Source organism: Passer domesticus, chromosome 1 (genome assembly GCF_036417665.1).
Source record: "Passer domesticus isolate bPasDom1 chromosome 1, bPasDom1.hap1, whole genome shotgun sequence".
NCBI lineage: Eukaryota > Metazoa > Chordata > Aves > Passeriformes > Passeridae > Passer > Passer domesticus.
The window spans coordinates 47,202,134-47,317,316 of NC_087474.1; the positions used below are offsets into that span (position 1 = coordinate 47,202,134).

The following is a 115,183-nucleotide window of genomic DNA, read 5'->3' on the forward strand; positions in this document are numbered from 1 at the left end:
GGTTGGAGACATTCCAACCCTACCTGGACACGTTCTTGTGTCACCTGCTCTAGGTGACACTGCCTTGGCATGGAGGTTGGACCAGATGATCTCCAGATGTTCAATCCAACCCTAACGATTCTGTGATTAAATTCAGTCAAAAAATACATCTGGGATAGGAGGTCAAAGGTTCCATTAAACTGTGAACTTCATCTAGGTGCATAACCCATGACTTTACTTAAACATCTTCATTCTGCAATGTTAAATTCCTCTGCATGGCGAAGAAATTCAACCTATTCTCAGTGCCTGCTTCCTCCTGCAGTTCAGTACTTGGAAAAAAGGGAATTAATACAAAAACTGCAAAGCAGAACAAGCCATATGCACTGGTGACAGAAAATCCTTGTGGTGGGGGGTATTTTGTTACACCAGACATGAATAGTTTGAATAGTTATATTTGGCAGATATCAGGTAAAGATTTTGCAAGCCTCTCCTAAATAAGGACCTTTCTCCCTGAGTGTATGGCTTGGATGCCCTGCACAGTAAGTTAACTGAGATGCCATGTTTTCATACACGGGTTGTTTGCCAAGGAAGTTACTCCCTTTGGTGTATCTCCAAACAATTCTGGTTGCTGCCATGAGAAGCAGTGTCTCCTATAAATCTGAAATGCATGTTATAGTATAGAAAGTAGTTAAAACACTCAATCTGGAATAATTTTGCCCACTCCTCTCAAACCTACCCGTAAAACCTGCAAAGTTGACACAAAAACTAGTGTTCAATCCTGCCCTCCCTGGGGATGTTTGCTCTCCTTGGGTCGCCCCAGCTACATCTCCAGAACTTTCCACCAGTCTTTCCTTAAAAAAGCTGTTTGCTTTTGATTCTAATACAGGTGAGGCGATTGTTCACGTGAAGGCCTGAGGTAATGGGCTGAATTGCTTGGCATGACTGTGACAGCAATGTGGCTTTGTGCTCTTTGTAATGTGTTGGGTTTTCTTTTTGTTGGATTTGAAAATGAGATTTAAGAAGTTTTGTTTCAAGAAGCAGGTTTGAATCAAGGATTTAAAAGGAAAAATAACCCAAGCAAGCTGTTAACCAAAGTAATACCATTACCTGTTTGTCATGTATCTGTGACAGGAATGTTTTGATTGATGGTTTATTGCAGTCTGAACTTCAAAATATACTTTGCAAGAGAGACTTCCTGCATTTTTTATGAAAAGGAAGTCAGTTAAGCTGTATCAGATTGCTTAAAGCTCTGAAATATATATAGATTATTAGAAGGAAAAAACCCACCTATTTGAGCTTTATTATGAGTATTTTTCATTTTGTGAAAGAAACTATGTAATCAGCTTTCTGTTAAATACCAAACGAAGAAAAAACACCAAAGCCAGAAAATACTTATGATTTTGGGGGTTGTTAGTTTTGCGGGGGTTCAGGAACCCACACAGCAGTGTGATGAGGAGCTGGCATTTGTTACATGGCATGAGAGTACACACCAGACTGCTACCACACTTGACATATAAGGTAAGCATGCTTGTGGTGATCTAGACGTTTCTCACATGTACATGTCAGAGTCCAGGTTCTTTTGGGTGTTCCACAGATGGAGCTTTTCATGTTCCATATCAAATTTACTTGATATATTGGGCATTACATGTGAAGTGATACAGCAGTATGCTGAAATGACAAGACAAGCACAATAGAAAGGGCAAGATACAATGGAATTACAAGACAAATACAATTTCCATTAGTAGTTCCTGTATTTTCCACAACTTCCATGCCCCCTCATTGCCAGAAGTAATCTGTGGGCTGAGGCCAGCTGAAGCCAGCTGCTTACTTTAGATTTCATTTGCTGAACTGGCTGGCTCAGGAAGACATGATTCTCCAGTAGTTATCCCATTGCCAGGATTGTCATCAAAGAAGGGGAGCAAAAGGAAGTAAATGCTTTCTGGAACTATGTGGTTTTGTACTGTTGAGAACTCCCACTCTTTTCAAGCTGGCACATCACAGGTGAGAAATTCAGCATCTGCACTTGGCACCCCTGAAATAAATGAAGTTACACAGCGTCTAATATTTTACTTGAGGCCAGCAGATGCCCATCTGAGAGGACTTGTCTTTTTGGAGTATCAAACTGCTGCTTTCATGAGTATTTCTCAATGTAAGGCAGGGTTTGGGACCTCAGCAGCCCAAGAGGATTAATGCTTCTGCTTGTACCAGTTGATTTCAAATGGAACGGAAATCTTTACAGTGCAAAAATGAAGCTTGCTTTCCTTTCCAGTTTGGATGCTAGATGCCTTTTGGACTTAGAAAAATGTTTTCCCTGTTGGGACATAGGCTTGAAAGTAGCAGATCTCCCAAGCCCTACTCATTAAATTGGAGACAATGAATATTATGTGCGCATGCTCATTTACTATCTGCCAGAACACTCCCATTTCTATTCTCTGACTCCTTGATTAAAAGGGATTTGCCTTATTTCTGCAAGGACCTGGAATATTGCAAGACTAACTCCTGCAGTAACAGATGATTTTAAGTGCTTTGCATGTACACTCATATTGCAGGTACTGTCAGACAATCCTCATGCTTAAAACAAAGGAATGCATGTAACCTAGTTTGATTTCCAGTGGCAAGCGAAATTAAAGCATTCACATTTTAACTAAATTAAGCTACATCTTCTTCCACAATGACTTAACCCAGTACATTTTCTACAGCAGAAGTGTATTCTGTTAGCAGATTGGTTAACAGGGAAACTCAGAGTTTAAATGGAGATTTTATTTCAGGGTTTTTCATTGGGTTTAGACACAGCAAAAAAAATTTTTTTAATACTTTGATCAACAGAAGGAAAATAGATGATTTACTGACATGTTAGCAGTTTAGTAGGGTGCTAAATCTCTTCTTTCTTTCCTCCATCAAGATTCCAGCATTATCTTCTGCTAAGTGAAAGGGAAGGTAACATGAATAGTGTCTATCTATAAAAATTGTCTTTAATAACTACTTGCTCAACATCTTTCAAAAACTTTATACAGGTCAGGCAGGTTAGCAAGCTGCAAAATGTTGCCATCTTCTGCAAAGTGTTTTGGGGGTAAAAGATGAGTCCTAAAAGCTTTGTAAAGAACATGTTCCACAGTCCACTTCCATGGCGTTGAACCAGATTCAGATTCTTCACTCTGAAATACAGGAAAACAAGGACAAACAGAGGTTCTGTTTAACTAGAGGAGAGCATGTCAGACCATGGCAATTGTAAAATTCTGCTGGTATTAGAAAAGCTTATTCTATACAGTCAATTATAAGCTCTCTAAAGTCACTTGCAGAATGGGTGGGCTTAATTGATCAATTAGGCAGATATTTAGACACAATCAGGTTGTACTTGTAATTTATATGCATCCTCATTCTTCTATAGAAATACAGCATAGAAAATACTTTCCCAACTCAGAGGCCAAGGAGGCTTGTAATAATATTAAGTACACTGCAATGCCCAAAGTTAAAAGGTTCCCTCAACATCTATAATACTTCAGAAAATTTAAGCCACATTCTTTCAGAATCTTGCCACACTTCTACTTGATTCGGTTTGCTGAAAGAGCTGGGATTAGAAGTCCATATCTAAAAGAGCAGAAGTTTCCTGTATGTTGTTAGCTCTCTGCTCACAGAACTAGTTACAGTATTCTAGTACCTGAGAGTTTGTTGGGTTGGATTCCTCTATTATATACTGCTTTCTGATGGAGTAGAACATGGCTAGTTCTTTACTCAGGCTTTCAAAACACTCCTTTTCTTCATCCCAGTTTACCTGTTACAATTTAAAAAAAGCAATTTTGTAGAATCTGGGTATCAGTCAGAGACTTAATATGGAAAATTATATAATATAGAGATTCTTAATATGGAAAATTTATATTAATGTGTTGGCCATTTCTGTCCTGCTAAGGTAAAGGTATAGTTGAAAAAGGTTTGAGTTGAAAAAAGAGGGTAGGAATGCAGGCTTTTAAATCAAAATAGAGGCTCAGTCAGTCAGCAGTTATGAATACAAAGGCAAAGCATAACTAAGCAGTAACCAGAGAACAGCATCTGGAACATGTAACAGTACATTTAAGCTGCACCAGAAACTGAAAAGGCAGGCTGGAATTGCCTAAAGTAAAAAAAGTAATTGTGAATTAATAAAATCCTTGAGAGATATACCTCTGTGGCCAAGCGCAGGATAAACATAGGCAGTCCTTCCAATGGTGGGACATAGTTGTCTATCAGAAGTGGTAACCCAGTAAGATTTCCTTCCTGCAAGGCAATACTGCAGTTTCAGTTAACAAAAAAGAAAAAAAAAAGTTCTTTTTTTGTGGTAAATGCACCAAAATTATTATGTATTTTAAGACTGATTCTTAGCAAACTCAGTGAGCCTTATACGTTTTTAAAGCCCTGTCAGCCAGGCAGACACTGCATGAAGAGTTATTGGTGTTGTTTAATTTCACAAGGCATGAATTAAGCTCAGGGAGTGGCTGAATTCAACCTTCTCCTCTAGCTCCAGGTTACACAGATACCACTTCCCAGGCAAATATCCAAATGAAGTGCCTGGGCTTGATGAAGCTGTTCACTTTTGTATAAAGTAAGGGATGCCTTAAGCCACGCAAAAAAGGCACATTGAGAACCCAGTGGTGCTGCAGCCCTGTCTGACTTGAGAGCTGGCTAAGATGCACACCTTGGTTGGTTAAGAGACCTGCATGCTAGTTATACAACAATGACTAAATTATGGATTTCCTAGAGAGGCTGTGGAGTCTTCCTAAGTGGAGATATCTGGAACCATCTGGACACAATCCCATGCCATGTGCTCCAGGCCTTGGATTGTGTCCAGTCAAGAACCATCTGGACACAATCCTATGCCATGTACTCCAGGATGACCCTGCCTCAGCAAGGACCCACTGTGGCTGCCACTTGGAAACTAAATAGAAACTTTGTGCAGCACCCTCCTTCAAGGCAGCAGAAGTCCTGAGCATTGTAAATTAAAGGGTTATGCCACTTAAATCTTACTGGAACTAATTCTTAGTGATGGTAAGCACTGTAAGCAAACTACTGCAGACATCTGTCACCAAAATGTAAAATTATGGAATCATTTAGGTTGGAAAAGACCTTTAAGATCTAATCTAACCATAAACCTAATGATGTCAAGTCCACCATTCATTTACTATCAGAGGTAATAGCTGCAGTCACCTCATCAATTTCAAGAGAGAAATAATCTTTCAACATTTCAGTCTTCTTTTTCAAAAACTCCACAATGTACTCAGCAAGCCCTTCTTTTGGGCCATCTTCTTCTGTCCAGCCACTTTCGGGATCCTCTAAAGCAAGCATTGAAAGCTCATATAAAGGAGCTGGCTCCTGGAAATGAAGAAAGTAAAACTTTGGTTAATGATCAGCACACTCTATTGGAAAGCTGTAACTTCTTCCTTCACATACTAATTGATTGTAATACACTATTTCTAGCCTGCAGAACTGAGAGTTCTGTTTATCATAACCAGGCTAAAAAGGTATGAATTTCTTTCTTCTTTCTCTGCAGTCCACAATCCCACTGAGCACTCTGATATTTTACAGGATAAACACTGGCAATCAACACTGTATTCCTGCAGACTGTATATTCAAATTAATTATTTGTCCCAATGTAATGAGCAACAGCAAAACTTGGTCAATAACTACAACTGACACTATGACAAGCAGCCAGAATGACAATTTAACAGTAGCAGCTACAAAATTACTAAGTTTTCTACATTCTGTTCTTACTGAGAAACAAAACAACATTACTGTAGTGGACAAAAGCCAACCTGACTGTGCAACCAAAACTGTGCATTTGTCTGAAAGGACAGACATATTGCAAATACATTAAAAAAATTCTATAGGATATAATGTAAAATTATACTTACAGACAACCTTAAGACTCCAAAGTTTGCAAAGTCATAAATAAGTATCTGGTAGAAGAGTTCTTGGCTAAATTGAAGCACAAAAATCAATTATATGGACAGGAGTGCCATATCTCCACATTACCATAATTAAGAGGGGAAAGTAAGGATCATCCTGGAAACATCAGATAACCATATCTAGTCCTATTAATAAAGATCTTACTTTAACTGAAGAGTTTAGGGGTTCACCTGCATTATCTAGATATTTACAATTAAATCTATTTCTTGGTTTCTGACATCATCAGCCACGCTGGTGCAGAAAGGTTACATACTCAAGTATGCAATCGCTATGAATTTATTCCCTGATAATTTATATTTCAACTTCTTTACTCCTTTACTGCACTGTAAGAAATCCAAATGAACTGGGAAATTAATAGACAGGTCCATCTCAAGTTTATTCTCTGACTTGTTACAAAAATTTATGTAGCTGGGCCTGTAAGGCTGAATAGGCAAAATCACAAATTAAGTGTTACAATCATGTCCTGCAGATACTCTTAACCCAACTGGATACAATGTTTTCCAGGATGTTTCTGAAACCTCTGCTTTATACAATGTGCTGTAGATGATCATGCAACAAATCATGATGATGATCATAGATTACGTAGATCATCATGAAGCAAGAAAAAGTCTTTGCCTTCCCACTGTCTGTGAGCACACAATACAGTAGTTGGTATTTTAATTATACCAATTCCCTGTAACTTTTCCCAAGTATGCCAGACTTGTTTCCACTGTTCTGAATGGACTGCTTAATCTTTAGCCTCGTGACTTTTCATACAGGCAGCAAGAGAACAATATTATTTTCCCTGTCATTTCCTTCCTTCTTCTAATTAGCTTCACAACTGGTACTTATTTCAGCTGCCAACAGGTCTAACAACTCTTTTACCTGAGTTTGGTCGTGTTGAGAAGGTACAGTTTTGTCTGGTACTGGGCCAGAGCCCACTGAGGACTGACACAACCAACAAATGAGTGCTCATGTAGCATTTCCTGGAGTTCTGAAACAACAGAGAGGTGGGGAAGAAACAAAAGAATATCATTTCATAGTTGCAACCCTGCCCTCATTTATTTAGTTGAGTGGTTTGTGTCTTTTTAGCATGAAAGTCTCAGATCACTGTTCAGTCACTCTTACACCCCTGCTTCTTCTTTTATCCTTATATGACCAATTATTGACAAGTTTTGAAATAGTAATAATTTTTATGCATACCTATAATATTAAAGTGTAAGGAAGAAGAGTTATTTAACATTTAAACTACAAATGCAAATCAGAAGAAATAAAATTAAAGTTCCTGTGTTTGAAGAGCCTTCCAAACTTAATTTCCAGCCACAGGAGACTGGTGAGGAGCCAGTCAAAAACTGCAGGTCTAAACCAGCTTTGCAACACAATCTAGGTATTATCAAACTAAATTATAGAGGTGTGATAGAATAGGTCTATAATATTTAGTTTCAAAATTTCTTTTTTTTTCTCTCACAAAGTAACTTTTTTTAAAAAATATATGTATGAGTGAGAAGTCTCACCCATGTGGGAAAGGTATAAGAAGTCGGATTTCATAAAAGAGTTAATCTTAGACATTCCACAAAAAAATTCACTAGTTGCCATCCTTGGGAGAAGCTTTATTGCAGATGTTTGGCACTGCAGTCACAGCATGTACAAAGCACTACACTTTTCACTAATTCCACTGCTACATTTTCTAAAGAAATTTAACAGACTGAGATAAGATTTCTCTCTTTCCAAAGTCTCTTTTTTTAGGTATTTCTTACAGCTATGAAGATGAGACACAACTTCAAGCAACTTCACAAGTTTTATCATGAATTTTGAGACATTTTCGGATATTTTAAATTTCCAGGACAAGTCTTTGATTTCAATATTTAAACAACGTCAGTCAGATAGGGAATTATTGAGTCAGAATTACCAATCTTCTGCAAAATGTTTACTGAAGCACAAGTAAAGTAAAAAGTTCATGCTTTCTAAACTTTAAGATTCTTATCAATTTACAGAATTATAACTTTTAAGAAAAGTTACTTATTACAGATGTCTGTGTGGAGCATTGTCAAGTCTTATAACCAGAAAAATCAAATCCAAAAAACCCCCAGGATGTAAGATTCCTAACATTTAGACATATGAATAAGTGTATGAGTCAGTTTAAGTTGCTTTCAGAGGCAACTGAGTTAAGAGGGAAACACCCTAGAAAGATTCACAAACCTTTTACCTTTGTCTAAAACAACTCTTAACAAAAAAGAGTATTTCATAAGTCTCACCATTTCATATAAGTGGGACAGATACAAATAAAAATGAAAAGCAGCAGCTTTTGTTAAAAACTTGCTCAGCAGCACAGTAAGCTCACTGGGCCTCCTTTTAAATACCTTTTCCCTCTTCAAAGAGTCATATTTAGTGGTAGAATAACAGTAATTTTGAGAAACAAGTCATGCTTACTTGCATGTGCCTGGTTACTAATTTCCTCCTGGAGAGTCAACACACTGGTCAAGTTGATAATTCTTCTTCTAGGGGTGCAGGCAGCAGTCATGTCCTTTCTGGTGTCATCTTTCTCCAATTCTACGTCCATGTCTTCCCGTGGTCTCTTCCTACAATGCCAAAACAAAACAAATTATGTTCAATTCTCCTATCACTTAGGCCAAACACAGCAACAGATGAGATGCTCAAGTCACATGCTATATGTTAACACAGAAAATGCAGACAGTTTCCCAGAAAGACAATTATATTTTGCTTCTGAGGAATAATTTGTTAGGAAAGGGTAGTTCAGAATTGTAAGAGAATTTGTGACACTAATACCAATCACGTTAGGTAGCTGTTGCTTAAGCACCAAGCAAATTTGGCTCTAAAGGACACATCAAAAACGTTCCTATTTCTAACAATTTTCTTTTCCATACTCATGTTTTTGTAATACTGGGGAGAGGGAATCAGATTCCCTCAAACAACTTTGGCCTCTTGTAACAGCTCCTGCAGGAGCTATAAAAAATTGATGGCACTTTAGCCTTTACTAGGGAAATGCCTGTCAAAATTCAGTGATACAGTTTCTATCCCTCACAAAAGGGAGGCTTCCAGAAAGAGACAAACCAGTATGACCTCCCTAAACTAATGCCATTATTTACACTGGTTCCTGCCTTTCAGTATGCACAGAAACGCTATTCCAGTCACAAAATTTATCACAAGTTATGTAATTTACAGTTCAAAGATTATGTTTAATTTCTCAATAAAACACCCTGAAAAGTTATTCTTGATAAATTTTCACTTCTGGAAAAGCAGAAGCCCGAAGAGATCAGAAAAATCTATAGTTTCAGGGCTATGCCATGAAATAATAGGTAGCCTTGCCCCAGTTCAGGAAAGGTGGGACTTACCGAGAAGGCACAGTCTCAGAAGACAAGTGTCCACTCTCACTCGGCCCCCCAGGCCTCACTGTATCCTCCTGAACATCAACCATTTCAACCAGGTCACTGACTTCTTCCATTTCAGCATCCTGGGGCCTGTCTGCACCCTCTGGAGGTCCTGCATTAGCCTCTGTTGTCACTTCAGTGGTGCCTGCACTCAGGGGATTGTTCACTGGCTGAAGAAAAGCATCCAATTTCTGCTCTCGGGAATCAGTGCGGACCATCTGATGTGCATAAACTTTATCACTGCTTCCCTTGGTAACCACAGAAGAGTTTGCTGTTGATTTTACAACCTCATTGGAAGAGCAGTCAGCCCCTGGAAGCAATGTCTTCATTCAGACATGAGGAAGCAAAGAGAAGAGATTGAACAACAAGAAAAGAAGAACCAGGAAGATTAGTCACACTTCTCACAGTATCTTACTGCTCAGAGGCAATTTTGAAACCCCAAGCAACACACTGTCAACTGCTTAAAAGGCCACCAGCTTTGCACCTGCTATCCACATAAAGTGAATGTCGTCATCTTGGCAGTTAAAATCAATAGTTACCATTCCTTTGTCTCAAAAAAATCTTTAAGGTAAAAAAATCATATGGAAATTAGTTTGTATAAAAAATTATAGCAATTCTTATGCTATGCTTTACATAAAGACAGAGTATCTCCCTGACTTTTTTTTCTGGTAAGATTAAATCCAAAGTGTTATCAAATACAGAGAACAGTTTCCTCAATCACAACAATTTACCACATGCGAAGGCTAACATAAAATTACGACAACTAATCAGGTACTTGACAGAAATGTACTTAAAATATTCTCATATGTTTTTCTCTCTCTTTTAACATATTGTTAACACTGGTATATTAAAGTAACTAGAAACAGAGCAAAGATCTAAAGGTACCAGTACAACACTGATAAGTGCCATATCTGCAAAGATTTTACTGTTGAACAGAGTAAATTATCCTGATCATTAAAATAATGCAGAACTGCATAGAACACCATAGATGTTCTCACCTGAGTGAAGTACATCCTTGAGGAATTAGAACCCAATAACTTGCTCTCTACATGTTGTTGCACACGCTCCAAAATACTGTCTTCATGAAGAAAATGGACCTCGTGTTTTGTAGGATGCACATTCACATCTACATTCTGGGGGGCTATTTCCAGGCTGGAAAATGTTTTAAAATAAGTTAACCTAAAATATCCCATGGACGGCAGAGAAATCAAAAATTGGTTCAAATTTGACAAAATTTGTGAGGCTTGGGGATGTCATTCTGTACAAAGCAGTCAAAATGATCCTGAAACCTGCTGAAGTTATATTACACTCAGACTTGTTTAGAAAATTAAAACATAATCCAAAATCACTCACCCAAATGAGCTTACATAGGTAAGCTTAAATCAACCTCTCCATTGTACAACTACAAAAACCCACTTTTAGAAATATATTTTTACTTGCAGTGCCTCATGAATTAATAGCAAAGGACTTCAGCTGAAATTACAGATACTCACTATTTCTAAAAATAAGATCTGTCTTCTTAAGATTTCCTTAATGTTATTTAATTATCTCCTGCCTGGCGATTAATTACCTCAGTGCAATACTTAACACTATCATGAAGAACAGAAAATGTCCTTCTAAACCTCCTCACCCTAGTTTTATCCTACAAGACACTATTAAAAGGCTACTTCCTATTACTTTACCTTAAGTATAGGAATGGGTGCGTGCTTTTTGGCAAATAAGCAGCGTACACAGTTTCTATGGCTTTGCGCAAAGCGGCTGACTCTACCAACCGATCTGAAACACAGAACACAGCGCTGTTTCCAAAGAGCTACAACACCCTGCACAGGGCCCAGCTCCTCCTTCACACATCTTCACTCTTTGTGCCTTCAAAGGGAATCTGTTATACCCATTTTCCCCCAAGACCTATTTGTTCTTCATATAAACCCAGGAATAGATGGTATTTTTCTCAGCATGTTTTACACTTAGAGGCATTTTTTCCCACAAATACTGAAATAACCAGGCTACCTTTCATTATTTCATACAGTTAAGCCATGTCAGTGTTGCTACAGAAGAGAGATAATCTGTGTAAGCTGGCAGGACACAGCCTTAACCTCGATACACCAAAGTTTCTTTAGGTTCAGTCTTAGCTGTTTTCCACTAAATACAGTGCCAAGTGTGAAGCACATTACAAATCGAAAATCACTTTAAGATTTACAATTAACTGTAATATTTATTCTTAAAAATGTTTTTAAGAATGCCTGTGCACTTTGTAGGTCTTCAGAAAGTTTTGTTCTTCTGATTATGTAAGCAACATATGACTGTACAAAATGCTGCCTTTTTTTTAAACTTACGGTTTATGAAGAGTAAAAATATACATTTCTTCACAGAGTAGTTTGCATTCGTGATGTAACCTTTCATTTTAAAGGCCAGATTTGCATCTTCACAGCCCACTTCTATGAGTTCCCTATTAAGTTTGACAGAAACATGAACAAAAAATTAATTCTTACGTTGATGCAAATTTTGAACAGTACTCACAAGAAATAATATTCTGTTTTGCCAGTTGGCAGGGTCAGCACAAAAGACACAGGCAGCAACTTTAAGGGATGAGTGTCATTAACTCCAGTTCAAAACAGCAAAGAATTACAAAAGGATAATATAAGTAATGCACCTAATCACTACTACGAAGATTGCCTACAGTGATTAAGAAGACACATCACCAGTTACCCTAACACTTAACCATCATCCAGATAGACGCATCAGCTGAGGAGCCCCGGTCACAGCAGAGGACTGGAGAACCACTCCTGGTAACTGGGAAATCCTACACAGTGCGTCCACATATAGATAAAGACTACACCTTTGCTGGGAAAGGGTCCAGCTTTTATACTGCTGAATAAAAAAGCTCACATAGTTCTAATGCAGAAACATCTGGTTTCATTCTTCTGTTAGGTTCCACCCAAAGCCTGGCCAGGGCTCAAGGAGGAACCAAGGGAGTTGGCTTTGACCATATACCTCCAAACAAGGTCAGATGTCTGATTTCATGGCCCTGTCCAACCTCTAAATATGGAAAGATAAATATGTTCTTATCACAGTACATACTTTGCTAATGATCATGTGCATTTTGCTAATGAGCAGATACAAATATCATATAACATATGGTTGGAAGGTTCATCTAAAGGTCAACTTTGGCTATTACTCAAGGGGCCTATTACTCAATTCTCACTACATATACTGATACATCTTCTAACACAGTTATTGAAAACATTAGAATTATTTGAAAGCTCAAACACTGATTGCTGGGTCATGGTAATTATTTAATCTAAACTGCATCATTTCCTCTTCTTAAGTGTAAACTGGTAATGTTGTGTGGTTGGAATCTGTAAAATTACCTCCATTATCTTTTTAATACTGTAACATATCACAGTATCCACAGCATTATAATCTACTGATAATTCTAATATGCATTTCATTGTTTAAGTCATGACAGTGATTGACAAGAACACTTCAAAATTGTCTGCAGGCAAGGAAGACAATTTTGGACTACTTTGTCCACTGTTATCAGCTTAATATGTCTTGGTGGTCTGTTAAGAAGTCATTAAAATGTAAAAACTTCTCTCTTGTTCATGCACATAGATCCTAATGTTAACTGTTTTCATAGCAGTTTCAATAATTTTCATAATTCATTAGTCAAGGAAAATCCACTTCAGTACTTTGTGAGCACAGCTCTCTAGGAAGGCATTATGCCAACTTCTAAAATTAACACAGAACAGACTTAAGGGCTACTTATTTCCAATTCAACCTCAAGATATATATCAAGTGCCATTTTTATTTGTGTTCAGTTTTTGACACCATCTTGAACTGGGTAAATTATTGTTTGAGAAGAAATTATCAAAACATTTACTTCGAAATCAACAATTTATCCTGAACCATACCAAGGAAAAACTTATCAAATGAGCTACCATCCGTAGTAGAAATAAACAAATGCACAGCAAAGAAATACATGTAATTCTGCAAACCTCATTACATTGCAGCCTTTCTTTTGCTGTGCTTCCTAAAGTGTTTTCATGAATTAGAAGTTACATCTATTAAATGTGAAGCTTGACTTCAGTCAGTAACAGAACAGAATCAAAGTGACACCCAGCTATTATGGGACAAATACATACAATGGATTTGTCACAGCTGAAAGTCTCATAAAGAGAATTTTTCCTAAAATGGCAGATACATCTTCAAAAGATGACCTTTTGGTTTTTAAATTTTTCTGTCTGATTTACACAGCTTCAACTAATGTAGCTTTTGTCAAGATAAGAAACCATATTTCAGAAACAACCAATATGAGTAGCTTCAAAATTTATCAGGTAGCAGATAGTAAGAAGAGGTAAGATTTTCATGGTAAAGGAAGAGGCCAGGAACTTGCAGAGAATACAGGATCAGCTCGCTGTTTTTACATGAGCACACAGAAAGTTACAAGCAGATGGTTCCTTTTCAGTGCATTAAAGGAAACTTTGTAACTTTCGTCTTCCCTTTGGTACACAAAAAAAAGTCACACATTCTGCAAAGAAGGAAGAGCTCTCTAATTGTAGCACTCCCTCCTCTCTGAAATTAACCATGAAGGAAGCAAGAAAGATTACCATAGCCCATGGTCTTTAAAGAGAATAGGGAGGCTGATTCACTGGAAAGCTTCATATCAAAAGGAAACGTGACATCAATGTACCTGCTAACAGCATTTCCAAAGATGGCCCTGATGTTGTCCACTGTTGAGGCATTGGATAAGGTTCTAACATCTGACACGGTATCACCTTGCTAAAGAGAGCAGGAATGAGTATCAATCAATTCACCTTTGTGAAAGAAGTTTTATAAATACTTTAAACAATAACACTTCTAAAAAAAACCACAGTGAACAACATAACATCATTATATTGTCTTGTATTATTTACTTATTTATGTTCAAAAAAGCAATGGATGGTAAATGGCACATGTTTGCAAGATCAGCTAGAGCACATCAGACCCACTGAGGCTAGTAGCTCCATCCTGGAAAGTGAGGAACACTTTATTTGCTGAACTCAGTTTGGTAAATAATTATCCAGAATGGCACAGAACAAAGATAATCTACCTCAGCCTCTTTCATACAGCACTTAGTAACCAGGCTCTCCAGAGAAACTGACACAACACATACAGCTAAACCAAATACACTACTGACCACACAGAATCCTCCAAACTCCTGACAAATATATTTCTGTCTTGTTTACACCTAACTGATGTGCTTTCTATCTGAATTGCACCAACATACCCTTCAACAATTTAGTATAAGGGAAGGCTCTCTGTGCTGATCCTGTTGCAAAAGATGCAGTGCAAATTTTCTGGCATTTTCAGATATACACATTATGTATATATATACAGGCACAAATAGACACATACAGACACACAGTGAAGCTACAAAAACTTTATCTACACACCTTTTTAACTGAAAAGCTGATGCCTGAATTATGGATGGCATACCTGAAAAAGAGATAAATGTAAGTCTGCAGTATGTGGAACAAAAGGTAATTGTTTCCCTTGATTAGTGAAAAGCAGCTAGCAATGGGGGCAAGCAATTCCACTTCCTGTTAGACAGTCATGCAATTTGAGCCAAGCTGAGCTCCTGCAGACTGAACAGCTTAAAAAAAAAAGTGTGTTCTATTTGGAACTCAACTGTAACTATAGGCAATTCAAAGATCAGCTTCTACAGATCAGTTTTTTCAGTTTCACTGTACAGGTTTAACTAAAAAAATCTATCAAAATATCCTCAGTACAACATAATCTAGTCTCAACTACTATGGAAAAGCATCTGAATAATGGCTTGCCCACCCTTCTAACTTCCCCTACCCAGACAGTTCAGCTATCTCTGATCCCATGCCTGAGATCTGATACACTGCAGCTGTGTAATCTTGGCTCAAAATTCTAGGGAAATTACTGCATTGTCAGAAAAAACATACCATAGAACCTTGAAAGATGAGAAACGTGAAAATGCAGACAAAGATTAGACTGCTGTGACTGTGAACTCAATAATTCAAGAGGAAAGAAACACCCCAAAATTAAGTAATAGAAGAATCCTAATGAAAAAGAACAACCAATGAGCTGGAGGGCTGTAACTCCTCTTTGACAGAGCAGCAGGATCTGACCCTCCACCTCCTGGCTGAAGTCTACCTGACCCAGGAGAGACTCTTGAATAGTTCATTTAGGGAACAGACTAAACCTTGGTATACAGTCTTACTTCTCTTTGCTACCTTTTGTGTCTTCTGAAAGCATAGAGCAGCTCTTTTGCTTAAATTGTACAGATCCTGCTGGCAAGACCTCTGCACACTATGGAAGACTACAGCAGAGGCAAAAGAGGCAAGCAAGGGGCCCAGGAAGGGAACATCCAATAGCTAAAATGATATTACTCCTTTTTGGGGATGTGAAGTCACCATTCAGCTTTTCTGTATTCAGCCAAATCTCAATGCTCCTGAGCGGTTTTTACATGAATTCTATTCAGCCCAGGTACATTTAAATTCACTCATTCAAGTCCATCACCATTTCTTTGCTAGAATTCTTTAAAATAATTAATAGCTATAGACAGAATACACTACTACCTGTCTGGATTTTTCACATCAAATTGGACAGGCTGTTATCTGACACTGCACACTAACAAATAGTCTAAAAATATATAACAAATTAAATCACCACCACCACCAACAACAAAATGTCACCAAACACACAGTTGCCAGTCCCTCTGAAGAATGCCAGTACTCCCCTACAAAACAGTTTATATACTGCCACTCCAGTGGCGGTATATAAATTATTTTAGTTTACCTGCTAACAACTTCTAGTATTTTTGCATATTCTTCATTTGGATTCTTTAAAGCCTTCCTCCTTGTATTTACATTGTAAAAAAGATCTTCAACCTACAGAGAAAAATTCACAATTAAAAATAATTTTTAAAATTCTCTCTGACTATAGAATTAATCTAAATCTATCCTGTTAATTTTTATTTTATATAAAAATTTTCTGAAAATACTTTGGTTTATAAAAAAACAACATCCAGTTTATTCCTTAACTCCCTAGGTTCACGTAACAAACTGCAACTTCAGAGATGATACTGTTATGTACCTCACAATGTAACTGGTGCAAGGGGAACAGAAAAGGAACAAGAGAGAACAAAAAGGACACAAAAACCTACCGTGATCTGAGTTCCTTGGTTTCCAGCACAGGGCTTTGGAGGGGCTTTGATTTTTCCATCACTGTAAGTAGCTCTAGGAAGAAAATAAAAAGTTGTCAGTCATCCAGATTTACAGGAGGGCAGACATGGAAAGATGAAAACAAAGGATGAAAACCAAAGAAATCGCATCATTGTCACACTCCTCCCAGCAAAAAATTTATGACACTGACAATCAGCTTCCTCCACCTTTCTGCTAGAGTGAAACTGTCTTCATTGATGGTAAGAACCAGAGGGGAAGCAGGGGAAAGGGAGTAATAGCAGAGGAAAGGAGGCAGATCATGGAATATGCATTTTGAAATTGTATTACTGAGATTTCTCCTCTAAAGGCAGGATTACTGCATTTTTTCCTTTCTTTAATAGCTAGATACAGCCTAATAACAATTCTCCCACTAGACTTTGCACTTCAATTATGCTAACAAGAAATTCTTGACTTCAGTCTAAGAATCTGTTTCCTTTGACACTAACAGGATTTTGAGCATAAGAGATTTGTGACCCACATGGGTCTTTCAGCTAAGAAAGTTATAGAGATGCATAAATTCAAAGGATAGACTTCTTCTATCCCTCTAACATACCCTGTATGTTTAATGCAAGAAAGACCACAGTCACACAATCTTTTGAAAAACCAAGATTTGGAACATCTCTTGCTTCCCACTCCCTTTTCTTAAAAGTACTTAAGAAATTAATGGAAAAGTTTATAATTTAGATTAAGTTTTCAAAAGAATATCCAAAACTCTTTTTGAATAGGATAAAGCACCTATTGTATCATAAAGATATGAAAACAAACTAAGCTGTAAGTTCCTGTGCTGAGACTTGTGAAATTTACTAGACATGATGCCCATAATATATATGCAACTTTTTATTCTGAAATGGAGAAAAAGACAAATGTTTAACCTATATTACCTACTGAAACAGAAGTTCTTTCGAGATTTCCTGCCTCCCCGCCCCATCTCCACCAATTTTAAAATACATTATTAAGCTAAAGTTTACCTTTACAATTTGAAAAAATACATTTTCCCACATTCCAAGTCTTTTTGATACCTGCCCTTACCACACCCTCCTCCGTAACAGGAGCTCTGAAATTGATACATCTGTTTGTTATTGCATGCAGCAGAAGTCACCTGGATAACAGAGAGCATACCTGAAGGCACACTTGGCATCAGCTGTTTTAGTTGTCACGGTAACATGGGCAACATGACTGATGCTAGCCAAGGCCTAGAAAAAGAGAAAGCATCTTTGTAAACCTTGCTCTGGATAACACTAAGGCATGTCCACACTTTAAACACCATCACTAAATTTCAACATACCACTAGCAAGTAATAAATAAAAATCCTTACAAGGAAATTGCAGGTCAGTAAAGCCTAAACAAATTTTAGTATCTATAATACTAAACTTCCAGTCATTTTATCCAGGAGATTGTTCTGGTTTCCCTAACATTATATTATCTCTGATGATGCAAGTGGTTAACCATGTAGCATAAGTAAAAGAAATCTGCAAAATTATTACAGTTGTGCCTTTTTCTTTTTTGTGATAACTAGAAGGCAGCTGGAAGATTTTAGCTGCTACTCTCTCACTCCTGCCCAAGTTCTTCTCTTGACTTTAAGGAATATTACAATGTTAGGTGACAACAGTTTTCCTGGCAAACTCAATGGACATGTCTACACAGATAAAACCAGCCTCAGGATCAGACTCCACTGGCTGTGGAGATGATTATGATGAAAATGTGTGAGGAGAGGACCCAAGCAGTCTCCTCTCTGGAGCATGTGAGCATCTATGTATCTGAGTACAGGACAGACACTCATATATCTTGTTCATCCAGAGGGAAAAGCTAAACTCATCCTTGACTGTTCTTCCAGAGTTTAGATACAATCTATGAGAGTGTGAAGAACCAGTATATCTGAGGGGTCAGAGATACTAACCTTTCTAACAGCAAAAACAAAGGAAGACCACTGTACATTTTGCACATTTAGTTTTAAGTGTGGTATTTAGACAAATGTCTGACTTTGAAGATTCACCTCCCACTCAAATCTTCCACTGTCTTTTACCTGTAGGTTCATGAACCATCATTTGAGAAGACAGGCTGTTTCAATTTAAAAAAATCTTATTCCAGAAGGCAAAAAGAATATATACCTACCTACAGGCATTCACCTAATCTTGAAAGACACTGAAATGTATTTTGAACTATATTCACATAGCAGACTCTCTCAGAAAACAGAAGCTTCTGTAAAGTGTACTGGGAATGTGATACTATGTACAACCCACTACAGCAGAATAACAACAATGAACAGTATCAATGAACCTTGATGAAGAGCTTACCTCGCCCCTAAAACCATATGTAGAAATACTAGCCAAGTCTTCAAATTTTTGCAGTTTACTCGTAGTAAATCTCTCACATACAATGTCGAGATCTTCCTTCTATGTGAAAGGGACAAGCAACAGTCACTTTTTGAGTTTTTTCAAGATCGGAAACATTTATAAATTGAAATAATTTTAAAAGGTAGTATCAAACAGCAGCATACATGTACCAACTTTGTTTACTTACTCTGATACCACAGCCATTGTCTTGAACCTGGATGAACTTCAGACCACCTTCTTTAACTACTACCTGGATACTCGTAGATTTAGCATCCAAACTGCAGAAACCAAGAAACCAGGAAAGCAATTTCAATCCCAGAGTTCTGTTTAGCATCTTTATCCATGACCTGGATGAGGGGATTGAGTGTGGTCTTATGCAGTTTGTGGATGACACTAAGTTGGGCAGAAGCATTGATCTGCTGGAGGATAGGATAGGAAGGCTCTGCAGAGGGATCTGGACAGGCCAGATTGATGGGCTGAGGCAATGGTATGACTGTCAACAAGATGAAGTGCCAGATCCTGCCCTTGGGTGACAACAACACCACACAGTGCCACAGGCTGAGGGAAGAGTGGCTGGAAAGCTGCCAAGTGGAACAGGACCTGGGGCTACTGCTCTAACAGCTGTCTGAACATGAGCCAGCGTTTGTGCAAGCAGCCAAAAAGGCCAGTGGCATCCTGACCTGTATCAACAACAGTGCGGCCAGCAGGACCAGGGCAGTGATTTTCCCCTTGTACTCGCACTGGTGAGGCCACACCTCAAATCCAGTGCTCAGTTTTGGACACCTCTCTACAAGAGAGACATTGAGGAGCTGGAGCATCTCCAGAGAAGGGCGATGGAGCTGGGGAAGGGTCTGGAGCACAAGGCTGATGAGGAGAGGCTGAGGAAGCTGGGGATGTTTAGCCTGGAGAAAAGGAGGCTCAGGGGTGACCTCATTGCTCCCACCTCCCTGAAAGGAGGCTGTACCGAGGTGGGGGATGGCCTCTGCTCCCATGGAACAAGTGATGGGTAAAGAGGAAATGGTCTCAACTTGTGCCAGGAGAGGTTTTGATTGGGTATTTGGATACATATCTTCACAGAAAGCATAGAAAAAGCTGTCCAAGGAAGTGTTTGAGTCGCTGGCCCTGGCGGTATTTAAAATACCTGAAGATGCCGTGCTTAGGGCTTAGCGGTAGATTTGGAGTGGTGGGTTAATGGTTGGACTTGGCGACTTGGAGATCTTTTCCAACCTAAATGATTCTATGAATTATTAACCTAGCACCGAACGCAAACACTTCATAAGCTTCTCAAACAACAACAACACAAGCCGGAACACACGCGCAGCCAGAAACGCGGCTTTCCCAGCGGAGCTGCCTCCGGCAGGAGCACCCGCAGGTCCGGCCCCTGCTCGGCACCGGGCTCCCGCTCGCCACCCGGGGCCGGGGCGCGGGGGCCCGGCAGAGCCCCCCCGCCCCAGGCAGCGCGGCCGTTACCAGTTCTCGATCATCTCCTTGATGGCGTTGGCCGGCCTCTGGATGACCTCTCCGGCGGCGATGCGGTTCACCACGGCCTCATCCAGCCGCCGGATGACGCCGGCCATGGGCGCCGCCGGGAGCGGGGCCGCGCTCGCGCCGCGGCCGCGCGGGAGCGGGGCGCGCGCAGGCGGCCGGGGAGCGGCGCGCCCCCTGGCGGCGGGAGGCCGCGGGCGGAGGCGCTGAGGGAGGAGAGGCCCGGCCCGGCCCGCCCGTGCGTGTCCGAGCCGGGCCGTGCCTGAGCCAGCCGTCGAGGGAGGTGACCCTGCCCCTCTGCTCAGCCCTGGCGAGGCCACATCGGGAGTGCTGTGTGCAGTTATGGGCTCCTGGGTACAAGGGAGCAGGTCCAGCACGGGGCAACAAGGTTACTGGGCGACTGGAGCATCTCTCTTACGAGGACAGGCTGAGGAAGCTGAGCCTGTTCAGCCTTGAGATGAAATGACTGAGATTGGACCTCATTAATGTGTATAAATACCTAAAAGATGGGTGCCAAAGAGATGGAGCCAGATCCTTCTTGGTGGAGCCACCCAATAGGATGAGAAAGGCAATGGGCAGAAACTGATGGACAGGAAGTGATGCACACCTGAATATGAGGAAGAACTTTACTGTGTGGGTGACCAGGCACTGGAACAGATTGCCCACAGAGGCTGTGGAAATCTCCCTCGCTGGAGATATTCAGGAACCACCTGGATGCAATCCTGTGCCATGTGCTCCAGGGTGACCATGCCTGAGCAGGGAGGTTGCATCAGATGACCCAGCGTGGTCCCTTCCAACCTAACCCACTCTGTGATTCTGGGAACTGCTGTGAGAACTGTGGTGTCCATCAAGGCTGAGCTGTTGCCTATGACAGCAGGACTGCACTGGCTCTGTGACTGCCACTACATGTCTCCAATCCAGGAGATTGGATGATCTCCAGCATGATTTCCAGGGTGTCCCAGTATCCATTGTGATATATGTCTCTGCAATTGCAGTACATGTTGTTACTCAGTAATTACTCAAAAATATAAAGCAGATCCTTAACTTGTGCAACAGCTAAAACTTGGCAGCAACTTCCAAGCTTTGGGGGTCTCTTGAGGTTTGGAGACATTTGTTGAGCAGAGCTCTTGCTTTCTCTGCCAGTGCAAATAGAAAGGGTGGTTAAATATTGGAATGGATTGCCCAGGGAGATGGTGGAGCCAACATTCCTGGTGATATTCAAGAAACTACTTGTTGTGGCACTTAGTGCCATGGTCTAGTTGACAAGGTGGTGGTCAGTCGAAGGCTGAACTAGATGATCTCAAAGGTCTTTTCAGCCCTGAATGATTCTGTGATTCTGTACAACCTCATGCATTGTTCTGGGACTCATGGTTGGAGCATGATCAGTGTGTGGGAGACTGGAAGCTGTTCCCTTCCTTCCTGCAGAGGAAGAGACCATAGCCACAATGCAATGAAACCTGTTGGTCTCACAGTGCTCCTGACCAGCAGGATTGCAAACAAAGGAGTCAGTGGAACACACATGAATTAAACTGCTGGACATCCAGCATGGCTTTGTGCCTGTGTTGTGCTGCACAAACCCCTTCCCCCCACAGAAGAACCTCAGCCTCATTGTAAAGGAGGAAGCTGCTGGCAGCTCCCCCTCCATACCAGCAGTTACACCACCAGTGAGGCCTTTCCCTTATCTACAAATGCAGCAAGGAATTCTCATGTGAACACCCTTTCTGTTTGACAGCACAAATGATGAATGGATTTTCTTTCATGCAAGAAAATCTTACAACAGCTTCAATGACCAAAATGAGGTAACCCTTTCAGCAGACAGGGTCTGCGTGGTGCAGTACACTTGCACTGAGGCCCATTCAAAGCTTCACAGCTTAAGGCTCCCAGTATCAAAAGGGATGTAAGATTATCTGTACTATTGTCTCCTCCTTTATTTTTCCATCTGGAATAAGAGATGGTACTGGGATGGTGCAAAACAGCTCTTCACTGCATTTCCCTAAGCACAGTAACCACTGCTGCTTTCAGGCAAGCTGTAAATGGGGCTTCAGAGAAGCAAAAGCTTCTCCAGGATGGCAGTATCACTGCAGTGCCTTGTCAGGGTGATGTAGCAAATGTATTGCTGTGTAAAACACCATAGTGTGTTCATGGTTTTTATGTCTTGCTTGTAGCTGCAGCACCAAGAAATGGACATCGTTCCACTTGAATATGCTCTACAACTGGCATTTCTTAATCCAGTGTAATGTAACTTCATCTTCTTCTCATCCTCTTCATATCCACTGTTTTCATCTTTGAAATTGTACATTAATTGTAAAATGCTGACAGCAATAAACAAAACAGTTTTCACTTTGCAGAAGGGAAAAAGAAAAAAAAATCTATAGTGAGAAATATCCCTTCACAGGTGTCACTTTAAACAGGATGATCCTGGCCAAGGGCATGAAGAAGATGCAGTCCCTCTGAGGAACATGTAGAGCAAGAAGCAGAACCACTTCTATGAGTGTTAAGGACTAAGCATGTGAAACCTGGACTGGTGGTACCTTGCTATAAGATGCTTTGCCTTCCAAGGACATTTTGTCTTCAGCACTGTCTGGCATGGTTGCTACCAAGTTTCACTCTGACTAATATGCACGGGTGCCTGCAGTGTCCTCCAAGCATGACAGATCTCCACAAAAGCCCCTTTTCAGGCTGACTTCAGGTTCCCCAGTTTTTGACCTTGGCAGAAATACCTGGGTGGAAGACAGCAGTCCTGCCCCACCACCTCCCTGCCTGTGCTTTCCTGAACCTCCAGGTTGCAGTGACAACTATCTTGGCCATGGTGCACTTTTGTTTTGACTTGCAGGAAAAGATTCAGGAGCTGTTGAGTGGGGCAGGGGGCAAAGGGTTAATAGGGACAAAGAGAGGGTGACCTGCTGTACACTCACCTTGACTGTGTACTGACCTGGGAAGCGCCAGGAGAGTGGGGAGCACTGAACTTCAAATCCGATGAATCTGGCTCTGCTCCAGGATCTGAACTTAGAGGAGGAATCTGTTTTCAGTGGCCTTGGACAGCCACAAGCATCACCCAGAGCAGCTGGAAATGGGAGTAGGAATCTGCTGGATCTCAGCATTTGATCTGGGACAGAAGATATTTTCTCCAACTCTCCCTTGTCCATGATGTTGCTGACAGCTGTTTGCACTGTCAGTATCTGCCCTGGACCAACCTGTAGGAAAGTCTTCACATTTGCTCCTTATACCTGTGTTAAAGTTTGTATCACTGAGATGCAGCTCATTTTACTGGATGTCACTTTCATGAAGTTTTAAAATATTTGTATTGTCTGTGCCAAAACCCTAATTTCTGTGCAGAAGCAGGTGTGGAAAAAAGTCTGTTTCTCTAGCTGAAAGCAGTCATTAAAAGATTTCTTCATATTTACATTGCAACTGCTCCAACTGGAGGTTAGCCCTGCATGCTCATATCTTGCAAGCTTTGCTCTCAACCATTCCATTTTAGATTGTTTTCTGTGACAGTGTGTTAAAAAAGGAATTCATTTTTATTAAAGCAAATCAAACCCAAAGTATCTAGATTTCATTTAAAATAATTTAGGAAGATATAACCAGTGTATTTTGCTGCCAGAGCACAGAAGTGGTGTTAGAGCAAAAGAAGTGGTGAAGAATTAATGAAAAGAGCCTGTTGGAATCTTAATGCTTTTTAAGATCCCAGAGCTGAAAGTTGATTTATTTAGCAATCAATGCTATGAAATTTCAGAAGGCAAGAATTAGTTTCCTAGAAAGACATGAAACTGAAACAGTCCCACAGTCATCAGAGAAGTGTAGTGAGGTTTTTTTCCCTTAAGATATAAAGGACCATTAAAAAAATACAATAGAAGAGCTGCAATTTTACAAAATCTTACTTGTGCTGGGAAAAGGTGGCCTAAGTGTCAGTAAACAATATGGATTTTAAACACTTTGGTTTTTACTAGAAAATCTATTTTCTTAAATTCAATGATCTATCTAGTTTGGGGTTTGATAATATTAATCTAATATATTCTTTTAGACACAAGAAAGAAGTTTTTATAATGAGCGTGGTAAAACAATGGGACAGGTTGTGCAGGGAGGTAGTGGCAGCCCGATCCCTGTAAACATTCAAGAACACATTGGATGGGGCTCTGAGGAACCTGGTCTAGTTGAAGATGTCTCTGCTCATTTTGGGGGGGGTGGGGGAGTTGGGCTGAATGATTTTTAAAGGTCCTTTCCAATCCAAACTGTTTGGATTCTATGATACTTTATAGCATTTTGAAGTCCTAGCCACTCATTACCTGCAGCATGTACTTACTATTCCAACTCAAATATATTAGGAACCCCATAAAACATATTTGAAACTTATCTGTAAGCAGTTATTGACCCCTTCAAAGTCAACATTGCTGTATTTGTCTTGAGCGGTTAAAAGAGAGTATTAAGAAATCGTCAATAAGGTTTAAGAAAGAATTGGAGCACGGAATTGTAGCACAGGGGAAGCAAATAACGTCTGGCTGGTTAGGCATCAGGCACCACACTGTCTTCTGTGTGAAACTAGAACCCAAGACTACCTTCTGAAACATGAGATGTGGCTGAAAAAAAAGCAGAGATCTGCTACACTGAAGAAAGGACTGAAGATTGATGAAATCAATTTGAAAGTTTAGGATTATTTGGGTTTTAGACTGGATTAAGCAGAATAGAAGGCTAAAAGGTGAGGATTGCTTGAACAAAAAAAAAAAAAAGCCTGATTTTCTGTTTGTTTTCAAAGAGAAGCAAGTTGAGCAGCATTCCAGTACACTACCACTTTAACAGAATTCCTTGTAAAAAACAGCTGCTTTTTTTTTTTTTTTTAGGTGACATGCCTGTATCTGGAAATGTCTTCTTATTTGTCCTTGAATAAGTTCCCATGATGTGCATGTTAGTGGAAAATGGCATCTTTCACCCTTCTTACAGTTTTTAATGCCAAACTGCAGCATAGTTTATGACAGTTTCTCAAAAATATCTCCAGTTGCCAAGGAAGAGATAAGTGAAAGAATGGAAACAAATAACCTTGATTCACAGACCTCTGCTTCTTTTCAACTTGTCTTGACAGGCACCCAGAGTGTCCAGGCAGTTCTTTTAACTCTTATCATTGCAGAATACAGACCCACTCTTCTTCATGCAGAGAATTTCTTGCATGTACATGTAGAATAAAGCATTAACACAAAATTTGTGCGACAAAGGTTGGCTGTATATCAACAGCAGAAGAAATAGTACTGGCAGTACTGATGTGTTACTAAACCTATTTACAGAGAAGGAGCTGCTTTGAGTTGATGCAGTGTCTACCTAACCTCCCCACCCACACCCCCCCCATCTCATGACAGAAAAAAAGGTCTCAGACTCACGTTCCACTGAAATCAGATTATCCCATATATAATTCAGGACAGTACCTGACACGGGATCACTTGTTTAGCCACAGTAGATTTATTCTGAGTTGGTCACTCATGATCCAGTGTTTGGTAAAAACGTGCTTCTATGAGTAGAACAGCTGCTCCAGACTACATGTCAAATCCCATTATACAAAGCCTCAGCATTTGCATGAGGCAAGAGGAGTTTCTGCTGGACAATACTGCCCCAATACATTTTTTTTCACCGTAGTTTATAGTGCATTTTTATAAGTTCTGAAGAAAAGTATGTTCTGGAAGCTCATGATGAGAAAATAACTTTGAAATATTTACATCCCCTCATCACACCCTGTGTATGCAGTCCTGTCAGGTAAGGAGTTATTATTAAGTCCACTCAAGATGGCCCTGGAGCACTCAGATGAACAGCATGATTCGTGCAAGATCCCATTGGACATGCCTGATAGAATTTGGAATTTTTTTTTTGTCAGTATGTTAACCATACTATCACTTCTCTACCTAGAATATGGGCATTTATTTCTATGGAAGTTAAAACACTCATAGTTGCATTTCGTATGATACCTTGGGGTTTAGCTTTCTATTTTTTTATTTTTTTCATTTTGTGGGTCTGGGTTTCATATAAGGGGATAGTAAAGTGTGGGTTTTCATATACAGGGATAGTAAGCTCTCTTCACAGAGTAGGTAGACACAACAATTCCTTCTCTAGCTGGGGACCTAAGGACAGCGAATCCGGATCTCAGGCCCAAGAGTGTAAACAACGTGGACTGAAGAGAGAAAAAACCAAGAAGGATGGGACTTTATGGGCTGGGGCTATAATTGGACAATTAGCTCCAATATGCTAATAGACCAAAACTTATAAAAGTGAGATCTTGTGACCAAGCCCTCTTTTGCTTCCATCTTGGAGCCATCTGGGCAGAGCCAAAGCTGTGGCTCTGGTACTGCCAGGGTGTGGCCTTTGAAGGCCCTTCAATCAATATCCTTTTATTCCCCTTAACTCTGTCTAGCCTGTGTTCCAGCTGTTTAAGGCAGCATGTAGGGAAAAAGAAATATTGTGTTGTACAAGCTGAAATTTTGTTACACTCCAAATCTTACTGGAAAAAATGGTGAGCACTAAATACGTGGAGTTCCTTAATGTACTGTATGTATGGGAACTTGCTCTCCATTGGTTCTCAACTGTCCAAATTTCTATTCCTTCTTTTATATCTGAACTGGTTTAAGAAGAGTCTCTTCCACTGTGGAAGAGTCACATGACCACTGTGGTTTGTCCTCACAGCCTGGGACCGCTGGTACCGTCCCATTTTTGGTTCTTTTACCTTTAGTTTTGTTCTAGGATAATACATAACACAGTCAACAGAGAATAACTTCCTGTTGTTACAATCACCTAAAGGGAGCCTAAACCCAACCTGACCACTGGGTGGTTGCCATCACTTCAAAAATCAACCAGAATCAGCTTGGGCTAACATAACTCAGACAAGTGCTGAGACCCCGCCCTGTAAACCCTTCAGACTTTAATTTGACTTTAATTTGTGGTAGCAGAAATGGTCTCTACTTGACTGCAGATGAAGCCCTGATTCTTACAGAGGACATTGCTGTAGGCAAGGCAGCTTGTATTTGTCTTTGCAACTGTACCAGAACATTAGTAGGTATCTCTTTGTCTGGCATTAAAAACTGTCACAGGCAGAATGGTTATGCAAATTAATCCTGTCACTAAGAAGGCAGCATTTTCCATGGTCCTAAAATGGTATAAAGATGGAATTTTTGACACCAAATTTATGCCAGCTTTTCCACCCATTACAGTAACAGCATCATTCCACAGTGTTTAGATTTTTCTGAGCTACTGTTCATGATGATGGTAGTTTTTTTGATATCCTATTTTCCTTTAAAACAAAACATCTTCTGGACCAATCAGGAAGAGTGAAACAAAATGACTGGTTTATTCCTTTGGTTTTGTAACTTACTTCCTGTGTGACTGTGTATTCTTCAGCATGTAAGAGTTACTTTTATGAAGTATTTTGTGAGGTCCTGATGGTGTAATACTTCTGCATTATGTTGTATGTATTATGTTACTGTTTTTTTCCTCAGGGATTTTGTATATTCTGAAAGCTCAGTTATTTTAGTATGGTGTCAGAGGAAGCTTAATATGGACTTAAAAGTACTATACTAACTATATAGAATTATATATCATTGGGAAAAATTTAGAGAAAAAAAATTTAAATTATATACAGGTGTCTTCATCTTGAGACATAAGAAAGAAATTTTTTACAGTCAGAACAATTGATTAATCAGTGGAAAGATCTCCTCAAGCTTACAGAGGACACCCCATCACTGGTCCAAGGTGCAACTGGACATAGTGCAAGAAAATGTCATCAAGCTCCCTTTCCCACCAAAAATTGGACCAGGTGAACTTTGGAGGCCCCTTCCAACTTGAGCTCTTCTGTGGTTCTTTGTTTATTGCATGACTGGACTTCAGGAAAAAAACCCATTTGTTTTCTAATATTTTCATTGCCAGTAAACACTGGCAGTGTTTTAACCTATTTTTTATTGTTATTTAATTCCCATTTTGATTTTGCTCTTTAACTTCAAGAGCAACTTCAACTTCATTCTTCTTAACAAGAATGGACAAAATATATGTGCTGAAGTTTCAATATCTTGGCCTTTCTCATAATAGATGAACTAGCTTTTGAGGGACATCTGAGTCTTGGGCTAAGAAATCTCTAAAGACTTCAATTTTACTGAACTTCTGAGGTAAAATAAATAAAAAAGAAAAAAAAAAAAGCTTTATTTCCAGAAAGAAGTGCAGTGGGGTATAAGCCATACTCTTCCACAGCCAGTCAGTTATCTGCATGCTCTAAAACATACAAGTCACATTTTAGGACATAAGTGATTCAGATACTGGGCAAGGTCTGGAAAAATTTTACCACCACTCTTCTCAGGGTATTTAACGTCTTTTCAATGGACATCAAGAGTAGCAAAAGCACCATGAACTTCAGTCAGCTCTGCTAAATTTTCACTTTTGTGTTTCTCTTGTATGGAGACACCATGCTCCAATAACAAGAAAGCCTAAAGCAAATAGCTACAAGCTCAAACAGAGGGAAATCCCTTACTGCAATATGGGCTATATTCCATAACTGTAAGAACACCATTACCTCCAGATAAAATTTGTGTCATATTCTGCGGAAATTTCTGGGGATTTTAGATAATATTATCTGCAGCATGTAATTCAGAATTGGTTGCCTGCTTGTGCTCTAATGAAAAATATAATGAAAATGTTTTGTAAGCCTGTAGGAGTTAACACATCTGTGGAAATTTTTCTGAGACCTTTGAATAAGTAGTATTCAGATACTAAATTAAAGAGATCCATGCTATTTTTGAAGGTAATCAGAGTATATCACAGCTATATTGTCTTCCTCTAGTGGTATGACATTAACTGTGTAAAACACAGTTTTTGTGCCTTTTTACAGAAAAGGATCTTTTTTTGACAAACTGGAATGGACACATAAGCAATGTTTTTCAGCATTTCCTATGTGAGTGAGAGGGTTGTGTGTAGTGCTTGGTAAAAAGCACATAATTCAGGAAGAGTAAATCCTGTCAGCATCTCCAGAACAAGACAAAAGTCTAGATGCAGACCAAACAAGGAGTCCTACAGCTGGAGGAAGCATCCAGCACAGATGCTCAGTTGTACAGGAATGGCCATGTCAGCCCTGCTGTACCCTGGGGGGTGGAGGGGATCACACTGGCTGCATTGGAAGGTCCTGGAGGATGGGTGGCAGATGGTGTCCTTTATAGTAGTCTCTGTCACGGGTTGGTTTTGAGAGCTTGAATCACAAAAGGGGATGAGAAATTTGTAAAACCTCTTTGCACTTCTGAACCCATGGCGGTGCCCACTGTGGTCACTAAAAACAAATACCTCCTGCTTAAAATTTGGCATGAACTCATTACAAAAACAAACACAGAAAATCCTGCCAATCTTTCTTGGTGTGCTGCCAGAAGTAGGCTAGTGCTGAGATCTGGATTGGAACATATTTGAATTAGTTGTCCTGGTAAACTTGCACAGATTCTTGACTTCTTTCCTGATACATAAACATCTCCTGACCTTTGGGCATCTCTTCCTAGGAGTCATCATCTTCTTTTGTGTCACCAAGACTGTCACCTCTGTTTCTCATGAAGTAAAGCTCGATGCCACTCTCGCTAAAATCCTGTGCAGTCCTTGGTGTTGTAGATGGCATGTTCTTTGCTGGTTAAAACTTGGTCTTCACACTCCAAAACACCTGATAACCCTCTGCTACTGTTATTTTCACAATTGGCTTCATACAGTCTTAGTGATCTCAGGGAGGTGGCATTCACATATTACACCATTGTTAGAGACTGAACTGTTACGGGATAATGACTCAAAACATTCCCCCATTTGTGGAGAAGCCAGGGTGCTTTGCTGAAATGGAGCAGGCGAGCTTTTGGGTGTGTAATGGCTGATCTCTGATCTGATAAGACAGAGGGTGAATGATGGGCTATGAGTTAGTTAGGAGATAATCCTTGGAGACTGGATGGTGCCTCTTGGCATGCTATATTGTCCTCCCTTGCACAAGCCACTGGGTTGTAGGGCTCCTTCTCCTCCTCAGATTTCCCTGGGGATTTTTCCCCACCATTACTTTGGGACTTCCACCCTCACACCAATGGATCTGGTCTGCAACCACCAATTCAAATAACCATACATAGGTGTCTGCACCCCATTAGAACATACAGGGATGGAAGCAACAAGGACACAAGTCTGTAGCTACTGACCCAAAAATTACCTGAACAAGAACTGGGGAAATTTATGTATCTAATTCAAAACAAAAGAGTACTAACCTTTGTTTGATTATTATTTCAGGTTTTTTCCAGGATGACTCATCTCTGACCACAAGCCTCATGTTTTTGTTTGTTCTGCTGCTGCCAGCTGTTGGTTGCCCATTCTCCAGATTCCTTCAGGCACCACTACTAAGGAGACTTGCCAGTCCCAGCTCTCAACAAAGAGCCTCAAGAAGTGCATTTCCTTAAACCTTCACCATCCCCTCTCATCTCCACTTTTCTCTTTCTTCTTTTGCCTCCACTCCTCCTTGCTCAGCTCTTTTGCCTTCAAAACAAATAGGTTGAGGTGACAGGTACAGAAGGAGAATGTTTCTTTGCCTTGGTCACACGTTCTGCTCTCCTTGCCCATTCTTCGTCCCTTGCTTGGCTCTGTAAGATTACTCAAACTGCTCCCACAGGAGTGACTACACTTCCTATAAGCAGTCTTGAACTGGCTGGATTATTCCAAATTGTTTAGCAGCCACAAATAAAAATAGCAAAGAAAGGTAATTATTTTTGTGATACTAAGTGACTTTTAGTCTTTTGCATTTTTAATGCTATTATCAATAGCTGGGTTAAAGCCTAGATAAGAGATATTGCTAGAGCAGTCTTGCCATGCACAACAGATTATATTGCTTTCCTAAGAGTGTTTGCTGTCAGAGGACTTCAGTCCCCACTCAGGACATACTGTGCCACAACTGTTTTAAGTGTGTAAAGAATCACACTGGGGAATGACTGTGTTGGTAGCAGACACTAGAGGAACAAAAAGCTTTGTCTTGGAAAGAGCACCAGAGATTGTGTGTGCATCACTGACAACTGTAAAATCATACAGACTTCTTCATGGGGGACAAGTAGTCCTTCAGGTGGTTTTTGAGTGTACTGGCCTACATGATGCTGGGGCAGACATGCTTAAGCAGTCAGGCTTTACAGAAAAGTAGCAACAGAAAAGGATAATCTGCAAAAAGCATTAGACAGGAGGGATGTAAATGGATTTTTTAGCATTGTGGCAACTAGCAGCAAAATAACAAATTAGGCACATATTTACTGTTGGTCGCAGTGTCCTTTACTTATTATGTGCTTAATTAGAAGTTCTTTTAAAGCTAGTATTATCCTGAAGCACCTGATTTCTCTGGAACCTGTTTCTTGGCTCAAAAATAAAGCAGGGCAAACAGAAGTCCATCACCAGTATTACTAGATCAGTTGAAGATAGGCTTTTAAAGTCAATTAAATATCCTGAAATAATCACACTGATGGAAGCTGCAGCTTTCCACAAAATCACACCTACACCACAAACTTTTGCCCTCATAGCTGTAACAGCTGGAGTTATTGTTTATGGCCAGCATACTTTTGTTGCCTAGCTGTCTTGTGTGGGGCGGTTATACCAGCAAATACATGTTTTTCTGTGTATGGTATCAAGGAACAGCAGAGGCCAGTTCCTTCCCAAGGGTTGGGGACATGTGGAGATTCCTGGGAGACAGGCCAAGCAGAGGCTTCCCCAGTCAGGGTCCATTCTGCTGCCTTCAGTGAGGGAGCTGGCAGGATGGGAGGAAGACAAGTACAGCCCCCAGGTCAGGGCATCGGACAGCCCCATGTGGATGGGGATGGGCTGAGGCCAGGCTGGGATGTGTGCTTGCTGGCATGGATCAGAAATAAGCTTGGAGAGGGGAACTAAGGTCACATTCAGCCCTGTGATTGCCAGGCCCATGTGTTACCTAATCTCCTAAAACAAGAATAATACTCCTTAGCACCAATTTTTCTGTGTTAAAGAGACCATAATTTACTTAAGTGCCTGGAAGACATTCGAGATCACTCCTCCTAACATCCCCCTGATTTTTACAAGTGAGTTGCTGATATACAGTCAATACATGCACAGTGATTTTTACATAAAAAACCCTGTTACTTATTACCATAAAAACCCTCCCCATATCCCCCAGGTTCCGAAAGTTAGTCCTTGTTTTGGCTATAGCTGTATTCCTCAGCCAGATGTCCCCTCTTTATCTTCTAACGTCCTTGCATGGGGAATAATTTCTCCATGCCTTGCTTCTCTGCTAAAGGCCTGCAGACACGGTGTCTTCTCTGCTAATAGCTCACAGTGACAGTGTCTTTCAGCTCACAGCTACAACAGAAATTGAATTAACCTTTTTGGAACTACAGGGGCTGAAGGGTGCCCCAGGTGAGGTTGGTTAAGGCTCTTGAGGATGGTGAGTGTCCCCAAGCCCCGATGTATTGTGTAGTTTGTCCTCAGGGGAGAGGGAGTGATGTTTGTTCCCTATTTCCACTTGTGCTGGTGTCAGGCACATGTTGCCACTGCAATAGATGCACTGCCTTCAGGGCTGAGTCTCCCTGGCAGCAGGTGATGTGATAAGATGCAGCAATATCTGACAGAGGCTTGGCACTGTGCTCTCAGGGGCCAGGAGATGGTGACTGCAGAGGAGAGTGAGAGCTGTTGGTGGAGTAGCTCTCTCAAGCTCAACCTGACCCAAGGCCTGTGATATGCACTGTAATTCTCTTTCTTGGATGTATTATGAAGGCTGTTCTTCCTCTCAAAGTGAGGTTTTCCCATCATTGAAAAAGAAGCAGAGATAAAAAGAAGGCTTGCTAGCACTATGCCAAGGCCCATCGTTCCATGCAATGAATGTTCCTGCATCATGAGCTCAACACAGGTACATGTGTTGAGTGACAAGGAATTTGAGGGCTCTATTACTCAATCTGCCATGCAAAAGAAATGCTTTCCCTTGGAAATGTACCCACACAGACACCTCTACTTTATAGTCACAACGGAAGGAATTTAGGAGCTATGTATAAATGCCTTTATACATAATTTTCTGCTGCCTTACTGGGCTTTATGAGCACCTCCTCCCAGTGCTCTTTGTCCTTTATGAGCACCCCATATCAGCCAGTACACATAACTCCTTACTGCTTACATACAGTACTGCCTCTCTGAGTGGGTCCACCCTTTCCAGTTTCTGGTGCTTTTCCACTCATACAGATCAGGAAATGCAGTAATTTGCAGACTCAGTAATTCACTGGCAATGCATGTGACATGCTGCACGAGAAGGAAACGCCCTGCTGCATACCAGAGAGAGGCTTGCAAGCTGCCAAGTTTCATTTTCACAGCTGAGTTATTAAAAGGAAAAAAAATTAGTTTTGTTTTCTGTCTCATGACTGTTTTGACAAACACACCCATAGCATGCCAACAGAAGTAGCAAAGATTGTTGTGCCAATGACGTGGGTCAGAGTCCCTTCTGAGTCAAAAAGCAGTGAGTTCCACTTTCTGCATCGGTATGTAGAAAACCAAAGTGGGTTGGTCCTTGGTTTCTCTGTGCTGCACCGAAACATCCCTAAATAACAATGATGGTGAATTTGGACATGTCAGAGACTGCAAAGATTGATATCTCAAGACATTTTGGGGTGCATGTGTATGGGGGAAGGGGCAGGTCAGGCCTTGTCCTGGTGAGGTGGTACACTGCCCAGTGTACTCCCTCTGCCTTAGGGCTGTATCCCAGCCTGGGAGTGGCTGCCAATCCCTGGCACACCAGGGACAATGCTCTACACCCACCTCTGGAGACCCTAACCCAGCTCCTGAGTGGCCAAATGACCAAAAGTCCTCCATGGGGGAATGGACCAGGAAGGCCAAGGTGTATTTAAGGCTGAACATGAGGCAAGCATATGTCTTGACCCTATCTCCTCTTGGAACTTTTACCTGAATACTTCTGGTGTTAGCATTCAGGAACACGATATAATCACGGAATGATTATATGCAAGTGCTTTTAGTGAAGAGCTCTTGGTGTCAGGGATACAGACCCAAATCTGACTCCACCATGGGTTCTGGATGAACACATTTTTATACCCTTATCATTATATAACAACATATTAATTATTAAACTTATATTGTTCTATTGTATACATTGATCTCATCCAAGCATGGATTCTTGCAATCTCCATCTAACTCCCCCAAACATAGTTTCTCATGATTCCTGTTATGATTAAACAATAATCATATCCAATTACTAAACAATCATCACATTTAACAATCCTATCATTTATCATATAACAATCATATAATTTATCATAGTCATTAAATGATTATACAGGTGCAGTTTCACATGATCCAGTAAAGCCCAACATTTTCCCAGGGCCTGCCAGGCCCAACCTTTCCTTCCAACTCCCAAGATTTTAGATATCTGACTATATCTGAATATCCCATGATTTTAGAAACATTTTATCCCTATACTATCACTGGAACCCAGTAGTGTGTAGCTGTATGTGTTCTTTTCTACATCTTTTCTGTCTTTCTCTCTTTTTCATTCTTCTAATTTCCTTTTCTTGGAATTTTTGAGTAACTTAAAGCTGAATGGATGTACAGTTTGCTAAGTTAAATGGACCAAGTTAATGCTTTGGGAAGTGTTTCATGTTGGTTGAATGTTGCTCTAAACATGGCTGATTTCTGATTCTCTGAAGTTCTCTGATTTTCCAAAGATGCTAATAAAGTATTTTTTGTTGTTTTGACCTTTTGAGCATATCTTGTCAGTATTTCTCTCATTCCCCTAACTCAAGAGTACATGAACAACCGTAAGCCCTTCTAAAAGTCTCATAAAGCAAGTGTTTTGGGGGCCTTATGGGAGGTCACATGAAATTCCAGATATATTAGTATCCATCAGCCACTCATTCCTCTTTATATCATGTTGATTCACTCAGGCACTTTTGCCTGAATAAGAACTTCGAAATCTCACCCATGTACTTTGATATCTTCAAGTGACTCAGGAAGCAAAATTACACTGTATTTCCCCACCTCGTGTGGATGCAGCTACAAAACAATTGTGGCTATATTTTGACTGCTTTCTTTAAAAGCAGCTTTGTCTGTTATTTTGATGCCCTCCATTAGGAGCCAAGTGATATAAAACCATACGTGCCAAGGTTAGTATTACTTTGTTTTTCTAGTCCCTAAATGGGTAGCAGGATAATTTATGTGAAAACTCAGCACAGAAGACGAATGCTTAGCAGAAGTCCATTTTTTTTTGAGAATGGGATGGGTTGACACCATGTGACCATCAAAGCCATGCTATCAGTCCTCAGCAAGAATGGAGGGGAGGGATAAAGTCAGAAAAAATCCTCATGGGTCCAGACAAAGGCAGTTTAATAAAGCAAAAACAAAGGCTGAGTGCAGAAGCAAAGGAAAACAAAATATTTGTTTTCTATATTCAAGCAGGCAATACCCAGACACTTCCTGGGAAGTAGGGTTTTACCATGCATAGTGGTTGCTTTGCCTCCAATACAGACAATTCTTGGCACCCCTCTGTCACTGAAAATGTCCAAATGTGTTCTGTGCCTCTGCAGCCTGATGGTTCCAGAGTACACTGTACAGCATAGATTTTTACTTTTGTGGGTCTGATGCACCAGGCAATTGAATCTACATGGTCCAGTAAGCCTGGCCATTCCTTTTCTCCTCCTGGTCATACAGAAAAAAAAACCAAAGTGTGCCATGCAGCACATGCCTGGGGCTCCCTTTCCCTCCGACCAGGGCAGGAGAAGACTAATTTCCTGTGGCACGTCCAACTGCCAAGGCACTGACCCATAAGGATGAAGATGTACAGAGATGGTCTTCAAAGTTTTGGAAAAGACTCCAAAATGGAGGTGTTGTTATCTGGGCAATACATTACTGCCAAACTGTTAGAATATGAAGCTGGAGCCCTTCCTCCACATGGCCTGTGTGCACAGGACACAGGTGATCTTTGGAGACCTCATAATTGTTTAGATCAGTGATCAGTGTAGATGATTTTCATCACCACTAATTCTCTTCTTTGTCTGTGGTAGGTACACATTCCTGGCAAGTTCACAAGTTCGTCCTTGCATGGGTACCTTGCTTTCACACTTGAGAGGAACCATCTCCAGTGACTGTAAATTGCTGACTTTATTCCACTCTCTCAGCTCTCCAGTTTCTAGCAAAGGATCCCAGCTGTTGGATTTCCTTACTCTCCAGCTGCTGACTGCTGCCCTATTATCCCAGCACGGGAGCAGCCAGGCAGAAATCCGCTCACTTGTCTGATGGCTATGATCTTCCTATGTATCTCGAAATTCTGATGAAGTCAGGAACTGGGTAGTTTCTGTTTCCTGTATGAATTCTCTGACTCCTTTCTCCAATTTGTGTGCAGAAAAGGCACACTGTGAAAAGCCAGTGTCCACAAAGGAAACAGAGGAGCCTTGCAATTTCAGCTGAATAAAGGGAAAGTGTCCACCAGGCCATACTCCCTGGGCTCTCTCTTGAGGTATTGAAGGCGCAGCCTCCTCTAATCAATCCTAAACTTCCAACCACATGATGCCCTCTTCTTTTACCATTGGCTGAAGTACAGCCCTCCTGAAATGCCTATTCCCCCCCTACATATTCCCCCCCTCGAACTTGTCATTTTCCCTTTAAGTTTGGAGGTTCAGGTTGTTTGGGTTCTGCAGACCCATCAGAAGCTCAAACTGTCTGGAATCTGCAATAGACTTGTTGCAGACCCATCTCTTCTATTACCCTGAAGTTTAGAAGTTCAAGCTGGATCAAACTGCCTGGGTTCTGTAACAAATTCGCAAAGACCCTCACAGCTGTTTTTCCAAAACCTGATTGCTTTTTTCAGACCTAGGCGTTAGTGAAGACATTAAGACCCATGTCTCCTACCATTAGTGAAGAGTCCAAATCCCACATTCCAGATCAAGCCATTTGTGAAGACATTAGTGCCCATTTTTTTATCATTTGTCAAAGAATCAGCTTCTTGCTCAGACCTTTCCTCTTCTTATTCCTCCTCCTCTATTAATTGACAATATGGATCCATTGTTTTTTTCATCCACTGTTTTTTTCTCAGTACTGGGAGAATTATTGTAGTTGTTGTTTGGGTTTCTGTCTCCACCACGTTCCTCTGAGAGTACTGACCTGTGACTCTATAGGCACAGGCCAGGACCCAGTACACTACTAGAAGCTGCTGGTTTTCACCAGGATAGGCTTGTCAGACAAAGTGGCATGTCAGTTTGCCAGGGTAACTTGCCTCTTCAGGTGTGAATTTCCAGGATTTGGTAGATGATAACTGCCCCAGGAACCTGCCCAAATCCTTCCACACACCTTATCACCCCAGGACCAGCTGTCCCAGGGCACATTTCAGCACCTCATCTAAAAATTGTCTTCACCTAGATCAGGATGACACTGGATTCCACAAGCCCCATAATATGCTAACAGTGTTAATAAGTAGTATTAAACAGTTCATGTAAGGATGAACAAGGATCTCTGAGTCCTGCATAAAACTGTCTGCATTATTCCCAGGTATGGAGAGGGACATGTGTTTCCTCATGCTCACCATAAGATACTTCCTCCAGAAGAGCAAGGCCAGAAATCCCAGGGCAAAGGACAGAGCCATTGCTTTTACTGACATGTTCTTAAGGTCAACTAAATAAAGAGATAAGGAGTGCAGCCAACAATCTCTGTGACCTGCATAGGAGCTTGATGCCGAATAGCCACTGTAGCTATAGAACACTTCATACAAAACTTGTTATCTCATGCCCCATACTGGGCATCAAAAGGACTGTGGTGGGTTCACCTTGTCTGGAAATCAAGAGGCCATCAAGATGCTCTGTCACTCCCCTCCTCAGCAGGATGGAGGGGGAAGGAACTAAGATGGAAAAAACCCTCATGAGTCAACATAAAGACAGGCATAATAAAATGGAAGCTCAAGCAACAGTAAGAAACTCCAAAAGCTTGCTCTGTACCTCCCATCAGCAAGCAACATCCGGCCATAACCTGGGAAGCAGCAGGGCTTCAGCATGTGTAGTGATTGCTCTGGAAGGCAAATGTAAATAATAAATGCCGCACCTTCCTACTCCTTTCTATTAGCTTTTATATTTGAATAGGCGTCACATGTTCTGGTATATCCTTTTGGGCAGTTTAGGCCAGCTGTCCTGGCTGTGTCCTCTCCCAAGATCTTGCCCACCCCCAGCCTACTGGTGAAGGAGGAATGTTGGTTTTTACTCCCAAAGCAAAGCAAAGCACAGCAAAGCACAGCACAGCACAGCTGTAGGGGTTGCTGGCAGTGAAATGACTCCATCCCAGGCAGCCCGGATACAGAGGAAGAGGTGCAAGCAGTAATACTCAATGCCAGAGAAAAACCTGATTAGAAACGTGATTACAGAGGGCTTGAATTATTGAACGATCTCCTGTGAAGTATTCATCTTTGACTCATTGATCCACTTTTTATGGTGTGAAAAGACCACGGGAAACGATAAATTAGCAAACAATTGTATCGGAGGAGGAAAAAGCCTTCACTCCCCAGGTGATCATTGCACATGGAAGTCCAAAGGAGGCACAGTTTCCCTGGAGCGGGGGCTGCCGTGCGAAGCCACAGGGACAGCGCGGCGCCTCAGGACGCGGGGGTGCCCCTGGCGCGCACGAACGCCGCTTTTCCAAGTATCCCGGAGGCACCGCTACGTCATTTTAAAGAATGGCACTCCATAGGCTTCCCGCCGCGGAGGGAGCCCGGAGCCACATCCCGAACGTTCCTGTGGGGACACGGACGCCCGCTACCTCCCGCCCCGCCACGCTCCCCGCTGCGGGCCGGGACGGGGGGGACACATCGCCTACGGGCGGGGCTGTCTCGTTTCGATTCCCGGAGCGCCGTGGATCTGTTTCGATTGCCCCACTCCCCCTCGCAGGGTGACGCGGCGGCGGGGGCGGGACGCGGGGCGGAGAATTTAAGGGCGACAAGCGGAGCGCGCCCCGGCGGCGGCGGGGGACGGGCGGGCAGGTAGGTACGTACATACATACACACACACAGATGCGCTTTCCTCGGGCACCCCGTGCACCCCGTCACCCTCCCCGGTTAGGGGAGCCGGCAGGCGGCCGCCCGCCGCTCCGTGCGGGATGCCGGGGTGCGGGCTGGGCTGCCCGCGCCCCCCGCGCTGCTCCAGCGGGGCTTCGTGCAGCCGCGGCCTCCTGGGGGTGGCTTCCCATCCCGGTGGGGATGTTGGGAGCTTCCTGCGTGTTGGAGCAGTTCCGGAGAGGGGACTTGCTGCCCCGACGAGGAGCGTGGGTGCGGGATTTGGCGTGTGGGCAGCGGGGGTGGCTGTGCTGCTTGGGAAGCCTGCCAGGGAATGTGTGGGGTGGTTGAAGGAACAGGAGAAGTGTGCATTCTTCCTCCGACCAGGCATCTGGGAGTGTGTGTTGGCCTGGTATGGTTTGCGCGGAGGAGCTGGGGGAGATGCGATGCCGTGTCCGTGCTTGGAAAGAAGAGGGAGAACTCCTTTAGCATAGCCCGGAGCGAAGCATTGTTTTCAGTGGTTTTGGATCCTTTCCCCGAGAAGGAAAACTCTTGTACAAGGTCGTGGAGTGGTCACTTAACAAAACAGACTTTTTCAGCTGGAAAGGAGTTTGAGCGCTGTGCACTGCAGAAGAATAAATGCAGAAGGATCTCTCACCAGATTTTGGGGTTTTTTTAGTGATTTACAGAGAGTTAACTCCAGATTTATTGCGAATGGGAAGAGGCTTTGCTTTCCCATGAAAACATGCCAGAGGGAGTATTCCCTATCAGTGTTTTTTTACCAACATGCAATTAAGTTTGTCAAGCATTGGCTGTGAACTGCACAAGCTTGAAACCCTTGATGTTAGGGCAATCTTGGTGTTTTGGTGTTGGGGTGATTTTTGTTTGTTTTTTCCTCATTCCAGAGTCAATACCTTCTGGAGTGAATTTATACAAAGGAAATATGCAGCCTGTTTGTTGCCGTTTCTCTTACCCACTCGTAGAATCATAGGAAATGCTGAGTTGGAAGAAAGTTATCAGGATTATTGAGTCCAAGTCCCGGCCCCACGCGGGACACCCCCCCTAATCACACCATGTGCCTGAGAGCGTTGTCCAAATGCTTCTTAACTCAGACTGGTGATGTGACCACTTCCCTGGGGAACTTCTTTCTGATATCCAGTGTAAGCCTTCCCTGACTCAGCCTCAGTCCGTTCTGTCGAGTCCTGTTGCTGGTCACCAGAGTGAAGAGATCAGTGCCTGCCCCTCCTTTTTCCCTCATGGGGAAGTCTCAGAGAGCAAACAGATCTTCCTTCGGTCTCCTTCAGGCTGAATAAACTAAGTGACCTCAGCTGCTCCACATAGACGTTCCTCTTCAGACCCTTCACCGTCCTTGTGGTTTCCTTTGGATGCTCTCTAACAGCTTAATGTATATTTTATTTTATGGTGCCCAAAACTGCACATAGTATTCAAGGTGAGGCCACACCAGTGCAAAGAGGAGCAGGACAATGATGACAGGAACATTGCCAGGCTGAGCAAACAACTGCAGCAGTGTAAACAACTCCCTCTTGGACTGAGTTAGGTCTTGTATGGCTGAGCTAGATTAGAGATTTCAAGACTGTTGTTATTTCAGAGAGAAACAGAAAGATTAGCTTTTCCTGCTGTTGTGAGGTTTTGGTGGTTTTTTATGTTGACACAATAATGACACTGTGCAAACAGAATACTAAACGTGCTTTTGTATAATTTTTTTGTATATAAAATGGCAAATGCAAGCCTTTTCTTAATTTACTGGAAATCATAGGTATTTGTATGTATAAACAGATGTGTTTCTTGAAAAAGCAACTCCAGATATGGCTCACCCGTACGTTTCCTAGGTATGACTTGTTACTGGCAGGTTACAAAGAGGGAAGAATCATTTGAAGCTGAAGGCAAAGAAGCCTGTTTTGTTTCCCTTAACAAAACAGGATGTGCTGTGGAGCAAGGCCAGACCTGTTGCTGCTGCAAGCTGTGAAATAGTCTTCAGGGAAAGCTAGTCAAATGTGCTTGGCCTGAGTTCAGCTTTTAAGGAAAGGATGTTCTGAGGTGTCATCTGGTTTTGTCTGGGATAGAGTTAATTTTCTTCCCAGTAGCTGGTACGGTGCTGTGCTTTGGATTTAGGATGAGAATAATGTTGACAAAACAGTGATGTTTTTGCTGTTGCTAAGCAGTGCTTATCCTAAGTAAAGTGTTTTTCAGCTTGTCCCACCAGTGGGGAGACTGGGTGAGGGCACAGAAAGCTGGGAGGGGATGCAGTTGGGACAGCTAACCCAAACTGTCCAAAGGGTTATTCCATACCATGAAATGTCACTTTGGTCTATCAGGTTTCTGTTGCCTTGTCCATGGCTGTGAAACTCTTGTTTCCCAGGGTCTAAAGTAGGTACAGAGCTGGTGTGTGCACCCATCTCTTTTTTTGTGAAAGGTGGTGTCTTCTTCCTGGTGCTGTGCTTCTGATGTTCATTTCCTTGCTGTGTCACTTCCTTGCCTAATACATTTCCGGTGTGCAAGTGAACCACAAATCTCTGCTCTAAAGATTAGTAACATTTCAGTGTCCACTTCTTGAGGTTTTGCATGGATTTCTGCTTGTCAGCAGGGCTGGCCCAACTCCTGGCTGGGTTTGGGTCCCGTTTCTGTCCTGTTTGGTGGTCATGCATCTGAAGAAGAACTGAGCTGCCAAGCTGTTTCAGCTGTGAGTTTGGTTGCAGACATCAGGTGGAAGGGCTTTGTTACTAATAATTCCTTTCTGAAAGTTTCCACAAACAGAAAGCAACATACAGCGGTAATCTGAAAAAGGAGGACCTTGGGAAGTCATTCAGGCCAGCTCTGCCCAGGACAGGGCCCTAGCCCAGAGTCTTGTGTGTATTCTGCTTATTCCACTTGTTTCATTCAGACTTTGCACAAATCTTCCCTGTCTGGTTTGTATGTGGTATTTGTGCTGTTAACAGGCCTTTGAGACATCTGTGCTAATTGCATCTGGGCTGTATTTGCTAAATGTTGATAAGGATGTTTGTCTTGTTTCTGACAATGTCTGTGCCCTACAATCATCAGTTTACTTCAGAGCACATTTCCAAGGAAAAGCTTGGTATGAAATGAAGAGCTGCCTGGGATGTTCTGTCTCACTCTGTGCTCTCTCACCCCGGCCATTTAACATCTTTTGAAAGCACAGCCAGAGCTTCGAAGTCTCACAGCTGACTTCCAAAATACAGAAATAGTGCTCACAGGTCAGGTGAGAGTTCCTTCTCAACAGTGAGAGATCCTTTGTGCTGTCAAGGTGTGCTGAATCAGTGTGGTACTGCATAGTTGAAGCTACAGAACAGTAGCCTGAATTCCCCTGGTAGTGCTTCTGCCTGAACATTTAGGAGGGAAGAGTATCCAGAGAAGAAAAATTCTGCGGGTTGCTTGTGTCCAGTGATGGAGGTTGTGTACAGGTCTCCAGTTCAGACTGAAACAAAATGTTCTCTCTATTCACTTACCTGGGAAATGATTTTGTCTTTTTAGAGTCACACAGCTCCAGAGATTCCTGCTGTCTTTATCTTTGGAGCTCTGTGATGTATGGGACCCTGACTGGCTGTAGAGCCCAGAAGCAGTAAAGAAACTTCATTTGGTCCAATTTGTGCTGAGTTCAGGACAACATTCTGATAAGAAGCTATCACTATGCTACTCTGCTTGCCCTAATCTAATCCAAATCTGCTCTAGAATCTCATTCATTATTTTCCAAGTGGTGCTGGCTTTTACTGGGAGCTAAGGGTTTCTGGAATTTCAAAGGTCTGGTACAAATCTAGCAAGGTGACTTCTTACAAATTTTTTTTTCTTATTTTGTACGACTGAGTGAGAATCTATCTATAGATAAGACTATCTCTATCTATCTGACTATGTCCCTAATGATAGGAATGTCTGATGACTAGCTATCTAAATTAGAGGCTCTTCATTTGAGTTGACCAGTTTCTCCAACATGAACTGACATTTTACAAGGGCTGAATATGAGATCTTCATGTTCATTGTCATCTTCTTCAACATCTCTCTTCATGAGATACTGTCTGAACATTCAATTAAAATATTGTTCAGATAGTTGCAAATGCCACTATGACCTTTTTCAGACTAAACAGATCCATAAGGATGTCCATGTCTAAATCTCAGCTTCTTTCCTCTCTTCCTCGTGAGATTTCCAAATGTGTCTGCTTGTAGCTTTGTCAGTTATAAGCTCTTCATTTTTGTCTCTGCCGTTTCTTCAGGGCATCCTCTGAAAGTGCAGTTGATTTCCAGATTTCTCATTTGACTTTTCAACATGTAGTGGAAAACCGAGAGAAGTAAATTTTTCCCTGCTTTTCACTATCAAGGTTAGGCTTATACACGTTGAAAGGAGACTGTGTTCTGTAAATATATCTTTGGTAGCTGTTGTTGTGAGGAGAACAGGTAAAACTGGCTAGCAGGCAGAGCACTGCCATAGTTGCAGCCACTTACAGCCTTCTTGGCCTGTGTTTTTCCTTCTTCTACTTGGTCTGACCTGACATTCACATATGTCTATATCAGGTCATGAGGAAAGTGTCATTTGGAAGACCTGAATGCAGTGTCCTGTTGCTGGGTGACTGCAGGGCTGCCTGCACACATCGTGCCAGTGGTGGGCGTGTGGCTGCAGGGGTCCCTCTGGTGTAGCAGGAAGGGTGACATGACAGTCCTTTCTTGGCATCATGCTCTTGGAGCCAGAATGCTTTTGTTGAAGGAGAGCTAATGGAGCCCTGAGGTTTCCTGTTGAAAAAACTTGAATTATTTGAATGCTGATGAAATGTATTTAGTTGTAACTCAGCCACAGTGTAGATGCATTGTTGGGCTTTTTCTTTTCCAGCCTATTGCCAGTTTGTCTGCCTCTTGAGTTAATGAGGAAGAAGGAATGATTTGTCTGCTTAATAGGACTGAGAAAAGCACAGTCTTTAGAAGTCAGATTTCCTGAAAATAGGAGGATTCTTATTTGTCACCATTCTTTTAATTCAGATGCAGAGCTCCTAAGAGTGCTGTACTTCATTTGTTCCTTGCATTATGGAAATCTACTGTGCTTGGAGAATAAGAACATTATCCTACCACTGAGTAATGCCATAGGGATGGATCCTTAAGGCTTAACTTTCAGGACTGAAAATAATTAAAAGCATGGCTGTGAAGGCCTTCTGTTTGTTTTCTGTGAATTAAACAGTGTCATGCAGTTTCTCTTTTTAAAATATGTAAAGCAGATGCAGACAGAAAAACCAAAGGGTTGGGTTCACTCTCAGATTTCTAAAGTTTTTAGCACTGCCAGCTTCAGATGTTCAGAAAGCACAAGCTGGCCTCTTGAGACCCATAGCTGGCATAAAGAACACAACATTTTTCAATAGTGACAAATGGTTTTCTGGCAGTCTCCATTTGTGTTTTCAAAATTATCTTCTGAAGCAAGAGGAGTCAAAACTCTAGCACTGTAACCACTCTAAAGCTCCCTGCTTCTGACAGCAGTCTGACTGAAGCAGTTCAGTGGGACACTGACCAGCACAGTAACACAAGAGCTGATGACACGTAAAGTAAATGGGAATTTTGACCACTAGCTGCAGTAGGGTTTGGAGTAGATTGTTTCTGACTTAACTGTATAATCTTTTGATTTAATTCTGTGAGTAAAAATTAATGTGCTTCATTGTGTTGTCACGTTCGTGCTGGTGATCTCAGGAGTCATAAAAAAAGTAAACAGAGTAGATCATGTTGTCTGTTTGATTTTTTTGTTTGTTTTGTTTCTGTTTTATTTCTGTGAATGATAAGGTCTCAACAATGCACTGGGAAGGGTCTCCCAGACCTTAGGGTATCCCCACACCTTTATGTGTTTCATAGACTCCATGGCTTAGGAGAAATCCCTGCTTTCATGAGGGGAACTTGTCTGGCTGCGATGGAGTTAATTTTCTGCATAGTAGTTGTTATGGTGCTTTAAATTTGTGAGCAAAACAATGCTGGTAGCACAGTAATGTTTCAGCTATTGCTGAGAAGTGGTTGCACAGTGTTGAGGCCTTCTCTGTTCCTCACTTGGCCTCCCATGAGTAGATTTGGGGCGCATAGGAGGTTGGGGGGACACAGCTGGGCCGATGACCCAAACTGACTGAAGGGATGGTCTGTGCCATGTGGCATCATGCTCAGCAATGGTAATGGAGAGGAGGGGACTTAGGGGGATTCTGTCTTGGGAACATGGGCATTATTCCATGTCAGGGGGGTGGTTAAGTGATGCCTTTGCATCACTTTCATGATCTTTCTTTCTTCTTCCAGGTCCCTCTTGGTTACTGAGCAATTTTTAGCTTGACCTACAAATTTTTTTGGTTTTACTTCTTCCTTTTCTCTTTCCCCATCCCACTGTGGGTGCAAGCACTTAGCTGCCCACTGGGGTTAACCCACAGCACTCACCCCCAAAAAATCTTTCTCTAGTTATATCCAGATACAGCTGTGTCTTTTACCTGTGCCAGTTCAGGCAGACTAATAGACAACAGTTTTGTTTAAAGATCCTCATGCTTGATAGACTTTACATAATAGGCCCTCAGTTAGTCCATTGGTTTTGAGTTAAAATTGTTTATGCTGCAGGAAGATGTTGAGCAATAATAAGACATGCTGTGCTAGTCTGCACAGCAGTTCTTTTGGATCATTAACTTAGATGTCAGATCTGCATGCCCAGTGTATCTCTCTGGTCTGCAAACTTGGGTATAGAAGCTAAAGCCCACAGCAGACACCGCAGTTGTTTATATGATCTACAGCTGGAGGTTTTGGCTGGGAAACTCCAGTTCTGGAAAAGGATGAGAACTTGAGTTCTGGTGAAAATCCCTGCTGCCTGGAAAGGGGAGTGTCTGATCTGAAACAGGGAGTTCACTTCCAAAATTTATCACAGGACATGTTGGAAAGTCCTTTTAAAATGCTCGCTGCTGCTTCTGCTGTACTGTGGAAAAAAAATCTTTTAAATGTCTTGCAAATACCTTTTATTTGTACTTGTACTTTCAGTATGTTCGAAAGAAAAGTAAGACAAAAATATAATTCTGGGGAAAAATATTACACTGAGTAGGAGCATAGCTTTCTTTAAAAAAAGAAAAAAAAACTGAAATTAAGCTATAATTTGGAAAACCACCAGTTCATGTGTATTCCTGCTTGAAAAAATTCCTGTGTAGCTGACCTATTTTGGCATTATTCTTGAGAAAATAATTTATCAAACTTTCTAATGATAAAGAATTGAAATCTGAAAGAATTACACGAAAGATGAGGTAGAACCATCTTTTTGCACTTGTTTTTTTCCTTTGTTCTGTTGCTCTATTACTTTCCTTTTTTCACCTTAATAATGCTTATACAATGCAGTGTAAAAGAAGCCGTGAATATCTTATGAGTATACTTGATTTGCTGTCTGGAAAAGTAGTGTTTTTAAAGTATATACTGTATGTACATTGCTCAATAAAGTGATTATTTCATTTGCCTGGGATAAATGTAAAAATTACCCTTCTAGCATGACTGGTTGTTGTGCCTCCCCTAGGTAGCTGGGACTTCTTTCTCTTGAGTTTAGTTTTTATCCCGGATTTCATCTGTTCTTGGTGCTTCCCTGGAATTAGCAAGTTGATGGTTCAGTTACAGACATCATCACAGTGTTTATTTGTTTAATTAAGATGTAACTTCTGACTGGTCATTTCCCAGTCAGTCTGAAGCAGTGCAGATCTGAGCTTTATGGTTTCACCTGATTTTTCTGCTGTTGCCTTCTCAGAGCTGTGGGTTGCTGCTCTCCCATCTGCTTAGTGCACTTGTGAGCCTGTCAAGTGCTTTTTGTGCTTGGATAAATGCAAAGGCACAGTGCCGTCTGTAGTGTGCTTCATCATACCTCTGTGCTCACAAGACAGCACTGATTCTTGCAGTTTCAGCCTCATCCTGTGGAGTACTACAGAGAAAACACATCAGTAATGGTTCTTGCTGTGTCTGTAAATTCATACACTTAAAAATGTCTAGTTTGCTCTGTAGTCAAGAGATCTTGTACATATTTTAGTTCTGCTTTCAGCTGGGATAATTTTCTACTCAGTGGCTGGTGCAGTGCTGTGCGTTGGATTTAGTGTGAGGATAATGTTGATAACACCATGATGTTTTAGTAGTTGCTGAGCTGTGCTTGCCCTAAGTCAAGGATTCCTCTGCTTCTGATGCTTCCCTGTCAACTGCAGGGGAGCACAGGAAACTGGGAGGGGACACAGCCAGGACAGGTGACCTGAACTGGCCGAATGGATGTTCTCTACCACAGAATGTCATGCGTATGGGTTAGGAGGGAAAACTGGCCAGGGGCCGCTCCTCAGGAACTGGCTGGACATTGGTTAGTGGGTAGTGAGCAATAGCACTGTGCATTAATTGTTTTGCATATTCTACATATATTATTAGTAGCATCAGCATTAGTATTTTCCCTTCTTTTTCTGCGATGTTAAACTGTCTTTATGTCAATACAAAAATTGTACTTTTTTTCCCTAATTCTGAGCTGACATTTGTGTGGTGTTCAGCTGCCTGCCAGACTAAACCTTGACATTATGTTAGCAGGTAGCAAAGGTTGCAGATTTTATGGGTTTTGTTACAGTCTTGTTAATAGCAGGGTAATAAGTAAATCTCTGCATTCCTATTTGGTGAATTAATCTTACTTAATTGCACTGAGATTTGTGAGATTCATACAGGTTTTTACAGGTAATGGAAACAGCTTCAATCTGTGAAGAATGATTCTACACAGCAGTTTAGCATTGGATATTTCTCTTGTCTGTTTCTCGTGTGCTGTTTCTCATACATGTACCTGGTTTTCCTCTTGCTTTTGTTTCTTTCATCTACCTGCTTGACCATGTGATTAGTTTTCTTTAATGACACTCATTTTAAATTTTAATGATTAAATAGTTTTTCAGTAAATTACTGTTGCTGCTAGTTTCAACCTTTGTTTTCTCTGGCCACTTCCTGTATTCATTTTAATAACTGTCTTAAGTCTGATTCGAGGTCCTCAAGCACTATTACCATGATGTGTTCCAATATTTTCTTGCAGTAATTTAATTTCTAAGCAGTTCCGTATGCATTGGATTGTTGAGTATCTAGACAGAGGACCTAGATAAAACACTCATAAATAAAAAGCAAGTAAATGAGTTTTGTGTTTAATTAATTGAAATGTATAGCTTCATGTATTTCTTAAGCATATAAATGCTGTGTTTTCTCAGATATTTCCTCCTGCTTTGAGTATGTGCTCACACACTGAAATAATTTGAAATCCTAATATAAAAGATACAGTTTAGGACCCGAGGATAAAAATTGAAACAAAAATTGCATATCAGTGGTAGATCTGGTTAGCTGAAGTTTATTAAAAAGTAGATGAAAAGTTGAGGAGGCATCAACAGCAAAGATAAGGCTGTCACCAGAGCTCTATTTTACTAGTCCAACTGCAGGAAACAAAGAAGATGTGCTCTTTTGTCCTCCTTTTCAAACATGCAAAAACTAAGATGAAAATTTAAGTCAATTTTAGGGAAAGAAATGTCTCATAAGTCAGTGCTTTTATTTGATTAATTTTTTCTTTCTTGTTTTGCTTTCCTTAGCATGGATCCCATGACATATGCACAGTTGAAGAGGCAAGCTGGGAACCAGGATTTTAAAAATGGGAATTATTCTTTGGCCATCAAAAACTATGATGAAGCTCTACAAACACTTGGTTATTTAATGCAATGGGTCCCGTAAGTATTCTTGAATTATGAGATGTAAACCATAAGACAAGCCTAAAGTATGTAAATACGTACAGTTGCACAGTTAATTCAAAACTGTTTTTTGACCTAACACTTGATTTTCTTGTATTTTTTCAGACTCTTTAGTGTACCAGTTTTATAGTTATTCTGTTCCTTACATTTATGTGAAAGATAAATTAGTGACTTAAATCTGAATATTTTTACATAAATATCAATTATAAATTAGTGCAACTAAAGATCAGATGCTGTGATTTTGCCATGTCCTGGCTTGTTGTTACATGTTACAGGTCATTACATCTGATTATCTGTAAAATGATTAATGCAGGTTACTTTGTTCTTGTTATTGGGTCATTCTCAGTGTTCTGCAACTTGGTAAAAATAGTATTTCAGCAGAAGATTCCTTTGGGTATTTCTTTTCAGATGCACTTTGAAATGCTTTTCATCAGTTAATGTAAGTTGGTAATGTTATTAATGATTAAATAGTTGAGTATTATGTTAACTATTAAATATTCATTACTACTGTATATTAACACCACTGTTAACCTAATTTAACACCAGCCACTAATTTATTTTAAATGTGGATTTTTCTGTTGACTTCACCAAGTGGTGATACTAAAATGCATTGAGGTTGTTTATTTGGCGACCAAAATGTGTTCAGTACTCTTTCCATCCCACAGCTTCTGTTCATGGGTCTGTTTTCCCCCATTCCTGGCTGCTGGCTTTCACTGAGCCATATGTAGGTGTATTGAGGTGGTCTGAACTCTTGCTAAATCCTCATACTTCATTATTCCAGTGGCTTGGCTTTCTGCTTCCGAAGACACCAGGTTATCACTATGGGTGTCGTTAAGGTGTCATTAGGATGTCTCTAAGACAATTTGTAGCCAATATTCAGATTTTTTATCTACAACTACATTTTTACCTCTGATTTTGTCAGGTGGGTGATACACGTCAGTTTTTAAATTTATTCATGTCACTAACTATAAAGTATAATCCTTTTTCAAGTGAATGAACAGTAATGCTAAAACCGTATCTTTAGGTGTTCCCGGGACATAGCTGTGGTGTTGTGCAACAAATCAACTGCCTTGTACTGCCTGGGCAAATGGAAGGATTCAATGGTTTTAGCCCACCAAAGCTTACAGTGGGATCGAGAGTATGTCAAGGTATTCAGATGCTTAAGCTGGCAGTTTTTGCATGCATTCCTTGCTTTTTTTTTAAATTTTATTTTTTTAATTTAAGAATGGTGTCATGATCTTCTTTTTATTGTGTTTTTGCTTTGGGGCATGATGAGTAAATATAGCATAAAATTCCAGAATCAGTGTTTGATTATATACATAACCATGAGATTCATGGCTGTAATAGCATTTTTTATGAAATGAAGCAGCTCCCTTTTGCACCAGGAGATGCTAGTTCTCTCTGGATCCCAATGAGAGAGGTACTAATGCTTTCAAGAAGTAACTATCAATATCCCAAACAAGGGTTACACGTTAATAATTCTCCAGTTGCTGGGAGTGGTACTTGGTGACCGAGGTCATATTGTATTGTTCAGTCCACTGGAAATACATTACACTTGGCTTGTGATTAAATACACATTGATTAAGTACACCTTGACTCAAGTAGCTAGGAATAAGTAGGAGTCGTACAGTATTTATGATAGCGAGTCTACTCTTGCTTCAGCTTTTACTGCAATAAACCGTTTTGTGGTCTAACCACTAAGGACTCCTGGAGCTTTTAGTAGAACATTTTTTACTTAGATAGGGTGAAATTGCATCCGAATGCCCATTTAACCTGTGCCGTGTTGCAACATGCCAGTTACCTGATTTGAACGAGTTAACTCCACTGTGACTCTGAGCTGCTACAGTCTAATTCAGGGTGAATATAAACACATTCAGGTGTTGACTGAAGAGTATATGCATTGTGGGAAGTACTGCAAAATGCAGCGGTGTGGAAACATAAATATGTATTCTGGACCTTGTGACACAAAAAAATGCCGGTATTCTGCAGAGGAGGTTAATATACAGCTGTTGAAAGTATGTCTTTCATCCTGTAGTTTTCCAAGCTTTGAATTTCAGGATTGCACTTTTAGTATCTGCGATAATATCAATAACATATTGTGAATTCCAAGGTATCTTGGAATATTTTCCCAACATCTTCTTTTCTCCTTTTTTTTCAGGCTTATTATAGAGCTGGCCACTCATTCATCATGTTATCAAAGTCTAATGAGGCAGTTTCTATGTTCCACAGAGGTCTGGTTCTACTGAATTCTTCTGCAGATCAAACTCAAATTGCTGAGTTTATAGCAGGAATCTTCATAAGTGTCAATGGTAAACTCAAATTAAGACCTTAATTTTTCTGAGAGCCGTTCAGTGTGATGAGAAGCACGTCCTTTGTGAGATCATTCCTTTGCTCCTTCAGTGTGTCAGGCCTGTTTGAGGATTGCGAATATACTGAGGATGTGGTGAAGTTGGTCCAGTTTGCATACAGCAGACACCAACAATCTCAGAACAGTGCAGGGATGTCTCACAGGAACATGTGAATTATGGAATAGTTAGAAAAGGTCAAAATTTACAATCAGGAAGACAAGATTAGAGATTTGGAGCTCCAGATCCCAGAGGCTTTAAGTGGGTTTTGTCCAGACCACCCCGTTTTTCTTTTAGCCAGGTAGATGTGAAAATTATTAGAAGATAGGCAGTTTAAACTTTGTTACAATGCAGTGTATTTCAGTGTGGAGGACTTTCCTGCACCTACTGATGGACAGCAATGAAAAGAGGAAATGTGGCCTTCCCATGGCATTGTATGGGTGTTTTTCAGCAATGTCCATCGTCTGTCTCCCTGCTGTCTCTCCTCAGTCTCTCCTCCTCTACTTGCTTTTTAGTCTTTTTAACATGCTTTGTCTGATGGGCCTACAGGCATGCCAGAAGATTTCAGGTTGTGCCTCTGCTGCCTTTTCTTGAGCCTGTAGCCCCACACTAAGGTCCTTGACTCATGGTTGCAGAGTCAGTAGCTGACTGACCCGTAAGTGGAAAAATTGCCATGAGCTTCACAATGCCTGGGTACTTTGAGCAGTTTCTTGAGAGCAGGGATTAATTTTTTCCCCCTTGTTTAATGAATCTGGCCACTGTTAAACAGGGTGCTGAATCAGTTGGGTGACCAGCATTTCTTAAGCCCTCACTGGGCAATCCCCTGGGTATTAACTGGGTGTTAATTAGTGCTAAAATGATCACTGTGCTATGAAATTGGACACTCTGACCTTTGAAGTGCTGTGTGTAACAAATATTCTTCTGTATTGCTTATTCTTGCAGACGAACAAATCTTGCCAGCAACTTTCTACCCTGCATATGATTATATCTTCAGGACACGTTTCAATGCACAGATTTGGCAAGCAGTGATAGAAAGGCTGGCCCAGAAAGGGAAGTGGCGGGTAAGTGTGTCACTGTGTCACCGCGTCACCTCCCACTGCACGTTGGGCACTCACGTCTTACCACTTCAGCATAAGTTAGTGTTACCTTTAAAAGCCAAAACTGTGGATATACATTGCTGCCTGGTTCAAATGTCTTGATTTTTAGGACTTGGAAAAATTCTTTTAGTGATACATAATTTCTTAAACTCATTTCTGAAAGGGATATGATGGACTTGAAATCCTGATTGTCTCTTGTTGCTATCTGTTGTCTCTCTTATAGTACCATCTGGAGTCACTAATCAATTCAATAATATTCAAATTAGAGGGGAAAAAATACAAATTTATTTGTGATCCCTTTTCCTTCCTATGACAAGCTGGAGTTTTGAAACCGTCTGTGAAAAATCCACAAGAAGCATCTCAGTGGAAGTACATGGTTGTTGAGCAAAACCAGATAATTTAGAAAAACCAGAAGGTGGATCATCTGAAATTATTTTAGTCCTCTCTCAACTGTGGAAAAAATTGATCATTGTCACAGTTACACGTGTATGGGATGTTATTGGTGAGGGGCTGGCAGTAGGGCCAGCAGGGCACCTGTGAGGAGTGGCCGGAGCTGCGTCACTTCCAGCTGGCTCCGATGGCCCTGTTTTAGGGCATGGCTCAGCCAAGGTGGTGGTGCCTCAGAGAAAGTGTGTTTTAAAAAGGGCCAAGCCCTGCCTGGGAGAGTGAGGGGGAAAGAGTGAGAGAAACAGCCCTGCGAGCCCCAGGGGTAGAGAAGGAGGAGGTGCTCCAGGCCCAGAGCAAGGGGCTCCTTTGCAGCCTGTCACAGGCAAAATGGGAGCTTCAGTTGAGGTTTGTCAGGGAAACCCTCCTCTTGAGTCATAAGGTTCACACAGGACCCACTTGCTTTCTAAACTCCTCATGGGGGTGCCTAGATGCTGTTGGATCCAATCCTGCTCCCAGACTTGGTGAATGGTTTATGTTTAAAGGATAATGTACGTGTAATTGAGCCTTTATATGACTTTGTCCCACAGGATTAAGGATGGCAAACCAAATATATATATATTAATAAAATTAATGACTTATTTAAATTTATGGTAATGATCAGACTAAAATACTTTAATCGGAATTATTTACTACGTGGTACATATATAACTATACAGATAGTTATAACAGTTAATAAATATTATATAATAATATATACACTATATATAATAGTGTACTATTTATTGAAGCAATAGTAAAGCAGTGGTATTAAAGATAGCAAAATTGTTACTAAGTAGAGATTGATGTTACTCACCCATGCCAGTGGCCGTGAGCTCTTTTGCTCAGCCTCCAGCAGTAACCTTGAGGGGAATCTCCACTGGAGGGAGGAATCTCTGCACACATACGGGAAGGGATATGTTAGAAGACCCAGCTTTTAAAAAGTGTGACTGTGCTTTTGTCATATAAAGTGACTGTCAGTCATGTATTTCTAGGCTGGCTGTGTCAGCTTAGCAGCTTTAGATAAGTTGTCAGTCGTATCACCTGTTGGTTCCTTTATCAGGAATTTTGTTGCGTTGTCACTGGTACCAGTTTCTGTCAGGAAACACTGTTTTTTACATCCTCAGAATGTGTAACTCTGTGATTGATGAGTCAGGCTGGTCTCAGCATTCCATAAGCAGTGTGACCTTCCCTTCTCTATCCATCACTGATAACTTTTACAAATAAGGTAAAGTTCAAGCTGTTTTACCACCTCTTTACCACTGCTCTGCTTAGGCAGAGTAGCTTGTGGAGAGACCATGAAGGAACAGGTTTCTGACTAACCACAGCCTGTGGAGGACTCACACTGGAGCTATGGACTCACTGGAGCCCCACATGCCCTGTCGAAGCCCCTACTCTGGGCAGGGACATCTTTCATTAGATCAGATGGCTGAAAGGACGGCCGAACCTAACCTTCAACACTCTTAAGGATGGGGCATTCAGAGCTTCGCTGGGCAGCCTCTTCCAGTGCCTCACCACCTGTATCATAAAAAATTCTGTCCTTATGTCTAATGAGAACAAACTCTCTTTCAGGTTAAAACTGTTGTCTCTTGTTCTGTCACAAAGGTCGTTCGTGTTAAAAAGTCTTTTTTTAAAGACCCCTTTTTTATATTGACATTATTGCAGTAAGTTTTCCCTGAAACCTTCTCCAGGCTGAATAACCCCATCTTTCTCAGCCTTTCATCACAGGAGAGTTGCTCTGATGCAATCCCCCCATCTAAGTGGGGATGGAGAGTTGCTCCATTTTGTGGCCCTCGTCTGGACTCATTCCAACAGGTCCATGTCTTTTCTGTACTGGGGACCCCAGAGCTGGATGTAACATTCCAGGTTGGTCTCAGCAGAGTGGAGAGGTACAGTCACCTTCCTTGACCTGCTGACCATGTTACTTTCCATGCAGCTCAGGATCCCGTTTGTTTTCTGGGCTGCGAGTGCACATTGCTGGCTTTTATCCTATTTTTCATCCACCATTATCCCACAGGTCCTTCTTCCTCAATCTGTATTGATACTGGGGATTGCCCTGACCCAAGTGAAGGACCTTGTGCTTGGCCTTGTTGAACTTCCTGGGGTTCCCATGGGCCTGCTCCTCAATCCTGTTGGGAGTCCCTCTGTATGTCATCCCTTTCATTAAGCATTATCAACTGCATCACTCACCTTGGTGCCATCTGCAAACTCACTGAGTGATTGAAGGCACCTCACAATCCCACTGGAAATATCATTAATAAAGACAGTGAATGTACTGGTCCCACTACAGGCACTGGAGGGACACCACTCACTACTGGTTTCCACTTGGACACTAATTTATTGACTACAGCTCTTTGGTTGCAGCCATTCTGCCAATTCCTTGTCCATCCAGCAGTCCATCATTAAACTGATATCACCTCAATTTAGAGCTAAGACTGTTATGGGGCACTGTATTGAAGGTCTTACAGAAGTCCAGGTAGATGGCATCCATAGTCCTTCCCTTGTCTTCTGGTGAAGCTAGGTGGGTTTCCAAGGAGCAAGGCCAAGGTTTTTAGATAAACTGAGAAAATGGAAAAAAGCAGAAGAAGATACAGTATTAATTTCTTGCTTTCTGCTTGGGATGTTGGTGTTAGCTGGACAGTCTTGTCCCCAGTGTAAAGATCCATTCCTAAAGCAAAGGGTTACTTCCAAGCACTGGAAGTGTGCCAAGTATTGGCGAATGATTTAGGGCCTAACTTCTTCTAACATGGTTTTTATTTCTGAGGAAACTTTCATCACTTCTAACTTCTTACACTCCACTCTGTATTACATTAATTCAGTTGAAAATTAGAAACTGAAATCCAGTTGTGATATTACAAAAAGATCTGAAATATTGTTAGCCTGTGTTGGCTTTCTGACAAGATCTGATGAGGCAGTGGAAAACAAAGTTTTAAGTGTGCTTTTAAATGCATTAATATTTGGGTTTTTTTCAGTCTTGTCTGTTGCTGTTGTCTGAGAAGCAAGAGTTGCCCCGTGATCTCAGAGTTAACCAGGTATCTCTGAAGAATCTCTTTGAGGTAAGTTCATGTTTTCTATTTCTTTTCTTCCTAATAACTTTGGTGAGAGATTTTTCTTGAATCAAGAAAAATAAAATGAAAAATAATACATGGATGTTATATGATTATACTTTGTCATCTATTTGTTTGAAAACTTAACTTCATGTAATGTAATATTTCTGAATGAAACTTAATATTTCCAAGGTGTATTAGTATTACAAAGGTGTAGTTGGAGGCTGTGAGCCAGGAGCTGCTGGGAGTTCACCAGCTCTGCAGCTCAGGAGCAGCCAGTTTCCATAGCAGTGACATACCAGCTTTCTAAAGGCATCTCAGAGTTTGTGAGAAATTGAGATGTTCAATTGGGCTTTACCATAGACTCCTGGAATGATTTGGGTTGGAAGGGATGTTAAAGACTGTCTAGTTCCACCCGCCTGTCATGGGCAGGGACACCTTCCACTAGACCAGGTTGCTCAATGACCCATCCAACCTGGCTTTGAACACTGCCAGGAATGGGCACTCACAGCTTCTCTGGGCTACCTGTTACAGTGCCTTACCACCCTCACAGTAAAGAATTTCTATATTTCTTAAAGTTTCTTTCCTGACAGGAACTTTAGAAGACATTAGCTGTAGTATCTCTGCTTGCCATTAACTGTCTGGCAGGTTAAGGTTTGGTGACGTATGAATGCGACACTCACAAGCTGAGAGCAAAATGAATCTGTTTATTGCAGAGTTAAGACAGTATTTATACACTTAATGTGAGCACCTTTGTTCAGTCCTTCTCACGCAGCCCAGCTGCAGGCCTGTAATGAATCTGTCAGCCTGACAGTTTGTTAGTTTCCTCAGGGTTTGCAGGCTTTGAAGAAACAGAACGCCTTTCCTGTTCTCAGATAGTGTGTACTTTCTCTCGTGCTTCCCAGGAATTTTCTCAGTATCAGGCTTTGCTGTTTCTCACAAAGGTTTATGTCGCCACAGACCCCCAGCCAGGTAGTAATTAGCATTGACTCCATGATTCTCAGAAGGCTGATCAATCACTTTTATTATTCTATAATTATTAAGAAACCCTGCTCTTACAGACAGTCATGATACAGGTGGACCCAGTTGGTCCTTCCATCCAAACACCATCATATTGACCAATTAAGAAACCACCCTTTGGTAAACAAATGTTCATAACACATTCCACATGTTCACAACAACAGGTGCAGCAAGTGAAGATAAGAAAGAATTGTTTATCATTCTTTTCTCTGATCTTCTCACAGCCTTTCCCAGGACAATGCCTGGAAAAGTCGTGCCTGTTGCTCTTTGTGGCCAGGGAGATGCTGCCACAGGTTTAAGTCATATTGGTGGAATATATTAGAATTTACCATTTGACTGTTATAGTCTTTCTGGTACTTTGGTCATAATAATTTAAAATTGGTGCTTTGACCTTAATTGTATTTCAGTTAGGTGCCTGACAGAGTGAGCAGGAGTAATTCTGAGGGTAATGCAAGGGAAGTAAATGCATATCTCATCACAGGCTTGTTTTTAGAGTTAGTGAAAGAATTAGTGAATGGATATCTGTAAGTATGTCTTGGTTGGGTATCATTAGGCAGATGTGCTGTGCCAATGCTAGCACTATCTCCATACTGGCAATGAAGCCTGGAAACACAGCAGAAGACCCATGCAGAGTGTCTTAGCAAAGTATCTTCCAGCAAAGCAAAATGCCTCATTGAGACAGGAAAAATGGGCAGACTTTACAAAATAGTACGGCCCTTTTTTGAATTGGCTCAATCAATCTTACCTGTTTTAGGGGCTTTGTTGTACACATGGAAGGCTGAAAGAATCAAGATGGAAAATCCCTAAGTACCAATCCTCCTTTGCAGAAATTAGAAAATGTGGCTTTCTGACAACTCGAACTTCCCCTGCTGCTGCTATATTCTCCCTATAATCTGTTGTATTTTGGTTTGATAACTGTGTTCAAAGAGTAATTCTTGCCAGTCAAAATTTGGCATGAAGTATTAGAAAAAAAAATTTATTTGTAAATGTTGGAAGCATGTGTGAAGGCTGCTATTTAAAAAGATGACTGGCACAAATGGAGAAGTTTTGTCTGAACACTGTTTCCGACCACCTCCTCATGTCCTGATCCTTCTGGCATATTGTCTCAATTTCCATCTTAGCTTCTGCTACACACCTCCAGAGTATCCTATATTGCTACACCCCTTGTAGACTGTGCTTCGTGTTCATTAAGTCCTTGCTGGAACATACTTTTTAAGTTCAGCTGGTTTCTGCTCAGGCTGTGTAGTTTCTCAGAATCCCAGAATCATCGAGGTTGGAAGAGACCTTCACAATCAACACAGCAGAACTGTAATCATCCCTAAACTCCAGTTGCCACATCCAGGTGCCTCTTGAATACTCCCTGAGCTGGTGACTCCATCACTTCTCTGGGCAACTTATTCAAGTGCCTAACCACTCTTTCAGTCAAATGTTTTTCCTAATATCAGATCTGAACCTCTGCTGCCCCAACTCAAAGCCATTTCTCCTCCTTCTTTCACCTGGAAGGCGGTGAAAGAGACCAACCCCCGGCTGGCTGCAACTTCCTTTCAGGAAGCTGTAGAGAACAGCGAGGTTTCTCCTTAGCCTCCTTTTCTCCAGGCTAAACAATCCCAGTTCCTTCAGCTTCTCTTGATCAGACTTGTGCTCCAGGACCTTTCACCAGCTCCATTGCCTTTTTCTGGACATGCTCCAGCAACGCAATGTTTTTCCTGTAGTGAGTGGCTCAGAACAAAACACAGGACTTGTGGTGTGGCCTCACCAGTGCCAAGTGCAGAGGGACCATTGCCACCCTGGTCCTGAAGGCCACACTATTCCTGACGTCAGTTTGTTGGGACTGAGGCCCCCGAGGAGGCCACCATGTGAATGGAGCACCTCTCCTGTGAGGAAAGGCTGAGAGAATTGCAATTGTTCAGCCTGGTAAAGAGAAGGCTTTGTGGTGACCTAATTGGGGCCTTGTGGTACCTGAAGGGAGTCCACAAGAAAGATAGTGAGAGACTTTTTGCAAGAGTACGTGGTGACAGGATGAGGGAGAATGGATTCAGACTGAAATACAGTAGGTTTAGATTAGATATCAAGAAGAAATTCTTTACTAAGTGGGTGCTGAAGCACTGGAACAGGCTGCCCAGGGAAATTGTGAATGCCCCATCCCTGGAAGTGTTTGAATGGAGTTCTGAGCAGCCTGGTGTAGTGAATGCTGTCTCTGCCTGCAGCAGGGGGTTGAAACTAGTTATTTATGGTCCCTTCCAACCCAAGCTATTCTGTGTAAGTCTATGAAATAAATAGTTCCTTTTTACAGTGGCTATGGCTTGGTTGTTGTTCTACTGATTCATGTCATGAAAATACAGAAAATATTGAAAAAGAAATGTTTTTTGTGTATGTAAAAATAATGTATTGTAATTGTTCTCTTTGCTACCAGACTTCTGAGTTGTATGGTCACGGTGAGAAGCTGCTGGAAGTAGCAGAGTTAGTCAAGTGGCTGATTTCCATTGGGGCCAAGGCTGAGTCCATCGGACTGTATCCACTGCATGCTGTTATCAGACTGTGTATCAAAGCAAGTGAGTGACACCTGCAGCTAGAATAAAACAATGCTGCCTTTTATCCGAGGACTGACAGCTGGACCTTTTTTAAATTAAAAAAAAAAAAAATCCCAACAGTTCAGGTCAGGTCATATAGGTATAACCTTACACATGGCAATAAAGCACTCTTTTAGAAATGTTGTAAACACTCTCCTTGATCACCCATGTCTGATAGTGGTGGAAACCTAATATAATTGTTCTTTTCTGTGTTTTGATGCAAAAGTGTGATTGATATGGGTCTTTTGTAACCTGAGTATGTCAGCTTTAAAAAAGGTACAGTGTTTCTTTCCCCCATCTCAGTGTGGGGCAGCAGTTTCTTTGTGAGTAGTAGAGTCATGAGTCAACCTTAGATTTGCATCTTGCTGCTCCAGAGGGGAAAAACCTCCAGGATCTGTATCTTTAAGTGGTTTTTTTTTTTTAATCTTTTCAGCAAATAACCATCTCTTCAGATGGTTACTGACTTGGAGGCCAGAGCTGAAGGATAGGATCAACCAGAAAGACAGAGATGGACAGACCCTGCTGCATATTGTGGCCACTTCCAGTGAATATTCACAGAAACGCAGTAAATACTTTTTTTTGTGTGTGTGTATTGTTTTGTTTTCATATGGAAAAATATATCATGGAAGAATGTTTCAGACCCTAGTGTTAACTATTGCATGCTAAGGAAAATTAGAAAGTACCTGAATGCAGACTTGTAGTGGCAACTGATATTTAAACATTCCAAGAATTCCTTTTTAAATTTGTATGCCTGATGTGTGACCATTTTCTTTGCTCTTTGGTTTGTCTGGTTAGGGTTTTCTTGCAAGTATGCTGCAGTTTTTAGAATCCTAGAAGTTACCTTTTAAATTTTGATATGCCCTTAAAATCACATTAGACCACCTGGAGGCCTGAAATAAAGAGTTTTAAATCTAACAGCAAAAAGCTGTGAGAGGAACATTCCTAGTAACAATTTTGAGTCAAAATTGGGAACATATTGGGAATTCATTTGCCATAGACATGTTCAAAGAAACAAGAATTTTCTGTCATTTATATACACTATAGCATCCAACTTTTTTTTTACAAACACTCCCAAAAGATCGCCCAATTTATTGAATTATGGTATAGGTGTTTTGTTCCTCTTAATTACCACCAGAACATCTCATCTATCTTTTTTTTTCTTTTTTTTTTTTTCTTAAATGAATAATCCCAGTTTTATGCAGCTAAAACAGTGCTTTATTATTTTTGCTGTCCTGGTTAGACGCTTACTACTGATTAAGTTTTCTGGGCTGTATAAGTCCATGAAGTGGGTCCCTTACTGCACCTGCAATGTATTAATCAAGTTTTTGGGGGTATGTATAGGCCTTTGACTCCTTAACTCTCTCAAGATCTCTTTCTTGTTCAGTGGCATTTAATTAATCTCTAGTTATATGACTGCATTAAACAATCCTTTATTGAATTTTGTTCTTCAACTATTGATTAAGTTCTCTGAGGGGTATGGACCCATTGAGTTCCTTTCTGCAGGTTGGTGAGGTAATTTCTCAGGGTCTTCTACTGACACTCAGCCGGCACAGATCTCAATTAAAAGCAGCTAAAGTAACACAGTCAAACATTCCTGAGCTAAGTGAACTTTCATTACAAAATTTTTAAAGGCCCACAAAATTCCTGGCTAACTAAGATATAAATTGCTGTCAGGCCTCTCCTGTTCCTTTAAACAGGTGAAAATTGAAGGCCTAGATAGCAGTGTTCCTTGTCAGATGAGGAAAACTAAATGCTTTCCTTCAGTTTCTGTGGGATTTAATTTTATGTTACCCTGGCTTTTTTCCGTGTATTTCTTCCTCTGCCCACGAGGTGGCAACAGGAAGCAAACATCAAAGCCAAGGTAGCTCCAGGCTTTTGGATTCTTAAAGTTTACTTGGTAATATTCATATGGTATTTATTAAGTAGGCAGCACATATTTTTAATCTGTATTTATTTACTAACGTTTATGTCTTTATGTATTATATATTATATTAGAAAGCATGCATTTTTATATGTATCAAAGTTTATTTCTTTATAGCTATATATAATAAATAGTATAAATCATAAAATCACAGAATCATTAAGTTTGGAAAAGGCCTCTGAGATCTTCAAGCCTAACCTTTGACTTCCACCCTGTCAACTTATGACACTGGGAAGAATTTAGATTTTTTTTTTTTTTAAGTTAAAATTATGCTAGAAATTGTGCCAAGAAATTAAAAATAAAAAAGAAAACAGAACAGAAATCCTGAAAATTTTGAATTATTCTTCCTCTATTTTTTTTCATGTATTGCTTTAGGACAAACAGAAGATGTGATCATGCTCCTGAATTCTGGGGTTGATCCCACTGTTCCAGATGCACGGTCAAGATATGTCATAGATATCTTGAAAAAGAACAAAAACTTTGATGCTGTAAAAGAAGTCAGCAAGCAGATTGAGAAAATCACTTCTTCTGGGAAACAGACAGGTATTACATGCAGTGTGTGCTTTTCCTGTTTTAAAATTATAACCTTTAGGTACAAAATAGTTTTATTTCAAATAAGTAATTGTGGGTGTGTTTTATGTAACTTTCCCTGTGAGTTGTCACTGTGATCTCCTGCTAGTCAATAGTGAACATTTTGTCCTTGCTTGAAACTAACTGCTGTCCAAGTGTTGTTCAGATCAAGCTTGGCATAAAGCAAAGTTTTTAGGCTACAATCTCAGTTTTCATGTGTGTATTGCTTATAAGTTTATTGGAAAACCCTGGATTTCATTGTGCTTGCATCTTACGGCTCCTAGCAAAGGAGGTTTTTTTCCTTTACCTTGGAGATGTCTGCTCTGGAGAAGGTTTTAGCACAGTGGCTCTCCATTAGGAAGTTAACACCAAAACCTCTGTGGTAATAATAGCCTTGGTTGGCATTTTGGGTTGCACTGTCTTTTGTGGCCAGGGTTGGGTTGGTTTTTTTTTTTTGGTGTTGGTTTTTTTTTTTTTTTTTTTTTTGCAATGCACAGCCTGCAACAGTTTCCTAAGCTTTGTGAAAATGAGAGGCTGGAGGATAAGCCTCAGCTTTACAAGCAACAATCTCAGGTTACTCCTTCTTTCTAAAAAGATGACCAACCTTGTCTCTCTCATTGTCCTAAGAGATAAAGCTGTTGTTTGGTTTGGTCTTTCAGGTATCTGAATTCCTTGAAGCATTTAGGAAATCCTAGCCAAGTTTTTTGGTGTTTGTTTAAGGGCATTTATTGGAACATTGTTTAAAATCTGCTATTTCCCATTACATTAATCTCTTAAAACTTGTAGATAACATTTTGGTTTGGTGTATATTTTTGGCTTTGTTTTTTAATTTTAAGAGGAGAAATTCTTTTATAGCTGTATTTTTTAAATTGCACTGGGAATAAGACAAGCTCATTAAAAGTGTGTGCTGCAAACATTACTGGGTTTAGTCATCTACTCTAAAAATTCTGAACAATTATATAATTGCAGCATTTTCCTGCCTGCTTACAGAAGCTTTTACAGTTTTCAGCCTAGTGAATTATGTTAAATGGAGTCATGGTTTGACCTCAGCTGCCAACTAAGTACCAAGCAACAACTCACTCACTTCCCCTTCCCTCCTATGGTGGGTTGAGATGAGAACAGTCTAAAAATTGAAATAAAGTAAATTACTACCACTCCTATTATTATTATTGTTATAGCCATGAAAAGGATCAAGAGAGAGGAATAAACCTCAAGAAACACATGTGATGTGCAGTAAATTGCTCACACTCCACTATCTGATGCCCAACCCATCCCCAAGCAGCAATGGTCCCTTCATGGCCAATTCCCCATAGTTTATATAATGAACATGACATTCTTTGGTCTGGAATATCCTTTGGCCAGTTCAGATTAGCTGTCCTGGATGTGCTTCCTCCCAGCTTATTGTGCACTTGCTCACTGGCAGAACATGGGACATGGAGAAGTGCTTGTCTCAGGGTGAGCACTGCTCAGCAGCAACCAAAACATCACTGTGCTGTCAACAGTATCCTTGTCCTACATCCAAGGCATGGCACTGTACCCTTTGCCAAATAACTATCCCAGGCAAAACCAGAACAAGTGTGTATTTGATGAAAGTATCAAATTTTCTTTGGGGTCAGAAATCCATCACAGGACTGGCATTGGCAATAAGAGTTTCAGCCATCTGTTTTTAATCTGTCACTACACATTTCTTAGAGCCTTGGGATGTAATGCATTATAGTCTTGCCCTGAAAACATGCTGGCAAGGAAGGGGATTTTCAATTTCTGTAATGTTTTGCAGGGGAGAATGAAAGTGCCACAGCTGATACAGATTCTCTCCAGGATGTTCTGGAACAGTTTGTCCAGTTCTACAGGTGTGAAAATGGAGCACATAATAAAAATGTATTGAAGGAGGATGCAGTTAAGCGATTTCTGAAATGGCTGTCTTCTGTGAAAGGTGCAGTGAGTTCCCAGTTCTTCCTTTCACAAAAATTAATTGCCGTGAAAAATGTGTTTGGTGCTAACATAAACTTACTGCCCTTTTACCCTTCCTTCTGTTATGTGTTTCTGTAACTTTTATGATGGGAACAATGTGCTTTTAATTATATTTAAGGTTGTGTTTTGCACTTAGAACCAATGGAATATGCACAGAAATTCATGACGCATCAAAATGTTCAAACTGACTTGGCTGACAGCATAAGGACGGAAAGATATATTTTGCTGTTCCTTACTTTCAATTTAACGAGTTAATTATTCTGAAATTAGTTCACAATGAGGTGGATTTCATTATGTGTCTTTGAGTGAGTTATGTTGTCTTGACTGTCTTGCAGAAATCCCTGAAGAAATCTCATGCAACATCTCCGATGCCTGTGCTAACAGCTTCATAAAACAGTTGCTGGGGAAGCAAATGTGGCATAAAGTTTTGCTGCTCCTAACAGGGAAAGCCAGTGGGGAAAATCCATCAGGTGGAGGACTCTTCAAAACCTGCAGTCTTTCAGATGTTGACATTGGCAACATTATCCAGCAGTGTGAAAAATTGGACACGCAAGTGCACCTCATAAGATGCTTGCTCGAACGAGGAGGTGAAAAACTGTGGTATTAATGCTATAAGAGATGCAGTATGTTATTTGACATGTTGGGAGCAAGATGGTCTCAGAAATACCAACACGTGGGGTTTTTGTGGCTCTGTGTAAGTGCAGCAGCTTGTTGGAGTGCAATGCATTGGCTGCATCTGCTGTGTGGGACATGGTGTAGCTAGTAAGGCTGCATGGGTGGAAGATGTTTATCAAATGAAGTTTATCTGCTAGGATTAGTAAAAGGCCAAGGACTATCATTTCTCCTGCACCTGTAGTTTCTTTTGGGCCTCAATTTCTCTGTCTTCAGCCACAATGTTGTCCTGGTAGAAAGTGTAAGCCAGTCTTTGAGTTCAGTGTGCTGTTATGCTACAAGTAAGGACTACTTCATTGATTTCAAAGGCATGACCAGATGTCTTTCTTTTTTTAACTAGAGTAGACATCATCGTACTTTGTGTTTTGCATGAGCTTATTCCTAGGATCCCTCTGGCATATTTCATTTAATCTTATAGCTTGATCTTAGCTATAAGTTATGGACACATGGTCCTGTTGAAGCCTTTTGAAAGCCAGAGGAGCAAGGAGGCCTCTTGTTTCAGTCAATGACTGACTGACTTGGAGAAGATAAATTCTGGCCTTTATGTCTTCCTATCACAACAGAAGGACTGGTTGTTCAGTTTAATGAGAGACAAGGGGAAATAATGAAGATTTACTTAGTTAAAAAGTGTTTTAACAGATACATGTAAAAAATACCCCCATTACCTGCCTGGCCATCAGCATCTGACTGCATCTGTTCAGAGCTTTCTGCATTTAGCAGATTGGTGTATTAGTTTTAAACCCTCATATTTTCCTGTCCTTCACACCAGCTCTGCCTGATGGTTTTGGAACCAGCTCTGAAATCCCACTGAAAATATGCCTCAGAAAGAATTACTTTGAACTGGCATATTTGCTGCTTACCAAAGGTGCAGACCCTCAAAACCTCTCTGTTACACAAGGAGATACTCCTTTGCATGCTGCAGTTTTCATCTGTTTAAATAAAAAAGGTAAGGCTTTTGCTGTTGAAAACATTCCCCATTCCTTACCTGCCCATTCTGCTGTTGCAGGGGCAGTGGGTCAGGATGTCTGACTGTGCCTCACTCAGCCCCCAAAGTCTGCAGGCCAGAGGATACACAGCTGTTAAGCTGATGTGTTCTGCTTTGTGGCTGTGCTGGCTGAGACTGTGAGGAAAGGTAAAGGCAGCTCAGGTGACATGATGGAATCAAGGAAAGCTCCTCCTCTCTGAAACCCTGTAAAATGAGTGCTAGGTGGGTTGGAAGAAACAAAGGTAAAGTTAGTGCAATGGCAGCAGACTTTGAAGGAAATCCTATAGTAGCATCTGAAATCTGTTTATCAGTTTTTGTTCAGTCATAAATCAAGTAGAGTTTTGTTCAGGGGAGAAGTGAGTGAAAGAACTGTAGGGCTTATGTAAAAACATTAAAAGCTAGGCTAAACTGTGAAATTGATCCCCTAAATCAGGTTTGATTTAAAGTTAAGAAAAAAGTGTTTTTGAGTTGAAGGATTAAAATTATTTAAAATATTGAATTTATTAATTTTTAAAGCACAAACATTTCATTGAATGGCTTTAGAGAGATTAAAAGCATCAATAATGCCAGTTGTCATTTTAAAATCAAAAGCTTAAGAAGTCCCTTGATGTTCTCTGAAGTATTTTTCACTGTGCAGAGTTTTTGATGTGTGATTTCTTTACAGTGATTTTTGCGTGTCACTGTTTTACAGCTAGAATATAAATGTTTCACATATGTTGTCTCATTTAAATCACATCTATTATCTGGATGAAATCTAGAACGCTGTAGAATATATATGGGGGTTTTTTTCCCCCCAGGGAGGTAACTAATCTTATTTTGTAGGAAGTTGCTCCAGGGACCTCAAATATGAGGAAATAATTGGGATTTCCTGCAAGTTATTTTAGTAAAGCAAAGTTATCTGCAGCAGTTTACTTCTGGGTGCCTTATTAAAGTGAACCAAATGACCCCAGAGCACTATCTCGAGCTGCTGCTTGTCTGGATGACAGGGCACCAGTGTCCCTTGGGAAGCAGTCATGGCTTATGTTGGAAAATGAAGAAATCTGTCTGTACCCAGAGGTTAAAAAAGGAATGAAATTGACTGATGCTATGGGAATAATTGCAGCACTAGGAATTTCTAAAGCTTTACTGCCTTTGTATTCTTTTTCCTGAAACTTGGGAAAGCTCCGTTTTGAGCTGTTTCAGGTGAACATGTTTTATAAACATGAAATGTAGATTTTGTTTTTCTTTTTAAAAGCAACTGATATTCATTTACTAGCAGCAGAAAAAAAAAGTATTGAAATTCTTGACATATAATGCAGACTTGTAAAGCAAGTTAGTTTATTTTCTGTTTGTTCTCCTGCTTTCAGATGGCACTGGTTTAAACATCCTAAATTATCTACTTGACCTCTTTGCTTCAAGACCATCTGACTTTCCATATCTTAATCCAAACATACAAGATGACAACGGAAATACAGTGATGCATATTGTTTTCCAGAGAGGATTTTCAAAGCAGACTAAGAGAGTAGTGGAGTTATTGGCAAAATTTGACATTAACTTCAACATAAAAAACAAATCAGGAAAAGATGTGATGCATAGAATTAAGAAGAGAGATCCACTGCTAGAAGCCTGGAATAATGCCACACAGGAGAAGAAGAGGCACCGCCAAGACAGAGCAGGGCAGTTGGTTAAAACATCTAAACCCATTCCAGCCTCTGAGATTTCACAGTCAAAGAGCACGGGGAGTTCTTCATCTGGGTTCTCATTAAAGGCACCATCTGGCAACGCAGTGCATAATGATTTAAAAACCCCATGTTCCATGAAAACAAAAAAGGGTCAGTTGGCAAAGCAGGAAACAGAAGGAATAAACAGCCCCTTAACACTGCAGGAAAGTCTAGTGCAAGCAATCACAGCTTTAATTCAGCAATTGAAAGTGAGCGACACGCTGAAAAAGGATCATCCTCTGGTGCAAAAGCCATCTTCAGCCCAGACTAATTCGGAAGAGGGAAGCAGTTCCTTGCAACGTGGTGGAAGCATAGCTCCTCCTGAAAGAAAAGGGGATGACTGGGAGAAAAAGAAGGGAGCAGGGGAATTTAGTATGGCCCTGCCTAATGGAGAGAAGGAAGAACTTCTAGAGGAAGAAGAGGGGAAGAGTCTGGATATTGAGGCGTATGTTCAGGAGTTTGATAACATGACTTGGGAAATAGAGTGCACTCCCGAAATGCTAAAGACTTTGAGCAGTAAAGCTGTGCCTCATTATCTGAAAGCTAAAACCATAATGACAATTAAGCGCCTTGGCGATGGGGAATGGTCTAGGGGCCTCCAGAAGCCACTGAAGCACTTGAAAGCTGATATCCAGCTGTATGAAGCCAAACTGGGCAAAGGTGCAAGAATGCTATGGGAACTTGCCATTGACTTTTCTCCTCGTTGCAGTGAGAGTCCAGAAAAGATCATGGAGACGGAACAGACAAAAAGTCGTCTAGAAAAATCAGGTAGAGTTTACACGGAAATAATTAGAATTTGGGCCATTGTTCTTGACCACTGCAAGCTGAACCGTGCCTTAGAAAATATATGCATTTCCTACAACCGTGGATTATCCTGCATTTTGAGGAAAAAGCTCAAGGGTATAAACAAAGGACATCAGAACCACAGTGTGACAACACAGAAGCGTGTTCCACGTTGTTATGTTGAAGACATGGAGGCAGAAAAATCAAAAGAACGTACCATGCCTGAGTATTTCCCTCCAGCTAGTGCAGCAGAGCTGGAATACAATATCATGAAATTTCACAGCTTCAGTACTAACATGGCACTTAACATTATAAATGATGTGCAGTCTTCTGTTGATTACCCTTTCCGTGTTGGGGAGTTGGAGTACGCAGTGATTGATCTCAATCCAAGGCCTATGGAACCAATCATTTTAATTGGGCGAAGTGGGACAGGGAAGACCACTTGCTGCTTGTATAGACTTTGGAGGAAATTCTATTCATACTGGGAAAAATCCACCTTGGCAGGTGGACCTCTGTTGGAGAGGCAGACATGGCAGCAGAGACAGTGCAGTGAGGTTGAAAAAGCAAGTTTAGGGAAGGAAGAGAGTGAACTAAAATACGAGAGTGATAATTCAAGTGAGGAGCAGGTGAGTGATGAGCAAAACCAGGACAGCGAGGGTGAAAATGTTCTCGTGGGCACAGCTGGTGCAGAAATGAGTTCATGTGGTGACCATGAAGAAGACCAAACATGCAGTGCAGAAACATCAAACAGGCTGGAGCACCTGCACCAGATCTTCGTGACAAAAAATCCTGTCTTGTGCCGAGAAGTTCAGAAGAATTTCATTGAACTTAGCAAGTCTTCCAAGGTGACCAGTCACTTCAAACCTCTGGACCCAAGTATTCACAGGCTACAAGACATTAAAGATGAAAATTTTCCACTGTTTGTCACCTCCAAGCAGTTGTTGCTGTTACTAGATGCATCCATGCCCGACCCATTTTTTCCAAGAAATGAAGATGGAAGTCTTAAAAGAGTAATTGTTGGTTGGAGTCCTCAGGAAGACTTTGTTGTACCAAATTGGCAGGATGAGGATGAAGAAGGTAATCTTGAAGCAGAACATGGTGATGATGGAGGAGCTGCAGATGGGTGCTCTAAGGAAAGTGATCCTTGGACTTTTGTGACTTACAATGTATTTGCAAATGAAATATGGCCAAAAATGATAAAAGGTAAAAGCTTGTACAATCCAGCACTGGTTTGGAAAGAAATCAAATCATTTCTGAAAGGCTCTTTTGAGGCACTGAGTTGCACTGGGGGCAAGCTTACTGAGGAGCAGTACAAAAAGCTAGGCCGAAAGAGATCGCCAAACTTCACGGAAGACAGGAGTGAGATCTATTGCCTCTTCTGTCTTTATCAGCAGATACGATCACAGAAAGGTTACTTTGATGAAGAAGATTTGCTGTATAATTTATCTCAAAGACTTTCGAAGCTCAGGGAGCTGCCATGGTCCATCCATGAGTTTTATGGCGATGAGATACAGGATTTCACACAAGCTGAGCTGGCCCTGTTAATGAAATGCATCAATGACCCTAATGCCATGTTTCTAACCGGTGACACTGCCCAAAGCATAATGAAAGGAGTTGCATTTCGTTTCAGTGACCTGAGGTCACTGTTTCATTACGCAAGCAAGAGCTCTGTGAACAAGAAGCAGCGTGTTAGGAAACCGAAAAGGATTTATCAGTTGTACCAGAACTACAGGTCCCATTCAGGTAGAGTAACAAATTTATTTATGATCAGAGCCTGTCTCTTCAGATGTCACTTATAATTGAACTTTTCTGCTGGGCAGTTGAAAGCCAGTCTCTGTGTGACCTGTTCTTCAAAAAGATCAGATGGACAGCTTTTTCTGATATGTCAATTCTGTTTTTTGACAGCGCAGCTGGAAAACCAAAAATGAATGTTTTTAAAGTTGTAATTTTTTGAACTCTCATGTTTACTGGATGCTTTGGCTGTGTTTGAGGGGACGTTTAAGAAATTATCATTCCCGTTTCTGTTGTCCTATCCCCCAAAGCACTAAATTTTGCAGCATTGGTGTGCTGCTTCTGCTTTTCTTACTTGTTTCCCATTTGTGATCTTTATTTTGTGAGAATGCTGCCACGCCACTGTGGCATGTTTTCTGATCTTTAGAGTCTCAAGAATGACATCCACTCAAATTGGCAGAAACATAAATTGAAGCTTACAGCTTCAGCCTTCCCTGATTAGTGTTTTTGTTATTATATTTCTTGGATCCAAATTTCTAGCAGAACCTTTTGAAAGTGTGTTTGCAAGGACTTCAGGCTGAAGTTTAAAACCTGTATTCTGCTTTTTGCAGGTATTCTCCGTTTAGCATCTGGAGTGGTTGATTTGCTCCAGCATTATTTTCCAGAATCTTTTGATCGCCTTCCTCAGGACCGTGGTCTCTTTGATGGGCCAAAACCTATCGTCTTGGAGTCCTGCAGTGTTAGTGACCTAGCAATTCTGCTGAGGGGCAACAAAAGGAAAACACAACCCATAGAATTTGGAGCACATCAGGTTTGCTTTTCTTAGGCTTTTTGCAGATTCTCCCAGCTCTGTTGCTAAATAATAGTCTTGTATGAACTGCCCACAAGTTTCTTTTTTAAGCCCTTGTCTCACTGATAAATTAGGCATTTCAAGCTTAGAAACCTTTGTTGTGTTGGTTTCTGTTTCTTCTTAATACGTCTGGTTCTTTCTGTTCTTTTTTTGGTGTGAGGTATTGTGTGAGGTATTGTCTGACCTGTTCCTTTCTAATTCCAAATTTTCTTACACCAGATCTAAAACTGTCTGCACATACCACGCATTTGTCAGTCTTCTAGTGGCAGCTTTATGACCCTTTTTGTGGAGTGTGCTGAAATGTCTTTGTGAAATGTTGCCTAGTTTTTAGAAGGCTCTTGTATTATCATCATGTTTGTCTTTCTCTATTGCCTTTTTTTTTTTCCTTTTTTGCTTTCTAATTTTTTTAATGTATTTTATGGCAGGTGATATTAGTGGCAAATGAAACTGCAAAGGAGAAGATACCTGAGGAACTTAGTTTGGCACTTGTACTGACAATTTATGAAGCAAAGGGCTTGGAATTTGATGATGTCCTCCTTTACAACTTTTTCACAGATTCAGAGGTATTTAATTCTTATCCTTTTTCTTCATTTTTTCTGAAGTCTGTCTTTCTTGTGGTCTAATTGGTGGTTCAGCTGGGAAAGGGTTCCCTCTTTTCTCTGAAGATAAGCAGAAAACAGTAGAAAACAGAGAGGTCATAGATTTATTAATTGAGAACGTGTTTCCTTAAGTGCTGCATTTTCCTTCAGGTTTACTGTTAAAATTTAAGGGCAAGCCTTGGGGTACACACCACATTGCGCACAACCACACACACACACAACACTTCTGCTGCACATCAAGACTGCTCTTCTGACCCCAGCCAGGCAAGCATTCCAAATATTCCTTCCTGAATATGCCTGCAGACACTCCATGTACCCATGACTGAGTTACTCTGTGATTAAACATTCAGTGTATGAACAGCCTTGTTGCAGATGTCCTCTGCCTCTACCCCTCAAAACAATGTCTCATGTGGTTTTCAGCAGATGAAAACCACAAGAAAACTGAGGACAGCTTACTGGTGGCTCTTCACAGAGGTTAGTGAATGTTATGTGATGAGGGCAGAAGGAAGGAGCTTGAGGTAAATACTGGCTGTCATGGTAGATTTCTCAAAGTTGATTTGTTTCTGGTGATGCAAGTTGTGATCACGAAAACAACAAGTCATTTGTCAGGATTTAGAAGAATCAGTTTAGCAGAGTTGAGTTGTTTAGAGCATTTTAGCTTAGACTAATGTAAGTCAGGCCTGGAGAATCATTTTCATACAAGTCTTCCATGTTTCTGTGAGTCATGAGTAATTGAGTTGATTTGAGCAGCTAAACAAGCAGGCAAGGAAGCAGCTCACCCTGAGGTTTTCCAATTTAGAAAAGCTGAATCTCTGAACTGTTGTAAACACAGCAGTGTGGCCATGTGCACTTTGTAAAGTGATGGGTTTTCTTTAGATTTGTCTTGAAAATGAGATTTAAGAAGAGTCTTGTTTCAGGAAGCAGATGTGAATGAAAAAAATCTAGAAGGCAAAAAAGCCAAGCCCCCAAAAAACAGCAAGCTCTTGACCAAACTGATACCTTTATCTGGTTATCGTGTTACAATCTGTGACAGGCTTAGGAATATCTTCATTGATGATTTTTTGAAATCTTTACTTCAAAATACATTTTGCAGGAAAGGTTTCCTGTTTTTTCTGCCCATGGGAAGACAGTTAACTTGTTTTGTGTTGCTGAAAGCTGAGAAATATATAGATTGTAAAAATGTTATTTCAGCCTTATTATGAGTATTTTTCATTTCGTGCCAGAAACTTGGCAGTATTTAATCACATTTCAATTAAATGGAATTTTCAATACCAAAAGGAAAAAAAGAACATCACTTGGAATATAGTCACGATTTTAAGGTTATTAGTTTTGCAGGGGCTCAGGAGCCTGCAGAGCAGTGTGATCAGGGGCTGGCATTTCCTACGTGGCATGAGAGTGCACAGCACTGATCTGCTGCCACACTTAACTTATAGTTAGGAGTGCCTGTGCATATTTATAGACATCTTTCACATGTCTCTGTGTTGGAATCCAATATTTTCTGACCACGCTTTTTTAGACTTTTCCCCATGAGTGGGTTTTTTTGCTCACCTCTGAGTGTTCTTACAAGAGGAGGTGTTGGCAGGTGCCATTCCACCCCCTGGCTGAGACCAGCACTAGCAGTTACTGGTGTTCAACGTGAAGCTTAATACATTCATCACATGAATGACCAGCCAGATCTTTTCTGGGAACCCTGAGGATAAGAATATATGCCAGCATGGGTGGGTCCAGCTCACTGAGCTTGTCAGTCTTGTAGAAGTGGCTGCCTTTCCTAACCTGCAGGTCTAGATCTCTCCAACATGTTTTAAATAGTAGATTTTAGTATGACAAATTGCAGCTTGTGAGTGTTATCCCACCACCATTTACCTTTCATTCTGCCCCAAGCTTGCAGGGAGCTGCCTGCCCCGGCAATCAGCACACCCCCACTTAGTGAGTTTGCCTGTTGTGGTATTGGGGGTTTGTAGGAGAATCCTCATCCCTAGGACTAAAACCTGACCCTCCTCCATGGTGAAGGTAACCTGACTTCCTCCACAGAGGAGGAACATCCTTACACATTGTAAGGGTGTTTAGCTGAAAATATATAGTCCACCCAAGGAGGTTTTCATGTTTAATATCAAATTACTTACTTTATATATTGATCATTGCATATGATTTGGATCTAGAAGATTTTGATACAGCAGTATCCTGAAATCCCAAGGCAAGCATAATATAACAATAGCAATATGCATTGGAATCACAATATAGATGTGTCTCCCATTAGTGCTCCTCCCTGTGTATACATACACATATGTATGTATGTATTCCCATTGGCTTCTCCATCATGATGCTGGCCATCCCCAGTTCCTGAAAAGTAAAATGCAGCTTGTAGCCAGCTCAAGCCAGTTGCACTCTGAAAGGTTTATTTTCTTTGCTCCTTGGATTTTCCACAGTCTGTTGTGCTGAGGCACATCTTTGCTTTTGCCTGGGCAGCTCAGGAAGGTGTAACTCTGTACTAGCTGTTTTAGGGAAGGTTGTTTATATGCCTTTATGACCATCTGGTACAGACAAGTATCTCAAGCAAAGGTTGTGTTGAGATGAAGTTCAGCTTTCTCAGTGAAAATTGCTGATTATTCTTTACATTCTTCCCTGAGATTATTTTCTCCCCCGGTCTTCTCCTCTGAGCCTTCTTTCCTTGTAGGGATGAATAGGTCACACCATACAACCTTATCTTGTGCATATGTAGGCAGTAGTAGTTAGTACATACAAATAAACCTTATTCTCTTGATATTTCAGGCTAGCAAAGAATGGAAGATAATTTCTTCTTATAGTCCTGATCCGGATGTGCAAGTGGGAAGCAACTTGCTAATTGAAGTGCCATTAGAGGATGCCACTGGTATGCAGGAAAGGACTCCATTTAATGTAGAAATGTACAAGGTGAGTTTTTTGTAACATCAGGAGTAGGAAGGACAAATTAAATTCTTAAATCTTTAAAGTAGGGAAATTTCTTAAAGCCTTTCATCCTGTTAGTTCCATGTTTATCAAGGTTGCTTTACCTTCTGTAGTTGTTCACATTTGTATACTATAATAGAAATGTAATATAATACTGATATTAAAATATAAGAGATTGTTTGCAAATGTAATTTGATTAGAGAACAAAACCTGTGTGTCATAGACTTTATAGAACAACTGTGGTTAAAGCAAATAGCAATTCAACTTGTCAATATTCATTATTCCTATACTCTGGTTTCTAATTGGTGTCACTACCTTGAAATTAAGGAAGTTGCTTAGAATCTGGTGAGTCAGATAGTTTCAGGATTGTATGGTAAATTAATAGTTAGGTGCCAGTGATTAGAAGGAAAATAGCCTGTCATACCTGCAGCTGATTTGTAGTACTAGATGCTTGTAAGTTAGATGGATAATGGCTTATGTAATTGAGGTCCCATGTTTAATATTTAGACTTGCTTACTTAAAAGCACTTTCTTACTTGTTATTTATTCTGTATAAATTCTCTGGTTTTTTATAACTGCAAAGTATGTTTCTTTCTAACAATTTAGCTCATCTAGCATTTCATTTATTTAATTCAATTTTTTTTGTTCTGCTTCAGATGCTGAATGGAGAACTCAAGCAGTTGTATACTGCAATTACAAGGGCCAGAGTGAATCTTTGGATCTTTGATGAAGACCGTGATAAACGGGCTCCAGCTTTTAAGTATTTCATCAAAAGAAAATTTGTTAAGGTTGTCAAAACAGATGAAAAGAAAGGTAAAGTTGTCCTAAAACTGTCAAACAGTCAAAACTCATGTTTTCTTGCATTTAGGCTGTGTAATAATGGAGGTTAAATGCCTTGGTCCTTCTAATAGTATGCATTGATAACTGCCCTTGCAAATTTCCACTTATTTCAGTGGGTCTTAGTTCTTTTGTCTCTAAAGATGAGTTGAATATGCTAAAGTATAACTTTATTGCTAATTCACTAGTTTTAAGTTTTCTTGCTGTCACAGGTGGAGTCAGTGATCCCTCAGACAGATTTGATCTTGTAATTAGTTTATTGAGTTCCAACCAGTAAATTCAGATATGTAAAATATTCAGTAAGTATGGATGGATTGGTGGTCAATACTCTACTTTTTACATAAGCTTTCTGTACTTATCTTAAATATTACACACATGCAGAAATGTCATTTACCAGCCCATTGATGTCTGGTGTTGAGTAAGGGATCCCTCAGCCACGAGGGGTGACCTTAAGAGGCGTTCCTGCATAAAGACAGATCAGGTCATTGCCGCTCAGCCAGTTACTATGGAGAGAGCTCAGTGGACCCTGATGGCTGCAGATTTTTATAGCTTTAAGTGGTCAATTTGTAGTCAGATTTTCTGCTGTGTTAGTGCAGTTTCAGCCACTTACCAGCACAGTCTCCAGCCAAGCTCTGGGGCTTTTTGTATTCTCACTGGTAGCTTCACACAACGGTATTGCCACACTTGACTCCTAGTTACCATTGCTGGTGTGAGCACAAACATAGAGCTTGGAACATTGTGAGATAATGCTTAGTTTTGGTACATGATAAGTGGTTTCTGTGGTTTATTCGTTCTAACATAAAATGGTCACCCCTGCCCTTGTAGACTTAGATGACAGCATGTTTGCTAAAACTTCAACTCCAGAAGAATGGATTGCACAGGGAGACTACTATGCCAAACACCAGTTCTGGGAGGTAGGAACATATGTTTATCTGAAATAAGGATTCTTGCTTATTCTGAAACCTTTTCTTTTCTCTGTATCTATAAAACCATCTGTAAACCTTCAGTTGCTCTGAAGCAGTCTGCTTTAGTTTGTGGTTTTTAGCTGTGTGTCTACTTGTAAATGACTTACAAGAAGTGAGCAGGGAGAGCAAGTCTTTTTTTGTAATCTTAAATTCACTGCCCAGTAATTTGCAGTCTCATGAGGGAAATACATTTTAATGCACACAAATGAAAGACAGTTGGAAAAACAATTATTAGCATCCATCAGAATTGACTGATATGCGTGAATCTAAACCATGTTCTTGACAGTATCCTTGCATGTACTGTAGAAAAATGAAAACATTTTCATGGAAGTGTATTAATTTGGGAAGGAAAATGATGATTTCATTCCCTTGGTGTTTAAAGAACATAGAGATTTTACAGTCTTTTGTTTCCTAGCTTCCTAGTTAATACAGTTAATGGCATTGAAGCAAAACTCAGCCAGGATGACAACATCAATGAAATATTCTACAGGGAGATAAGGGATGTATCTAGATCAAATGCTTTTGTCCTTATGGGTGATTTTAACTTCCCACACATTAACAGAAAATCATACAGTGGACACAAACAGGTCCAGGAAATTTCTCGAGCATGTTGAAGCTAACTTCTGGGTGCAGGTACTAGGGGACCTGACCTCCTAGTAAACAGAGAGGCATTTGTGAGTAAAGTGGGGGATTAGTGTCTTGGTCACAGTGACCACAAAGTAACTGAGTTTCAAGTTGTTAACTGTAGAAGTCCTGCATACCTTTGAACCTGGATATGGAGAGAGCAGACTAGGGCTGCAGAAGGAGCTAATTAGTAAGGTCCCTTGGGAATTCATTAATGACAGGCACTTTTTAAGGGCTATCTCTGAAGCATGCAGAAGCAGGAAATTCCAAAGGGTCAGCAAGTCAAGCAAGTGGGGCAGAGTCTGGCTTGGCTGAACAGGCATCTTCTTATTGAACTTAGGGGAAAAGGGAAAGTGTGTGGACTTTGGAACACTTTCCAAGTGGAGGTGACAGAGGAGGACAACAGAGATGCTGTTTGTCACTGTAAGGAGAAAATTTATGTGGCCAAAGCTCAAGTAGAGTTCAAGCTATCCAGCACTGTGAAGGACAACAAAAAGTTATTTTAAAACATATTAATAACAAAAGAAGGATTGGACATAACATCGGTCCATTACTTGATAGGGTCATTTACCTTACAAATAAGGACATAGGCAAGGCAGAGACATTTAATGCCTTCTTCACCTGTCTTTAACACTGATGATGTGCTGCAAGACTGTGACTTGGGGGATGATAGACTTGCAGCTGACTCTGCACTACTTTGAGACTTGCTGCTGCAACTGGTTGCACATAAATCTATTTGGCTTGATGGGATTAATTCCAGGTACTGAATGAGTTGGCCCATTTTATTGTGGGGTCTCTTTCCATTATTTGTCGAAGGTCTTGGGAGTCTGGAGAGGTCCCAATCAATTGGAAGCTGGCAAACGTACCAGTTTTCAAGAAAGGTAAAAAGGAAGACCCTGGTAATTACAGGCCTTTCGGTCTCTCTTTGGTGCCTGGTATAATTATGGAGAAGATTATTCTGGGAGTTACTGAAAATAACATTTGAGTGACAATGCAGTCATTAGTCATAGGCAGCATGGGTTCACTATGGGAAAATCCTATTTAACCAACTTAATTTCCTTTTATGACAAGGATACTCATCTAGTTGACCAGGAGAAGTCAGTAGATGTGGTGTATTTTGGTATTTGTGAAGATTTTAATAGTTTGTCTCACAGTCTCTTTATTCTGGATGGAATTTCAGCATACAGCTAGACAAGTCCATAATACATTAGGTGAGAAACTGGTTGTCAAGTCAGGCTTCAAGGAGTAAACGGGGTTATATCAGGCTGGTGGCCCGCCACTGGTTGGATTCCCCAGTGCTCAATTTACAGGCAAGTGCTCTTTAATGCTTTTATAAATAATTCGGACATTGGAAAGGAGGGTACATTCAATATGTACCCTCAATATGTGCAATAATACTAAACTAGGAGGATACTAAATTGGGAGGAGCTGTTGATTCCCTCGAGGTCCTGCAGAGAGACCTTGATATCCCAGTGGGCTGTCACCAAGCTTATGAGATTTTACAAGGACAAGTGCCAGATTCAGCACCAAGGATGGAGTACTCCTGGTTATACATGCAAAATAGGGAATGAGAGACTGGAGAGCAGCCCCGTGAAAAGGGATGTGGGAGTTCAGGTTGGTGGCAAGTTGAAGATGAGCCACCAATTGTGCCTCAATGACCAAAAATGCAGATGGTGTCCTGGGTGCATCAAATACAGCATTGTGAGCCAGTCAAAGGAGGTGATTGTCCTGCTTCGCTCTGTGCTCGTGCAGACTCACCTGGAGTAGTTTTGGGCTACTCACCTCTGTGCAGTTTTGGGCACCACAATATAAGAATGGCAACAGACTATTAGAGTGTGTCCAGAAGAAGGTGACCAAGACAATGAAAAGTCATGGAACCATAGAATGATCTGGTTTTGAGGAGACCTCCAGGCTCATTCAGTCCTAACCCACCTGCCATTGCCACGGGCAGCTCTAGAGGACACGTCTTAAGAAGAGCAAGTCACTTGTCTTGTTCAGCTTGGAGAAGAGATGGCTGAGGGGTGACGTCATCACAGTCTACAAATTCCTCAAAGGAGGTCCTCTCTCTGGTTACCAGTGATAGGCCATGGGGAAATGGAATGAAGATGGATCAAAAGAAGATCAGACTGGACATAGAAAAGGGCTCTTCACTGAGAAAGTGGTCTGCCACAGGCAACCCAGGAAAGCAGTCATGGCATTAAGCCATGAATTCAGAGTTCAAGAAGCATCTGGATGACATTCTTAGCCCTGTGGGTTTGTTTTAGGTAGTCCTGCAGGGAGCAGTAAGTTTGCCTCTATTATCCTTATAAGTTTCTTTCAATTTGAGATGTTCTGTGATTCTATGAAATAAAAATTCAGATACCTTTTTGATCATGGCAGAGGGGAAGCTTCTGTGTGTTGCAGGTAACAGCATAAAATTATTTGAAGGGAAGATTAATATTAATAACAAGGCAAAAAACCAAAGTAATCAGTTGCCACTATATAGATAGTCTTTATCTCCCCTTGAAAATAAAAGGCAGTTTTCTAAATGGACAGAAAAGAGTTGAGATAACAAACCCACACAGCTAAAAAAAAAATCATCTTGAAATCTGAAATGTGTTAGCTATATTATCTGCAAACCTGTTTTCTTTATAACACTGATCTTTGCTAATCAATGCTAGCTTAAGATGACATTATCTGGTGACTTTGGCAGTTCCAAGAGTGGATTGCCCAAACAGAAGCAACACTAAGTTAATGGCTAGAATAAAGAAATCGTGGTGTTACAGAATAAGCAGGGTGATAATGAAGAAAGCCTTGCTAGGAGCATGGTAACTCCCGGTGTTTCTGTTTAGTTTTCACAGAAAGAGCCTGGTATGATAAAGGCATTGAGTAAATGTTCCTTGCTTTTTGATTTCACTTTCACACATTGGTCTTCCTCACTTTTAGTAATATGTTGTAGATGCCTGGTGATTTACCAGTTAATGGTTTAGGCTATCATTCAGATTGTGTATGCTATTTGTTCTACCAGCTTACCAGGAATTCTGCTTTTACTACTTCCACGTAATATTGTAATTAATATTCTAATTTTGATAGTTGCATGTGGACTGATTTTAAAGCTTTTCTTTTTGTCCTCAAAATACATCACAATGTTTTACCTTTTCCTTTTTCCAGGCACCCTGCCAATCTTTCTGCTTTCCATTCCAGTGACTGTAAAATTAAGTATTGCTTTTATGTGATAAGCCATGGGCTGGATGCACATCTGTGAATGCTGTGTGTGATTTCACCCCAGGTGGCTGCCAAATGTTACCAAAAGGGAGGAGCAGCTGAGAAGTCAAAACTGGCCTTGACACACGATGCTGTTCTTAAAGTGCATGCAAAGAAAAGCAGCCCAAGGTAAGGTGTCAGTGCAGCTGATTGAGTGTCACTTTGTGGTGCAGAGGGTGAGATTCACACCACAGCTGTGGGACCGGACCGGAGATGCTGGAGAACAGTGCAGGAGGGATGTCTTTATGTGTTTGTGGTTAGCAAAAGAGATTTAAGAAATTGGAACATCTAGCACTATAGGATCAGGGGCACTGCTCCCTCTACAGAGTAGTGGAAGGGCTGTCCAAATGAAACTGGCCCTTGCAAGGACTTAATGGCTCTGTGAGAGAAAAGCATCAGGATTTTCATTACATCAAGAGGCTTTACAGCCATAGATATAGATAGGAGAACATATGCCATCAGCAGTGCTGATGGGAACTCACTTTGTTGAGTGAATATGCTAATCCCCACTGCATATTCACTCAGCAAAGGAGAGGGAATGGTGGTGTGCATTGGGGAAGAAAAGCTGTTAGGAAAAAGTGAGTTTTGGAGTAAAATTAATGTTACAGTCATTTTAAACTAAACAAGCAGGACCAGATCTGAACCAAAAGACAGTTTTAAAGGAACAGATTTTGAGATGAATCATATAGTTCACGATTTCGGCTGAGTAAAATAGCTCAAGAGTTTGACAGGGGAGAGAGTTTGCAGTTTCCTGAAGAGGCTTGGAAACTCTTTGGGACTCATCTCAAATAAGACAGGAAAAAACTTAATGGAGAAAGATCTATACCTAAGTGAATCAGTTCCTGTTCATGCTGGGGAGACCAGAAACTAGCAATGATAGCAGAATGGGAAGGGAATGACTAGATGAGAGGAGGCTGGCACACAAGGGAGAAGAGGGAAGATCTGAAGAAATGCTATTACTGGAGTTAGTTGAGATTTTATCCTTTTTAATTACCTCCTTGATATTAGTGGCCTTGGTTAGAAGTATAAGGATGCTCACAAAATTTCATGATTATAGAGAAACTGTTGATGGGACTGATAAAACTCAGTTCACTGTGCTTATCAAAAGCTTGCATAAAATTTGAGGAGAAGGAATTTGGTGTATTAGGATGTGTTGACGGAACATATGTAACAATGAAACTGCCAAAGTTGAATTATTTTTTTAAATAGTGGTATTAATGCTGGTGTATAAAGCTTAAGTAAGATTTTCATGTGTTCTATATGAAATGCTGTGTACAGTTCTGATTCTCCAGGATTGAGAATCATGAATTCAATCTAGATCATGCTGCAGTGATACCTGGAAGGTTGGGATTGTTTGGTCAGACAAAACAAAGGCTGAGAACACATTTGCTTTTGTCTCTAATGACATTGGTTCTAAACAGCAGAAAGGAGAGAACAAGCTAAGGAAAGAGAAGCAGTACAGAATCACAGTAATACAGTACAGTATATTACAGTAGAGTAATATATTAGTTAAAAAAAACTAAAAAGAATCTTTCGACTGTCAGAGCTATCATATTTTGGAACAGACTTGTGGACAGAGCAGTGTCAATACAAAATATAATTAATTGTAAGATCATAATTCATCGGGTAATGTATTAAGAATAATGTGTCATGTCAGTGTTGGTTGGATTCAGTGACAGCTCACATGATTCTGAACTTAGTTTGGATGTTAGTGGTAATTTTCTCTTACTTTCTACAGGGAAAAACAGATGGAATATATGACATTGGCTAAAACTTACTTGGAATGTGGAGAACCAAAGCTGTCACTAAAATGTCTGATTCAATCAAAGGAGTTCCGTCTTTGTGCAGAATTGTGTAAAAAATTAGGAAAGGTATTAAATCCTCACCATGTCACTTTCCTTTTCCTACAGATTTTTTTCCTCTCATATTACTCTGAAAGTAATAGTATCTTTTTGTGTCATGGTAATAGCAAAAGTAAACATGCTCTTTAAGCTGGGCTGTTCAAAAGGAGTAATTTGTCAGAGAACAGGCAGAAGAGAAATGAAGTGAAGCATGATGCAATTATGCAGGCTGGCTTTATTTCTTTGACTTTCCTCAAATGTCATTATCAGTCATTTGCAGTCAAAAATTAGTGAATGACTGATGTATTGAAACTTAAGCTGTTGCTTCATTCAGTACTCTGATGATACTGAAACTTCATTGATAACAGCCATTTAAATGTAACCTTAAAACTTGGAAGGGTTGAAGTAGTGTGCCAACAATATGTAATATTTTTATTTGCAGTATGTTTCCACTAAAAGAATATAAAGTGGTTGTTCCCAAATATTTGAAATTTGAGATACAATGCTGGTGTTCTCTTTCTGCATCCATAACTGCTTTAATTTAATACTGTTCATTCTGAGAAATCTGTAAATCAGCAGAAGCATATGTAGTGTTTTCTAACAGCAGGCAGAGCTGGGTGGATAAAATAATTTTGAAAACCTTATATAATACCTTTTATTTTATACTCTAGTTTTTCAGACACAAATATTTTGAAGGTTTTTTTAAACAATCTCTTCAGCTTTAGTGATGGTTACTTTAATATGTATTTGATTTTATTCTGATATTATAATTAAATTTTATTAAAGTGTACTTCTTTATGAGACACATGATGAAATTACAAGACTTATTCCATGCAGGTAGTTTTGACTGTTTACTTCAGTTTCATTATTGACTTCTGCGTTGCAGATGAAAGATGCTGCAGTTTACTATCAGAAAAGCCAGTGCTACAGAGAAGCATCTGAATGTTATGAACTAATTGAGGAGTTTGATCTGGCCATTAAAATGTATTGTCAGGAAGAACTCTATGAAGAAGCAGCAAAGGCAGTTGAAAGGTATGTCTTGCAAGATGGTATTGGAATATAATTCTTTTTTGCATTTCCAAATTCCATATAATGCAGATGGTTCACTGAAAAATTTTCAGAAGGGTTTTGTCTACTGAATTTGTTTACATTACCTTTAGTAATGGTAACTGCTTTTTTGAATGATTAAAGCTGCTTTAATATGTAGAGATTGTTCAATCCAAACATGCAAGAATTAAAGTCACTTTACCAACAAACAAGTTTTTAAATCATTCTCCCAAAACATTCATGGAAATTTATTAGCATAGACACAAAAAATCTGCACTATTTCTCCCATTTATAATGAGAAAGATGATTACAAAAAGCTGATGATAATTTACTCATCCAACAGGAAAAAGTTACTCATTCTCAGCATGCAGGAGAGAATATTTCACAGAAGTGGCTTAGGGGATATATCAATAATTTTACATCAGCCATTAATAATTAATTACTGAATATTCTAAAGTTCATGTTATGAAAGATGCAACCAGGTGCTTTGCTCAGACACTCAATAAGCTACAAAGTATATGCAGATACATACAGCAGGCTTGAAAGAATTTTCTCTAAACTGACAAGTTTATGTAAATTTTACAGAATATTGTATATATGGACCCTTGGAGGGTTCACTGAAATTCATATTTTTTTATAAACAGAAGATTAACGCTGATAAAATGTGTTTAAATTATTCGTACGTTGATTTGACAGTGTGGAGAATGCTTCACTAATGCTGTAAACCTTGTGATCTTGTTTGTACCAAAAGTTTTAATACTCTTGATTCTGACAGCCTTATGTTGTAATTAATTTCTTTCTGTAGATCTTTTAAGATGATGTGATCCTCTTTCACCTGACAGGCACATCACATGAAACAGTTGGCCTTTTTGTAGGAATGGTTTCTAGAGGAAGCAATTTGTTTAATAGTTTTGGGTTTTTTTATATTGCAGTGTTTTTCTTTGTCTAGATTTGTAATCTGTGGCAGTAAATTGATGTGTCTGTTATTTCAGATATGAAGATATGTTGAATGCAAAAGGTCAAATGTCTTCCAAACTCTCCTGTACAGCAAATCAGCTGTATTTGGAAGCAGCTGCAAAATACCTGAGTATGAACAGGACTGAGGAAATGATGCAAGTCCTCTCAAAACTTGATATAGAGGATCAGCTTGAGTTTCTGAAGTCTCGTGGATGTTTGCACCAAACAGCAGACTTACTGAAAAGTAAGGATCGCCAGGAGGAGGCTGCAAAGTTAATGAAGCAGCACGGGTTTGCTCTGGAAGCAGCCAACCTCACGGCTATAAAAGAGTTCCGCGCATCGTGTTTGCTTGCTGAAGCACGTGCCAGGCTGAGTCGAGGTTCAGAATTACACCTGGGGAACGTGGAGAGCATCCTAAGAGAAGCCCTTGAACTTTGCGAACAAACTGGGCACAAGTCTGGCATTGCTGAGGCTGTGTTTTTGCAGGGAGCTCTGAAGGGAGACTTCAAGAAGCTGAGCGACGCGTACTGTCAGTTCCTATCTCTGAATCATTCTGCTGGTGCAGTTGAAGCTCTCTTTGCGTTATGTCGCTGCAGCACTCCTAGCCAGAACGTTCTCTTCTTGGCAACACGTGGCTTAATGGCTCTTCTGAGTCTTGTTAGCAGTCTGAAGAAAGCAGCCACCAATGCAGAGAAAGATATGGTGAAGTTATGCTTTGCCTATTTTGGGATTGTCCCAACAGGTGACAGTTGCCAGGTGTCTCAAAATGAAGCTGAACCCATTATCAAGTTTTTGTTAGACAAGCAGAGTCTAAAAGAGAGGAAGGCAAAATGTGATTTCTCAGTAAGCACAGAGAAAGTAAAATCAGCTTTGAAGCAGCACTTGTTAAGCAGGTTGTGCTTTATCACCCGCGAGTTACTGAGCAAGAAGTACCCTGATATTTGTATGAAGTTCATTGCCGGATTGAACTGTGAAGATAAAACTTGTTACCATAGACCCTTGCTGCGTCATGAAGCTAGGACAATATTTCAGTGTAAAATGCATCTGGTGGCAATAAATGGACTGTTGTTGGAAGCCACATGCATTTTCCCTAAAGAGTTACTGAATCAGTGCAAAAGCTTTGAGGACATTTTGACTCCTGACAAATATGTATCATGTAAAGCCCTCCTAGGAATGTTTTTTCCTAATCATTTTCATTTGAGAATACTGTCTGAGAACCCAAAGGCATGCAAAGAAATACTGCAATTCAGTAGTGTTATTTCCAAACCTTGTAGAGAGATGTTGAGGAAGTACATCACATATAAGTTTAATAATGAGGACATTGCAGCCAGAAGAGAATCAACTGACTTGTGGCTAAGTGCCATGAAGGTCCTTATCTTATCTTCAGGATATCCTGAAGAATTTGAGAAACTTCTTTTTAGAGAAGAGGATAATTATAACAAAGAGCTAATGTTTGCTTTGGCAAAGGCAAAAAGTTCCCCAAGGAATAAAGGCCAGGAAGAAAAGACCAAAGGGATAGAGGGCAGACATGGTATGTTGCTACCTGACAAGAATGCCGAAAATGCAGGAAGAACACACTTGTGCTTCATTCGGCTTCTTGAAAATTCACTTGAGCAATTCTATGTTCATAAGAACCCGGAAAACTGTAAAAGATTTTTTTTCCGTTTCATGAATGTCCTGATCAAGAAATACACGAGGTACCTGATTCCGAGCATAGGAAATACGGTGATGTTGCTGGAATTCCAGTATATTCTGTGTTGTGCTGTCCTGATGCGTCTTGCCAAGAACATTACTCTCTGCCTTCCAAAGAGTTACATTGCTCTCCTTCATTACTGGGAGTTTTTGTTCAGACACAAGGACCATTACAAAGAACGTAAAGACACATTTTCTATCATACAGGAGTATAGACCGCAGAACACAAATGCAGCTATATACTATTTCAGATCTCATCTCTGCTATCTGGCAGAAGTCTTGTGTGGTGTTCATGGGAGGTTCAATGTCCTTCTGGATGCATTCAGGGATCCCAACTGCATAACTTCAGGGGAGGCTGAGCGGACAGTAGTGCTGTGCTTGGTGATGTTACTGAATGCCGACCAGGTGCAGAGTTCTAAAGATAGATCCCTCTTACGCCACCTCTTTCCTGAAATCAAGGCCAGGCTGGAATTGATGAGAAAAGACACTCCCTCTAAAGTACCTAAAAGATTGCTGAGGGTCGTGGAACAAGTGGGTGATGCTACACATGTAAGAGAAGTTGCTGCAAGCCTGCAAGAGCTGCTGACAGAGCGAGATGAAGAGCACTTGGTTGACTGCCGCTGGAAGTGGGACACTGCCTACAGTCAGGGGCATCCACCCATACGGGGCATCCAGTATGAACGTGTAAACCTTGACAGATTTGTGACCTCTTTGGATGAAACAGAATATGCTGATGAGCTGGCAGAGGAATTTGAAGTGGTGCATTGCTTAGAGGACCAAAAGGATCCCCTGGAAGTCATTGCACTCAGCAAACAACAGAAGCAAGAGCAGAAAGCATCTGCTCAACGCCAGCTGTATCGTGTATTCCATTTCATTTCCCTATATGTGAAGTGGAAGAGGAAGGCCCGCTCCAGAGTTCATCCTGTTGCAATGAAAGAAGAGGAATTTTTATCAGAGATATTCAAAAGAGCAGATATTGACCAAACCCAGTGTGACCTCTGTGGAGTCAGATTCATCCAAAGCTCTGAGAACTATTTCAGCCGGTCAGAGAGCATGGAGGCAGACACTTCTGAACCTCTGACACCAACTGAGAGCAGTGGGGAAGAAAAGTTGCACGCAGAAGGAAATGCAATTTCTGTGGCCAGTGAGGCCTATATGGAGCACAGAAACACAGAAGAACACACAAATAACCATGCTGCCTACAGACACTATGCTGAGTTTTTCAGAAGAAACATAGATCCAAAAATACATGATGGACTGGAAGTAGTGGAGGCCATTACGGGAAGGGATTACACCCGAGACCATTTAGCATATAAAGAAGGTTCCAACTTACGCCAGAGGAAAATCAAAGAGAATATTAAAAAAATTTCAGATGCAGTAGAGGAAATCTATGAGAAAAAAGCCTGGGCTAGAGGTAGGACCTTTCCAGTTTTCTTTAAACAACTTAATATGTCATTTTTTGGCCAAACTGCTAGACCTGGCAAAGCTCTATTTGAAAATCTTAATGTGGTTAAGAGAAAGATATTTCAGGTAGCTGATGAAAAGAAGAACTGAGAGAGTTGGAAATATTCAAAATATATTCTAAACTCTTCTAACTTAATGAATTACATAGTAGAGGAAAAGTGAACAGTAGCAAATTTTTATAGATAGTAAAGTGAATTTTACATGGTCATGATGTACTATGTTCTCTGAACCTACACAGTTTTACAGCAACTTTGCAGTTTTACTGACAGGTCATCTTTACTAATTTTTTAATTGTTCCTGTTTCCTTTTTACTTCTGCTAGCCATAGTAATTTGGATATGCAGGGGGAGCCTGGTAGGAGTACTTGGAGTATTTGACTAAGGATATCTCTGATTACTATGCCCTTGAACTGTGAATTTTGCTAGCGCTGAGCAAAAGTGGATACTTAACCAAAAATCTGTGGTGTGTCAGGTACTCAAAGGCAACATTGGTATTAAAAAATTTAGTAAATTATGGTGCTTGAGATACATGTTTTGATATTAGATTCCACCACCCTCTCGCTTATATGCTTAAAGCACTATTCTCTGCTGATTTTTGCAAGCAAAATTGAATTAGTGAATGAGTGGCCTAGAAGCAAAATTGTTTAGTATACTTGCTTCAGGAAAGTGACAGCTTAAATCTTAACATTGTTACTGGCTTCACTGGTGGAAATCCACCAATCCTGTCAAGCTGTCATTTTGCCTTTGATGTCTGACAGTAGTGAAAAACTGTAGTACTTGATATGTTCATCAGCTCTGATCAGTGAAATATGTTAAATTTGTAACTGAATGTCAGGTTGTGCTCTTCACGTGTAAGCTTTATCTTTACTCCTAGTGGAAAGTTTCACATATGGATTAAGTCCATGAAGTTTAGCTTATTGTTTACTTGACTTCCTGCTCAGTGAAGCATGATAGTGATGAATAGGGTGGATATAGTAGGCTTAATTAGGTAATAGTGGATTTTGTTATGACAATTGCTTGATGAATGTTACCTTGTTATTCTATTCAGTAAAAATATATAGAGAGAAATTTTTTTTTTCTGAGACTACTTTTCCCTCTCTTTATAACAGTCATTCTTCAGGCTCTTAGTGGTGCAGTTCAGCAAAGACTGCACCATTTTAGGTCCATGCTTGACTTTGATTCAGAGAGATAATGAAAGTCAGGAACTTTATAACTCAAAAATAAAGTAGAATGTTTTCAGGATTCAGATGTAACTCAAAACGGGGAGCACAAGGATGTAGAACTTCTGTTCTGATAGTGCTAGTAATGTTGATTAGAATGGGGAGTAACACATACATCATCTTCATCCACATTAGTGAATTATCCCTCACATGAGATCACTGGTGATCATGACTTCTGGGTTTGCAGCATTGTCATCCCACAAGGCTCTGTGTAACTTCATTTTGTGCTTGACTTTTAGCTGCTGTCCATTTCTCAGCTAAGTGTTCTCACAGAATGTTAACTGTGCTCCATTTCAGCTGAAGAAGTGATAACCAGTCATGCCAGCAAACTGGTTGACACCATTGATGACGCTCGTAAGTGGCTGAAGCAAATGGACTCTCACAGGATAACAGAAGAAGGTATGTTTTAAAATTGCACAGCTTTCTGTGCCCACTGCTGTTCAGTAGTGGTCTCTAGGCATCACTTCAGTGTCCCACTCAGCAACTTGGTGGATATTCACTGACCTTTGAGAGGCACTTCCACAGGGGCACTCTGGAAAACATGAGATAACCAGTAGCTCTTCAAAGCAGAGCAGCTGGATGCAGGGTGGCCAGAGTGGAGCAAGACTTTTCCCTGGCCTTCAGTGGATCCCATCCTGATCAAGGATGCTTGTATTTGTTTATTTTATTTTCACTTCCATTTCTCTTGGTTTCATACAAAAAGTAGCATGTGTTGATGCAGTCTATTACATCACAGATCTCTGAGGGCAAGTTTAAGACGTCATTGTGCCTCCCTGAATTTTCATGTTCAAACATATATTTAGGTGGTGGGATTGCAACAGTTGGCAGCAATGAAGTGGTTAGACTTACAAAATGGACTGTATGTAAAGCATTAAAGTAGCTCAATTTTAGAAAAAATTGGTTGTGATAAAGCCTAGAGTTGCCTCTTCCTATTCCAGCAGATACAGTTAATAGGAGAGGGTGTGCCCTTGTAGTCTCAAAAGGAACCTTGTAGTCTGTCTTGGAAATCAGCAAGGAAATGTAGTGTCTGCTGAAACTGAATCTTGAGACAGACTTCTTAGAAAAGTCAAAGGAAATAACAATAGAAACAGATTTTCAGTGCAAAAATTAATTACTAGTGCAGCAAGTGGCTTAGCATTGTTTCACTGCAGAGCTCTTAAGCACATTGTCATATTAAGCTAAATACTTCTTAAACATGATTATGCACATATGAAGGTATATTGCTGACATATAAAATAGCAGTGACATAGCTTGTCATGCTGTTAAGAGAAAAAGGTGTTGGGGTTTTCCATTCTGCATTAATATATTGTTTTTAATATAGGCTTGGTGCATGATAAAGACCTGGAAAATGAAGTGGAAGATGAAATTATGGCTTTTGAAGAACTTGTCCATAAAAAACTCTCAAGGAAAAAAGGAAGACATGCGAAACTATAATTTGAAAAATTATTCTAGATGGCTATTTTATCCTCTTAATAATCTATGTTCAGAATGAAAAATTTTTTAAAAAATAGAGGGATGGGATCAGAAATCAGAAGAGTCTGAAGAAAACAAGGAACTTATGCTGTGTTTTATTTTGGAGGTTTTTTATTGTTTGTATTGTGTCAGAATAATTACCTATGTTATGATAATGTAATTGTTAAAACCTATGACTGGACCAATTTCCTTTCAAACCTATGTGATAGCTTAAAAGCAACAAAAGCCAAAGAAACAAGCAAGTAGAAAAAATATTAATGTTCTGATTTATCTCAGGGGTGTTTTTGCACTCAGCCTTTTTTTTTCTTCTTTGCATCATCATTCTTCTGAGCTGGAATCCTCAGAAAAATAGATTGATAATTTCTCTGATTTTTAAGAGTCTTAGAACTTTCTGAGTCTTCAGGTGAGAAATTCACAGTATCCCTCTTTTCTATTTTTATAGACAAGAAATCTGTAAACACATTCATATTTCTGACAGTGTATATTCTTCTGATTAGATAGGTATGAAAGCTAGGAGTTCTCTTTTATTTGATAAAGTTTTGATATAAACTTCTACCTGTACCTATTGAAAAAATGGATAATCCTAATTTTAAAGAATGTTACACATTTTAAGTGCTTTTAAACGTTTAATTATAAGGGGGGTTGTTTTGATACATTTTTGTAATGTATAATGTTTTTATAAATTGTGTAAAATTTTAAAAATCACTTGATCTTGTCTTATTTTTTGAATGCTTTCTGAAAGCCATATGTGCCTGCGTGAGTGAGATTTGTAAATTGGGTCCAGAGTGTCACTTCATTCTGATGGAATCTGTGTGTGTCCAGGATACTGTAGTGTCCTGGTTTTGGCTGGGATAGAGTTAATTTTCTTCTTGATAGGTGGTACAGTGCTGTGTATTTGAATTTAGGATGAGAATAATGTTGAGAGCACACTGATGTTTTGGTTGTTGCTGAGCAGTGCTTACCCTAGGTCAAGGGCTTTTTGGTTTCCCAGGCTCTGCTAGAGAGCAGGTGCACAAGAAGCTGAGAGGGAGCATGGCCAGGACAGCTGACCCCAGCTGGCCAAAGGACATTCCATAGCCTAAACCATCTTCTCAGCACATAATCTGGGAGGAGGTGGACAGGAGGAGCCGATCCCTGCTGGGTAGGGGCTGAGCATCGGAGGGGGAGTGAGCAGTTGTGCTATGCGTCGCTGTTTTTCTTGAGTTTTATGCCACCCTCTCTTTCTTACCTCCTTTTTCATTGAAATTATTATTGTTGTCATTATTACTGCATTTGACTTAATTTCAGTTATTAAACTGTTCTTATCTCAACCCACAGGTTTTACCTTTTCTTCTAATTCTCCTCCCCATCCCACAGGGAAGGTTGGAGGGTGAGTGAGCAGCTGTGTGGTAATTAGTTGCTGGCTGGGGTTAAACCACAACATATAGTCTCCTTTAGTAACCTTTTTAATTAAAACACTTGTGTGTTAAACATAATTAGAGTATTATTTAGTTGTTGAAATATTTTGCCTTTAAAAGGGTTTGTCTTTGTATACATAACAAATTGCTTCAATAATTACCTTTAAAAAAAAACTTAATCACTTATTATTATGCTCAGTGTTGTAGAAATGGGACATTTTACATGGGTAAAAAATGAAATGGTGCTGTAGAATTGAGCTATGTGGGTAGCAGTAATAATTTTCTATTGCATTGTAAAAGTCTCTTTCCAGGTGTTTCTTCTTAAAGAAGTCTTATTCATTAAGCATGGATTTAGAAGATAGTTTGGAAACATACACTGATGAAATATAATGCAAGTCACTTGCACTGTGTAGAAGTCAAGAATTAAGAAAGGTGGATCATTAATGTAAATTATTTGGCTTTGTTTTCTGTAATGATGTGTATTTTGCAGAAACTTTCCTGATTAACTGTTTACATTTGTGGCAGTAAACACTACCTAAACTTTTTAAGGACAGTTACAATTTCAGAATCCTTGCTGGACACATTTTAAAGATTGAATTACTATACTTTTCCTTTCTATTTATGAAAAAAAACCAACTTAAACATTATCACAAAATGCAAAGGGGAAACAATAAAAAAAGAAATAACAACAGAAGTTACCAAGACCTTAATCTCAGGGGCCTGTGATTCTTGATGTGGTTCCATGCAACACATTGTTTTTTCTCTGACTTTGAATCAGCACTCCCAGATGGAACTTATTTCAATAGCATATGAAATACTGACTGCTAGACAAAAATAATGGCAATTCAGATTTCAGAGTTTACAGTTTCGGGGATAGATCAGGTCAAGATTTCAGTAATGTTCAAGCAGAGATGGGAAATCTACTTGGATCTCCAGACCAATGTCACTGCTTTAAGGGCTTTTCCCCCTATGCTGGTCTCCATAAATAAACATGAATCTTCCTTTTCCATGGCAGTCTCTTCAGATAATTGCAATCTCTGTGCATTATTCCCATTTACATATTACATTAGCAAAATTAGTTAGTCCAGATATACCCTTGGGTTGTGGGATTTTTTTTTTTGGTTCTGTTTTTTCCTTATTTTTAAAAACATCTTTCTCACCTCTGGTGGAAACCCCAGTGTTCTGGCACCAGCTAACGCCTATGACTCAAAGGGCTTAAGACCCACGACAGGTGCCTTGGTATGTGTGAGATGTATATTGCACTGAAACCTTGGAACTAAGCAGTGGATGCAGGCTGTCGAGCTAATCCACCCACTTCTGCCTGTCTAAGCCATGTTGAAAAGAATTTTGAAAAGGCTTCAAAAGCTCAGAAACTGGTGATTTAAAATCTCTCTCCCTGGTGATACAAAAATTACATCTAAGTGAAAAAGAAGAACACACTATTTGCTGCAGTTGGAAGATGGGATGTGTGGTCATAAACATGACAAGTGTCCAAATTTCAGACTCCCCAAGGAAAAAAAATCTCTTGCTTCCTTGAACATCATATTAAGACAAAGAACTGTGTGGTAAATGATGTGTACTTTTCGCCTTTTCCTTCTATTTCTCTTAAAAACATTTTTTCATTACACTGCCCACAGTTTTATTCCAAACCGCTTGCCTAAAAGTCAGCTGTTAGAAACTCTGACTCAGCAAATAATTTAAACACTTGACATTTTTTAAGCATTTTCTGTCATTCCTAGAGGGAAGCCTTTTACCTCTGTACTTACTGAAAACATGGGAAGAAAGAAATTGTCTTATCTCTGTAAATAAATCAAAAGGTTTTCATGCCAGAAACCCCTGTGACAGTATTTGCTGAAAATCAATTAGGAAGCACCCTTCCTTGCATGAAAGGGACCACAGCTGTTGCTACTAAGCTGCAACCTTTTTTTTTGGAGCATTTAGAAAGTCAAATACAGAAAAGAAGAGCTAAAAAAATATAACCAGCAATACCAAAGTGGTAACAAAAATATGATAGACAGGGACACGCTACTGTATGTGTATGTGACTCTATCTATGGGTCTCTGAAATGTCTCTGAAATGGTTATTGTTGATCAACACAAGAAGGGTGTAGACCTGCCAGAATGAGTCCAGAGAAGTGACATGAAGGTGATGGGAGGATTAGAGCATCTCCCATGTGAAAACAAGTGTGAGAGAGTTGGGGTTGTTCAGCATGGACAACAAGAGAAGGCTGTGGAGACTCCTTAGAATGTCTTCTACTACCTAAAGGTGTCCTACAAGAGAGCTGGAGAGGGACTTTTTACAAGGACATGTATAGGACAAAGGGGAAATGCTTTTAACTGAGTAGGTAGGTTTAGATTAAAGATTAAGAAGAAATTTTTTGCTGTGAGGGTAATAAGGCACTGGAACAGTTTGCCCAGAGAAGCTGCGGATGCTCCATCCCTGGTAGTGTTGAAGGCTAGGTTAGATGGGACTGTGAGCAAGCTGGTCTAATGTAAGATATCCCTGTCTATGGCAGGGGGATTGGAGCTACGTGATCTTTGAGGTCCCTTCCAATCCATACTATTCTGTAATTCAGTTTTCATTAAAACCTTCACATGTACATTTCCACAGCAAGGCCCAAACACACCTTGGTATTAGATTTATGGCATGATTTTGTGTTAGCTCGTAACTCAGAAATGTATTAGCAAAGTACCAGGCAACACCCCTGCTCTTTATCTTGGTGTGGCAGATGGCAGAAATTTTGAGTGTCTTCCCTAACACTCTCTAAGAGCTGGTGTCCTGGGGAATGGAAGAATTTGCATACTTTGTTCTGTAATTTTCATAACTACATTTGTACACCAGGGTTTCTGACTGTACACATACATAGCATCAGTGTGAAATACTTAAAGAGCAAGACACCTAAACACCAAAGCAGTTGAATTCTTGGGTTATTAACCATTACAAATAAGTATTCTGAGAATTAGAACATTTATTTCAGTTTTCTGATGTGGACTTCTGTAACTGTTTTCAGCCTGTCATCTGAGCATGGTATATGCATGTGCACAGGTAGTGTGTGGTCATACTCTTTGCTGTGCTATCCTGCTTTGTTGGAAGAGAGTGGGTTATAGTGTCTTGGAAGCCTGTGTGGTCATTCTGTGCTGCTTGATCTATGGAAATACTTCAAATTTCTTTGGAAAGAGATTGGTAGGAGATTTTTACCTCCCTACAGCCCATCTGCTTAGGCCACACACAGAGTTTCATGGTTTAAAGGCGTAGTTGCTAGTGATTTAAATAATGATTTTATCTAGACATTTAGAAGTTACTTTCAATGGTCTTCTGATCAACTGATTCCTAAACTGTCCTATGTAAACCAGTGCTGAAACTTTGGGAAACAATTGACAGAATTAGGGTGCCTCTTCAACATTCTGCAAATGTCAAAATTCTCAAATAAATAATACTGATACCCTAAAGTAGTTTTCATTAGGTCTTGTGGAAGTAAATCCTTGCAGTTCTCTTTTGTGAAGGGGTGAGTAGATCTTCACTGAAGCTACATTACATGAATTCAGTGCTATATATCTCTCTGTACTATTCATTGTAGGATTAGCTGGTCTTATACTACATTAATAGTAGTTATGGACAGGCTCTGGAAATCTAGAAGAGCCCTTGAACACAGAGTAGCTTGACAAGATGCTGAAGCAGAATAATTCAGGTGCCTGATTTCTGTGGAGAAAGTTGGTTACCTCATGGTTTACAGAGCAAAAGATCACTGAGCTGAAAGGTGCTGGTGATCTAAAATGGTGTTTCAGATGTCAGAAGACATGCAGAAAGGAAACTGCTGAATATGGGTGAGTTACACATCCTGTCACTGGAGCTTTGACTGGGGAAGTCTGGGTGAAGGAATGTCTGAAGTGTGGAGCATGGAAACCTTCAGGCATCTCCCTGTCAAAAGAATAGGTCAGTGTTCTTCACTTTCACCAGGAGACAGACAGAAAATTTTGCTTGGAGGAATAGGTGATGATGGGTACTTATGTAACAGCTAAGTGGCTGGAATACTTCTCTAGGCTGCTGAGACAGCCAGGTTTCAAACTCAGCCCTCCCAGGAGGATGCTCTGAGCCATCGGATGCCAAATTGCCTAGAAAACATTCACTGCAGCTGCTGCTGAAGGTGTCTAATTCAGGATATTTTGGAGCCGGAGAGAGGGTGGAAGTGGAACCCATTCAGGAAGGGAATGCATGCATTTGAGTTGCAGGTGTCAACACAGTAGTCCTACACGTGAAAGAGATCCACCAGGTCTTGGAAGGGGATCTGCACCTCCATTACTGGTGGTGTTTGATCTCCAGGGCAGGGTTGAGTACCCTTTCTTTGATAAATGACTGCCGAATTCATTGTGCAGTGAAACAGTTTCAGTAGGAGAGGTGGGATTTCCAGCAGCCCCCCAGCCAGGCTCATCACTGTTAAGTGATAGGTGAACATGGAGTTAAGTCTGGATCTCCTGTTCCCTGGGAGAACACTTATTCAGGAGCTAGTTAACAGCAGCTGTGTTATGAAGATGCCCATGGTATGCAAGAACCTTAGGGAGTGCTTTAATGACTGAAGAAGATGATGAGAAAGTGTTGCCGATATTCTGGATCCAGGTTGGACTTGGCGGGTAGGTGACATGCTGAGCTACTGTGTCTGTCAAAATATGGCAGTTCTGGGCATATAATAGAGGTACAGGGTCAAACCAAGCGTGGTGCAGACCAATGTCTTGGGTTTGATACTGGCCAGTTGCTAATCCCACACATTTTTTTCTGAAACCCTTTCCTTCCCCCAGTCAGTCTGCTGCTATGTAGGGTGAAGGTCAAACTGACATTGCCTTCAAGGTAAGGAATGCTACCTCATTCCCATACTGATGGCCATCCCCATAATGATGAGGCTGCTCCTACCCTTGTGTCCCTTAAATGCAGATACTAACATTGCTCACATAACTCCATCAGTTTTGGAATTGGGAGATCTTAGTGCAACTGGTGCTTTGCAATCTTGTATGATAGCCTTTTGTTGAAGAAAGTTAGCAGTGCTACTGAATGTATTTGAACCATGATTATTAGGCAGATATAAAGCACTTGAATGCTTAGTTTTAACAAATAATGCACAACTATGTTTTCTACAGTTGCTAGATAGAACATGGTCAAGTTTCCCTGAAAGATGCACTTTGAGCAGTTAACAAGGAACTCTTGGCTCAAGACCTGTATAAAGAACAGAAAGATCAAGCTGAAATAAATAAGTAAGTGCCAAAATCCAGTTTCCAAGTTGCTCTGCTTGTCTCTGTAAATAACATGCCTGGATAACTCTCACTTTTACTTGACCTTATTATTACTTTGAATGTCTCTGCTGTTCAAGCCAGTGTTAGTCAGACAAGATTAAACACCAGGTAATAGGAAGGAATTTCCTGATGTTACATTCACATTTTGTCACCATTCTTTACTTTTGCTGGAGGAGTCTGATGTTTAAAAAAGGAATAAACTTGTAGTACAATGAACTGTACCTGTGAGCTGGGGTATTTATAGCTCTGTGCAGCAGTCTGGTTGCAGGGGCGAAGAAAAGGTTTTGGTTGTTGTGTGGAGTACGTTTTGCATTGTGAATTAAAATTAGCTTACTGTTTTTTTACAGATCAGTGAATATTGATAAGGAGAGGAGATTTTTTTCCTATTTCCACCACCTGTCTTGAGTGAGACATGAGTCCTTTATGGCCTCACCTTGCCCACTTTGTGTTGCCTAGTTCATAAACTGCTAACTCCATCTGTTTTTTGCTGGAGGATCTTTCTGAAGTTCTTGTGGCTTATGAATAGGCAAGAAAAACATGCTGAACTTCTCCCTTTTGACTTCCCCTAGATTAGAAAATCCCCTTTGTCTGGCAGGAGCTATAACTCTTGAGCAGCTGTCAGGATTGATTGAATCTGGTCCAAGGCTGGGATCGTCACTGGGCACTAGTCACCATTCCCCAAATGAAACACATTTTCTTCTAGGTGTAATGAGTTTTTAACAGGAACTGTAATGACCTAGTAATTTAGCCTGGGCCTCTAATTGGAAACAGTGATGCGTCTGCTTGTCTGACTGAAGCCTTTTGATTGAAATTGCTAGAGGACAATCTGAAGAAGTTGTGTCCTTATGGAAAAAGGGACACAATTTTTACAGGTTCAAAGTTGTAGTATGGACCTTCATCCCCATATTCCTTCTAACCAAACTGGGGTGAGAAAGACAAGAAAATGCCATGTCTTGTCTGATGCTTATCTTCCAAATGATGTCCCAAAATATTGTTCTTTAACCCAGCATGCATGACGTCATTCCACATGCAGAGTTGAGGTATTTATTTATAGTTTTGCACAAAAACGGGTGCTGGGTGGCAAATCCACAAAGCCATCACAATGGCTATCAAAACTTTTCATTATTTATACATTTTAGCAAACAAAGGCATTAATGTTCACTTGCACAGTTCTCTTATTAATTAGTATTCTGTCTTCTATTGGTTGAGTCCTTCACTTCTTATGCTGATTAGTCCATGTGCTCAATTTTTCTCTTCAGTCAGTGGGTTTCTTGAGTCAGTGGTCATGAACTCCCCCTGCCAGAATTACCTTTTCCCTCTCAGAGCTGATTTCATCAAAGTTGATTGAGTTGGCTTGTTTGTTTTTTCCTTATAGTGGGAGTTTTTCCAAATGTCCTTGTGGCCTGTAAAATCTGCATTCTTTTAGTCTGTTATAGTAGTCTTCTCCTCTTAAGTCTGAGATCATTGAAATGTTCAAGCCCCAAATCTTAACAAGGCAATTCCACCAAAAAGTAAATTGCCTTTCTAATAACTGGACATCACAGCCATCCCCATTTTGCAACTCGTTCTGCAAAGATTACTAAAAAAATTACCTGAAAATGTGGAATAAAATTATTTGTCTACCTTGAAGTGGCAGGGGACTTTTATACCCAGGGGGATAGGGACAGAGGAAGAGGTCCACAGCCAATGGGATACCAGTGAGGAGTGGCGAGGGGAGGGTCTCTTCATCTAGGAAGATGCCAGCAGGGGGTACTGGGATGGGTGAGGGAAAGGCCATGTGATGGGGGAAAGGGATAACAAACCACATGATATAACATAAGGTATACAGTGCAATATAAAAACTATTCTGTGCAAATTCCCAATCACCCAGTGCAAGAGAACAACTAAATAAATTAGTGCACCACAACACTACCTAGTTTCATTGATAGATAGACCACTATAGGTACTTGGGGGAAAAAATAGTTCCTTTAGCCATGAAAACTGAAAAAAGTCTGAAACCGTACAAACCTTTCTCTTTATGAAAGCCACAATATCCAGAGTAAGAATGAAGTGGGGAGGTTTTTGAAGTTAAGAGGTTTCACCTCAGTGATAAATTAGACAATGTCTCTCTTTTTTGTCTAATTTATCTTGTGTTTTCTCTTTCAGCAGCATCTCAAGTTCAGACCTTGAGATCTGGAATGAAATACTCTCTGAAAACAAATTTTGATATTCTGCTTCATTACACATGGTGGACAATTTTGTATTCCATGACCACGAACTTCCCCCCACTCCTCATACTGCCAGATCCACAATTTAGAATTGTTGCACAGTTGTGGGCTTAAAGCCATAGAATTGCATTGTTTGTTTATTGAAATTTGATTTTTTTTTCTTATATACCTTTATTTCCTGAGTCTTTTTGACTGTCTTCAGCCAAATGTAGTTTTCCTCCTTATCCAGGAATTCTTGACTTACTGCTTTCTTTAAAAGAAACAGAAAATCTGAAGTGAACACTTCCTTCCAGGAGCTAGGTATTAAAGATAAATACAAATTTGCCATAAGACTCAGGATTAAACTTCAAAATTTGGAAATAATGAGGCATAAGACTGAATTGGACTGTTTGTGACAGGGAAAAGAGGAAGAAAAATAGTCTTTATTGTTGGATATCCTCTGTTTCTTTCTGTTCCTAATAAGTAGGGTGGAGCTGATCAGCAGTGAACACCATGTGGGATTCTACAGCAGCTTTTTAGTCATCACCTAATAAAATGGGCTGTAGAAGCCTCTTCTTACACAGGGGATTAGCTAAGAAGCAATGTCATATTTCAAAATGAAGCACTTGGGCAGTGGGTGTGTGTGGAGGAGAGAGTGGGATCATGCTGTAAAAAGTGCTCACATTTTTAGCCAGACAGCAGTTCTGCAGCAAATAAAATCTCTCTCTCCAACAGATGGAGGAGAGGTGAGTGGGAGGGAAGTTTGGAAGCGCACTTTGTCATTTCTGTGCTCTCACTGCTTCGTCTGCAAGGGAGAATGCATGAAATACAAGTTGACAAAAGGGTGGATTAAAAAGTGTAGCAGCATCAAGGAGGTAGAGGCGACTCTCCATGGAGCAGCTTCCATCTGGGACTGTCAAAATGCTTTACAAACACTGGGCAGCTGAGCTTTGTGATATCCCAGTGGACAAGTATTGATCATTCCTGTCTAGAGATGAAGACATTCAGGAATTGAGAGTGCTGACAAGATTTAATTTGTTTGTAGGGCTGGACTTCATGCTACTGTCATCTCCTGCTTCCAGTGCAGGACCTCACACCCTGTATGCTGTTCAGACTTTGACTAGCTGCCTGGATTAGCATGAACAATTCTGCCTGACCCAGCCTCCCCCTGGAATACACTGCCATTTGCTTTCCATGATCAGGCTCAATTTACCTGTCATTTTCATTAGAACTTATGACTTTAAAAGTCTCCTGGAAAGCAAATGTTCTCATCTGAAAATGGCAGGGAGAGAATCACGAAGCGAGAGTATCTGTACTGTTTCCACCTGCAAAATTTTACTTATTCCTCCCTCAACATTTGTTTTAAGTAGGGGGGAGGGGTAGAGAAAGATCATCTCTGAAAATTTGTTGCAATATAAATTAATTAGCTTTCCACATTTCCTTAAAAAAGGGCTGCTGTTATAAAACAAGGTCAAAATTGCGGTTACATGAAGATATATGTATTTGGGTGAAATGTTTAAACATGAGCTCAGAGAGAGCTGTAAGTTCTGCTGCCCCTGCACTGGAAGGAACTTTATTTGCACCCAGCATAAATGCTTCCAAACACATCTCTAATCTCATTTATACTTAGGGAGAAGTGGAGTAAACCTGGTAAAAATCAGATTACTTTAATTGCCATAAGAGAAAACAAGAAAAACCAGAGTCAGATTCTTCAGGTGCAAGGGCAGTCAGGTCTCAATGTACAAGCTGAAGTGTACTTTCTGAACTACTCTGACTTTCTGACCTGTTCACCTAGTCAGAAATCAAAACAGGGATGTTCTCTTGCCAATTGGACTGGACGTCAATAATATTGAATAGAAGGCTGCAGGACAATGAGCCTCTTCTTTGCTTTCTCAGGTTCTAGAAAGTGTTTATTGCTGTGGCTGGAAGAGTGTGTCTCTGTACTTAGGAGAATTTCCTAAGCTGATGTTCTCAAATGTAAAGACTGACTGCTGTTTTTCAGCCTTTGTGAGGTGATTCTGCCTGCGTTGCACAAGGGCCTGGTGTTCTGGCTGATTGATTAGGTAACCAAAACATGCATTCATCCTCTGGGTTTGTGCTTTTCTGCTGTGGCATCTCAGATCAATCAGTCCTGTTTGTTCCTGCCTTGCTAAACCAAGGTATCAAAATATATTCTGCCAATGTCTGATATTCATCATCTCACTAAATTTGTTATTGCAAACTATTTATATAATTGCAAACTATTTATATCTTCAATGCTGACTCATAAAGCAAGGTATTTCACTGAGGCTGAAAGGGAAATGACCCTGCATCTTTTCCAGCTTATTTGTCATTTCATTTTTTTGTCCCTCTTTGGGGATCTCTGTCCTACTTTCTGTCACACATATTAGCCTCAGCTGATTGATATGACAAGATAAAGAGCCTTGAGCAAAACGAGCCTTATAAACATTGATAGAGAATTATTTTGCTTCATGAATCAGAAAAATATCTTACGCAGAATGAAAGAGCATTAACTGACCCATTTCCAGACTAAGTTATGAGTAGGTTAACAAAGAAACTAAAATGTATGTTTGCTGGTTTCTTTTCCTGCCTTGGTATGAAAAGACAGAGTAAAACAACAGTGGCTTCAAAAAAAGGCATGCAACTGGGCCCACTGTGACGAATTTTTTCTACTAAAATGTGTTTACTGCTTATGTCCTGAATATTGCCGTGAAAATGTATATTGCAGATTAGAGTTATTTACAAAATTCTTGTAAATCACACCGAGGACAATGTCTGTATTTGCTGTCAGTCACAGAAGTCCAGTCAGTGTAATAGGTGAAATCACCTCCCATGATCTAGTGCGTGGGATTTGAAGGAATAAATTATACGCTTTTTTCTGTGTGAAAAGCTTAATACAATACAAGGACCATTAGAACTTGACAAGTTGATTGGGTATTGAAACCTGGGTTGAAGAGAATTTACAACCTAATGACAAACCTTGAAGGGGAGGAGTTAATTTCCTCTGATTCTAGGTGTCTTGAAGGACATATGACTACAAAGAAGTCCTTATTCAAATAGTTTTGACTTCAAAATATAATTCAATAAATGTTGTTATTATTCAAAGTATTCCACGTAATTGTAATTTTTTTTGTAATTATTTTCTTAAAGTAATCAAGTTTTTGCATATTATATTTGATTGATATTTCCATCCAAATTAGCTTTACCCAAATCATGAATAGAAAGGAATCCCCTTAGAAACAAAAATAATTATCTGCCTTTTTCTAATAGAGTACAGCCTAGCAGTTATGTTACCTAATTGTCCTCGGGTGACTTTATGATGCTTGTATCCCCAGTCATCCGTTCTGTTTATGCTGGATATGAAGTTCTGCACCAGCTTAAGACAGGTTCTGAGAACAAAACAGGGGAAAGAAGCGCAGTTTGTTATCAGAAGCTGCACTTGCTTCCCAGTATCCTGCTCCTGGACTGTGTTGTTTGCAGCATGGACAGTGGGACAGAGCTCTCCTTTGCTTTTCAGTTAGTTTTCTTTTAGCTAGCTGAGGCAGTGAAATTCCCTGGACAATTTTCTTTTTCTTGGAACTGATTTGCCCTGCTTTAGACTGAAAATCCAGAAAAACACCAGGAGCTTCCACCCATGGCCCATGGGGCCTGGGATGTGGCATTTTCCAGTGTAGGAGGGGATGATAAGAGACTGAGTGAGCTGAGCTACACCCCACAACAAGGACTTGCTGAATTTGCCATCTCTTCAGAACAGTGAGAGGTTTTATTTTTTAATATTCTTCTTATATTTTTATGCTTGTAAATACTTTTCTTGTTAAATAAACAGGTTTTTTTCCACTTTTCTTGAAGGATATTTTTATCTCCCAGACTGGGTGGGGGAGGGGCCACTTGAATTTGCTTTCTCGAGGGACCCCTTCAGAAATTTCCTTCCTAAATTTGCCCTAAATCAGATCACTAATATACTTACTTCTAGTTACCAAAGAAAAGGTATCAAATTTAGCAAAAAACGCCTCACTTACTTGCAAAATAGTATGCCTTAATAATTGCTAAAAGTGAGAATCAATCTTCAGAAAAATAACTAAGTATAACCAATGTGAGATAAGAATAAAACCACATTTTAAATCAGGATGTGTTCTTTGCTGAACTAAATCATGTTAAAATTAGCTTTTCCAGCCTTACCCATATGTTACCTTTCTCTTTGAGCTCTTGTAGGATTTCTGTGCATTTGATGATAGCTGCATTTGTGAGGTTTTTTTTTAATTTAGGTTTTCTTTTTGGTATCAATTGAGTAATGAACAATTAATAGATGACCTCAAATGATGTGCAAATCTCAAATGTACATCTTTCTTTTCTGTTTAGTGAAAGCACATTAAGGCAAATGTGTTCAGTGAATGTGTTAGGCACTTAAATGCCTGGTGCTTGGCTCCACAATGAAATCCAAAATCTTCTGTTCAGAAATGTATATAATTCATGTAGAAGATAAAACACTTCAGGATGCACTTCAAGTGCAGGTATTACACTTATTTTATGAGATCAGCTAAAATGTACAGCTGCTTCAAGCTAGGCATGTGGAAATAATAGAGAGGAGAATGAATCTCTGCCTGACAGTGCTCTGGTGTCTACATGGAATCCATATCCCTGAGACATTTCCTAGAGGTCCATCTTGAAGACAACAGCAAAATGGTGGGAGTATTTGTACACAAAATATTAGCACAGAGAGCCTTTTCTCACCCAGAATATTCAGACCATCACTATCTGCCACTCTGAGATGATAACACAAAGCCAAACTGGAGGCAAGGTTTCCTCTTATGCCTGGTCCTTCCATGTAAACAATCATTAAGAGACTTCGTAGGTGAGAAAGTCAGAGGGTCCAGGGACCAAGATCTTGTTGCCCAGTGCTGGGGTGGTAAAGCCTGATCACCTCTTTGTGGTTCTGAATTCTGCACTAAACACCTCCTGGATAAAACAAAGGTGCTGACAGAACATAGGCATGGGAGGGGATGCCTAAGAGTGTGATTTTGGTTTGGCGAACTTAAGTTTCATTCCTGTGACTTTCTGCTCTTTCTTAAATCTACTCTTTGGTCACTCTGAGAATTTAGAAGCAAAAGAACCAGCTCCACTTTGTTTCTCAGCACATGAATACTAATTGTTTCCCTTTGAATTTATGCCATGTCATCTAATATTCAGTGAATAAACAAAGCTGCAAGTCATGTGCAATCATCCCCAACCTACTGGAATTATTAACAGCACCCACTCATGGGCTTTTTAAAAGAGATTCAGCTTTCCTTTAAATTCTTTCTTGGAAAAGTGGCCATAAAACATCCCAGGCTCAGACAGACTCTATTCTGAAAGAATTCTTATTGAAAACTTTCAGTATTTACCACAGCATGATTCTCTCTAAATTGTCCTCCTTTGGAATGCTTGCTGAACCTTCAAAACTAATAAGCTGGTAATATTGCCTGCAGAAATTTTCTATGCCCTTGCAATATAGTTGCTTACATAACTGTAACACAGATATGGGATTGAAACCTTAATTTTTTGTTCTGTCTAAATTAAATTAATTCAAATAAATGCCTAAAACCCCCAAATTTAAAATAGAAAGCAAAAATTTGTTGACATTGTGCTGCTCTTTCCCTTATCAGCTTACTGGGGAGGTAATTTTTTGCTACAATCTTGGTTTTCAAGTGCAGTTCACACTCACCACAGGACACGAAACACTGAGTAAAAAGAAATAACAATAAAAAGGTATATCTTCCTTAAATCTTCCAGCTGAATGGGCAGGGGAACAGCCAGTCTGCACTCTTTTCAAAACATAACATTAAAAATTGTTCTGCACAGACTGATTCAGTTAATCTCCAAGTCTTGGGAGTTTGTCACACATTGGACAGTATTGATGTATAACCAATGTGTGCATTGGGGCATGTATTATCTATGTATGTAGATCTGTATTTAAAAACACCTGAAACTCCATATATTCTCAACCAGTCACTTGAAGTAGGTGAAATTTATACATGGAACACCCATTTTCTCTTTAGACACTAGAGTCTTTGCATTTGTCCCGAAAATAAGGAAAATTATCCATGAAAGATTAACTTCTGCGTGGTTTAAGCAGAGAGACTGGGAGTTTTTACATCTTTAGTCAAGGCTGACTCTCTTTTTTGTTCATATTTGTTGGAAAATTCAGTAGATAATTCTAATTACTCAGATACAAAGATGGAATATTGATCTACATCTGCAGCTTCACACAAGTGTCTCATGTATGCCACATTTCAGCACCAGTAAGGGAAATACATCCTTAGAGTGTGTTTCACAGTCCTTCAGCACAGGCATGGGAGGATAAAGCCTGGCTAACAACTCTGATCAAGTTTTCATTGTAAACTTCACTCCTTTCTCTACAAAACCCGTAAGACAGATGCTGTATTTGTATCTTGTTAAGTAAATAAAAGACATAGCTGGTGAGATGTAGGATTTCTCATTCAGAGTAGCTGGCACGTACTATCCTCAGGGCTTTACTGGTGATGTGAGGAAGTTGCCTGGGTAGCAGAATATTGTCCCCAGGCTCCCAGGCTGAGAGCAAGTACAACACTGCAGGCCTATTTCTGAGAGAGGTTAGAAAGTGATTGCTTACTTTGAACTGTTTCACTTCTGCTTCCTTGCTTGAGAGAGATTTATGGATCATTTAAGGGAGGGAAAACATATTTGCAGGGGATAATTTAGAAGTGAACTTCAAATTTTGGGGACTTTGCATGTTGTTTTAGACAAACTACTGCTTAACTAGATGAAGTGATGCAGACAACAGGTTCTCACTGCATTACTGTGCCTTTGCTTGGAGCAAGGTGCCACATGGGCTTTTGGAAAGTGATCTGCAGTGGATCTAAGATGGCTTTAGAGAGACTGAATTTTCTCAGATGGAAATTGCAGCCTGTTTTTCTTTTCTCACCTTTTCACCATTAAAATGTCAAGTCAAATTTTCCTTGGTTTAGACAGAGAGTGTCAGGAACACTGGAAAATGAGAAAAGTATAAATTAAAGGTTGTAGCCATCTGTAACCATAACAATAAATATCTTTGTCTGTACAGTTAGTGCTTCATCCATGTCTGCTGCCTGAGAAGACTGAAAAAGCATTCATGTCAATGCACTATTCCTCATTATTCTGCATGTACAGAAGAATTTAATCCATTTTAACACGAGGAAGATTGTCCAATCTCAGATCTTTGAGTTCAAAGTAGTTTAAAATATTGGCATCACTGTTTAGGAATGAAATTTGAGAGATGATCTGGTAAAAGGATGGTTTTCATCTCTTGCAAAATGGCTAAATTTATATTGTAACAGGTCATTTCTGCAATGGTGCACCTATATGAACTGCTTCAGTTTGAATCTCCTGTCAAAGCAGGACATCAAAAGTAGCATTGGGTAGAGCAGCAGAGAAGGGGCTGGAACCACAGATCTGTGCCAGGGAAGGAGGGACAGAAAATTTTAGCAGAACATCTTACGCCAAGTTCTGTTCCAACAAATATCTCTAAGATGGGGGCAGCTCTGATCTGCCTGATCTGGGAGGTGGAATGAAGGACTGTGCCCACACCATTTGATGTGTGAGCTCATTAATGTGTCTGAAGGACACAAGGCAGAGGAAAGGCAGAGTCCTCTTATCTGAGTAAGCGTGGTTTGGGATGTCCCTCAAATTTTTCTCCACTTTAACCCCATCATGAGGAGAGGGAGAAAACCAGAAAAAAAAAAATCTTTCTGCCATGTGGCTGTGTGCTAAAGCATCATATCCATCAAAAATCCTAATAACCCATTTAACTGCCTGTTCTTGCCTTTTACATCTCCTTTACTTGGGTATGAGTACACTGGCAGCTGTATAGAAGCACTTTTAGTACTTTGGCTTTCTCTGAGGTTCATTAAAGCCAATGGAAAACCACACACTTTCTCATGAATTTTCACCTTGTCCACATAACTGGACAAGGTGAAAATTTGTGCTCTTGCGCTCTTGTTTTGAAGGCTAAGTCAGGAAAGCAGTGAAATTATTACATAAAGAGCTCAAAAGCTTATAAATAATGTATTACATCATATTGGCCTAGGAAGCAAAAAAAGTGCTATCAAAAAAAGGTGACAAGGCTTTTAAGATGCTTTTCTGATGAGTCAAAATCAATGCCATGTGTTCATTTTACTGTGTTGCCCTAAGACTGATAATGTGTCTATGGTGCCTATACAAAAGTCAGTGAGATTTAAGTGAGTTTTTCTCTGATTAGGGTGAGCAATCAATCCTGGTTTCCTATGAATTGTCCTTTGCCTCCAGTCTGTTATCTCTTCCTTTATGCTTTCCTCAAATTTAAATAATGTCAGCCCTCCACCATGTGCTGTTAATGCAGCAGCTTTCAATGGTATCCCAGAAAATCAGGGCCAGGGCTAATGTGAGGCTGCCCATGGATGGTTACACATGTTCTACTGCCAGTTGGTTGTCAGCAGTTGCATATGTGAAGAGCAGCTACATCCTGGTTTGCTTCAGTCTTGTGAGGGAAAATAATTTGGCTCCCTGTGTGCTAGCCAGCTTAAAGATTTCACAAAATGTATACAAGGTGGTTGTATTTCAAATGTCTACTCTCTTGTCAGTTTTCGTAGAAATCAGTCAGTGCTGTCAAAATTATTGGGCAAAGAGAGGGAAAGAGACAAATGAGAAATTGAAGAGAAAATCACAGCCTCAAAATTCTTTCATTCTTGGGAATTCAGGCCTGAAACAGTTAATGCCAGTGTTGCACATTTCTCTGCTGCTTCTTTAATCGCAATGCTGTTATTTTCAAGATACTCTCTCTCAATCAGGAGGGCCAAGCATTTTTTTATGGCAATGCAAATTCTCATATAACTGCTGCTGAGGCTTCATAAAAACCAGTTGTTAGATTGTGAGATTAATGAAATACGAAAAGTAACCCAACAACTTCTCCTGTTCTGGTTCTCCAGCGGATTTCATATCTTGTTCATCAAAGTCCAGAATAAATAGCTAATTCTAACAGGGCTCCCAAAACTTATGGCACCAGTGGCACCAGTTGTCCTAAGCATGCAGAGAAGGAACAGCTGGTGACTGTTTTTACACACAGTCTTCCTCTAAATATTAGAGGGTGCTTTGCAATGTGATATTTTTATTTATACCTCAGTAATACCAAGATGTCCTAGCTGAAAGTAGAGCCTGAAGGTACAATTTTTTGGATCTACAATGCTGTAGGAGACAGTCCTGTCCTCAGTTTCCCTCTATCCCTTTCCTCCAAAATATCACAGCTAATTAGGAAGTGGAAAGGCAGGCACCACGAAATGAGGTGCCTTGTGCCAGGCTCCAGAGCAGGCTCATGTTGTGTGTGCTGAAAATAAGCTCAGTATCCTGCTGTCCAGTGGGAATCTCTTCCCTGGATTCCCCGGCTGCATCTCAAGGTCTCAGCTAAAGAATTGCATTTCTAACACGGTGTTACAAAACTCAAAAGTTTTGAGGAAACACTATAAAAACTTCATAAATATAAGCAACTCTTCAAAACACTTGAAATACTCTGGGGACAGCTGAGCAGTATTCATTCACTTGAATGCAAGGTTGTTAAAATCTTTGTTGAGACAAGGGGGTTGGGAAAGTGATTTGTTTTCAAGGATTCTGCTTCATTGTATGCTTTTTAGACACTCATGATTTATCATTCAGCTGTGACTTCTCATGAAAATTACATTCCTAATAAATACATTTGTGTTTACATTGTCATTAGCATAAATGTGTGAACACTCTGTGCATTTACCATGCACAGGCTTGTCTTGTCTCTTGGCCTTGTCAAAGTGACAAGTTTTTTTTCCCCCAACACATTCTGATCTTTAATATACTTTTCTTTTTTGTAGAAGGCTTCTTTCTTTGTTACTGACTTGGATCACAAATAGTCTTTATTTCCCTGTTCTTCTGAACTAAATAGCTAAATGCAGGTTTCTGTAGATGTGAAAGGGGTTATGAATCATATAAACAAAAATATGTTAACTTCTTGTGCATGCTGTAATCCATTAGAAACATTCTTATTCCATGTGGCTTAACCTTGTACTTTCTTCCTATTGTATGGGACAATCATCAATTAATTGAAGGGTAAATTTGGACCCAGCTCATCAGACTGTGTATTGCAAAGCATTAATTTAATTCCAGGTGCTACTTTACATTGTCACCTCTTAATATCACTGTACTATGACAATAATGGGTTGAATAACTGGGATTGCAATGCAGTCTTTTGGGGGTTAGCGTAATAAAAGGGAAGGTAAGCTACATGCTCTAACTTCTCCTTCCTGTTGAGTACAAAGTCTTTTTGCAGAGACTTTATATTTCCATATATAGAGAGAGATCTGGCTCTCTTCAGTCTGGTCCTATCTTTCCAGATGGTTTGACCTGCCTGATGTGATTGCTTAGAAGTCCCACTGAGGTCTCTGTCCATGAGATTATCACCTGTGTAGGCTTTCCCCACGAATTCTCCTTGGGGAGAAGTTTCAAAATGCTGAATCCCTGTGTCCCTGGATTCCCTCCATGTCATGTGTGCTTTTTATGGTGAGATGGAGATGGCCATCAAGCACGCTTTTGTGGCTGAGTCTGCAAAAACATAGGCAAGAAACAAGTTCTGTCCTGGCTAAGAAATGCAAAAGTTTTGCTGCAAGCAAGCAGAAAGTAGAGGTGATAGTGCCCTATTTGCTGTCTGAAATTTTAATTACAGTGGAATGTATTCAAGAGTGATAAAGAAAATATGGATCCTTTATCCATTTTTCCTAAGAATCATAAACATTATTAATCAGACTGGAGCTTGCACAAAAGACAGTTTTTAAGTATTCTTAAGGAAAGTATAGAAGATGATTTTTCCTGTAAAGTTCTAAAGCCCACATTTTGTATTATTTGGGAAGTTTCTCAGATAAAATATACTGTTTTCTAATTATTTCTTTTCCCACCAACCACAGGCATTGTTTGCATGAGAAGTCCTTATTTCAAAAGAGAAGTGAGCAAGAATTTAAGGAAGATCTACAGCTATATTACACAGAAGACTGACTGCAGAATCTTGGCCATTCCCTTTTGCATGTATGAGCACAACAGGTTGTGGCCACATTTCCCTAAGATGTAGCAGAGGCTGGGCACCTTGAGTCCTGCTCACCCACTCCTGAAAACAGAAACACATTCCTTTTTAACAGAACAGCCTTTTCATTCAGTGCAGAAGTAAGGAACTGAATTTATTCATTAAGCCCAGCTGCTGAACATGGGGAGAGAAACTTATATTGCCCCTCAGTTTACCTGAAGAGGTACCCTGAAAATCAGTGATGCCTCTCTTGCCTTTCACAGTATGGCCCCTTTGCTCGGTCACTCACAGTCCAGACTATTCATCAGTGCTGACCAGTGTTAGATTAAATTACTTTGGGATAAAAGATTATGTCAGATTGGTATTGCTATTTCTGGTTTACTGGTCTGTTTTTCCCATCCATCTCTATTTTTCTGGTAGTGTTCCATTTCTACAGTAACAATACAGACATAATTAGTAAGTATGAACTGCCTGCTTCCAAACACTGTGAATTGTGTCATTTAAAAAATGTATCTGTACAAACACTGTCTCACACTGTTTGCAGATAAATTTTCTGTTGCCTGAGCCATTGGTGGCAGTGAAAACCAGTGTCTCCAAGAAGCTAAGGTTCCTCTTCATTTTACATGAGGCATGAAATAAGCTGATATAGCAAATAGAAGTATTCACAGCAGGAACCGTGTTCAAAACTTCAAAGCAAGGAAGGGAGAGTAACTTCTAAGCAAGGAGAGGAGTGTATTTTTAAAGCTATACTGTCAGCCAGGGGATATAGCTTCTAAAACATCCACAGAGAGCTTATGTAGGTGCATAAATACCTAGGATATTTTCAAAAAAAACCCACATCCAGCATCTAATATTGTAATGACAATGGCAAATATTGAGGCACTCAAAGTCAGGCAGGTTTGGATTCTATTTCTGTGACTTGCTATATGACCCTCATTCAATGTCTCCATTTGAAACTTCTTACTTTTAATATTCATTTAAGGTATGTAAATACAGTTTATGTGCCTTCACTATTTTTCTCCAGCTCTAGGTTTTGATCAGGTCATCTATTAACGAAGTTCCTGCTTTATTTGTGCATTGTGCGGGTTTTGCTGAATGTTGAGGACCTTTGCAATACCTGAATGAAAGACATTAGTAAATGTAAAATATAAATAAAATATAAAATGTCTCCTTAGAGAAGTGTCCTGATGATAAGCATGCCATTCTGTGAGTCTTACTAGAAGTCGTATTTCTGTATCTATTGCTTAGCACAGGGAAAGCTGAAATCTGGAGTGTCAAGGAATATCAGGCGGTCACAATTTCTACTCATTTGATACCAATGAGTGTCTCTTTAATACATGAACACTTTCTAAAACAAGTCATGGAGAATTATCCCACATCATCAAAACACTGCCATTTATAATACACCTATTATCAATGCCCTTTTCCATCGCAGTTTCTAATTATCTGAATTTGACACTGATTAAGTATTTTCATGACTTAGAAGCTGAAATAAGGCAGTATGTTAGAGGAAGATAACAGACCTTACTTTGGTAAAAATACAATGCTCTTTTCTAAATATGCCCTTTAAATAAAAAGTTAATTCTGGAAAGAAGTAGTCAATTATGTTCATTATCTTCTTTCTTGGTTAGGTAATAAGTTGCCAAAGTCTGGTTTTCACTTTGGATATCTGCTGGCCCGCTGAATGTGGCTGAGGAAGCTTTGGATCCTGAGTTTTTTATTTGATCTTGTGAATTTGTTCAGTGCTCTTGTTATGTAAATGTCCTCAATATCACTGTTGTGGCAAAATTATACATTGTCTTGATTCCACTCTGCTATTAGAATTTGGTTTCTATTGGGAACTCTCTCCTTCATGACATTTAAGGAGCTCGGATATAAACTGATTTTTTTTTTTAAGATTTATTTTAGAGGGTGGAGGGTAAATCCTGTGTTGTTCACATATAGCTTGGCATTTGTTTTTTGTGATTTGAATAATGCATGTCATTTTTGGTATTTTACTGATGGCTTTTGATTTCTTATTGAAGAGGTCTGAAATGGAGCTCTAACAGCAGCAGACTGTGAGCTACCATCACCTTCATTTAGATTAATTCCTTCATCTTTTGCCCCTTGTATTTCATATACTCAAGCCATAGAAGATGCGATAGAAATGTGGTTTAGAGAGAACTCAGTATTATTTTTAGTCCTCTGTAAAGGTCAGGGGTTTTTTTTGTCTTTCGTTCTTATATTAAATGCACTGGGGTTCAGTTTTTCTTTAAAAGGAGCCATATTAACTGCTTAACTGTCTTATTTACAATATAGATATTTTTTGCAAATATGAAATAATCCCTGATAGTTCTGCCAGAAGCAGCAGTGTCAGGTTGTCTGTCACAGCATTTCAGCCTTTGTATTTCAGCCTCAGTGTCAGTGGAAGCTGCTTTACACCACATGATGTGACAAAGTTTAATGTGCCCTCAGCAACCATTGGCTCCTGGGTGTTTGGAATATCCCAGCAACATGGGATATTCATATTCGTCTGAAAATGATACACACACTTTTCTTTCTAGACTACGGAAAAATTACATTATAGCACTGGGCTCCGAGACTTCAAGCCTAATTTGCCACCTCAGGGACTATTAGCAAGTTGGAAAACCACTGTGTATGAATGACTTTCACATAAAAATGATAGACTAACATTTTTGTTATTGAAACCACATTATGAAACTGATATTTCTATGCCGATTTATTCAATATCCTAGATTAGATTTCTGGATATTTGGAAGGCAGTTCTCATCAGACTTTGTGAATAAACTGATTTAGTTTAAAGTAGCTGATTTTTTCTTGTCACAAAGCAATTGTAATTTCTTTTAAATTATGCAAAACAGTGGCAAATAAATATATATAGTAGCTCTTGCTACTTCTTCCTCACTTGGTATGGTGTGTATATGTGATTTATCACTTTCAAAGCAATGTATTGTGATAGCAGAAGAGATGATCCTATCTGGGGTATAACCAGATTATTCTATCTGGTTAATAGGTCCACCTTGAAAAAATGTGGATTTATTTTTAGTGATATGTTTTTAAGAATACAACAAGAAACAAACAAAATGCAATTTCTGAGCATGATCATCTAGAGAGAATAATTCCTCAGGAAAATCAGGTGGAAATTTTGTTTTACATATCTCCTTTAATTTAAGTGCAGACCTTGAAAGAGAGCAGGTGGCAGCAGAATCCTTGGTCTCGAGGGAGGAAAAACGGGAGACAAAGAGGTGGTTTCTAAGGCAGAACCAAATTGCTGATTTTAGGACAAGGCCAAAAGAAAGCAGGATTTCTTACTAAAAGAGACTGAACATCCCATTTCCAAGGGTGTACTAACATATCTGTTGTCAGTCATAGCCATCTGTAGATACTATGTATGAGTTGGTGTGCAAAACACAGAGACGTGTATTTGGCAACTTCCTGCTGATCTTTCTGTGAAATTCAGCTTTCTTACAGGTTAAAAAGGTATCATTGAGAAGCAAATCTCGTGGTTCTTGTTTGTACTTATTAAACAATGGTAAGGAAGTAGCAGATAGTTTAACAGAGGAATGGAGTGGTTGAGGTCACTGGCTGGTTAAAAAGTGGATTAAAGGAAAAACCACTTCAGTGACTGATGAAGGCAGAGGTGACAATTTTCCAGAGGCAGTAGAAATGAGATGTCTTCAGAAGTCTGCATTCACTCCTCATCTGCTTTTCATTTTAGCATAAGAAATAAAGGATCTAGTGTTTATTTTTGGGTCATGTTGCATTCTTATTTTGGAAGCCAACTGCAGATAACTAAAAGTGATACTTAGCTGTTCTAAGGATTTTGCATCTATCAACAGCAAATTCCTGTAACTGATGTTATTGACATTTCACGTTGAAAAGGTCACACACAGAAAAGTGGAATGACCTGGTGGAAGAGTCCCAGAGACAGGAACTGAACAGTCCCTGATTTCATAAGACAGGGTTAATAATTGAGATGCCAACAACTGCAGAAATCAGTTGAAACACTGCTTAAAGGACCGGGTGAAAGATGGGGAACAGCAGAAGACACCTGCCATTGCGTTTATTGAAGCCAAGATTTCACAGGGCCATGGGGTGTGTCAGAAGAGGTGACCTGACTCAACACAAACCGCATGTGTGAAAATGACTGAAATGCAACACTTTAGTTATGCTCCTCCAGGCAGCTCTAATCCTGAAGATCTTTTGTTCAAAACTAAGTTTGACACACAGGGCAAAAAGATAATGATGATTGCGAGACTGTAGCAAGCAACAAGCTCTAGATAAAGGAGTAAGGCAAAAATAAGAAAATAAATATGGAATTTGAAAGTTTCTGAGATTTTAAACAAATATGAAGATTTCAAAAGATGGTGAAGTTATGCTACCTTTTTGGTATTATAATGTGTTGCAGGGTTTTGACAAACTGAATTTTGACTTGTTTATAAGACAGCTTTTGTCTATGCTTTTATTTTACATAGTTTCACTCACCACATAGTCTAGCCAAATACTAATTCTCCATGCCAAAGAGTGAGTAAAGATATTTCAGCTTTATACCCATTTCTTTATAAGCACAGTGAAATATGTTTCAGGGAAAATATTGTTCAAGATCTACTTTTACAAAGGTGTTTGTGTTAGACTCTGTTGCCCCTAAAATGATGAAATACTCTGGAAGTAAAATCATAGAAGACAAGCTATTAAACAGGGCAGCTTGATAATACTTTTAGTAAATGGCAAACGAGAGTATAAGACAAAATGTTTAGCATGTTGTTCTTTGTCCTGTTCATATAATTTGAGCCCAGAATGATGTAACACTATATCTTTTAGTCTGACCTACCGCATATCTTGGGCCACTAGATTTTGCATATAAGTTCAACTTCTTTGTTGGGATACTGTATTTGCCAGTTATTCATACAGTATTTACATATTATTTTCCACAGAGACATCTTGTGTTATTAAGATATTTCCAAAGAATAAAATACAGCTTCCCTCCACAATTTGTGCCAGTGATTATTCAGTCCCATCAATAACATTTCTTACTTGAATTTACCCACCTTCAACTTCCAATGACTTTGGAAGTCCATTGACTTCCATAAGACATTGACTTTCTTATCCTTTTCAACTACAAATTTAAAGGGCCTTTTAGTTTGTGGTATTTTTACCTGTAAAGGTATGTATGTGCTTTTATCAAGTTGCATCTCCTTTTGTAGCATGGTATGGGGACCAATCTCTATTTATACAACCCTTAAATCAGCTTTGTGGCTCATCACTTCACTCGCATAGTTTTCAGGTGTGCTGGCCATGAAGCCAGCATCCCATGGGCAGTCTGGATGAAATAAACTCCTTCTCTTATTTTACACAGATGTTGGGCAACCAGGTTTTCATGCATACAGCATGCACTTTATTTATGTTGCTTAGTGCTTGTCTTTTTTAATCCAAGCAAAATTGAAGTTGTGTCAGGGGAGGTTTAGGTTGGGTATCAGGAAAAGGTTCTTCCCCCAGAGGGTGGTTGGGCACTGAACGGGCTCCCAGGGAAGTGGTCACAGCATCAGCTTGACAGAGCTCAAGAGCATTTGGGCAACGCTCTCAGGCACATGGTGTGACCCTTGGGGATGGTGATGTGCAGGG

At 40.1% G+C, this 115,183-nt stretch overlaps 2 protein-coding genes across 7 annotated transcripts; one reads left to right on the forward strand and one right to left on the reverse strand.

The window, feature by feature from the left end:
- Positions 1–2,718: 2,718 nt before the first annotated feature.
- MLH1 (mutL homolog 1) lies at positions 2,719–20,472 on the reverse strand. 3 transcript variants are annotated; one of them, XM_064418702.1, is made up of 19 exons: positions 20,320–20,472; positions 19,037–19,127; positions 18,811–18,909; positions 17,636–17,709; positions 16,459–16,531; positions 16,092–16,183; positions 14,717–14,759; positions 13,975–14,063; positions 11,618–11,730; positions 10,967–11,060; positions 10,283–10,436; positions 9,249–9,607; positions 8,326–8,474; positions 6,781–6,889; positions 5,862–5,925; positions 5,158–5,322; positions 4,138–4,230; positions 3,638–3,751; positions 2,719–3,134 (listed from the first exon to the last, which is right to left on the reverse strand). In XM_064418702.1, exons 1-19 carry the CDS (start codon positions 20,424–20,426, stop codon positions 2,967–2,969), a joined length of 2,250 nt encoding a protein of 749 aa, XP_064274772.1. In that variant the 5' UTR covers positions 20,427–20,472; the 3' UTR covers positions 2,719–2,966. The 3 variants fall into 3 exon arrangements, 2 of the variants coding, with proteins under 2 accessions (XP_064274772.1, XP_064274784.1); XR_010361500.1 differs by having other exon boundaries at positions 2,932–3,134; positions 4,138–4,243; XM_064418714.1 differs by lacking the exons at positions 10,967–11,060; positions 14,717–14,759; positions 16,092–16,183; ... (3 more) ...; positions 19,037–19,127; positions 20,320–20,472.
- An 18,368-nt stretch (positions 20,473–38,840) lies between these two features.
- TRANK1 (tetratricopeptide repeat and ankyrin repeat containing 1) lies at positions 38,841–90,333 on the forward strand. 4 transcript variants are annotated; one of them, XM_064418729.1, is made up of 24 exons: positions 38,841–39,313; positions 48,907–49,041; positions 50,087–50,210; positions 51,221–51,371; positions 52,350–52,468; positions 55,900–55,983; positions 59,408–59,546; positions 59,998–60,129; positions 61,861–62,028; positions 63,833–63,988; positions 64,362–64,613; positions 65,468–65,644; positions 67,030–69,909; positions 70,509–70,708; positions 71,173–71,310; positions 74,116–74,256; positions 74,927–75,083; positions 75,933–76,021; positions 79,965–80,068; positions 81,678–81,810; positions 82,667–82,812; positions 83,820–86,890; positions 88,456–88,557; positions 89,480–90,333. In XM_064418729.1, the coding sequence occupies exons 1-24, from the start codon at positions 38,856–38,858 to the stop codon at positions 89,590–89,592; spliced, it is 9,369 nt and encodes a 3,122-aa protein (XP_064274799.1). In that variant the 5' UTR covers positions 38,841–38,855; the 3' UTR covers positions 89,593–90,333. The 4 variants fall into 4 exon arrangements, with proteins under 4 accessions (XP_064274799.1, XP_064274806.1, XP_064274813.1 ...); XM_064418736.1 differs by having other exon boundaries at positions 39,215–39,317; XM_064418743.1 differs by lacking the exon at positions 38,841–39,313 and adding an exon at positions 39,580–39,598.
- The last annotated feature ends 24,850 nt before the right edge of the window (positions 90,334–115,183 follow it).

Bases quoted from the DNA above. Each gene is read 5' to 3' on its own strand.
- TRANK1 (XM_064418729.1), top strand. From the start codon at position 38,856: ATGGAAGTCCAAAGGAGGCACAGTTTCCCTGGAGCGGGGGCTGCCGTG. The intron at 49,042-50,086 runs GTAAGTATTCTT...CCGTATCTTTAG, and splicing joins TATTTAATGCAATGGGTCCC to GTGTTCCCGGGACATAGCTG. The intron at 62,029-63,832 runs GTATTACATGCA...AATGTTTTGCAG, and splicing joins TTCTTCTGGGAAACAGACAG to GGGAGAATGAAAGTGCCACA.
- MLH1 (XM_064418702.1), bottom strand. From the start codon at position 20,426: ATGGCCGGCGTCATCCGGCGGCTGGATGAGGCCGTGGTGAACCGCATC. The intron at 11,731-13,974 runs GTACATTGATGT...CAAACTTAATAG, and splicing joins TTTGGAAATGCTGTTAGCAG to GGAACTCATAGAAGTGGGCT. The intron at 3,752-4,137 runs GTATATCTCTCA...AAATTGTAACAG, and splicing joins TCCTGCGCTTGGCCACAGAG to GTAAACTGGGATGAAGAAAA.